This window comes from Camellia sinensis, chromosome 2 (assembly GCF_055761805.1).
Source record: "Camellia sinensis isolate YWXY chromosome 2, ASM5576180v1, whole genome shotgun sequence".
In the NCBI taxonomy this organism is placed as follows: Eukaryota; Viridiplantae; Streptophyta; class Magnoliopsida; order Ericales; family Theaceae; genus Camellia; species Camellia sinensis.
Window position 1 is genome coordinate 149553278 of NC_138962.1, and position 144179 is coordinate 149697456.

Here is a 144179-nt window from a genome sequence, read left to right on the forward strand (position 1 = left end):
CAACATCAAGTTTTTTTTTTTTTTTTCACTTTATAAAAAAAACCCTATTGGTAACAAAATCAAACCCCATTGAAATTAATTATTTCATGAAAATGTCAACATGCACCAAAATTGAGTTACAAACAAGCACTAACGCATAAATTCATAAGTGTTTCAAATAGTAAAGAGATACAACAAATCTGTTTGCGTTATATAAATGGACCATTGGATTATAGGAGAAACATTTCTACCTATTAAGCCAAATAGACATCTGCAACAAATGTCCCATAAAAATTTGAAGACACCTTGCTCATATAATATAAATATTTGAACCGCATAAATATGACCATCATCTCTCTCGTTTTTTTCCTAAAAAGACAAAGGGATAAAAAAATGTATACACATGTAAATATCTGATTTTGAGAACATATAATAAGTGTTAATAAAACGGATATTACATTTTATTATTTCATTAATGTAGGTGAGTATTTTACATGGTGCTTGTGTATATATACAAATAAATGTATAGTACATATCAATTTTTACTATATATGTGATTCATATAATGACCACCAAGATTGTCGGCATCTCGTCCCTCAGAAGATAAAGTACTGATTTCCTCTCAAATTAATGGAATTATTAGGATGTTGTGCAACTTGATAGTGTATTGGCTAATTGATGGTGATGACACATTCGGATGTACAGATACGAAACTGAGGTCATTCATGGCCACCAAATGGATCCTCTATATTCTACACTGCAATAGGAAATTACTTGGACATTAGGGAAATAAATAAATTAAAAAAAAATAGCACCAGAAGCTTTAAAAGGAAAAGATATTGTAGGAAACAAAGCCACACATAAGAGAACATGAAACGCACTATCTGGACAAAGGAGAGTTCCTTGCCCTCCGACACCACTACCATTCTCTTTGCCTGCTAGCATAGTTAAATCACCTGTCATGCGACGAAGAAAGAATGAAACATCTTTTTTGTTTGAATCGGTGAACGGATGCCGATAGACAAAATGGTGGTGGTGGATGAAGCGCAAAAAATTATCCTTTGTTCAGAGACTACATAATCTCCCTCCACTCTTGTATATGGCTCTATTCCACACCATCTCCTTTACCTTGCACACTTCTGTTGTTGTTTTTTTTTTTTTTGCCCTAATATTCCCCATCCGTCCCCTTTTCATACATGTGTAATAATGAATGTGTGAAACACTGACCCAAGTAATGGAAACCATTGTACTAATTAATGGCAACTACTGTCACACACCTACCCAATTAATGGCAACTACAGTGCAACATCTATTGTCATGCCCCACTTTTTATGCCAACGGATACCATTACCAAATCCTTTATTATAACACAATTTCAGAGATCATGCGTGGAAATTCAATACAATAACGAGTACTATTATTAAAGGTTCTCTCATTCGAATATGAAGTGAATGCAACATGAGTTAAAACTAAATAAATTTCCCGTCGGCTTACATCTTTTGAATTAAAAGAAAGAGTTTAACCCATTTACATCAATGGCATTCCGCCCACAAATAAAAGGCTCCATGGCCAACACATAAGAAAGATCATCGATCTTGAAACACTTCTCGACGTTCACCTGAAAAAGGATTAGCAACGTGGGATGAACATAAAGTCTAGTAGGGATCCCAATATGATCCTAAACAATAACAACATATAGATAGCTATGATCATGAATGCTTTAAATTGTATCATATACATAATGTAATGGTTTATATAGAAATATACTTATATAAGAACTTTTCTCAAAATCATTCATTTTATTCAACAACATAAGCAATTCACTTTTCTTTCTTCTTGTTACCTTTTACCAAAATTCATATGACAATAACAAATTCCTGAAAAGAATTTCACAAAGCCCATTACGTTTTCTCACACTTTCCGGACTTACACCTGGTTTGCCTTTTTAAAACATGTTAACAAGTATTCGATGTCCTTCACATTATTCACAACCTTAATACAGTACCTACGTCCGGTTTATACACATTCATATCTATACATATATACATCTAATATGAAAGGAAAACAACAAGCAACCAATAACTATCTACTCAACAAATAAGACAACTCGGCCTTCCTGAACCATAACCATCATAACCCATAATATACACAGCTACACTAAGACAATAATGATAAATAAGTTCTGCTCTACTTACCTTAAGCACGGTAAGCCAATGCTACACCTTTCCATAACGAAATGCCAATTTACCATACACAAGCTAGAAAGTAATGGTACCTCTGCCAATTTACCAAACATCGGCTGGAAGGTAATGGTACCTCTGCCAAGTTATCCAGGCGGTAGCTGGAAGGTACTGGTACCTCTCATTTTAAGTGCGGCCAATTCTCCAAGGCTAGCTGGAAGGTAATGGTACCCCTCATTCGAAGCGCAAGCACATTTCCAACCATCACATAATTCAACAAATATAAATAACTCGAGTGTACTACATATACATAATCTATTCAACATCACAATATCATCCTCCACCGATGACCAAAGACAAAACCTCTGAGCATAAATATTTAAACACACATAATACAATAATCCGATGTTCGCTTGACCTTAAGTCCCAACAATAAAGATAATAACAATATTCAAAAGCTTTAAATTCCACCCCCAAGCATCGATTCTAGATTTACAATATGTCATGGTCTCTTTCTCTTATGAAAATCAACTTTTTTGTTTTCCAAGTTAACATGTTCAAATCTTTATCCAAAATCCATCTTCTTTAATTTACAAAACTAAATACATTCTCCTTTTTGGCAAAACCAAAATCCATTCCCTTTGCTTTGAAAAACCAAATCCACGAATGTCAAAGCCATAGCTCAACTTAATTTAACATGATTAATCAAGAATAATTCCAATACCATGGTTAATCCACCCTTTTATCAATTAACACAATCCATATAATCAAGCACAAAATATTACACAACTTTCTCTCATCTTTAATCCATTAAGTCTATAATACTAAATTAGATCTTTTTCTCCTTCCCAACATCAACATGCTAAACTATTCCCCAAAGAACCCAAACTACAATTTATATAATGATTTCCAACCCACAAGTAACAAACCCTAAATATCTCTCATATGATTTTTCAAAAAGAACTCCAATATACATGGCTTTTATGCAGTAAAAATCTACCACATAACTATCTATAAACGAAGTATTGAAAAGGAACAAGAAATCCTTATCTCTTGAAGTGAAGAGGAGACAACCCAAAAATCACCGGCGACAAAACCACTACTCAGATCAATAGAAAGCCCTTGACAAGATCTACAACCTTTCCTAAAGGACCAAGGTGAAAAGATGGCTCTAGGTGAGTAGATCTGAAGATCTAAGTGTGAAAAAGTTAAGTTTAAAGAGAGAAGAGAGAAGTCACGGTTTGAGAGGAAAAGAGAAGGAAAAGTAATGAGAGGAAATCGTTTTGGAACCTATTTATAGTGGCTAGGAACTAATAGAATAATAGCCCCAAAGTCAAATGAAAAGAACAAGTCAAAACCCCCAAAAAGTAGGGCCCAAACCGACCCAAAAATCTGAAAAATACACACATGGGCGACCCTTCAGATAGAGATATCAACCCTTTAGGAAGAAAAGCTGAGACACTAATATGTGCAGCAGGCAAGGGTCGACCCTTGGAACCCCTAGTGTTGACCCTAAATTTCAACAGCCAATTCTAGATTCAGCATTAGACAAAGGTCGGCCCTTCCTAGACCAGTGTCAACCCTTGAGGCCAACAATAAAAGGCAAGTGTCAATACCACCAAGATTGGTGTCAACCTCAAAACAAGATTTCTAAGTTCCTAAACAACTTTTCAACGTAAACAAGCGTGAACGAACAATCCTAACAAGTTTAAATCGATTTATACTCCTCCAAAATCAAGATACAACAATACCAAAGATTCTCAAAATAAAATAAATGATTCAAATACACTTCCCAAAAGCTTTAAAGGATACAAGTGCTACATGTACCTCTACTGTGAAACACCCTACTTGTAATGCCCTAACTTTTAGGCTGTTAATAAATCAAATCAACCTTAAATTACAATTCCGAATGACTAATAGCCTCAAATATACAAATCGTCTCTATAAATAATTATACGGATTTCTCCAAAATATAATTTATACAAATCTCCAAAAATAATATAATGGTAGGTCCCAAAATATCTAACTCAACAAATCTTTTAAGTGTTTTAACTCCAATTGCCACTAAATTGCTCCACACTTGAAAAATAAATTAACTCGGGAGTATACAATACGACAGGAATAATAAGATTCGGATAGAATAAATCAACATGAATCTAACAAATTACGACATTGTACAAACAACACGATTCGAATTAACAAGTAATTTACCAAATTGCATTAACAAATCACTCAACATATGATAACCTGTCTAGGACTATATACCCGATCCTACTCAGTACATAACCAGTGACCGGTCTTATTCACCTCACACAAGCACAACCGCTTATCTAGGCATATTAGTGCAAGTTATTGGCAGGGTCCACTCAATCCATGTATGAAGTAATTCCTCGTCATTTAATCAGACAAATCAACATTGTTAACACAAAATAACTTTACAATAAGTTTATCAACAAACCAGAATAATCAAACGTATCAACATAGAATGATGTCACAGTATTTATCAAGTGACCAAAATATCAAGATGATTACAATTTTAAAGTAATTAAAATAACTCTTTGCAAAGAGATTTAGAGAAGCATATCGTATACCACCCGGATTACCTTTGTCGCCAACACTTTAATTATTTGATATTTCTCCATAAATCTTCAAGCATGGCAAATTAAAATTCTAAGGCATAAGGTATGTAAGGTTTGATAAAATCTACAAGTTTCCACTTTTGTAAAATTACTCACTCTTTGAGCAAAGCCCCAAGCTGGGTTGTTCAAAATTTAGGGCAATAAGCACACAAATCATGTGCTATGTAGGTTTGTTCATTTCGAAGTCGAATGACTCTAATAATATCACTATCTCATTCACAAATAGCAGTAAGCTTCCAACCACATCCTTCCACTGCACATACTATCCTCTAGTAGGCCTTACTATTGTCCAAGTACTTAAATGAGAACTTGTGGATAGCAGCGTAGACCATCAAGGTTTGCTTGAAGTGCTCCAAGTCATCAAAACATTGTCCCTCACCAGTTAGAAGCTCATTTTCTCTTGATTTAGAGTATGGTATGATTTTCATCTCATTGTTAATAATGTTGTTGAACTAACTTTGCGAATAGGAATATCCATTTCCACTACTTGGGGATACGGTGTTGATCACATGATTTGAGCCCCTGCAAGAGAAATATAAGAATAAACAAAGTTAAACGGCAAAAAATATACAAAAAGTTAGAATAGACAAAACAAAAAAACACAAATGCTTAAAACAAATGAACTAACTACTGATGAAATTCGGATCTATATTGAGGTGGGCAATCTCATTGACAAAAATGTCAACATCATCTTCATTCAAATAGAAAAGCATCGTAACTCCTTGTTGATCCTTTAGTTGGAGATATTTTGTTTTGTCCCCTTTTTCGTATTGTGGTAAAAGTTTTTCTCCTTCATAGCTAATTGAAGGCAATAACATACCATACTAATGCCTTGACAGGTTCAGCATACCTCCTACATAGTTGAATGTACCATTATCATTGATTTATCGCTCCCCACCCCAATAACAAAAGCAAGTCAATCGCTTCATTCCAATATTGGTATGACTCATATCTACTCGATAACGAATTGAACATTGTTACTATGCAATACAGGGAAAGTTGTATCATCAACAATAAAATATCAATTATAATATCAATGAGTATCAATAGCATATTACATTACAATATAGACTTGTAATTTTGATGCAAAATTCAATATTCTGTATCTAGTATGGACTTGCACCCTTGTACATTAGACTTGTACCCTACTCATATATGACTTTCAACTACCGACTAGTTCTCTAATATGTACATAAATATGTTCATGGTCATTAGAATTGCATTATGTTGTTCGAGTTAGTTCAATTACAGCTCAACATAGATTAATTTGTACATAAAATAGTTATGGCATATGGCATTAATACAATGTAAATGAATTTCAAATTGTCTGAGTTTGTTTTAAACAATGTAAGACACATCACAATATGCATATAAAATTGGGCTACTTAGAAGAAGAATAAGAAGAAAATAGAAAAGTACATAGACAAGGAGATTGCACTCCACAACTTTTGAGGTCGGCCCTGTTACAAAAAGGAGGTGTTTTAAAACCTATGTTTTACCAGTTATTATTTTCCTTATCAAATTCTAAGTTTGGTAACCAAGTACTTATCTGTGTGGCATTCAATAATTTATAAGACAACAACATATGACATAAATCCTATATTTAAAAACAGAGCATGTTCCACTAAGGTTGATCATGCTCACGATCACTAGCTAACATTGACAAATTCAAAATTGCGCATGAGGTGATGTAACCTGGGCATATTGGTGCAGCTTATTGGCAGCGTCCACTCGATCCATGTACGGAGTAGTTCCATGTCATTTAGTTAGACAAATCAACATTTTCAACACAAAATAACTTCACAGAATTTTATCAAAAGACCAGAATAATCGAATGTATCAATATAGAATGATTTCACAGAATTTATCAAATGCCCAGAATAATTAAAGACCAATACAAATTGAAGGTAATTAAAATAAAATTCTTTGCAAAAGAGATTTGGAGAAAGTATATTGTATACCACCTAGTTACCTCAAATCAATTCCATGACCACTTGATGCTAAATCCTTCTATCACCAACACTTTTAACAATCTATTATTTTGCCATAAGTCTCCAAAATTAGCAGATAAAAACTCTAAGGCATGAGGTATGTAAGGTTTGGAAAGATCAATAACTCTCATCTTTAATAAAATTGATGACTCTCACTCTAAACATTCCCAAACTAAACTCAAAGTTTCATCACAAATATGAGAGAATGATGAAGCAGAAAGCATGGAACGAGGAGAAAATGAAGAAGTGAAGATTTCTTCAACTTTGCTAATATAAATAGAGCAAAAATGTGGTAAATAAAACAACGAAAACAAATAAAAAAATGTAGGTGATGATGATGGGTTAGCATGTAGGTTTTTGTTTAGAGAGCAAGCAAGGTAAATAAATAAAAGGAAAAGAGGGGATGGCATGGCAGCCCCATGTGGGTTGCCGGCCATTAACAATTTTTTTTTTTTTTTTTAAATAAAAGGTGAGATGATTGGAATGAAAACAAATTAAGACGAATCAAATGCAAATTTTTGGTTCTCACCTAAATATTTTACCACTAAAATACTACTTAATAAAATTAAAACACAAATACCACCTCATTAAAATATTTAATACTTCGAAAATACAGGATTTCAAATACTCAGCCTATATCAGAGAGTTTTAAGCAGAATTCACATTCCACTAGTCAAAATTTTCTAAACAACTAAGCTTTTATCAAAATCTAATCAATTTCAGAGATTTGCCACACTTGGATAATTCTATTTCCACACACCATTAGCCCTCTGTACATACACTTAATGAATTATTATTATTATTATTATTATTATTATTATTATTATTATTATTATTATTATTATTATTATTATTATTTAATAATTTTGCCACTTAACAAATGTGGTAAATTATTGAACATTACATGTCACCGATATTATATGTGAGAGTCACATTGGTGATTATTAATTTATATTGGTGATTACTAATTCATTGAACATTACATATTATCAATATTACTTGAACTCTAATAATGAGATAAAGAAACTAGTGTCAATAGTTGTCACGTGAACAATCGTACATCAGCTTTGTAATAGAGTTGTCACATCGACTTTTATCAAACTTATTATTAGATTTGTGAAGTCACATGGCCTTCTCTAGCTAGAGTTGTCACATAGGTAGAGTCCCAAACTCTTTCATCTTTTACAAACTAATTAGTCTATATCAGAGAGTTTTAGCTAGAGTTCACAATCTACTAGTCAAACTTTTCCAAACAACAAAGTTTTTTTTTTTTTTTATCAAAATCTAATCAGATTAAGAGATTTGTCACATTTGTCCATACCATAGGTTTAACTGACATTATAACACCTTAATTGAAGTCATGTATAAAGCATCATATTAGGGATTGCTAATTCATTGAACATTACATGTCACTAATATTACATGAACTCTAATAATAAGATAAATAAACTAGTGTTGAGCTGATCGAAGTCTCGCTGGACATTTTCTCTTATCATGACCTCTCTGCAAACACAAATTGCAATGGTGTATATTCCACGTTATCTGGAGGTATCCATTTCCTTGTGGATGTGGCTATGTTTAGGAAGACCCAATTTAAGCTGACGTTGTCATTGTGGAATAACAAGCAATGTTGGGAAATGATCGGGAGGCCGATATTGATTGTAGGACATTGGCTTAAACCTATACTCAATGAAATGCTTGTGGACTTTCAACTTAGTTTCTAGTGCAACCAAAAGAAAGGGGCCATCGCCCAAGTCTATTGTAACAACAAGTATATGGGAACATGGCAAGTGATATAGTGCATGTTGGGTATACCTCCTTATTGGAGTATGGGACCCAATTGGTTTACTAAAAATATTTAATTTGGTTTGGTATTGGTTATAATATATTTTTTATATATTATATTTGACTTTTTGAGGCCCAATGGGTATTTAATAATCTGTTTGGTGGTAGCTAGGGTTTTGATAAAAAGCCCAAGAATCAACAATATATTTATATATATTGCTTTGTTTTTTCAAAGTGTAGCGATGACATCTATATACATAGGTGAGTTAATATCAAGGATATGTTCAACTGTACCCTAATATCAATGAATGACCACTATCAAAATTATCATGTTTTGTGAAATTGGTGCATATAATGAAAATTACCTATTAATTGGTATCAACAAAAGGACATTTGCTTTAGCTTGGTGCTCGTCGATCCATTATTGAACATTACCCATGTATAACTTACCCTGATTACTCACATTTTCAATAATGGTCTTGCCCTCATTAAAATATTTGACAAGTCGATAAAAAGTGATCTCAACAGATGTTGTGATCGGAACACTACGTGCGTCTTTTAGCACACCATTGAAGTCTTTTATATGGTTTGTTATCAATATATACTAACAACAACCACCATCATGGCACAAAATCTAATGAATAGGGTTCAATTGACTAAACCATCGTTCAACCTTATCTTCTAACTTGTAAATATCCTTTATAATTTTGTTGAACTTTCACACTTAGCGTGCGACACCAGCTCTCTACACAAGATCCTTAGTTATTGTATTACTGATTCTTATATTGAAATTACTACACATGTGTTGCAAATAATACTTGTGATATCCTCTAGGTTGCACTGATGGATTGTCTTAAATGTAGGATAAGACACTAAGCAAAGCATTGTATCAATCAGATATCAATGCTTCCCCTCTCGGTCACAACAAACATATCGCCTACGGAGAGTAATGAACCAACCCTAACTCTCGAGCATCTCCTCATCAACAATGGCAAAAGTAAGAGTTATAAACTTGTCAGCCCTAGTCACTGCCATGGCCACAACAATCTTGCCTTTTTATTTCTTGTACAAGTGTATACCATCAATGCATATAAATGTACAACAGTACTTGAAGCCTTCAATTGCCGGTTTAAATGCCCAAAAAAACATAATTCATGTACATTTCATTTCCCTTAGGGGGCAATATAGCAAAAATGTCCTACTCGACAATGGTGCCTGAATTGAAGTACTGTAATGCAGACATATATCTAGGTAGCCTTTTGTATGATTCATCCCAATCCCTAAAAACCACTATGACTGCTTTCGTTCTTGCAAGCCAAGCTTTCTAATATGTTGTCGTGAACTTGAACTTGTCTTTGACAATCTCAATTATGCTAGCGAGACGTAAGTCCTGTGATATTTACAAATACAAAGTATATATTTTAATATATTAATCTCATACACACAATACATCATAACTAAATCCTCTAAAGTAACATAACATTTACGAGATCAATATAACGGGAGAAAGGGATATTTGGGTGTAGTTCGTAGATCTCGTCGTGCCCTTCGACTTCACCATCAAAGTGTAAATTCTCTTCACCTTCCATTGTTGCATTGAAATCTTCTACAAAATCATCATCATTTACTCCAACCTCAACATCAAAACCAATATCCATCATTGTATTATCGGAGGTTATAGCGATCCCGGTATTCCCTGTTGTTATTGAACTGTAATCCGGACTTGGTTCCGTAGATTCGTTGTTGTCTTATCCTCATTTCTATCCCTTACTCTTTGTTTTAGAGTTTTGGGTTGTGTTGGGCAAGTTGGAAATTAGTTGGTTGTGTTTTAAAGCTTTGAAATTTTGCCCAAGTTTTGGTCTTTCCGCTCGAGCGGAAGTTTGGACGCTCGAGCGTGAATTTCCTTCTCTCAGCATTCTGGTCGTCTGCAGAAAATTCTGGGAGAGTGTATCCGGCGCTCGAGCGGATCTTTGGACGCTCGAGCGTGAACCTGTGTCTGACGCTCGAGCGGGGTGTTGTACGCTCGAGCGGACCTGTTTTTATATCAGTCCGTGAAATCACCTTTTTGATTTCCTTTCTCTCTCTCTTACTTTTTCAAAACCTCCATTGGAGAGCACCTCACTCTAAAACCGAACTTCTCTCTTAGGATTGATCTAGCTAGAGTGTTTTCCTCACCTTGGGCCTTTGTAAGAAGTGTATTGATCGTCGAGGGCTTTGTTGTGATCCAAGAAATTTGGGATTTGGAGCATTTTGATTTCGGGTCGTCTTCTCTATTTGAGTTCTCCATTTGAGGTAGGGATTCTCCTTGTTCTTTTTCAATACTTCGTCTATAGATAGACATGTGGTAATTTTGTATTGCATAAAAATCATATCCATGTTGGATTTGTTGAAATCATGAGAAGGAACCTAGGGTTGGGTGTTGAAAAATGGTTATGTTGTCATTAATGGTTGTTTTGGGCTAATTGGAGTGTAAATTGGCATGTTGTAGTTGATAGAAGAAAAAGGCCTAGATCATATTTTGATTGATAAATTAAAATGGAGAATAGTGAATCTATATTGTAAATCTCTATTGTTGAGGTGGGTTGGGTGAAGGTGTTAATGCCTAAGGGATTAACTTGGCTTTGGAATGGTTTGAAATGAATGTAGTGGACTAATGTGAGTTATGACTTTATTATCAATGGAAGTGGCTTTGTAAAACAAAGGAATAAATTTGGTTTTGTAACAACAAAAGTGACAAAGTTGATTTTGTGAAAACAAAAGGGATATGGAACTTGTTTTGTGAAATGGGAAAGATATTTTGAAATACGAATGAAAATTGGATTGTTGTTTCGTGAGTGTTGAACACACATATGTGTGGAATTGTACCTTGAACTACCATGTTGATGTGTTTTCGGGTTTGTGGTCTCATAGTAATTGAGTCTTTAATAGATGTACTAAATATTTGCATCTAGAGGTTTTGTCCTTGGTCATCGGTGGAGGATGACGTGGTTATGTTGAATTGTTGTGTATGCATTACACCATTGTTGATTGAACATCTTATGTGATGAAATATTGAGATGCATTAAATATGTATGCTTGTTAGGGAGGAGAGAGGGGTTGTACTCCAGTGTGTGTGAGAAGATAGGGGATGAACTCCATACACCTATGTGTTCATATACTTTAACACATTGTTTGTACCTGGATGGTTTATGTATATAAGTTGTACATGCTGGTTATGCCCTGTTGCATTTCGATTGGTGGTATTACACCTTGCGCTGATAATCAGAGGTACCGTTACCTTCCAGCTAGCGCCTGGTAAACTGACTGCGCTGAGAATCTAAGGTACCACACCCTTCCAGCTAGCGCCTGGTAAATTGGTATGTTGTTGTGAAGAGGTGTATCTTTGGCTTACTATGCGCATGGCTAGTAGAGCAAAGTTTTGTTGTTGATATTTCAGTGTGTTTAGGGAATATCATGGATTGTGTTGATTATGGTTCTGGAGGGCCGAGCTGCCTCATTGGTCTATCTTATGCACGTTGGTGAGTTGTTATTTCTTTTTATAACAGTACATGTATAGAGTTGATTGTATCGGGAAAAAGCCAAAATGTCATATTTGTCTTTTGGAAAGTGTGAAGGAGAACGGACTTTTTAAAGAAACATATACTTTGAAAGGCATATCTGTGTTTATTTGGAAAATGGAAGAGTGTGGTGGGCTTAGTGAAATTATTTCCTCAGGTATTGTTAATGTTATGAAAGAGTGGGAACGGGGATTAATGAAAAGAAAAGGAAAGATGAATCGCCTATGGCGTTGATTGAAATGGTTGTTTTCAAGAAATGTTCTTACTTATGTTATTTTTGTATAAATTGTCACATTACTATTCTAGTATGAGAATGGGTGTTCATGATCATAGCTATCTGTAAGTTGTTATTGTTGAGGATCATGTTGAGTTCCCTACTGGACTGTATGTTCATCCCACGTTGTTGAATTCTTTTCAGGTATTAAGCAGGTTGGGCTGCAAGATTTGGATCTACTTAATTACTGGCCACGGGGCCTCAGTTATGTTGGCGGAATGCCATTGTTGTGAAAGGGTTACACCCTTCTTCTTGTACCTTAAGTGATGTAAGCCCAAGGGCAATTTATTAAGTATGTTCATGTAATATTTACTTTGCATACGAATGAGAGAATGTTAATCACTTCTACAGATTGAATGTATGAGTTTATTTCCGCATGTTATCCTTGAAATTGAATTAAGTTAATGGATTTGGTAACGACTTCGAGTAATAAAAGTGGGGCGTGACAACTTGGTATCAGAGCGAGCCGGGTTTGAATACTTTGGGCTTGTGGGAAGTGGTTTTTACCACAGTCGGTTTACTATGTATTGTGAGGACGTTGCATATAGATATCATGAAAGCTAGGACTTATGTGTTGCATTTATGTGAGCATGGGATTCAGTCTCCTGGATAATATTCATAGCCGGTGAACTTACTTTGAGGTCCTTTTGGAAACACGCCTGATCAACGTGGTTTCTGATGGGAATTCCTTGAGAGTTCCGGGATGAGTGGCTATCCTTGTGGACTTGATTCGATTATGTGTTTATCTGTCTAATTGACTGTATGCAATAGAGGTGTATATTTTGTGACTTAGTAGTGAAGTGTGCCTCGGAGAAGGCTATTGTGTTGTGCACTAAGCGTGGTGTTTGCTTTTGTGCTTTATAGCATGTCTACACGAGGAAGTAGAGGACGGTTGAGTAGTAGGAGTGTCGGTAGGGGCACAGCAGTTCCTTTAGCACCCGCCGTTGCAGCATCGGCTTTCGGCGAGGACGTTGCAAGTGAGATTGTGAGAGCAGTGCAAGACGCCCTAGCTCGCACTGAGGGCGGCAGCGGGCATGCTCTCAAGCTTACTAAGGAGTTTTTCCGCTCCGGCCTACCAGAGTTTGTGGGGGAGGCTAAACCGTTGGAGGCAGAAAGCTGGTTAGAGCAGATTACCAAGACTCTTGATATGCTCAGAGTCGAAGATGAGGAGTTGAGGGTTTCTTTGGCGACTTTTCAGTTAAAGAGTGATGCGAGTTATTGGTGGAAGCATGTTAAGAGTACGGTAGGTGACACGTGGGTTGCTTTTACCGAGGCCTTTTTGGCCAAGTATTTCCCTCCTTCTGCACGGGAAAGGTTGAGGGATCAATTTTTGGAGTTGCGTCAGGATGATACTCCTGTGGCACAGTTTGAGATGCGGTTTTCTAGCTTGTCGAGGTTTGCTCCAGAGTTGGTAGCAACAGAGGAGCGTCGTTGTTTTGAGTTTGAAAGGCGGTTGTGTTTTGATATTCGGGAGAAGGTAGCTGGATCCTTTTGGAAGGACTATTATTATTTAGTTGAGGCAGCGGCCCATGTGGAGGCCATGGTTGCGAGTGATGATGGGGTTAAGGAGAAGACCATTGCGGTAAGTCCTTCGGTTCCTAAATACTCTAGGCTCAGTAAGGGGTGGAGGCGGAAACATGCTCAGTCGGGGGCTGGTTCCTTTTCTTCGTCAGGGGTTTCGGATTCTTCTGTTGGGAGGTCCGAGGAGGTGCAGGTTTCAGACCAGTCTCAGAGTAGGGGGTCTGGTGGTTGTTTTACTTGTGGTCAGCTGGGCCATGGTAGACGTCTTTGTCCTTTGCGTGTAAGTTCTTCGGGTGTTTCAAAACCCAGTCAAACTCAGTTGTACCAGTCCAGTCAAGGGCGCTATCGGTACCAGAAACGGCCAGGCCAGGCTTCAGGAGCCTCGCGAGGGGCGACTTATTAGTTAGTCCTATAGTATTACCCTGGAGGGGGACTTTTGTATTGTTGACCGGTGTTGTATTATGTGAATCATCTTGTTATTGACCGGTGTACTGTTGGATGCTGAGGCACCATGTTTTTGTATCGTATATATATGTACTTTGTTGTTGTTAGTTTAACCCTCATGTATTGGGGTGTATGAATAGAACCTCAAATCCTCTTTTTCTGTTGAGGAGTTGTTGAAGGGATCAATGATCCTGATGTTGTTGCTTGCTTGGTACCTGTATGTTGGTTCGTGTTTTGGGCCTTGCTACTTAGTGAGTCCGTGGTGACCCCATCGGTTGTATTGGGGTAGTGTTTGTGGTGTGATTGGTTATCAATTGTGGGGGTATAGTTTGTGAGTGGATGCTGGCAGCATTCTTTGGAGGGAGAACAGTTTGAGTTCTAGAGTAATGAGAATAGCGTTGGTCAAAATTGTCCTTCGTGATTGGGTTGTTGTAATTGAGGTTTACCAAGTCGGTTTTCGGTCGAGGAGATGAGCAGGCTTGCTGCATAGCAATAGAGGGGAGGTAGTAATCCCTTTAAGCACAGTGTTGACGTGGTTTGATTTTAGGAGATCCGTTGGGCTTCCTAAGTTTGGGGGTTTGTGTGGGGAACTCCGTGTTTGTGGTTAGTGGCACTTCAGTGTGTGATTTACTGGGAGTGGTGAATTGTTGAGTTGATTAGTCAGCTTGTTGGTACAAGGTTTTGGGTTGACATCGGTCACCGTGAGGTTAGTCTCATTCGTTGTAGACTTTGTGTGTTGATTGAGGAAAACCGAAACTAATCATCCGGTTGCGTCATTGAATATGACGGTTATAATAATACAACAATTTGTGTATTGAATGATCATTGTGAATGATTGGATTTTTTTTTTTACATTATATATGTATATTGTTTGGGAGGAGATAGGGGATGGACTCCGATGATACAGCACCAAAATGTGTATCTGATTGAAAGATTGATATAGCTCATATGCTTATCTATGGTGAAGTGAAAAATGTTTTATATGAGTTACTGTCTCATTTAAATTGTTGGCCAGGTTCTGAACCATATTTATGATTTTAAATTGGTTAAGTAAAGGAAGGCGGAATGAAATTGCAAAACCATGAATTTCTTATGCCTTATGTGTTGATAGTACTGTTGTTATTTCTATTAATTATCATTATAGAAATGTTATGTTCTGTGTTGGTTATGGCATCACTGTGTGAGTGATGGTTGTTGATGATGTTATTTTGGAAAGAAATGGAAAACAAAATTTTTTTGGTGGTTGTGCCACCTAAAGATGTTGTTCAGAAATTGATTTAATTCAAGGGTTTAGAGGAATTCCAAATGAATCTTTTGGCAAAAAAAAAAAAAAAACTGTGCATGGTTATGTGTTTTGGACAACATCGTGTTGGTGAAAAATTTATACAAAGTTTTTGAGTTTTGCGTTGAAAATGCAAGGTTTATTGTGAAATGTCTCATGAGCAAGAAAATGTTTTCCTTATATTAATGTGAAAGATTTGCCTTGAGTATCCTTTTGTTGGAGTAATGGTTGTTGAGTAGTGACTTAGCTTGAAGTGCTGGTCAGATGATGGTAAACTGGTTCGGAAGGGTCGATTTGTTATGGCTTTTATGCCTACAGTGTTGTCGTTCAGAACGTGTTCCCTTGGTTAGTCTCTTCCTTGGTAAGAGTGGATTAAAGGTTTGTAGTGAGAGTAGTTTCTTTCCGAGTACCCGGGTGTTGGTGTTGTGTGATCAGTTGGCCATGTGTTTTGGCGCATCCTTAATTTCGGGGACGAAATTCTTTAAAGGGGGGAGGTTATAGCGATCCCGGTATTCCCTGTTGTTATTGAACTGTAATCCGGACTTGGTTCCGTAGATTCGTTGTTGTCTTATCCTCATTTCTATCCCTTACTCTTTGTTTTAGAGTTTTGGGTTGTGTTGGGCAAGTTGGAAATTAGTTGGTTGTGTTTTAAAGCTTTGAAATTTTGCCCAAGTTTTGGTCTTTCCGCTCGAGCGGAAGTTTGGACGCTCGAGCGTGAATTTCCTTCTCTCAGCATTCTGGTCGTCTGCAGAAAATTCTGGGAGAGTGCATCCGGCGCTCGAGCGGATCTTTGGACGCTCGAGCGTGAACCTGTGTCTGACGCTCGAGCGGGGTGTTGTACGCTCGAGCGGACCTGTTTTTATATCAGTCCGTGAAATCACCTTTTTGATCACTTTTTGATTTCCTTTCTCTCTCTCTTACTTTTTCAAAACCTCCATTGGAGAGCACCTCACTCTAAAACCGAACTTCTCTCTTAGGATTGATCTAGCTAGAGTGTTTTCCTCACCTTGGGCCTTTGTAAGAAGTGTGTTGATCGTCGAGGGCTTTGTTGTGATCCAAGAAATTTGGGATTTGGAGCACTTTGATTTCGGGTCGTCTTCTCTATTTGAGTTCTCCATTTGAGGTAGGGATTCTCCTTGTTCTTTTTCAATACTTCGTCTATAGATAGACATGTGGTAATTTTGTATTGCATAAAAATCATATCCATGTTGGATTTGTTGAAATCATGAGAAGGAACCTAGGGTTGGGTGTTGAAAAATGGTTATGTTGTCATTAATGGTTGTTTTGGGCTAATTGGAGTGTAAATTGGCATGTTGTAGTTGATAGAAGAAAAAGGCCTAAATCATATTTTGATTGATAAATTAAAATGGAGAATAGTGAATCTATATTGTAAATCTCTATTGTTGAGGTGGGTTGGGTGAAGGTGTTAATGCCTAAGGGATTAACTTGGCTTTGGAATGGTTTGAAATGAATGTAGTGGACTAATGTGAGTTATGACTTTATTATCAATGGAAGTGGCTTTGTAAAACAAAGGAATAAATTTGGTTTTGTAACAACAAAAGTGACAAAGTTGATTTTGTGAAAACAAAAGGGATATGGAACTTGTTTTGTGAAATGGGAAAGATATTTTGAAATACGAATGAAAATTGGATTGTTGTTTCGTGAGTGTTGAACACACATATGTGTGGAATTGTACCTTGAACTACCATGTTGATGTGTTTTCGGGTTTGTGGTCTCATAGTAATTGAGTCTTTAATAGATGTACTAAATATTTGCATCTAGAGGTTTTGTCCTTGGTCATCGGTGGAGGATGACGTGGTTATGTTGAATTGTTGTGTATGCATTACACCATTGTTGATTGAACATCTTATGTGATGAAATATTGAGATGCATTAAATATGTATGCTTGTTAGGGAGGAGAGAGGGGTTGTACTCCAGTGTGTGTGAGAAGATAGGGGATGAACTCCATACACCTATGTGTTCATATACTTTAACACATTGTTTGTACCTGGATGGTTTATGTATATAAGTTGTACATGCTGGTTATGCCCTGTTGCATTTCGATTGGTGGTATTACACCTTGCGCTGATAATCAGAGGTACCGTTACCTTCCAGCTAGCGCCTGGTAAACTGACTGCGCTGAGAATCTAAGGTACCACACCCTTCCAGCTAGCGCCTGGTAAATTGGTATGTTGTTGTGAAGAGGTGTATCTTTGGCTTACTATGCGCATGGCTAGTAGAGCAAAGTTTTGTTGTTGATATTTCAGTGTGTTTAGGGAATATCATGGATTGTGTTGATTATGGTTCTGGAGGGCCGAGCTGCCTCATTGGTCTATCTTATGCACGTTGGTGAGTTGTTATTTCTTTTTATAACAGTACATGTATAGAGTTGATTGTATCGGGAAAAAGCCAAAATGTCATATTTGTCTTTTGGAAAGTGTGAAGGAGAACGGACTTTTTAAAGAAACATATACTTTGAAAGGCATATCTGTGTTTATTTGGAAAATGGAAGAGTGTGGTGGGCTTAGTGAAATTATTTCCTCAGGTATTGTTAATGTTATGAAAGAGTGGGAACGGGGATTAATGAAAAGAAAAGGAAAGATGAATCGCCTATGGCGTTGATTGAAATGGTTGTTTTCAAGAAATGTTCTTACTTATGTTATTTTTGTATAAATTGTCACATTACTATTCTAGTATGAGAATGGGTGTTCATGATCATAGCTATCTGTAAGTTGTTATTGTTGAGGATCATGTTGAGTTCCCTACTGGACTATATGTTCATCCCACGTTGTTGAATTCTTTTCAGGTATTAAGCAGGTTGGGCTGCAAGATTTGGATCTACTTAATTACTGGCCACGGGGCCTCAGTTATGTTGGCGAAATGCCATTGTTGTGAAAGGGTTACACCCTTCTTCTTGTACCTTAAGTGATGTAAGCCCAAGGGCAATTTATTAAGTATGTTCATGTAATATTTACTTTGCATACGAATGAGAGAATGTTAATCACTTCTACAGATTGAATGTATGAGTTTATTTCTGCATGTTATCCTTGAAATTAAATTAAGTTAATGGATTTGGTAACGACTTCGAGTAATAAAAGTGGGGCGTGACAGAGGTCACATAATTTTGAACAATCATCTTTCTTGTATGTTCAACATTCATAATCGATGGACATTCTCGAGTCCATTGCACAAATGAATAATATTTAATTCTCTTGCGAATTTGTGTGAGTATTGTTGTGGAGCCATTTTTATTTCTAACAGATAGATAGGCATAAATCATCTACAAAGTTGTGTTTAACCATTAATTTATATATATTTGTTATCTTAGGTCAGAACTAACAATGATCATAAGATTAAGATGGATATAATGAGTTGCAATTCTCCATTATTATTATTATTATTATTATTTCTATAAAAATGATATTAATCAATACATTCTCATGATTTTAAAATCTATTGTGGATCAAAATCACTCTTCACTATGGCTTCAAAGCAAGGACGGTATGGCTTAAAGTTTAAAATATTCAAACAAATACTCTGAAATAAAACAATTAATTATTTTACTAATATTAGTATATGTTTTGTATAACGTTTGTCACTTTTATAAAATGTTTTGAATATCTTAAGTATCATTTGTCATCTCTCAATTTTTATTTATTTTTTTGCACAACTTGGTGCTACTTTGTAACATTTAAAAATATAATTGAATACCATAATTTGTTGGTTTGACCAAATTTTATCAAAATTTTAAATAGTCTTTTTATATCTAAATCATTCCATTCTAAAAGAAATAGAAATAAAATTGCTTTTGTATGGTAATATCTCTATAACACACAAACAAAAAAAGAAGAAGAAGAAGAAGAAAAACTTTATATTGTCACATTTTTTGAAGGCTTATGTAGCAATTTAGTATCCTTTAATTTGACATCTTTAAAATAACCACCATATCCAATATGTTAAAGTTATTATTTTATTATAATTTTTAATTTAAACTTATTTTTCCTTTAGTTAGTTTTTTTTTTTAAAAAAAAATATTTAAACAAAACACAATGAATAATGCACTCTCACATAATAAATAAATAAATAAATAATTGATATCCTCAAATCTGGTTTCTATAAAATAAAATAAAAAAATCTAATTTTTGTTCTGCTTCAATAGATTAGATACATATAGGTAACATAAGAACATACTTCTGTTACAAAGTACTTAGGAACAAAGTAACAAAAATTAATTTTTCAAGTTCACGTTCAAAATTACTAACAGTCAGTTCAAATCCGAAAGCTCAATGAAAACTTTCTCAATCAAGCCCTACTTTAGAGGATCTAGTTATACAATACACAAAAACAAACTAAAAAAATTCAAAAGTCACAAATTAGGACTCAATTGAAAAGTCCTAATTTTGAAATTGAAAATCCCAAATCAAAAATTAAAAGCCTAATATCTGCAAAACAACCCTAGATTTGGATGATAGCACGGAGAGGTGCGAGAGCTCTGGCGTGAGAGAGGATAAGATGGTTGTTGGTTATGGTGGTCTTTGTTTATGATGGCCACCGCCTTCGCGGCTTGTCTTCGTGGTGACCTCCGCCTCCACTGATGGTCTTTGTTCTCACTTTCGTCCATTGCTTTCTCTTCTCTCTCTATATCGTGTGTGAGTTCTTTTATTTTTTCCTTAGTGAAATATTGGAGAATGAGAATAGGAGGTGCGAGATTGCTGAGCTTGCCATAGGTTAGGGAGACTAAGAGTCACCATCTGGCCCTCGAGCTAGTAGGTGAAAGGTTCAGTTCAGCCATGAGGTCGTATTGACTAATAGTAATGTCATTTGTAATGACACATTCGATTGCATGACAAAGAACGAGGTTTGAAAGTTTTTACGCTAAGGTCATTTCATGATATTTGAGATGATTTATAGATCGTTTTGTAATCTAAATTTCATTATTTTCGTTCATATGATAGCCTTACAGGAGAGATGATAAGGTCATTGCCAGCTTGTCATCGTACTATCGTATTGGTTAAGAGATATGGATGGCACAAGTCCCACTTATTTGCTTTGATATGGTTAAGTGGTATCTCCCAGATTGTGTATTCAGATAGTTTGGATGATTTCAAGGTGTTCCTGATCACTTTGACACAAACTTTGCATTGCATTATAAAGATAAACGTGGCAAAAGGCCGTTGATTAGGTATCTAAATATTGGGAGTTCACAGATATGACTGGAATAATAGACATAGCACCATTGTCCATGCTGAGAAGAGTGATCAGGTGCTCACATCTTCTGACCTATATATGTTATGGTTTCAGTGACATACATGTCTAGGCCCCCGTTTGTTTGGGGTTATAGGGAGGGGATTGGGATTGATAGTGAGGTGAGACTACTATATGGGGTGTTCATTTTGAGAGATGGGGAGGGGACTCCTAATCCCTTGGTATTAGTAAAGGCCTTGGAAGGAGGATTGGGATGGAGGAGGTAGAGATGGTATTAGAAAAATAGTGAGGGGATTAGAATTTTTTTTATTTTTTTTATTTTTTATATATTGGGAATTTTTTTAAAAAATATTAATGTTTAATTTTTTATATTTTTTTATTTGTTTTATTATTTTATATAAAAATAATTTAACAATTCCTACACTAACAACTATCATCAAAACAAACATAATTTTACTTAATCCCCTCACTAACAATCCCCTCACTATGAATCCTCTCCATTCTATCTCTGAAAACAAACAGGGCCCTAGTGTTGAGTAATCCGAGCCATAGTGTTACGTCTACATACCAAGGAATAGGGGGTGGTAGTCTAGAAGGATTGGTGAGTATCTTATTATTATGATGTGATTTTTTTTTTTAATTTTTTTAAAGTTTACCTCAATGGTTACGTAACATAACTACATTTCTTTACAGATACGTAGATCTACGAGGGCATATCAATTGGCAGAGGATGCCCATATGAGATGTAATGGTAGAGCGGCATTGGATGCCATTGTTGAGATACGAGAGTTATTAGATGATGTTTTGCAATAGGTACATCGACCGGATCGACTAGATTTCGGCCACTTTGGTGAGGAGCCTTCCATGATAATAGATATTCTAGCCACATCAGTGCTGCCCACGACTATTCCATTAGTTGAGCCATCAACATCAATGCCTCCACCTCAACCTACCCCACCCCACCTCAGGTACATCAATATGATCATATGGATTTTGACCACTTTGGTGAAGGGCCTTCCATGTGGGTGTCAACTTATGTTCCATCTACATTAGTGCCTCCACCTTAGACTTCCCTAGCTTAACTTACACATCGTAGTCTTCCTCTCTAGCTATATATTCTCATGTCCCAACATACTTCCATAGACCATGGCCAGATATTGAACCCCTCTTGGTCATTGCTTCCTTATAAGATTGAGGTTGTTACCCCATCCAGTCCCTTACCACCATCGTCCACTATAGGTGTGTTTACTAAGATTCCCTCCACTTCAACATTGACATCACCCGGTCCATTCCTCTTCTATACTACCTTCGTCCATTTTTGTCGGGACTATGTCGACAGCATTTATTGCACATATGACCTTGATCTACTATAATGATGCACTCATTACTTAGATCTTCTACACTGAGAGCGAGGTACAACTCCATGCCTTTACCAGAGGGAAAGGTAAAGGTAGAGGTAGAGGTAGAGGTAGAGGTTGTGGCGGCCGCTGAGACAGAGGTTGTGGTGTGAGTAGAGGCCAAAGTTGAGGTTGAGGTACATACTATGATAGTAGTGCACCAGATGAAGGGGTTTCACAGCTCACGGTGATATCCCAAGCTTTGTCGAACGTGGTATCCAAGATTTCCACTACACACTTTGGTGATAGGAAGCCATATTTTGCACAGGCAGGCGAGGGAGTGCTACATGTAGCGTCACGAGATATTGAGAGAGTGTATAGCAAGAGACCTAAAAGAGAAGTGCACAGAAGGGGTTATGGAACTAGGTGGAGGGGAATTAACACATTAGGGATAATGTCAATTGAAAAGCCCTAATTTTGAAATTGAAAAACTCCAAATAAAAAATTAAATCCCTAATAGTTGAAATCAATCGTTTTGAACAGAGAAATGCTTTATTGAGTTGAAATTAGTCATTTTTATCACAATCAAGCAGTAGGCTAAAAAAAATACACAGTCAATTCTTATTTTGAGCATATGAGCTTACTTCCATTCTTTTAATCTCAGAGCAATACAAGTCACTTAATTGGCTGAAATACCAAAGGCAACAGTTGCTAAGTATTGCTCTCAATAGAAAAGTTGTCACTCCATTCGTCCCAAAATATTAGTTATTTTTCAAAAATCAATGACTAAAATAACATGAATTTTTTATTTTATTTTATTTTTAAAAAAAATTCATTAACATTAATATACACAAAAAGTATCATTATGACAATTGATATTCTCAAAAAAAGTCAAAGGACAGTTTTGAAAAATTAATATTTTTAAAGTGTAATAATTATATTATAAAAAAAAACTAATATTTTGAGACGTACATAAAATTGAAGAAACATAAAGTACATCACATGTTCATGATTTGTAAATATTCTTCAATTCAGAAAAAGAACCAACCATCAAACAAAATGAAATGAGTTTAAACATATCAAACAAAATGAAATGAGTTTAAACATTTAGAATAAAAATCTATTAAACACAAAAATTAAACATTTAGAATAAAAATCTATTAAACACAAAAATTATGACTCAATGGAAAAGTCCTAAATTTGAAATAGATTAGCCCTAAATTAAATATTAAAATTGTAATATCTCCAAACAAATATGAATCTGGACAGTGGGAGAGAGATGTGAGAGATCCGATATGGGTGAAACAGCTCCGCGACTTGTCTTTCTTCTCCCTGTCGTTGCTATTATTGTGTTCTTTTTGTTTTTGCCTCAATATGTTAGAGACAAGGTGAGTATGTGTGCCACTTAAATATATATATATATATATATATTTTTTGTAAAAAGTTATTTTGTAAAGCCTGCTTTATATATATATATATATTAGCTTATCATCCGTGTTATGTACGGGATAATTATAGATATTTATTTGTGTTTTAGATTTTTTTAATATATAAATTATGTTTTTTAAGTTTTTTTATAAAAATAATTTAACAATTTTATCACTTACCATAGTGTATAAGAGAAGATAAAAAGGGTACTGCAATAACTATGCACGAGTTGTATCTATAATTATTTGTATGAAGGGATTTTAAATACTGATCAGGAGATTTTGATCAAATCAATAAATGCAGGCATGTGAAAGATATGTAGATTGAAAAAAGTTAATAAATGCTGATCAAAGGATTTTGACCAAATCAATAAATGCTGAGTTTTTTTTTTTAAATAAAAAATTTAGAAAATTCAGATTGGGATATTGAAACTCCCACAGGCCTTGGGGTTAAAAACTCTTTTTTACTTAATATATAGTATAGATATAGATATAGATAATATTTTTGCTAAAAACAAAAGTTGAAAATAAAATAAATATTTTTTTGTGTGATTTATAATTGGTGTAGAAATGTCTTTACAAAGCCCGCTTTTGATTAATTAAGTGTTTAAATATAACTTAATCAAAAACGTATTTTCAAATTATGTTTTTATGTTATATTTTTATTATTGTTTTAACCAATCTTGAAATTGAAAAACGTACTTTGAAAATACTTTTTCAAGAAAAAATATTTTCAAAACCTGACTTATCCTATCTTGAGAATAAAGTAGAAATCTAGCCTCTTATTGGCCACATGTTTGGTGTGGTTTTTTGAGTCAATTTATATATTTTAGCCTTTTTTTTTTGATATTATATTGGAAAAATTATTTTTGACTATTTGATTAAATTTATTTCAAACAGTTTTTGATTGTAACAATGTTTTTAACTAAAAAAATAGATTATGAGAAGTTGCCCACTCCCCGTTTCTGATTATCAGTTTCTGATTATAATACCTTATTTACGATTGCACCCTTAGTTTTTCTTTTTAAATGAAAATTGTGGACTAGCAGGTAATAGCAAAAAAATAAAAGATTAATTCAATTTAGAACTAACAAAGGTTAATTCAATATGCAATTAATAAGGATAAAAAAGACATTTACACATCAAAAAGTCATTTCACAATTTATTACCAAATACTACTTAACAATTTAAATCTACAATCTAGTAGTTGCATCAAATAAATTAAATACTTCTGATTAAAGTTATAGGTATTAGCACATTTTTTATTTTTATCTTTTTATTTTTTTGAGTTATATTACATTTCTACTTTTTTTTACATATTTTTTTTTCATAAAAAATTAAAAAATATACCTATTTAGATCATTCCAAACACCTTCATAATCTATAATCTATTAAATTATAACCTATAATTTGTTTTGACTGTTATACTAAATACCCTTACGCTATGTTTGATTCAGAGATTTATGGAGGAATTTGGAAAGAAAAAATGAAAAAGAGTGTAAAATTGAGTGAAATATAAGTATATTTTATTCATATTTCACCTACTAACTATTTATCTTTTCAAATCCCGCCTCAAATCTCTGTATTAATATAAAATATTTGAATCAATTACCCAAAAAATATTCAAATCATTCAACTAGGCGTCGTAAGGGGGGCATTTCCCTAAATAAGCTAAAATAGTAAATCAATTCCCAAATTAAGCCTAGTTTTCAAAGAATTCCCAAAATAAGCTAACTCGCGGTTCACAATCGCAATTTCAACATATTCCGCCTGTTTCGCGTGAAAATTGGGAAATCTTAAATTCGTGTTTACGAAAAGCGATTTTGATTAAGAAATCGCGGTTACAAAACACGATTTTAATTAATTATTTTTTTCTTTTGAACTCGCTGTTACAAACCACGATTTCATCCAAAAAAAATTTTGTTCTGAATTTGCTGTTTGTAACCATGCTTTTAGGAAATTTTTTTTTTGTGAACTCGTGATTTGTAACCACGAGTTTAGAACTGCTACTCAACACATCACTCACACTCAATATATATATATATATATATATATTTATTTATAATTTAATATATATATATATATATAAATTTTATTTCATAAAATTGAAACTAATATAAAATAATTATTTTTTAATTTTAATTCTTAATTTTTTTTAATTTTACTGTTCAGGGATAAAATTTATTTTTTTTGATTTTTGGGTTTAAGGTTTAATTCTTAAAATTTATTTATTTTTATTTTAGGGTTTAGGATTTATAAAAAAAATAAATTTTAAGAATTAAATTATAAATTCTAAACCCTAAATTCTAATTGAAAAAAAAAATAAACCTTAAAAAAGTATAATTAATTAAAAATTTAATTAAAAAAATTTAAAAAAATTAATTAAAAAAATTAATGACAGTGGGATCACACATATAATTTATGACAATAGGATCACACATATAAATTTTTTTAATTATTTTTTTTAATTAATTTTTTTAATTATTTTTCAATAAGTGTAATTATTTTTTTAATTAATTTTTTTCAATTATAATATGTGTGATCCCACTATCATAAATAATAAGTATAAATATAAATATTTTAGATTTGAACAAACATATTTTTAGTTTATGTTTTCAAATTTTTTTAAACATTTTGTTCAAACCAAACACGTTTTTAATTTATGTTTTTCTAAAAATAAACAGAAACCAGTTTATAAAATTTTTGTAAACATAAACCAAAAACGTAAATGTTACCAACGCTACCTTAGTGTATAGGGATAAAATTTATTTATTTTTTATTTTAGGGTTTATGATTTAATTCTTAAAATTTATTTATTTTTATTTTAGAGTTTAGAATTTAGGGTTTAGAATTTAGAATTTAGTTCTTAAAATTTATTTTATTTTTTATAAATCCTAAACCCTAAAATAAAAATAAATAAATTTTAAGAATTAAACCTTAAACCCAAAAATAAAAAAAAATAAATTTTATCCCTGAACAGTAACATTAAAAAAAAATTAAGAATTAAAATAAAAAAATAATTATTTTATATTAGTTTCAATTTTATGAAATAAAATTTATATATATATATATATATATTAAATTATAAATATATATATATATATATATATATATTGAGTGTGAGTGATGTGTTGAATAGCAGTTCTAAACTCGTGGTTACAAACCACGAGTTCACAAATTTTTTTTTCCTAAAAGCGTGGTTACAAACAGCAAATTCAGAACAAAATGTTTTTTAGATAAAATCGTGGTTTGTAACAGCGAGTTTAAAAGAAAAAAAAAATTAATTAAAATCGCGATTTCTTAATCAAAATCGCACGAATTTAAGATTTTTCAATTTTCACGCGAAACAGACGGAATATGTTGAAATCGCGATTGTAAACCACGAATTAGCTTATTTTAAAAACGAAAATGTCTCGTAGCTCAAATTTTGTGGTTCAAAAGTGGTTCAAATGGCCAAAACGACGTCGTTTTGGCCATTTTTATGTTGTTATGTACTCAAAACGACGTCGTTTTGGCCATTTGAGCCACAAAATTTGAACTACGTAGCATTGTCGATTTAAAAATCCTTTGAAAACTAAGCTTAATTTGGAAATTGATTTACAATTTTAACTTATTTAGAGAAATGCCCCGTCGTAAGGGGCCACAGCACAGCACCCACCCCGATCCCTATGCATCTATTGCCAGGACTTGAATAAGTTTTGCCATGGCAAAAAATCAGCCATTTTAAGCTATAAGAGTTGTATTTTGCTCTGACAGAAGGTAAATTAACTCTGGCAACAGTATCAATCAGGCCTTCTCAAAGAGCTTCGTTACGGCGTCGTTAAGAGCCTTCTTTTCCCTTCCGCTTAAACCCCTCGCGCTCTCTCTCTCTCTCGCAAAACCCTAGACTAAGAAACCGCCAAGTCCCAATCTTTCTCTCTGTCCAAACAGAAAGAGAGAAGAAGAAAATGGGAATCTTCGAACCATTCCGAGCAATCGGATATATCACAAGCAGTGTGCCCTTCTCTGTTCAGAGATTGGGCACTGAGACATTCGTCACCGTCAGCGTCGGCAAATCTTGGCAAATTTACAACGTAACTTCCTTTTTTTTTTTTTTTTCCTTGTTTTTCTCGGAAAAATTTTCACCGCAAAATTTTCTTGTTATTTTTATTTATTTTTCGAGATAAAGGTTGGGAAATATTTTATATTGTGCAAACAGACAATTAAATCATGCACTTTTAGCTGAAATTGAGATGTTTAACTTGCTCGCTCTTTGTTTTTGGTTTTTGCAGTGTGCTAAGCTCAGTTTGGTGCTTGTTGGTAAGGTTTCACATTCTGCAACTTTAGCATCTTTTAGTTTTCTATCTATTTTCTTAATTTATGTTGTATTTATGTGTTTGTGTATAAGTATGTTAAGCCTTTAGGTTAAATTTTTTTAAAAAAATGTTTGAAGTGTAATGACTGAATAGAACTGCTATTGATACGATGGCTATCCAAATATGAATACCTTTTTCTGCTTTCTGTGCTTTTTATAAAGTTTCTTTCACAATCAGTAACAAAGAAATTTTAATGGAGAATGAAGGAGGACAAATGTCCACCAAAAAGTAAAGAAAAATCACAACTATGAATCACTCACTGCGCCCCAATCACTCCTAATAAAAACTAATCAAATCTCTCCTAGGAGGAGGAGAGACTGAAGCCAATGTCAAATAACAATTTTTATCCCATAATGAGAAATTTGGGGGAAAAGGGGTCTACCAACAAAAGAAAAAAAAGAAATGAAGTAAAGAAAACAAAAATTGCATCATCTTGCATTCAACTTTCCAATTACTAATCATAAAAAATATAGGAATTTCTTGAAAGGAGATGATACTGAAACTCAATAACTAGTCAAATAACATATTTTATCCCATTAACTCGCACAATCCATTTCCTTAAAAAATTCTTGCATTCCTCTGCCACCATAAAACTCATAGCACCTCACAAAGTAGCACTAAAATGCTATAGCCTTCTTATTAAAATCAAAGGCGCTAAAGTCAATCTTGATCAACTGAACACATGAAAAATGGACCACCATCAAGTTCTTCCATTTGAACTAGTCTCTGCCGTAATCTCATAGCCACCGGATAGTGCAAAAAACAAATGATCAACAGTCTGCTCACTCCTTCTACACACGACACACCATTATGGAAGTAAATAGGACTTAGGTCTCCTTTGAATCATATCATAACCATTGAGTTTTTTAAGAGCCAATGTCCAAGCAAGAAATTTTTATTTAAAGTGATACATATGCACTGCATATCATCTTGGAAGGTCAAAAAGTGGTAGGTTAGGGTCATCAATATGGTATCAAAAAATTGATTTACAAGAAATTTTTTAATTGAGAGAGTAGATCACATTATTTCATCATGGCTTTATGTCTTAGGGAAACACCATCAAGAAGATAACTAGTAAACTGATTCATTTACCTCATGTTCATTGAGAATTCTAGAGAGATTGAATTTCCCAGGTATTGGAAAAGCATAGAAGAAACCATGGAAGCAATAAAAAGCCTTGCAATATCGAGATGAACAATACAATTGAGGAAATGAATGATCACCCCTCTAAACATCCTCTCAAAAGCAAAGATCCTCCCTACTACCCACAATAAGTTGAATATGTTGAGAAGATTGAGACGGACCTTGGGAAATGAACATCTAGGGAGACTGATAATTCCTTTAATTGATCTCACAAGAATCCCGACCATTTGAATTCCATAATTCTAACGCTAGCATGCCACAAAAAGTAATGCTTCTAAGGTAATCTTCACAACCATTTACCAAGCAAGGTTCTATTCGTAGCAGTATGCTCCCTAGAGCAAGCCCCCCCTTACACCTTGGAAGGGTCACCACACTTCCCAATTAATCGAATGAACATTTTCCCCTTCTATACTTTCTTCCTACGAAAAATTCCTTATTATTTTGTTTATTTATTTATTGATGGTAAGATGCAAATGGACCCTGTGGGTCTTGAATTGAAGACATGCCATTTGAGCTAGAGCTCATTGGCTCATTGCCTTGGTCAATCTTATTTGCCACTCCTACCGGGATTCTAAACAAGGATAAACAGTACATTGGAATACTTGACAAAGTAGACTACACTAAAGTAAGTCTCCCATCTTTTGATATCAATACCCTTCTCACCCTCAAACTTCTTGCCAATTTTCTCAATCACTACTAGATCCCAAAAGTCTATGGTCCTAGGATTACCTCCAAAAGAAACCATCAAATGCTTAAAATGCAAAGACTTAATGAGATATCCTAGTTGGCCAACCATCTTTAATAGCTTATCACATGGAATATTAATTCCAACTATGGAGCTTTTTTTCAAATTCACTTTTAAGCCTAGATGCTATTTCAAAAATTTTATGAATAAAGAGCAAATTAACCACTTTCTCCTCTTCCCCAGAAGAGAAAAAGAAGGTATTGTATTAGCAAACTTTATATGAGAAACTGGAACCTTATTTCCCTACACCCGCCTTCTTAGCCCTGTCAATCACCCTTCCCAAACCATCGACAACTAAACTAAACAAAAAAGAGAGAAATGATCACTCTGTTAAGAAATCCCTTCTCTTGCATTCAAGATCTAAGAAACCCCCTCTACATAATCATGTTATTTATTTATTTTTATATTTTAAATCAACCTTGAAGATAAGCCCATCCTTATTTGTTGACAATCTTGTTCTCTGTTCATTTTTTTCCTCATTGACTACCAAAGCAACATTGAACATTTAATGCCTTTCCACTATAGTAGACTGAGAAGAAGAGATAGTATCCCCAAAATCAATTTTAAAATCATAATTAGCCAAAATTTTATACAACAATGTAACTAAACTGATAGGCCTGGAATTACCAAACTTCTCGAGCTTGATTAGCATAGAAATTTTGGAACTCAGGAACAATGGAACTGGGAGAGGCAGTGCCAGGATTGGATTGAACAGAGAGATAAGGAAATGGTGTGATGGTGTTCAAACTCCCAAAATGCAGTCTAGTTGCTGGTTTTTGGAATTCGACATTAGGAAGACACGACTAACAGATAAGCCATGTTAATAGTAGGTCTAATTCAGTGATAAAAGAGTTCTGTTTCTGAACAGATTTGTCCATCAGTAATGGGGACAAAATTCTCCTTCTTAGGAATTAAACATATAAAAGTAGCATTTGCTCGAGCATTAACAAATCCCTCTTAAAAATTGATTAAAAAACCGTGCTTAGCTATATCCTAGCAATCTTGGAAAGCAGCCATTGTGAAACGTGATGGCCTTGGAGACTCATTCTATTCTCATTCAAAAATTGCTTTCCTAACTTCCAATTTATAAAAGGCCTTTTCAACCAACCAGCCTTGTCAACATCAGTGGGAGACCAAACCAACCTTTCTAACCCTGACCTTCTCACTCCACTACTCTTGTGAAGAAGCGATCCCATGCTCACCAAAACTAGTGTCATCTTAAATGCCTGTATGTATGCATTGTCGTGCACTTAACACCTTTTCTTTGTTCTCCAAATTCTATTTGTCACTTCAGTTTGTTCAATTGCTGTAAGCTATAGTGATGTTCATTTTTGAACTTGTTACAAAAAAGGATATGGAATGCCTTGAAGTATGGAATGGGTTCTTATATGAAAAACTAGATTCATCCAAAATTTTAGCATCAATTCGCTCCCTTGTCAAATCCACATGTATACTAATATATGCATTCCCAAAACCTTAGGCCCCCCTTTTTATGATCTAATAAAATATGACAATATATTTAATACCAGAACTGATAAGAAATACAATTGGGCACTTAGTTTTTAGTTTTTATTCTTTTTAAGTTTGCAAATATTCTCATGGAAAGTTGCAAAAGAGGGTATTAAGAATTCATGCTCTAGAGTAGTGCTGTATTTTTGCAAGTTAAAAGTATTTTTAAAGGATGCCAAGGGGCGCTCCACTCAAGAACTCCAGAGTAAAGCTGTATATTGTTTAATTTCTGCTGAGAGGCAACCAGGGAGGTGTGTCTCGTGGAAGATCTCGGAGTAGTGGTTTCTTTCAAAAGCTCAACATCAGCTGTGTCCTATACTTGATTTAAAAGAAGACAGCTCTGTAATTTATCCTTCAAGGGGAGTGTAAACAGAACGATCTCCATAGATCACATCAGTGCACTGTGTCTCTGGAGAAAATCAAAATTTAATTATCTGAGATTATGAGGGATTGGTAAAATTCTCAAGGTGCTACTGATACTAACTTTAGTGGTGCACAGTGTTCCAGTATATACCTATCAGAAAAAAGTCTTCTAGTGTTTTTGGGGAAGTGACATGGCTGATGTTCTAAAATTCCATTGAGTACATGAGATGCTTTCCTATGAGTTGATTGAAAGCTAGTTGGAGGAATACTGTAGTCATTTTCTTCAATCCACCTTATTCTGCTTTGCATAATTCTACTCAGTGATTTTGCTTTATTTGTTTCAAATGATGGTTGTATTTGGTGATGATGGACATAACTATATTGAAGGCACTAGTTGTTTGTTTGTTGTTTTGTGCAACTAATAGCAGATTAGGATATATTAATTATGGAAGATTAGAATATATTACATAACTCTTACAAATAATTGTAGTATGCCTAGTAGAGTGTGTATTCAGACCTTTACTTGCTGGTTGCTTTTAATGATAGACCGACTTGTCATATCATATTGGAATTTTTGGTATTACTATTCTCTCTTTTTGATCAATTTTGATAATCTTCCATCCTGGAAAATGTTGAATGAAGGTCCTCAATTGCCAAAGAAGATAAGAGCTCTTGCTTCCTATCGTGACTACACATTTGCTGCATACGGGAATAATATTGCGGTTTTTAAGCGTGCTCATCAGGTTTGTTATTGAGGGGCTCTTTCTTAGATGAGAAGGTTCTTTGTTGGACGCTGTTACCTTCAGCATCTGGCATGCCATTGGATTATATACTAATTGCTACTAAATACTTTATGTGTCAAAGACCAGTTTGGGAAATTGGCACTGGAAACCACCACTATGTCATTTCAAACTGTGCAGAATGTAATAATGATGCCTTTTTTTGTGGGGCATATTGTTTGTTTGTCAAAAACTTTCTTATAATGGTTAGAATGTTTTGATTCCAATGAAAATTATTTCTGGTTCTAGCACAAACATGTGAATCAACTAATACACACACAAATGATCCACATGTTATGATGGTAAAATGCACATAGACACGGATTTGCACTCTGATGCACAAAGCCTCACAGGCACATTGTTTGGTTCCAGTTTGTAGATCCCAGAAAATCACTGTTTGACTCTCAAAGAATGACGTTGGTAATTGTGGTCACCTGTTGTGGGCAATGTAAAAATACTGAACTTGAACTCAACTAGAAATGTCATTTAGTTGAGTCAACTCAAAGACTCAACTGAGTTTGATTGTTTTCCAACTCAAAACTCAGTGTAACATTTTCCATTTTCCCTTTGAGATGTGGGAATTTCTTAGAAGTAAATGAAAATCAAAACATCAATGTAACATGTTACTCATTTTAGGTTCTAATATTTCATTTTGTTGTTTTCATCATTTAATTAAAGTGGTACCTTTTAAAATTATAAATGTTGCAGTTTTTAAATTTTCGCTATGGAAATGGGGGAAAAGCATTGTTTGGTTAGCTACCTAATATTTAATTTGATAGTACCACAACACATTGAGAATTATCTGGAAGTTTTGAGGTATATCTCTCTTTTCTGTAGACTTTTGGGACAAGTTGAATCGATTAGGTTTTTCCTTTGACTGAGTATCGGTTGGTCTCGGTGAGCCAGTTGAAGACTTTGATGTATGCAATTTTACTTGAATTGCTCATTTTTTGGTCAAGTCGAGTTGACTTGGTCAACTTTGGGAGAGAGAAACCCAGTTTCTAAACATTGATAATTGGCTGCAAAATATGTTTTCTAAGAAAGTGATCAATTTTCCTACTAACCTATATTCCTTGCTTTATGGTTGACTGTTCATTTATAATTTTGATACAAAATCATCTGGAGTTTACATTGTCCTTATTAATTTTTCTACATGTTGTGAATGATGGAGAAATCAAGTTTCTTTTCTTCTCTTTTTAGGGTAGTAAGAATATAGTTCCATGATTTGACTACCCAAAATTTTATTATCATAATGCTGAGTACTATTCCGTGTGTTTGTTTTGACTTTTTTGGATTAAGTTTTTTGAAAACTGAGGTTTTTGATTTTTGTGTTTTTTTGTTTTTAGTGAATATTTTTAAAATTTAAAACATTTTATTTTTTTATTTTTTTAGATGCACCTTAGATGTATCTAAAAAGTAAAAATTTTATGAAAAAATATTTAAAAAAATTAATAAATACATAAAAATACAAAAAATGTACTGAATTCTCATATTTTTTTTTTTTGTATTTTTGGTATTTAGTGAATTTTTAAAAGGTTTTTTCCGCAATTTTTTTACTTTTTAGGTATATTTGTGTTAGGTATGTCTAAAAAGTAAAAAAAATTGCTTAAAATATTAAAAAAATTTAGTAAAAACAAAAAAACACAGAAAACAAGAAAGTAGAATTTTCTGAAAAGTGTTTTTGGAAAAATGGAACCAAGCAAAGTGATTTGTTGCCAAATCACGAATCGAATCGTGAATTGTTTTGTTAAATGAATGAATTGTGAATCTTGTCAAATAGTGAATCATAAGATTCATTGTATTTAATATATAGTTTTATGTATTTATGTACACATAAAAATACACAAATAGTGTTTAAAATGAAATAAATATCAATATAACTAAATTGTATACATGTATATACGTATAAAATCTCATATATCAATATAACTAATTGATCTCTTCTATATATCTTGATAGTTTGGCAAAAATAACATCGTTTCATGCATTATATAAACAACAATAAAAATAGAACTAAATTGTATGAATTGTAAATTAAATTGCACGATTCACTCAATTTCCAATTCAATAGTACAATTCAAAGGATTCTAATAACCATGTTGAGTAGCATATAAGAATTCTAACCAATAGACCAAAGTGATTTCTATTCTTCCATGTCTGTTTATTTTTAACCATATGAAAGGGTGGTGGTGTGGGTTACCTTTGAGGGGGTGACAGATGTGGTGTCCGAAGTGTGGGGTTAAAATTTTTGCTATGGAACAAAGAATGCAAAATAAGACTACTTCAACATCTCTTCCTTATTCTTTTATTCCGAAAAAATCATTTCAGTTGCTGCAAAATCTTCCATAATATTTTCTTTGCTTAATTCATTTTGACATTTGAGTTTATTTTCTTCACTTACTTGTATATCATGATTGCTTGCAGTTGATGTGAGGAGATTACTATTATTATTTAAATATACATCTATGTAAGTTTTTGGAGGAATGGATGGATGACAGTTATTCCTGAACAGGTGGCAACTTGGAGTAGGCATACTGCTAAGGTCAACCTATTGATTCTGTTTGGAGAGCACATCTTAAGTGTTGATATTGATGGCAATATTTTCATTTGGGCTTTTAAAGGAATTGACCAGAATCATGCTCCAATTGGACACATTTTGCTGGAAGACAAATTCAGTCCTACCTGTATTATGCATCCAGATACTTACCTAAACAAGGTAACTGCATGGTCTCTGTCTCTAACGAAGTAATGTTAAGAATTTTAAGTAGAACAATTATAAAAGGCTTGTCAGATGCTTCTTTATAGTCCTCTTGGTAGACCTTTTTCTCATTCAGTTATACAAACAGGTAATTCTTGGGAGTCAGGAAGGTTCTTTGCAACTTTGGAACATTAGTACAAAGAAAAAACTTTACGAGTTCAAGGGCTGGAAATCGTCCATATGTTGTTGCATTTCATCACCAGCACTAGATGTTGTTGCAGTTGGCTGTGCTGATGGAAAGATTCATGTACACAACATTCGTTATGATGAAGAGATTGTTACGTTTACACATTCTACTCGAGGGGCTGTGACTGCCTTATCTTTCAGCACTGGTAAGAATGGGGCTTGTGAATTGTGATTCTTTTGAGAATGCGCTATATTTAGCTTGCTTAACTAGTGTCTGTGTTTTGCTAGCTGCTTGTGGCTTCTAGCTTTCATGGGAATTTATTGGACCACGAGTATCGGTTCACATGTTAGTTAATAGAATTATGCTATTACAAATGTATGGTTTGTATGCTGTATGGTACATTACTCATTGATTCCATTACCTCAATACTCTCAATTGCTTTTGTGGTTTTAATTTTAAATGAGAATTCACTCCTCCACAACTTATTTTTGTTACCAGGAATTGGCCATGATTACGTGGTAGATGTACATTTTCTTCTACTGTTGTGTATTTCTTTGGTAAATTTGGGTGCAATGAGGAAGTCCTAGCTACTTGAGCTTTGATAATCTAGAGATTCCACAATATTAGAAAGAAGGCCTGAGATACCCCCATAAATATCTCGCAACTTTACATATGTAGCATAAACTATCACAGTGAGGGAAACTAGTTTGCATCTCAAATTTTTATACAATAGTTGGTGATACTTGGTTTTTGACTTCAATGAGCTCCCATGTTTGATATGTTCATGAACCATGTCGAAATAAGGATCTTGCTATTCATGAATGATGAGAGAAGAAAATTAGTAGCATAAGAAGCTAAATAAATGTGTGAAGTTGAAGGTTGTTTCTGATTGAGGAAATGTGGAAAGAAAATGTTATAATGTAATGTGTCATCTCAATAAATCTAATGATTTTAACAGTTTTGGAAAATCAAAACATAGTTCTGAAGAGTATTCATCCATCTGGTCGAGGATTTGGGACGAGACATTGAGTTATGCAACCTTAAGTCAAAGAACCATTAGTCAATGATATGAATATTAGAATAGAACTTCTGTAACTTTATGAAGTCCTATGGTTTTCGGTTTACACTATTAGAGTTGAAAAGTTATAGTTCTCCAAAGTTATTAATTTTGATCTTCCAATTAAAAAAAGTTACAATGGACCCTAGTTGTTATGTTAAAGCTTATATGTTCAGGAATCATATGCAGTTTTAATTCTTTTGGGTTTGCTGTGCTTATCTTTAAGCTACCGGAACTTATCTTTACTTTTATCTTCCTTTTAGATGGACAGCCACTCTTAGCATCTGGAGGTTCATCTGGTATCATAAGCATTTGGAATCTTGAGAAGAGGCGGCTCCAGTCTGTCATTAGGGAGGCTCATGACAGTTCAATAATTTCACTGCACTTTTTTGCTAATGAGCCTGTGCTAATGAGTTCATCTGCAGACAACTCCGTAAAAGTAAGATCATTTGTTTCTGCAAAATTTTCAATTGAGCTTTTTATCATTTATTGCCATAATGTTTTTCCTAGGTTTAGACAAATATCAAATGCAATGTTCAAATACTAAAAGGTAAAATAATAAGGAAACGCCAAATACAATCTTGACAGATTTATACTTACCCAACCCATGAGATCCACCCTCTAGCCAGGCCGGAGTATGTCATCATTGTCTTCCTCGTGCTTCTCACTTGAAAGTACACTGCCACTCCGTCAACCTCTTATATAAGTTAAACTCAATTTATATGCTATACCAGCTTTGAGAAGGGTATTCTAGAATACGCAGTCCAGTAGACATCATATTGGGTTGGATATAATGGATGATACTCCATAGCTGTGTATGATGTCTGTCAGGATGTTATGTTTGGAAGTGAAGGTTTCAAACAGTGGCATGCTGGAAGTGAGATCATCGTTTAAGGTTTTTTGCAACGAGGAGGATGCTTGTTCTCCTTGGGAAGGTATGTGGCTCACTAAAATGCCATCTAAGGTCGAGCTTCTTTGTCTGGAGAACAGCTTTTTGAAAAGATTGACTACTGATAACTTGGTTATTTGAGGTGCTTCCTAACTGGTGTTGCATATAAAAGGGTACTAAGGAGTCAACAATCATCATCTGCAGCATTGATGAGTGGCTGGAGATCAGAGTCTCTTCTTTAGTTGTCATGCAGAGACATAAGAATTTAGGCAACTGTCAAGGGCCTAATAGTAGACTTGGGCTGGCTTGGAAAACAGTGGTCCTGTAAATGATTTGGAGTTTTGGGAGGAGCAGGATGGATGATCTCCTAGAATGAAGAACCAAGCCAAAACAAGGAACATTTGTCTGGCTCTATTGTTTATGGCTCTATTTGTATGTTTCTTTTTCTTTCATGTTTCCTGGTACACTCTTAAGTTGCATGTTTCTTAAAGTTCCGGCATTTCGTTATTGAAAATAAAAAAGAGATACAAAACTACTTATCAAAACAAACAGGGAACTTTCCAACCCATCTTCTACTGATAAAAACACTACCTTCCAATCTGCATAATGTTGCTTGAATTCCTCCTCACGAAGTCCATCACCATCTTCTCCAAGTCTTTGAACCACAGACCTAAGCATGGTGAAGAGAGACATGAATTAGGTTGGCAAGTTGGACACTGTACTCTTTTATAAGAGTTAAAAGCCCCGCTTTGGATAGATATGATATGATCTCTCTTTTTTTGATCAGCAACATAATTAATTTTATTTAAAATAGAAATGAAGTAGAAAGGAGGACAAGGAGTCCTCAAAGATTCCAATTAGACAATCACTTTTCAAGCTTTTCAACAACATATATAATTCTATTTAGACAAGGAGTCCTCAAAGATCCCAAAGATTACATCCACACCACCTTAGATTTGAAGAAAGAATCCAATGGGAGACCCATGGAAAAGGATGGTGAAACCACAATTGTGCATCTCAGGATGGTCATTCCACATTCTTTGTTATTTATTGTTATCTTCTTGAAAGAAAATTTGGATAGATATGATCACTTCCAATTAGACAATTAGTTTTCAAGTTTTTTAACAACCACATCCACACCATATTTGAAGGAAGAATCCAATGAAAGATCCAGGTAAATCGATGGCAAAACCCCAATCCTGCATCTCAGGATGGTCATTCCATGTTCTTTATTATTTAGTTTTACCTTTTTCCTGTAGAAAAGGTTTTTGCTTCCATAATATATTGAACTTCTTAGATAGACAGGAAAACCACTGCTACTTGGATAAGAAAAATAGCATTCTGTAGAGAAGAAAGAGAATTATAAAGAGAGGTAGATGATTCCTCCAAAAGAGGAGGAAATTATAATGCACATTACGATGACATTGGGTATGGTTTTTCACTTTTGAGTTTTGCTTTTTTGATATGCCATCTTTTCTTCAAAATAGATTGCAACTTCGGCAACTCTGAGTAGTTGGGGTTTGCTTGAATGCTAGCCAAGCTCCATTTTGCGGCTGAGCCAATCTGTTGCACTATCATGCTGGGCTCCGATTGATTTTAGTCCACTAACCTGAGATCTTTTTAGATTTCTGAACTTAGCTTAGGTTGGATAACTATTGGGCTGGATTGGATTAGGCTGGATCAAGTTTGTTCATGACAAAATTGAAATGCTTTGTAGATATTATTAATTTATTAGTGGGTGAATTTTATGTGTTTTCTTTCATCTCTCTCTCTCTCACACGCGCGCGCGCGCGCACACACAAACAAAAGTAACATCAATTAGTTTTACTAACTAAAAAAAGAAATTAGGTGATGATGACCAACAAGTTGTTTTTACAAGTCATTATTGCGTAATTAAATTATTATTTTATTAAAGTTGATCGTACAATTTTACACATCCTCTAAATTTGTGTCATCTGAGTGTGTTACATGCCATTTGGAGGTCTCTTCCCCATCCCTAAAGACAAATGCACGAGACAGAGAAAAACACTAAAGCAGTAGTGATAAGGAAATGAATTGAAGGTTTCTCTTTTTACATTTATTGTAAGTGATTGAAGGTTTTCTTCTGTTTGGACATCATGTCTAATTGATGAGAATGGTGAAATATAATGGGTCTAAATACTTAATCTGCTCATTTATTGACTAGTGATTGCTCTTTATCTATTTCCTACTTGTATATTATTCTCACTTGCACTGATTGTGGGAATTGGGTTGTTGCCTAAGCAATACGGACACTTCTATGGAAGGCGGTGTGTTGTATCGAATACTCGTGTCAAACATGAAACTCTGCGGACACTCCTAAAATATTTTCCGACACTTCTTCAATCTGTCTTAATAAAAGATTCAAATTTATAATATTAGACACTTTATAGTCACTTCTCGGACACTTAAGCAACACTTCTTGAACCTTCCAAACATGACCTCTGTGATGAATTTATCTTCATAGTAACAATGTTCTACATTCTTCGTAACACAACTTGTGTATTGTAAAATGTTTTGAAATATTTATAAGATGAATACATCATGTGTATTTCAATGTTCTACAATTGTTTTGCATTCTTTAGAATATAATTATTATGATAAGTATATCTTGATGTTTAAGTTATGGAATATACGACGTTTTAATTTTAATTATTGCTACATTATTCTTTTTTCCTTGTACTTTGAATAAACTATTCATATATTTTTGACATAATTTTTTTTTTACGTGTCCTGAACGTATTGTGGTCTGCATTTAAAAGTAAAAAAAAACCTCTGTGTTAGCATGTTGTGTTGCGTGTTTGTACTCCCTAGCTTGTTGCAAATTAATTGAATAAGTTCAACAACAATACTCAACCAAGCAAGTTTGTTCTTTTCTTTCCTTTTCTTTTCTTTTCTTTTTGGGTCCTCTCTTTGATATGCAAAATGTTGCCTTGAAAAACAATGAAAAAGAGTTGGTTCCTTATCCAAAGCTTTGAATAACTTGGCAATTATGCACATTTCTCTTTTCAATGTTCATTTGGCTCTACTTGTTAGATTGAGTGACTTTTAATTGTACATTTCCAAACACTTAAGCCAGTTTTTGATTATGTTGAATCTGAGTTTGGCTGAGATGTTAAGGAAATGAAACCTTGTATGAGATATTAAATTAGTTTTGTTTTTAGACTATTGATTGGTTGTTCTCTTATGGGTTTTCTGCCTGACTTTTTAGCTTTCTTAATTGACAGATATACATTGATATGGACATGGTACTACTTCAATTAGTTTTTTATACTAGTTTTGCTTGTCATTTTATGTAATTGTGACACTCGGTGCAAATGCTTATCTCTTGCAATCCATTTGTTTCGGCAGGAGGCATTTTTTTTTAGAAAAATGGTGTCGGCTGAAAATATTTTATGGAAAAAGGCTTGTTTTCCTGCGTTTGGTTGACCATAAAGATGATCCTAAATTTTTTTTTCTGTTGTTTGGCTTGCATCAAAAATCTTTTATATATCTTGCTTCCAAATAATTATGTATACAAAAACTTCCAGTCACAACATGAATATTATGTATAGCAACAAGAAAACAAACTTAGGGTTATTTTTTCTAAAGACATATTTACCAGTTGTGGCTGTGATGGCCGTTGTATGGTGGTGAGTGGCAATTGCAGCGGTAGCTTCGCAATGTTGATAGGTTGGGGTGATGATGGTGGACCAATGGTGGGAAGAGTGGTGGCGCCAACAATGGCATTGGCAGTGATAGGTTCGGGGTGATGGTGGTGGTTATGGTGGTGTGGTAGAGTTGTCTTGTTAGGTTTGGAAAAATTTTCTGCCTTAAAAAAAGTGGAAACAATTTTCACCCATATCGGTTCATATTTCGGTGGCCACAGAAAACGTTTTCTGTTGGCTTTTGTTTTCCATCATACCAAACACTAGAAAGTGTAAAAATTCTGCCAAAACAAATGGATTGTTTAATTTATGGGTCGATGCTTATATTATGTTTTGAATCATTTTCATAATTATTTTTAATTTCAGATTTTTGTACCTATTTTTTAATTAATATACAAGTGCATATTTGATTTTTGAAAATTGCCCCTTTTTACTGTTGTCTCCTTAGATGTGGATTTTTGACACAAGTGATGGGGATCCTCGTCTGTTACGCTTTCGAAGTGGGCATAGTGCTCCTCCCGTTTGCATAAGGTGACTATGCTTTAAATATGCATTGATCTTGGCTATTGTTGAGTTTCCCAGTCTGAGCATGATAGAATAGTGGCTATGTAGCAACTTCATCATGAAATATCAATTTGACTATTGATAATCTGACGATCTGTGCATGTAGTCTTTTATGATGTGTCTTCTCTATAAAGCAAAAGCACCTTATGATACAGAATGCTTGACTCGCAAGTACGCACTTTTGAGTTCATGCTACCATTCACTGAATGTTGCATCTGAACAAATTTTCACCCATATACCTATATCATTCCATTTTTGCAAGTAAAGGTTTTGTGATCCTTCTAGCATATGCAACCACCAATATCACTACTTTGTTTGAGATATTTTTATATTTTTGCACAAATTTTCTTTCTAGTTTTGAATTTACTCATCCTTTACAGGTTCTACGCTAATGGGCGACACATTCTATCGGCTGGCCAAGATCGTGCCTTTCGGCTTTTCTCTGTCATCCAGGTTTATCATCTTTTAGCCAGTCTCCTATGAAATTTTGTGTTATTATATATAACCTTTTAATATACTTATCTAGCTTTACTATTTCTTTTGTTCAACTCAGTTTACACCTCCCCCCTCCTTAAAAGAGAAGGAACTCAATGGTTTTCTGCTTGTATGGTTCTATATAGTCTCTTGTGATGCCTGTGGAAGAAATGTCAAAAAAAACTCTAGGGTTTTCTTTTGTTGATTTAGAATTTTGTTGCAAGGGTGAGTAGGGCACTGCCTAACGTCCTATTGTTGTCAGTCACAGCTGGTTTGGCATACACCTGTGGAAGAAATGTGAAATTACTCATCAACGTGGAAAAAGAAATTTATAAAACTAACCCGTAAAATGAGGCAATAGTAGTAGCCACCGTAGCACTTGGGATACAAGTTGGTGCAGCTATTGACGTGGCTGCTTGTCACTTGTCACTTGCCACTTGCTACAGTAGCAGCCAAAGCAAAAGAAAAAAAAAAGGCAGCAAGCATGGTAGTAGCAATGATGAATGAAAGCCATGACAATCAAAAGTAGTAACATTAGTAGTGATGGTGTTCATTCACGATATCACTGATGCTGATTTTCTTTTTGATCAGCTACACTGATGTTTATTCAAAATGGCACTTCTATAGCAAACCATAATTAGCTTAAAGCGGAGTTGTGTCCCAGCAGAAATACTGGTGAAGTTTGGATTTTCTCAAAAACATGGAACAAGAAAACTTACTTAGATTTCCCCAAAAAGGTTGAAATATTATGATAGATGTCAATGCATCTGCTCCATTATGTTTTCAATAGTATGCTCAGATATGGAATCGTGGAGTGTCAAAGGGTTCTGGTCATGTGAAATAAGTTTTTGGAAAAAATCTTAATTTCTCAAATCAAGTGATGCTTTTTCTGTGTTTTAGTAAGTAATTGTGAATTACTTAGAGAAACATTTGAAGATGATTTGTCATTGAAATTCCATTTTGCTATGTTTATTATAAGAACTTGGCTGGTGCATTTAATCTTGAATGAAGTGGCAGTACTGACATTTTTATTGCTTTTGGTAAAGCTAAAAAATCTTCTAGATTGCAGACCTCAATTACTAATTTTACAAAATTAGTTTTGGTACCAGTAAAGTATTTTCAGAATGTTAACAAAGGAATTTAACAATATTAGGATTTAGCTTACAAGTATAACTCTGTGTGTGTGTGTGTGTGTGTGCATGGTGAGTGTGCTTAAAACATATTAGTAGAATTTGATCCTTTAGATTTTTTGTCACTGCCGAGAAGCTGCTAAATGTAAATTGGAGATGTAACATATTGATGGTTTCTAATCTTTGAGGTTTTGAAGTTCTAAATTTCTGAATAATAAAAACCTTGGTTTAGGCTTTTAGCAGCTACACATCCACCACTCATCATGTGTTGCACACACTGTTAGTTTGTGAATAGGTTTCAAATTGGCAATATAGCTGCTCTCTCTCTCTCTCTCTCTCTTTCTCTCACACGCACACACACACATATTTAAATGTATATAAGGCTTATTTTCTCCTTTGCAAAACCCTAGAAGCATTGGATAATACATCATCCTCTCTGTTTATGAACAGTATATTTTAGCTCAAGTGGCATCTTGTGCACTAGAAAAGGTGTGGGATTCAAGTCGAGGTGTGAGCAAAGGAGGTTTAGGACTTGTTACCATGGATGCAAAAGTCATCTTGTTCTCCATAATGACACATTAGGACCTGAACTATCTTCAGAACCGCTAAATTCTCGAAAATTAACCAAACACTGGAAAGTTATCCAGAAGGGACTCCTGATGAGAGTTGTTGCCATGATAGAATAATATGCTAAAGATTTCTAATTTTAAGGCACATCTATCATTTCTAATTTTAGGCTTCACTTGGCCATCTGTTATTGAAATGAGCTTATATTTTTTTTCAGTGGAATATTTGTCTGTGTGCACTTCTCCAAATCTCCCTTTGCTCCCCCTGCTTTTATTCTTCTGGTCTTTGTATTGATTCTTATTGGTTTTTGAATTATTTACTATTCAATTTTTTGATATTTTACTCAATCTGTTCTATGGCCTAATTGTTTTGAATTTTGGCATTAATTTAATTTAATTTATTTGTTATCATCAGGATCAGCAAAGCAGAGAGCTTTCTCAGCGGCATGTATCCAAAAGAGCAAAAAAACTCAGGCTGAAGGTATGATGGGCAACACCTAGTACTTTTATCCCTAATAACATGATCTAGTCTGTCTCTTGTTAAAGCAGCAAAAATTAGTGACTTGATCAATTGACTTTGCCGCTTGCATTGCATACGCAACATATGTTCCAAACTATTCTTGTTTTTCGAAGAGTGAAGTATACATGTAAATTTTATGCAATGGGGCAAGAAATCCCTGTTCTTGACTACTTTTCAGACAGTTTAGACTATAAATAATGCAGCTGGTTTCCTTTTTAAAGAGTTTTTGGATTGGTTGCCACAAATGTAGAGAATGATCAGGTAAAGTATTAGGGACCAAACAAATTTTCCTTTAAAATTTTTGGGTGTCATGATATATATTTTTATATATTTGGATGAAGAACTGTGCTTTTCATTCTCAGTGAACCTCAATACCTCCTGATATGTTATACTCAAAGTGCAAGCAAATGGATTATTCCTACTACCATTAATATTTAGCAACTGTTTTTTGGGAGGTATGACCACCTTGTTTGGTTCAGTTTTCAAAAGCTATTTTCTGGCTTCTTGTTTTTCGTTTTTTTTTTCTTTGCCTTTAGTGAATTTTTTTTTTCAGATTTTAGTCTTTTATTTATTTATTTTCTACTTTTTAGATGCACTTAATTTGCATGCGCCTAAAAGGTAAAGTATATGTGAAGAAATTTGGAAAAAATTCAATATAGACAAGAAAACATAAAAATGTGCATAGTTTTTTTGGTCTTTCGTGAACTTTTTGAAGATTTCTTTACATATATTTTACATTTTAGGTGCATCTAGATTAAGTGCATATAAAAAGTACAAAAAAAAAAAATGATTAAAAAATGAAAAAAAATTTTGAGGACAAAAAACATGAAAAACAAGAAGCCAAAAATAGTTTTTAAAAAACTAAACCAAACAAGATATTCTGGGTATTGCCTTCTATAGAGTAACCTCATTTAACGTTGTAGTCTTTGGTCTCTTGATCCATGCCCACTAAAAGGGTGTTTTATGTGGACAACATGTATTTGCATTGCTTCGACAATTATGGAAAGAAAGAGTGATACAAGCCTTTAGAGAGTTAAAGTGGACACTGATATTAGGAACTTTGAATCACTGATTTATTGGAATTAGTACTCCTTGATGAGGTTTCCATGTTAGAGGTGGATGGCTAAGAAGCACGGACACGACACGGACACGCAAAAACGCAAATTTTCAAAAAATAGGGGACACGACACGCCGGGGACACGTTCAATATATATAATTAATTTTATTTATTATATGTCATAAAATTATTAAAAAAAATCAAATAAAGGTAATAAAATATACAAAATAACGCTATTAAAATTATAAAAAATAAACATTTAATTGATTTAACATTATATATATCGTTCACAATTAACATAAAATAGCATTCCATCAATACATAACATGTCATTCGAAGCTACCAACCATCATTTGTTACAAAATGCATGAAAATCAAACCACAAAATATAAAATTATCCAATGTACCAACAACTATTACAAAATCCATAAATATCAACCTAAGTAGAGGAAACTATTACAACATCTTCACCACCGCCTCCATCTTCTCCTTCATCTGTAAATAGGACCGCCTCCATAGCCGGTTCATCAAGTGAGAGGTTAGCTATCCCAAGCATTCCAATATCATCAAGTGAGTCAAAGTTATCTTCGGCAATATCCCACATTTTTGTCTCTCCTTGCAAGTATTGGGAGCTCCTCCTTGATAAAAGACGAAGATTGCTATGAATGAACACCAAATCCTCCGCACGTTGAGGGACCATCTTGTTCCTTCTCACTGAGTGAATAAAGGAGTTAGTACTCCAATTTCTCTCACAACAAGATGAAGAGGCCGGTTGCACAAGCAATCTCAAAGCTAGTTTTTGAAGAGATGGTGCATATGCACCATATGCACACTACCAAGTATAAGGATCCATGTGCCACCTATTATGAATGGAATCATACTCTGAGAATGCTTCAACATAACCCGAAAATTTTCCAAACTCAGTTATCACCTTGGTTCGCTCCGTGATATCTTCAAAATACCTCTTAAAACACTTGTTCCTCTCACGTGTCACCGCTTCATCCCTATGTGGAGGAACTCTATTTTGATCCTCATGGAGCCACTCATCACTATAATACCTACAATCCAAAATAGGAAAAATAATTATTTCAAGAAAGACTAGATAAGTCCATTAAAATGAAATATGTAAAACAAATTTAAATGTGGTACTTACTTTGGATTCAATGAATGTGCCATACAATGGAGAGGAGTATTGTTTTTATTCCAACGATCCACGAGAATTTGATGCACCACATTGTAAAATGTAGATTCCTCATCTATTCTTTTCCCTTCATGCCTATAAATTGACATCTTCACTTTCTCTATCATTGAGTCCCACATATCATATACTAAGTGAAGGCAAGGTTTGTCCGTATCACAAGCCCTAAGCATGTCATATATAGGACCCGTGAAGGAAAGAATATAATCAATGTAATCCCACCACACATCATCCAAAATCTTTTCTTTCACAAATTTTGCCTTCCCAACATCATCCTCTCTATAGCAATTCCACTTGTCACTAATTACCATTGCTTGAAGACCACGTTTTATAAGCTTTAACCTCTTGAGCATAACAATTGTGGAGGCAAATCGTGTTTCGGCAACCGAAAGCAACTTCAATGACACAAATTCATTGTACATAGCCAATCGGATTGAGTGATTAGAGATAAAATTCTTAATCATCAAACCATCTCCGGCAATATCAGTAATCCAACTACATTCTTCATATGTGACTTCATTCCTCTCAATATTCTTTGCGGCACAAATATTTTTCAAAGCTAGATTTAATGTGTGCACCACACAAGGAGTCCATAGAATATGAGGGAATTGAGCTTCAATGAGTTGTCCGGCTGCCTTACAATTAGGAGCATTATCCGTGATGACTTGAACCACATTACTTGGCCCAACCTCATTAATCACTTCTTTCATCAAATTTGCAATGAAATATTTGTCTTTAGTTTCTCCAGAACAATCAACTGCTTTAATGAACATAGGCCCACTTTCACTCACTGCCATAAAATTAATCAAAGGCCTCCTTTGAGAATCACTCCAACCATCACTAACAATGCTCACCCCTTTTTCCTTCCATGTGCCCCTAATTGGTTGCAACAATTTATCAATGTTTGCCCTCTCTTTTTGAAGTAATGTGGTTCGTAACAAATTATAACCGGGAGGCAAATATCCAGGAATATTATGATTTGCAGCAAATGTGTAAGAGCTAACATAGTAAGGATTTCTTGTAAGATTAAAAGGTACCCCCCCGAGTAGAACATCCTAGCAATTTCAAAATGCAATTGCTCTCTATCCTTCAAGTTGAATGCTTTCTCAATAGCACTTCCACTCCCACTCCCACTCCCACTCCCACTCCCACTCCCACTCCCAGGCGCACTCCCACTCCCACTCTCACATGTTCTCATCTTCTTTGATTCATAAGCATAACTACTACCCACTGATACAGTGGAAGGAGGCAATGGTACATTTTTGGGAGGAGCATTTTTAATTCTCAGCTCAGCAGCATCATTCTCATTTTGTAGTTGTGAAAGTTTTTGACTTGTCACTTTCTTACAAGCACCAATTCCCTTTCCTGGGAGTTTTAACAAGTGTGCCCTTACTCTTGTATATGAACCTTTGAAAGTATTATTGCAAAATTTACATTGTAATTGGCAATTTCCTCCTCCTTCCCCAGGTTTTACTAATTTAGTTATATACTTCCACAATGGTTTATTCTCATCAAAATCATCATCAGGTATATCATTAGAACTACCACCCGTAGCCATTGTTTCAGAATTAATAATTGGTCCCTATAATAAAATTAATAAACATACATTATTAAAATTATGTCCTCAAATAATAGAAAAGAAAAAATAAAATCAGAATATAAAAAAAATAAAAGAAAAGAAAAAATAAAATAAAACAAAATCAGAATCAGAATTAAAGAAAAAGAAAAGAAAAAATTAAATTAATAAAAGAAAAAAAAATAAAAATCAGAATCAAAATCAAAATAAAAGGAAAAGGAATAAAAGAAAGAAAGAAGAGAAGAGGCTGAGACAGAGAGAGAGAGAGAGCTATCGAAGAGAGAAATAAAAGGAAGAAAAGGCTGAGACAGAGAGAGAGGGCTATCGAAGAGAGAGGGAACGATCGAAGAAGATCGAAGAGTCGTACCTTCCTTAACGAAGCAGCAAGTCGACTGAAGATCGCACGAAGAAGATCGCCGACTGACGACAGACGACAGACGACCGACGAGGAGCAACGATTGACGAGAGACGACGTACGACGAATTTAGGTCCTCTTTCTTTCTCTCTTTCTCAGCTGTTTATCTTCTATTCCATAGTCGATTCGAAGAGATTAGGGCGAATAGAGATTAGGGCAAATTTGATCTGTTTTTGGTTATTTTCAAATTGACCCCAAAAATTTTTAGTAAACTGTGAAATTGCCCCCGCGCGTGTCCCAAACGTGTCTATAACGTGTCCAAAACGTGTCCGGATGTAAAAAAATAAAAAAAAAATGGGACACTCTCCCATGCGTGTCGGACACGTGTCCGACGCGTGTCCGTGTCCGACACGTGTCTGACACTGGTACGGAGCCCTCGGAGAGGTGTCCGTGCTTCATAGGTGGATGGAAACTGTAAATAAATACTGTATTATTGATTGATGTATTACAAGATTGATGAATTACAATTCCTATACAATCTATATATAGAAGAAAAATGTGGTAGTAGGTGTAGTGGAGGTGATAGTGGGTTAGGTGAAGTGGAGTGTGTGGTGAAGTGGAGGTAGGTGAAGTGGAGTGTGTAGTGGAGTAGGTGAAGGTAAAGATGGGAAATTCTAACAGCCCCCCGCAAACTCAAGGGGGATAGGAACTAGCCAACTTGAGTTTGGAGAGGGTAACAAAACAAGAAAATACATAAAAATAAAAGAGGATAGGAGACACTGTATGGTCGTGTCAGACCGTTGGTGAAGACACTGGATGGTGGTGTCAGACCGTTGTAGAGGACACTGTATGGGGGTGTCATAACGTTGTAGAGGACACTGTATGGTGGTGTCATAACGGTGTAGAGGACACTGTATGGTGGTGTCATAACGGTGTAGAGGACACTGGATGGCGGTGTCAGACCGATGTAGAAGACAGTTTATGGGGTCATGTCGGACCGTTGTAGCAGACAATGTTGTGACAGTTTACGGAGTCTTGCGGGACCCTTGTAGAAACTAACCGGAATCTATGTCGGGACAGTTTACAGAGTCTTGTCGGACCCTTGTAGAAACTAACCGGAATCTATGTCGGGACAGTTTATAGAGTCTTGTCGGACCCATAAAGGAGCTAACCGGAATCAATGTCGGGACAGTTTATAGAGTCTTGTCGGACCCATAAAGGAGCTAACCGGAATCAATGTCGGGACAGTTTATAGAGTCTTGTCGGACCCATAAAAAGTTGCACCCTCAAAAGGTGTGCCCAATCTATCAAAAGGCGTGCCCAATCCATAAAAAGGCGTGCCATCAAAAGGCGTGCCTAACTTATCAAAAGGTGTGCCGGGCATGATGGTGAGGCACGTGAGCGCCTTGGCTAGCGCGCTCGTGTTGTCGGCTGGCGTCGCGCGATGCGCGTGTCTGCCTTGGCTATATAACCAAGACGAAGGCAGAGGCTGAGGCAGAGAAAAAACTGAGAGAAACCTCTGAAAAATGTCATTCTGAAACACTCGGTAAAGACTTTGTATCCAACCCTTCTCTGAAACATCTGAACAATGGCCTCTTCTTCCCGTTCAGCTACCCAGAATACGGCATCCTCATCCCGAGGTCTACTCACTCTCTTTCCCGACCTCAATGAGTCAACAAGAGAGAAAACGGGTGCGGTGGCACTGGAACCTCAACCAAGCGCTCCGGAGTTTGCTCCGTTGAACTTTCCGATGCGGTCTGTGGAGCAAAGAATGGCAGGGCAGTCGGATGTGGAGGCCAATCAGTATACTTTGAAGGCATGTGTGGAAAGCATGACGGCGGTCACAAATTTGTCGAACCGGCTGTAGAGTAGGACAAATGAGGTGCAGCATTTAAACGCCCAACTGGCTCTGCTCCAACGCATGTATAAGGATGCGCGAGCAGAGATAAGTGTGCTGAAAGCAGAAAATAAGGAGCTGAAGCGGAAGGCTACCGTGATGTTCCGATTTGGAGGTCCACCATATGCTGCAGTGGAGGAGCAGGGAGTAGTGATCATGCCCAGTGGAGTGGGAAACACAGAGGCAGCACCGTCAAGGGCCGCCCAGGACGGAGGCAAGAAGAAGAGACCGGCGGCAGAGTAGAGAAGAAAAAATCCCGCCTGTGGATGTGGGGGTTTTTTTTTTTTTTTTTTTTTTTTTTTTTTTTTTTTTGCTGTAAAAGTGTGATCGGGGTTGATCCCCAATATGAATAAAATATGGTGTGTTGTGCAAATATGGAAATTGGTTTGGTTTTTTTTTTTTTTTTTTTTTTTTTTTTTTTTTTTTTTTTTTTTTTTTTTTTAAGAATAAGAAGAGGATCCAAGGCATGGACAGCAAGAGGGTTATGGCCATGTGAGAGAGAGAGAAAGAGGGTTATGGCCATGTGATACTAATAAAAATAAGAAGAAAGAGAATGAGAATGGGTACAGTGTCCAGCAAAGTGATGAATAAAATAAATCAGTGGGATAGGATAGTGGATGGTAAAATATTAAAATAGGTTGGTATAGTGCAAGTGTGTGTGTATGTGTGCCTCGTGTGTTGAAGTTGCTTCATCTTTGAAAGCATTTTCTATCCACGGGCTCAACAGGTGGGAGTGAGAAGAGGATGGTCTCTGGTGGGCCTCCGTCATGAACCTTCCAGCAATGGTGCTGTTGAGGCAGGCGGCAGAGTCAGGCGGAGAGGAGTGGTGATAGGGTTGCTACAGGGGGTGGCACAACAGGCAGGGGAAACATCTGGCTGGAGTGCTGCAGTGAGCTTCCCTGCATTTGTGCAAGGGGAGTAACAGAAGCAGGTAGAAAAGGGGCTGCAACAGGATGAAAGTGAGGATTATTAGGTACTACACCTGACGAGATTGGGTTCAAAGGCAGATGATGGCTACCGCGTGCATCCCAGGAACTGTTTGGAGGAAAATACATAGGTCTCATGAATGGATATGATTGAAATGGCTGTGGTGGATCTGAACAGGGCTTGTGCCTTCACTGTGATGGAAGTCATGCAGAAATAGTTGGAAGATGAGAGGTCCGGCGGGCGGCCAAGGCGAGGCTGCCGCCCGCCGGTGAAGCGAAAATACCAGGTTATTAACCTTGCTCTGATACCATGTAAATAAATACTGTATTATTGATTGATGTATTACAAGATTGATGAATTACAATTCCTATACAATCTATATATAGAAGAAAAATGTGGTAGTAGGTGTAGTGGAGGTGATAGTGGGTTAGGTGAAGTGGAGTGTGTGGTGAAGTGGAGGTAGGTGAAGTGGAGTGTGTAGTGGAGTAGGTGAAGGTAAAGATGGGAAATTCTAACAGAAACTTTGAACGTTTTACCTTTGTTAAAGGCCTAAATCTTTCAAACTTTTTGTAACTCCCTTCATGCAGAGTATAAGAAGCTCAAGAAAGAGTAAATTCAAAGTAGCGGCGATATTTGGAACTTGGCATGATTTTAAAGAGAAACCGATAGTAACCACATATAATCATATTTATAATATTATTAGTCTTACTTTATTATTATTATTTTTATGTTTCCTAAAATTTTTAAGGTTAAGGGTATTTTGGTGATTTGCAGAATTTCCGAATATGGGTTCTGTGATGGGTCATTTTGTGGGTCAAGTTATTTAAATAATTTTTTTGTTTTTTGTTTCTTATTTAGTTTTAGATTAGTTTTGGAAGTCAAAGATATTATGATAATTCCTTTTTTGGTTATAGTTGATTTAGGAAGTCTCTTAATTCTATATAAAGTCATATAATGCTTATACTTTAATAGAGTTGATATTTTATAAAAATTTGAGAGTTTTGAAGTTTCTTTATGAATTGTGTGATGCAATCAAACCCCAAGTGTGATGACTAAGGGATTCTAAGAGTGATTTCTAAATCAATCTTCTTCTTCTTCCTCTTCTTCTCCTTCTTCTTCTCCTTCTTTCCCTCTTGTATTTTCAGCACTTTTTAACAGCCCAAATACTGTTCACGGATACTGTTCACAGCCCCCTAAAACAATGCCAAAATCCCAGCCTTTCATGCTTAGACTCTTACCCATTATTTACTCTAAACAAACGCTACTTGTCCCCTATACTTTTATTGCAATTTTAGCCATAAAATCCAATTAAAATCAGCCCCAAAGCCCTCTGCTGCCTCTGGTATCATGATCTTACGATTCGCGATTCGATTCGCAATTTTTGCAAAATCGATTCGAATCTATGGGTGAATTTATTTTGGATGAGAATCTCTAGTGAATTGCACGATTCACAATCCATTCACGATTTGATTTACTTTTTACGATTTATGCAATTTTTGAAATTATTGTGTTTGACATATTTTCGACTCTTTTTTTCTCCATCTTTTTTAGTGAAAATGACATAAGACAACTTCTAATAGCGTTTAATACCAAAATAACCAACATATACACATGATTTGTTGCTATTTTAGTGATCATAGAGTTTGTCATAGGATGCAATCAGATTCAGTCAGACTCAACATATTTTTAACATTTCTTTCAATTTTTCTCTTTAAAAAATCATAATATATCTTCTAAAGATGTTTAAGATTAAAGTTACACTATGAATTATCTATTGCTATTCTATTATATTGAATATGATTGAATATTACATGTATGTGGTCAGTTATACCTTTTAAAATGTTTTAGGCTTTAAAATAGAATATTCTAAATAATTATTTCTTATTTTGCTCATTTTTACTTATAAAAGTATGTATATTTATTGTCCAAATATCAATATCGTTGTTAATTATTGTTATTTTGAAAATTGATAGTTTGTCTATTTTGTTACTGCCTTTATTAAGAATGGTTAATAAGAAATATCTAAAAAAGAAAAAAAAGTAAGATGATCTTATATAGGAACTTTTGTTAACTTCTTACCTATTAAACTACGTGATTACATTCAAAATAACATTTTCATTGATTTAAGTCTAAATATTTTATATTCAAAAGATATATTTAACATCTAAGTGTGTAGATATATGTTTTTAAGTAATTTAGAAAAAGTGACCGAATCTTTACGATTCATGATTCGATTCAATTCGCAATTCTTTACGAGGCCATTTCGATTCACAGTACGAATCCCGATTTGACAACTATGGCTACTGCCCTAATCGTCTTACATCATCCCTTCCCAATTTGTCTGAGAGATTATTTTTTCTCGTTCAATCTTCTATACGTTGGAATGTCTGATTTTTTTCCTTAGTCTTCGATTATTGTTCTTGTTAGATTCTACCTATCCAATTATGTAAACATTGACCTAACAATAAATTTTAAATACTTAACATCTGTATTTTATTGTTTACTAAGTGGCACAAACTGTGAGAATATTAGATTTTATGTAAATATAGTAGTATATATATTTTGTATATATTAGGGATTGAGTGAATAATTCGTGTTTCCTTATTCGTTCTAGGGTTAGATTGTTATATAAACTAATGTATTCTTGTATTACATACACAATTGAATATATAGTTTCATTTAGAAAACTTACATAGTATCAGTGCCGTGTGCGAAACCCTAGTCTTGTTGGTAGTCGTTTCTCGGTTTGAAACTTGAGTTTGGTTTGTGATTTGAATAACCCATCTCCTCTGTTCGACATCTCTGTTCTCCAAAGTCACAAGAGTACCAGCATTGTGCTCAGCCTCTGTTCTCGCCGTGATCAGCCTTTGTTTTCACCGAAATCGCGACCTAGTTTTCTCTCACTTTCTGGATTCACTTGGTTGTGACCTCCCTCTCTCTCAGACTCGCAAGTGTGATCTCTCTGTCTCTCTCTCTAGTTCGCTAGATCGAAGAGATGTTTGCCCTTGTTCCTCTCGATCAGCTTTGACTTCGACTTTTGTTTGCTCCAGTCCAGTGTCGACTTTGACTCTTGTTTCTCTCTCTCTTTCTAATTATGCTTGAATGTTTGAGTTTATTACACTGAAACCCTATTCCAGGTTTATTTACACCGCAATATTTCGTAATTCCTAATATTGCAGTTTGCTCCATCAGCTTCTTGTTTATTACGCTTAGCCCAATTGGTTCATTACAATGTCGGATGATAAGATTGCTTGGCCCGAAAATAGGTCACTGGCTTCAGATGAGTATGCCTTCTGCCATCAGAGGGGTTATTGGAAGTATCACTGCCCCAAGAAGGGATGTCTATCTGTCTCGTCTTCTCAGCAGTTTCAGACTTGGTTTTGCCCTTCTTCTCTGAGTAATTTTTGGGCTCCTGTCGCTTATACTGCATCCACTCTGATTCTTGATCCCGACTTGGCTTCCTTGAGTGCTCCGATTGCTCAGTTTCAACATACATTGTCTACCTTCTAGCTCTCCCCGTCTGCATCAGTTGTTCTCTCTTTATTCAGGTTTGCTTGGGTTTTCTTCTGGTATCTTTTCGTCTGTCTGGAATTTTTTACTCTGGTGCCTCTCATCATATGACTCCTTATTTCTCCTTATTTCAAAATTGTACTCCTCCTCCCTTTCCTATTACTGTCAATGCTGTTAATGGGTTTGGTATGTCTGTTATATCTATTGGGTCTGTCCTATCGTCTGGTATGCATGTTGTTTCTATTCCATCTATTTTATATGTTCCTCAGTTATCTGTTAGTTTATTATCTATCAGCCAGTTTGATGTCACCGGTTTTGATGTTATATTTTCTTCTTCTATCTGTTCTGTGCAAGATCGGATGTCCAAGCGGCAGATTGGGACTGACTGTAGAATTGGAGACCTCTATGTGGTGAAGAGCTTGCATCTGTCTATGACTACCTCTCTAACTGTCTTTTCCTCTTTTCAGTTAGATTCTTTGTCAAAACCTTTCTATTTGTGACATTCCAGATTAGGGTATTTGTCTGCTGATCGCCTATAATCTTTAGCTCAATCAGGTATATTGGGTAAAGTTTCTCTTATTCAACTTAACAAGTGTCGGGGCTGTAAACTTGCCAAAATAACAACCTAAACTTTCCATAAAAGTACTTCTATATCTGATATACCATTTTCTTTAGTTCATATTGATGTTTGGAGTCCTTCTCCTATTTTCACTAAAGGGGGTTTTGCATACTATGTGTCATTTGTTGATAACTGCACTCGTTACACTTGGGTTTATTTTATGACTCATTCTACCAGATATATTGTACTTTTCAGTCTATGGTCACTACATAGTTTAGATCTACTATTAAATTATTACGGTTTGACTTGGGTGGGCAATATTTTAAAATTGAGTTCTGTTAGTATTTGGCCAATTTAAGTACCATTCACTAGACTTCCTATACTGATACACTTGCCCAAAATGGTCGCGCTGAACGTAAACGTCGTCATCTCCTTGAGACAGCTAGGTCTCTCCTCTTTGCCTCTGTTTTGGGGTGGGCAGTTCTTACTGCTGCTTTTCTTTTCAACTGTATGCTTACTCCCCTTCTCTTTGGTCGGTCTCTTTATGAGGCTCTGTTTTTTCAGCTTCTCAATTACTCTCTTTTTCGTGTGTTTGGGTTTGCTTGTTTTGTCCTGTTACCCCGTAAAGATAGGACCAAACAGAGTGCCTGGTCTGTCTTGTGCGCCTTTTTGGGTTACAGTCTCACCAGTGTTTTTAAAGGCTCAAGGCGCACTAAGGCGCCGAAGGTCTATTGGAGCCTAGGCACAAGGCGCAAGGCGCAAGGCGCAAGGCGAGGCGCGGGCTTTATTGAAGTAAGGCGCACAGTATTCGTAAAAAATAAAAAAATTAATATAGACTAATCATTCATAGTACTAAGACAATTTTTTTAAAAATAAAAAGTAATCAAGATTCAAGACAAAATATAGAATAATTCTCAAAGCCATGAAAGTGCATATTACATAACATTTCAATTTTCAAAGATCAAATAATCCACATTCAATAAAATAAAAACATAAACACTAAACATCTAAAACATAAATACCCAACAAATACTAATATATGTCTTAACACTTAAAAACATCAATATCAAAAGAAAGGGTAGGTTAGGTCAGTGTCAGTCAGTCATCATCCTCAACATCAATGGCAAGCAAACTATCATCTTCTTCTCCATCAGTTGATTTGTATCCCTCAACATCTTCCTCCTCTGTATCATCTGAGCCCGCTTCCTCTTCATCTATTAATTGAAGTGGAGTCAATGTTGATGATTTAGATATCCTCGGTTGTGCCTTTGAGCGTGAACTTGTTGCTTTACTTGCATGGCTACTTTCTTCTACTCCAGAAGCTCTAGCAACAGTGGCCCACGTCAAGCCATCATCATCATCATCATCAAACACATGCTCATTATCTTCATCTGATTCTCCATCCATCCTCCCAAGCAACCACTCATTGCTTTCATCAATATTTTGCAAAGATATGTGATCAAGAGTGTTGCGCATGTCATACCTAAATCTCAATGTTCTATTGTATTTGACATATACTAAATCATTGAGACGTTGTTGTTCCAATCTATTTATTTTCTTGCTATGAAGCTGCAATTATTAAAAAGATATTAAATTCTATATAATGAGAATAAAAAATATTTGAATTGAACAAAAAATTAGTTAGAATGTTAAATACTCACATGTTCGAATACACTCCAATTTCGTTCACAACCCGATGAACTACATGTTAGGCTAAGGATTTTTATGGCAAAAGTTTGCAAGTTTGGAGTATAAGAACCATATGATGCCCACCAATCAGCTGCGATAATCCACTAGTTAGAAATAATTGTTACCAAGTATTAAGTTTTACTAAAAGTATTACCAAGGTTCTGAAAAGCGGTTGCGGTCGCTGTAACGGTGGCGGTGACGCGGTTGTGGTTGTGGGGTGTAAAGGCCGTAGTGTAACGGTTGCGGTAATCGGAACCGTGAATTTTTTTATTTTTCGCACAATTTGAAAAAAACTTACCGATACGCATATTTTTTTTCCATGATCATATTTGTTGGGTTAAAAATAAATATTGATCAATTTTTGTAAATTTTTAAGTATGATCTAATATATTTCATATTTTTAAATCACTATAAACTAAGTTTTTTTACATTTTATTTTAATAATTAATGACTTTATGTTTTACAAAAAATTAATCACTAACTATTATATATAAGATAAATAATGACAAAAGTAAGAGAATAAATAAGAGCCTAAATATATATATATATATACATATTTTAACCAAGCCAAATAGATAAAGACCACACTTATTATTATTATTATTTTCAAACAATATATAGATAGACACAGACAAACAAAATGGTTTAGTGATAGCAGCTGAATAGAACAGCATAGGTCTTATAGTTTCAACAAATCAATAACATGTTCTTCATCTTCTCTCTTCTCTCTTTCTTTCTATCTCTTGCCCCTCTATTTTCTCTCTTTATCTTCCCTCTTCTCTCTATCCCTCTTCCCCCATTTTCAGCTTTTTTTGTGTGTGTTTTTTTGAAAGAAACAGTTTGGAACCGTTACGTAACGGTGCGTAACAGGCCGTTACGGCACCGTTACGACCGCTATGGCAGTCGCTACGGCCGACACACCTGTGAATCTCAATCACATTGCAAAAGCGGCCGTAACGGGTGGCGGTAACCGCCAAAACCGTTACGTAATGGCGTTACGTAACGGTTGCGGCCGCTTTTTAAAACCTTGAGTATTACTAAAAATAAACTCTATGAGTCTATAATATATTACCTGGTGCTCTTGTATTTCTTTGCCTAATCGCAACAGACTTGCCAAAAAGACCCTCAGCCTTCATATAAATACTCATCTCATTAGTGATCAAATCTTGAACAGTGACATCCGGGACCAACCTTTGCATGCATTCATAAAACCCATTCATCACTTCATGATCTCTTTGCACCTCTAACGCTTTTGGGTAAAAGAATTATGGGTTAAGAAAATGTGCAGCTGCATGTAAAGGTTGATGCAATTGAACATCCCATCTTTTGTCAATGATTTCGAAAATTTCATTATACTTCTCTTCTTTATGATCAAATGAACTTGCAATGCATTCTTTTGCCCTATCCATTGCCTCATAAATGTATCCCATGGGAGGTTTCTTCTCGGTATCAACCAATCTAAGCACTTTGACAAGAGGACCCGAGACCTTAAGGGCAAACACAACAGTATTCCAAAATGAAGGCATCAACAAAGTTTGTGCCATTCTTTTACCTTGTGGCTCCTTTGCCCATTTGCTTGAGGTCCAGTCTTCGGAGGTGACCATCTTTCTCAAATTGTTTTTTTGTTGATGCATCCTAGACAAAGTCAAAAAGGCGGTTGCAAATCTAGTTTTTGCAGGCTTGATCAAATTCTTCAAATTTGTAAAGCGCCTCATCATGTTTAGCAACGTAGGCCGATTGTAAATGTAGCCATGTACTGCAATACCCCTTTCAAATGTCTTTTTCAGTCTAGGTATCTTGAAAATGTCTTCTAACATCAAGTCCAAACAATGAGCAGCACATGGTGTCCAATACAAGTGTTCATACTTAGCTTCCCAAAACCTCCCTATAATCTAACAATAATGAAGAATTATTATTTTCAAGTTTTTAAATTTTAAGTACAAAACAAACTATGAGTAAACAATTTTGATGTAAGGAATGAGGAAATATTCTTACCCGCCAACACATTAGCTGCAGCACTATCAGTGATAACTTGCACCACATTCTCTTTTCCAACTTTCTCCACAAACTTGTCTAGTAATTCAAATAGCTTTTGCCCATCATTTGAATAGCTAGAAGCATCAACCGACTCAACAAACATGGTTCCTCTTGGACAATTAACTAAAAAGTTAATCAATGTCCTTCCTCTCTTATCAGTCCAACCATCTGCCATTATGGAACACCCGTATTTTGCACAATCCTCTTTATGATACTTCATTAAATCTTCAGTATGTTTCACTTCTTTTTTGAGTTGGGTAACCCGCACTTCATGGTATGTCGGTGGCTTCATACCAGGACCATATTGGCCAATGGCTTCAATCATTGGTCCAAAACTCTCATAATTTACTGCATTAAAAGGGATGCCAGCATCATACATTCACCTTGCAAATCTTTGTAGTGCCCGAGCTCTCATTTCTTTTTTGTAAGGGTCATTTGCATCAATTTTGGTTTGTTTCCCTTTTGCTTGGTCTTTTCGATTTTTCACTACTGATTCAGGATTGGGTGTGAAGTAAACATCCATAGGCCATTTTCTCTTTGGCGTTTTTGATTTGGATTTGGATTTGGATTTGGATTTGGATGTGGATGAACCTTGGCTACTGCTTGTCAACTTGCGGTGTTGATTGACATTGATCTCAACGACATCTTCATCTTCATCTTCCATGTCCATGTCATCGAAATCAGGCAACATGTTCATTTCTTCTTTTTGTGTCTTTTTTTTGGACATGAACTCTCTAATCTCTTCTCTTACATGAGAAGGACACTTCGGGCAAGCAGTGACATTCCTATAACCTTCCGCAAGGTGTTGTTTCACCCGATAAACACCTCCATTTGATACTTTACCACAAAAATTACACTCAAACTTGTTTAAATTATTCTCCTCCACCAAATGGACATATTGCCACGCAGGATCTTTTCTATTACTTTCCGATGTCATTTTCTACTTAGTACTTACTACACAAAACAAAAAATAAATAACAAAAAAATAATTTCAGTATAATGAATGTAATGCATGTTATGTGATGAATTAATTAATGAATGTAATGTATGAATCAATTTTCTATTTTTTTAATTAATGATGAATTAATTAATTAATGTACATTCCATTACATTTATTCCTATGTTACATTCAATTTTCTATTAATGTATAATGTATGTAATTTAATGTATGTAATGTATGAATTAATTAATGTTATGAATCAATTTTCAATTTTTTTAATTAGTGGTGAATTAATTAATTTCAGTATAATGATGAATCAATTTCAGTATAATATAATCATAATAAATGTAATATATCTATTTTTTTATTTATGTATGTATGTATGAATTAATTAATTAATTTATTTGTTTATGTAATAATCAGGGTTATGAAAGTCAAATAATTGAAAAAAAAATTTATTTATTTATTTATCATAATCAATTTATTTATTTATTTATGAATTAATTAATTTATCATAATCAATTAATTAAGTTATTTATGAATTTATTTATTTATTTATCATAATCAAAAGAAAAGAAAAGAAAAAAAATAAAAAATAAAAACAAATCAGCTTCGACGAAGGTAAAAGAAAAGAAAAGAAAAAAAAAAAAAACAGATCAGCTTAATTCATCGAAGACAAAAAAGAAGGAGAAGGGGAGAGAAAGTCGAACCTGCGAAGCCGATCGAAGTCGAACTCGAGCCTGCGAAGTCGATCGAGAACCTGCGAAGTCGAACTTGCGAGAAGTCGAGTCGCAGAGGAAGAGGAAGAGACGACTTCTTTTTTTGAACACAGGTTCGTAATCGATCGATTAGGGTTATCCGAGTCCTATTTGTCTCATATGGTACATGGGTCGTAATCCTCTGTGATTACGAGCCATTTGAAAGGTTATCTGAGTCGTTAGATCAGATCTACGACTTGAACACTGAGTCGCGCCTAGGCGATCGCCTTGCGCCTCTCTCGCCTGGTTCAATTTGCCTCGCCTGGTACCTGTACAGGCGCAGACGCTGAGCCTCGACTCGCCTTGCTCCTAGGCGCGCCTTTGACAACACTGAGTCTCACTCAAAAAGGTTATCACTGTTATGACCTTGTTTCCCGTTGCCTATACGTCTTCCACCATGTTGCCTTTCTTGAATGTCTACCTTACTTTCAATTTCCTCTTCTCGCAGTCCCTGTTTCCAAAGAGGATTTGGTTCATATCAATCCATTTCCTTCTGAGGTCTCTCTTGATGAATACATCTTTGCTGTTCCCCATGAACTTGTTCTCTCTTCTCCTCGTCCCGTCCCACTTGATGAGTCCCTCTCCCCTGACCCCCATGAGTTTGTTCCCTCTTCTCCTCGTCTTCTCCCACTTGCTCCTCCTTCTCCTCCTCCGTTCTTAGTCTATTCTCGTTACAAGGCTCTTCCTCTACCAGTTGTCTTTGCCCTTGCTATTGATCCCCTTGCTTTTGACGACTCTGATCTTGCTAGTCGTAAGTATCCTCTTCGCATCTGTAAATAGGTAGTCAAACTTGGTTTTGCTAAAACATGTTTTTTTCTTTATACTGCACCTTTTTGTCTGCTATTCATTCTTTTTCAGAACCTCAATCTTACAAGGAGGTTTGTTAGGATCCTAATTGGGTTCGACCTGTGGAGGATGAGCTGTCTTCTTTGCAGAAGACTACTACTTAGGAGTTAGTTCTGTTGCGTATTGGCAAAAATTTGGTTGGTTGGTTGCAAATGAGTCTATAAAATCAAAACTCACTGTGATGATTCTCTTGAGCGCTACAAAGCTCACCTAGTTGTCAAAGGTTTCTCCTAGGAGTGTGGTATTGATTATAAGAAGACCTTTGTCCTTATTGCCAAGATGACTATTGTTCATACTTTGATTTATGTTGTTGTTGTTTGTCATTGTTCTCTTTATCAGATGGTTGTTAAGAATGCTTTTCTCAATGGCCATCTCACTCAGGAGGTTTACATGCGTCCTTTCCCCGGCCTTCCTCATTCCTTTGGACATGTTTGTTGTCTTCGGCGTGCTCTGTATGATTTGAAGCAATCCCCTCGTGCTTGGTATGATCGCTTTCAGGTCACTATCACTCAGCTTGGGTTTCATCCTTGTGCTCAGGATTCTGCTCTGTTTCTCCTTCACACATTTACTGGTTTTGTTGCCCTGTTACTATATGTGGATGATTTGATCATCACTGGCTCCGACTTTTCTGCTATCTCTGAGGTCAAATAGCATCTCTTCTGCACCTTCAAAATGAAGGATCTGGGCCCCTTGTGGTATTTTCTTGGTATTGAGGTAGCTTATTCTCCTAAAGGCTACTTTTTGTCTCAGGCTAAGTATGCAAATGAAGTTCTTCACCGTGTCGGTCTTACTGACACTAAGATTTTTGATACCCCCATTAAGCTTAATGTAAAGCTTAAAATTACTGATGGTGTCCCTCTGGATGATCCTACTTCATATCGAAAGCTTGTGGGTTACTTAGTCTATTTGACTGTTATTCGCCCTGATCTTGCCTATGCTATTCATGTGATTAGCCAGTTCATTTCTGCTCCTCGTTCTACACATTGCGCTGCTTTGGTTCGGATTATTCGCTATCTTCGGAGTACTATATTTCAGGACTTACTGTTGTCTTTTATTTCCTCTTTGGACTTGGTGGCTTATGTTGATTTTGATTGGGTTGGTGATGTCATTGATCGCAAGTCCAAGTTTGGTTTCTGTATGTTTCTTAGTGATTCATTGATCTCTTGGAAAAGTAAGAAACAAACTGTTGTTGCTCGCTCTATTGCTGAAGCTGAGTACCGTGCTATTGCTCATGTTACTGCTGAGATTGTTTGGCTTTGTTGTCTTCTATCAGATTTGGGTGTATCTCAGTCTTCTCCGACCTCTCTCTATTGCGACAACTGTAGTTCTATTCAGATTGCCCATAACACTGTCTTCCATGAGAGGACGAAGCATATTGAGATTAATTGTCACTTTGTTTGTTAGCATCTGCAGTCTGACTCTTTTTCACTTGCTTTCGTCTCTTCGGCTCTGCAACTTGCTGATTTCTTCACCAAGACTCACACCACTGCTCGGTTTCAGTTTCTTTTTGGCAAACTCTCAATGTTTTCTGCTAAAACACCTTGAGTTTGAGCAGGGGTGTGAGAATATTAGATTTTATGTATATATGGTAGTATATATATGGTAAATATTAGGGATTGAGTGAATAATTCGTGTTTCCTTTTTCGTTCTAGGGTTAGATTGTTATATAAACCAAAGTATTCTTGTATTACATACACAGTTGAATAGACATTTTCATTTAGAAAACTTACACAAACATGGACATGTGACATGATATAAACATGTGACATGATACAAACATGCCGAAAATGGCAATTTTCAATTAGGCAAGACATGATACGCTTATGAAAAGTGTCATTGAAGTATCCACAAGATGTAGCTAAAATGTCTGATATTATGAATTCAAGATTTTAATTAAGGCACGCTGAAGTAGTGTTGACACTTTTACGAGTGTCCATAGAATTTCGGTGTTCAGCACGTGTCCAACAGGCACACCTCCTCTGTAGAAGTGTCCACGCATCTTAGATTGTATAGTTATAGATTATTGTGTACACATTTTTGTTGTCATCTTGTAGTTCACTATCACTAATGCTTTCATTTTCTCCAAGTAAGATCTACAAATGACTTGGGGGTTGAAAATTTTCTTATATGACTGCAAAGGCAATCACTAGAGAACTAGAGTGAACTTATTGTTTGAGAACGAATGATCTGTTCTTATGTATACTAAAGAACATGTACCTCATGGAGCACAGACAAAATCTGACATTTAGAGCCACACTCCACACCTATACCGAAGTTTATAAACACGGTTCCTGATTTCAGTTTTACTAGATTGCTATATAATTCATATTTAATATGAAGTCATATCTGTTCAATTTCCCTAAAAGTGCTTGAGAATTGTAGACTTCATGTAAAGTTTCTGTTTTATGTTGCACTGAGTGCTGTCGTAATTAAACGCTGTGCCATGAAATAAGTAAAGTTTTTCTTTTGCTTATATTTCAGGAGGAAGAGATAAAATTAAAGCCTGTCATTTCATTTGATGTTGGTATGACCTCTCTTTATGTGCCATTCTTCTCATGGATGTATGAATTATTGCAGAAGAATTCTAGAACTATATTCATTAATTTTCTATTTAGTTCTTTGTTTTATGTTTTAGCAGTTAATCTTAGTTTGATTTCATTGTTATATTTCCGTTGTTGGGTTGTTCTGGTGGCTGAGTTTGAAACTCACAATTGTCTTATGTGTTATCCTTTCCACATTGATTCTTCTGGTGTTTTGTTTTATACTTTTTATTTTATTTTATTTTTCAAGTTTTTTGTTTTAATCAAGAATGCTTTCTTATTGGGTTCCTGTATTTCCTGCTATGCCACTATTTCACTTTAACATTGTAATCTCAGTTCTCATTTAAATCTTTTTCATGGACATATTCTTTGACTGTGGAGGACGTATTAGAGAGCATGTCTTGATATTCAGGAAAGGCTAATCAGATGCTTTATGTCAAGCTCAGTGTGCTGCGTCAGACTTTAATAGCCAGTTGTAATCGACTTCTCTCTGAACAGGCGGGTGAAGAAGATAAATTCATCCAAAATTATCTTTTTGTTTCTCCTAGTTATCCTGAATTCCTGATTGCGTGCCTCTCTTTTTGATCAATGCAAGCTGTTGATCTTTGTCTCTTCCTCTGGGAAAGTTACTGAAAAATTCTTTCAATTTATTTTGCTGGTGTTGTTGAATTCTGCCTGCGATCTATCCATTTTGTTCTCCCCTCTAATTCAACTCCAATAGTCAGTCCACTTTTATATTTGAGTTTAAACCTTCTTTCTTTTGAATCCATCAATCTAGATACCATATTTTCTTGGATACCAAACCTTATTGAAGGTAATTTAAAAATATCTTTTTGATATTTATTTTTACCAAATTAGTTTAGTTTCCATTTTTTTTTAAAAATTTCTGATATATATATTGCGGAGAAACAAACCAAACAAGCCCCTAATATCAGTTTTATCTGTTAAAATTGAGGTTCTTAGTAGTCTGGTGTAGTCAAAGGGAATGAACTAGAAGTTATCGTCTAATATTTTCTGGTTTTTGTTTGATTTGTGGTCCAGCTGTTTGAAGTTAATGGTTTTGATCTACTCAGTCAATTGTTTATATTACAATGTGGCGGGAGAAATTGTTTTTTTTTAAACTTTAAAAACAGATAGTGAATGGAGGATTCTATATAACTTGTTTTGTAATTGTCAAAAATGAAATATCAAAAAAATGAAAAATTAATTATCAAACACTTCAGATTGTGCATTGGTAACACTCTATAAATTGATGAAGTTTAAGTTATTGTCAGCAAATTGAATACTTTTCTTGGGCTATGAGAGAATTTTATTTTTACTCTTAATTATGGGTGCAAAACTTTCATCAGTAAGGCAGAGGGATTTTCACTTGTTTAGTAAATGATTGTGCAAATGCCGATAGCTAATTTCTTCCACTCTATATGTGAAGTTGTCCTCTATGTTTTCTGTTCATAAATGATCTGATTTTGTTCCTTGATTTTTCCTGTTAAAATAATATTAGCTGAAATAAGGGAGCGTGATTGGTGCAATGTGGTTACATGCCATATGGATACTGCGCAGGCATACGTATGGAGGCTTCAGAATTTTGTTCTTGGAGAGCACATCTTGAAACCATGCCCAGAAAATCCGACGCCAGTTAAGGTAATATTTCAGTTTATCCTCTCATTCCTAATTATGCTGTCTGGAAAAATTCTCGTATCATTCTCACTATTATTTCATTGTATGGTACAGCAACTATCTTTTCTTTTGGATTTTGTTAGTCAAAATTTTCCCACATTAAATTACTAAATATTGACAAAAGAACTTGTCATGTTTTTCATTGATTTTTTTGCCACCCAATGGCAGTGCTGGTACTGTTACTGAAGTTTGGAAAGTTGAGGTAAACCACTTAGATAAAGTTACATTTAATTAAATTTGATCTCTTTTATTTCATGATAGGCCTGTGCCATCAGTGCCTGTGGCAATTTTGCTGTACTAGGAACAGCTGGTGGTTGGATTGAGAGATTTAATCTCCAATCGGGAATCAGCCGAGGCAGTTACATGGATATGTCAGAAAGAAACAGCTGTGCCCATGACGTGGAGGTGGTTGGTGTTGCCTGTGACTCAACAAATACCTTGATGATAAGTGCAGGATATCATGGGGATATAAAGGTACGTATTCAATTTCTGAAAATATGATTCTGTATGCTCTTTTATTTTCAAGTGCATGAGATCTCTATATTCGTAATTTTGCTTTATGCATCTTAAACCATTTAACCTAGTAGTGTCTCTAAATAGCTTATTTCTATATCCTATCTGCAAGTTATGTCATGATCAGCATGATACTGTTTTAGAAGCATGGAGTGACCATGATAAGACTGAGGTATATTCTCACCATTAGAAAGGGATGGTGATCATTACATCGACAACTTTCTATCATTTTTTCTAAGAAAGTGGTAATCTAAGAAGCATGGACACGGATGCGGATACGGGATACGGTGATTTTAAAAAAATGGGGACACGGACACGCGGACACGACAATAAAATATGTTTTCATATATTTTTATTTGCTATCTAGATTAATATTACATCCACAAACAATTAATATTGACAAAAACTAATTCTAATTCTATATTTATATATATTTTTTTAATTAAAAAAAACACTTTTAAATTAACACTTACAGTTTATATATATATATATATATATATTTATGGATGATCTATTAAGTATGCAAATCTAAGAAAAAAAATAATAAACATTCAACATTCATCAAAAGTACTAAAGAAAGTGGGGGAAAAGATAACTTCCCGTCCCTAGTGTGTCCCCGAAGTGTTCCTGGCATATTCCCTGAAAATAAATTAATTATATAAGAGGACACGCCACATGGCGTGTCCCATACATGTACCCGCCGTGTCCGGGTGTCCCTACCGTGTCTGTCTCCCCTTGCCGTGTCCGTGTGTCCGACATAGATATGACATGTGTTTTGAAGTGTCGGTGCTTCATAGGTGGTAATTATTGGTAGGGACACTTTGGGAGCACAATTTCGTTTTTTCCTAATTTCTCTCTTTATGTACAGCCATAAAAAATTGAGGGAAGATTGCAAAATGTCTTAGAAGCTTTCATCTATTTTGTGAGACACCAGTCTTTTTTCCCTCGCTTTTTTGTTACGAGAAACCAAAGGATTATTTTTTAATATAAATTTTAATTCTTGAGAAGGGATACATTGGATTTTCAATATGTCACCGTAATTTTTCTAATTTTAATAATACTCATGACCATATTTGATTGTTCATACGATATATAAGGACTGCTACTACAAAGAGTATAAGTTATAATTGTGTCTTTAGTTGTGAGTTGTCACAAAGGTTTTACCTAATGGTAGCATGTTAGTTGTTTGTCCACGTGAAATGAGGCACAATTTATAAATTCATTTTATTATAAAACAGTATTGATATTTGATTAAGCATGCATGTTTGCATCCATTCTTCTCTGCTGGGTTATTTTTTCACTAGATTTATTTATTTTATTTTAAAATTTTTAATTTTTATGCAGGTATGGGATTTCAAGGGACGTGAGCTAAAATCCAGATGGAAAATTGGTTGTTCTCTGGTGAAGATTGTTTATCATCGCTCCAACGGTATTGTCTATTTTCCTTTATTTATTTATTTATGTTTTGGTAAACACCCCTTCCCCCAGTCAAAAAAGAATAATTATAATAATGTGAGAATAATTTTCTGATATACTGTTTAAAATTTCCAGGTCTTCTGGCAACGGTGGCAGATGATTTAGTTATCCGTTTATTTGATGTTGTGGCATTAAGAATGGTTCGTAAATTTGAAGGTCATACAGACCGTATTACGGACTTGTGCTTCAGTGAGGATGGCAAATGGCTTTTGTCATCTAGCATGGATGGGAGTCTTAGAATTTGGGATGTCATTTTAGCAAGACAAATAGATGCTATACTTGTTGATGTTTGTATAACTGCATTATCTTTGTCACCAAATATGGATGTTTTAGCAACGACTCATGTTGATCAAAATGGGGTCTATCTGTGGTAAGTTTTTGTAAACCCAGCTTCATTTTCTATTCGAGTTTGAGATTCTTTGGTTTCATTTGAAAGGTAGTTTAGTGAATACCATTGGGTAAGCTAATGTTATAAATCACAATTTGGATGAAGTTTTGTCGAAATAAATAGTTATAATAAGTATGTGTTTCAAAAAGTACTACATGATCAAAGTTTTGAGTTTCTGGCATGTAATGTGGAAAAATTTTCTTGGGGCCACTTGAAACTTGACAACTTGTAAATTTATCAGGGTTAATCAGGCAATGTTTACTGGAGCTTCTAATGATGAGTCCTATGGAAGTGGGAAGGAAATAGTGAGTGTTAAGTTGCCATCTGTCTCTTCAATAGAAGGTTCTCAAGATAATGATTCTGATAAACCTATGATAACCCCCTCAAAAGTAGCCCACAAGTCTTCAGATCAGCAAATTCCAGATCTAGTGACTCTCTCACTATTACCTAAGAGCCAGTGGCAAAGCTTGATCAATTTGGACATTATAAAGGTTCTTCCTGCTCCCTTTTTATTTGTATTCCTAATCAAATTCTTATGCTTTCTCAGATTGAATGATAACAATTCCACTTTATTTAATTTCTATATTTGCGGACAAATTCCAGGCTCGCAACAAACCAATTGAGCCTCCAAAGAAACCAGAACAGGCACCATTCTTCCTGCCTTCAATACCATCTCTTTCGGGAGAAATATTGTTTAAACCTATTGAGTTAGCTAATGAAGAGAAGAATAGAGAAGCTGGTAAACTTGAAAAAAAACAGACACAAATTGATTTGGTGGCATCCAAATTCGTGCAACTTCTTCAGTCCTCTGCAGACACGGAAAATTGTTAGCTTTCTAGCTAAGATATATTTGTACTTTTTAATTTTGTGAGTTTAGTGAAGTTAATTGTTCATTTACATCTAAAACATCGTTTGGACTTGCAGTTTTGGCATTCACTGACTATATTAAAAGTTTATCTCCGTCAACTTTGGATGTGGAACTTAGAATGCTTCAGATTATAGATGATGATGATGAGCAAGAACTTGATAAGAGACCGGAGTTCCATTCTATTGAACAGCTGCTGGATTATTTCATTCATGAGATCTCCTGCAGAAATAACTTTGAGTTTATACAAGCACTCATTAGATTGTTTTTAAAGGTACACAGTTAGCAATACACTTTTGCAAAGCCTTAGAATGTAAAAAATCTGCCATGCCAAATAAATTTTGGAGAATACAGATTGGTCTATCATTTTGAGGTGTTTGCTTCCTTTAGCATTCTGCACAATTTGTGAATTTCTGCTAAATCCAAGCTGTTTCTTTTCTGCTTTTGTTTGACATCTCTATTTCTTGTGTCCAGATCCATGGTGAAACAATTCGCCGACAGCCAAAGTTACAAGATAAGGCACAAAAGCTTCTTGATATTCAACGAGCAGTATGGCAAAGAGTTGATAGGTTATTCCAGAGTGCTAGATGCATGGTTACATTTCTCAGCGACTCTCAGTTTTAAGTATTTTCCATTACCTTTTCTTGTTTGTTGTTTAATTTTTGGCCAATTTTGGTTCCTTGTTCAATTTTAGCATTGTTTTGTTTCTTTGTCCAATTTTGGCATTGTTATTTGGTCTGTTCAATTTCTAAATTAGTTAACCTTGCACACCTTTGAGGGTAAAGGTATTGCAGAAGGCAAAGTTATTATAGAAGTGAGAGCTTATTTATGGCCTCTTGATTTAACTAACCTGTCTCTTCGCAATCTGACAAATAGTATATGTAGGAATTGAATTAGCATGCAGATTAAATTTGACTGAAAGGGCCAAGTGCTTTCCACATTGTTTGAAGTTCTAGACCGGCAATGAAATTCATTCACAAGTTTCTAGTTTTGCACAAAAGTAAATCAGAAGGTATTGTTGGTGATGTTGGTCTCTCTCTCTCTCTTTTTTTTTCGGTCTCATTTTTTTGGCAGTCTGTTCTCGATCAGACTCCTTGGCTCTGACAAAGGAACTTGTCCAAAACCAGAGATTTTTGTTGTTGTTGTTGTTCTGGACTTGGCAGAGCCTGGGGTGGATGGAATCGTATAATTCAAAAATGTTAGCGGTCACATCATTGAAGGGATGGCACCTGAAGGTTGTTTAATTAATGATTTAGAGAATCACCCCTTTTACCTTGTTGGTTCTGTGGTCAAGGGCTGTGAGGAAAGAACAAATGCTTATGTTTGAAGGAGTGTTTGCGCTTAAAATAGGTCTTTCTTCCAGAGCTAGCATATATCCTATGGCAGGTGAGAATTGGGAAAGAGTTTCGCATTGGTTTTCCAAATTTTTGGAGGAAGATATCATAAAATTTGCTGTTAGAGGGCTCTCTAGTAATCCAACTTCAAATGTTGGAAGAGGAACACATGCTATGAACATATCAAACTGAAATTACCACTGGCGGGTGGTGGCTTGGTGGTGTGGGTTTATTCCATGTGGTTTGGTGATCAGGACATAAGTTGCAGTCTTTGGGGCGATGCTCCATGGTTGAGACTCTTGTCCATTAATCTTGGGCCACTGGCTCCTTGTCACTCTGTCACTGAGATTGGGTCATAAGGTTTAAGCTCGGCTTGAGGGAGCATCTGTGGATCCTCTGAGTTGCATTACCCTTGCTTTGGTGGGCTTGTTTAGGCCACTTTGGTTCCCCATTGGGTGGGTGCTATTGTTGTAATGCTCAGGAAGGGTTGCCTCGCCTTGGGAGGAATGGGTGAGGGCGCGTCGGGTTTGTGATGTCATGTGCCTGCCTTGTGCCCTCTTGGCAAGGGGATGGAGTAGGGAAAAATGGGTAGGTGGTGGAAGCAGAGAGGCATTGGAGTAATTTGTCAATCGGAAGAGGGGGTGGTACATTGATATGACATGAGGGATAATGATTGACGACTGGTAAAAGTTAAAGTATTACATATTGGAGAGAGAGGGGGGTTAAAAAAATGAGATTGGTATATATTTTGATATTTTTGTTTTATAATATTTTACAGAATAGATTATATATACACAATGGTATTTAATTAATATTAATCGGAGCCCGTCAAGAAAATAGAGTTGGTGAAGCAAAACTTGTCTCATTATTTTCTTATTGGGGTGGGAAAAATTCTGCATGGGGTGAGGCAAGGGATTCTATTCACACACCAAATTCTATCATAGTATATCATTTGTGTCGTTTGGATATTAACTTCTGAACAAAAACAAAATGTTCTACTATCAACTTCTAAACAAAAATCAATTCTTCAAATATAATCTTGTTCAATAGTAGATATCCGAATATTTGTGTTTTGTTTGAAAGTTGGTATTTGAATGGTACAAATGCTTTGTACTGAATGTGATGTGCAAATAGAATCACCCAAGGGATGTAGGATGGTTGGCAATTTGCCATCCCTTTACTGGGAGCACCTTTTTTGATAGTCCAGTTAAGCACAAGTAGAACCTTTTCCATGTAAGTTGGTGTAAGCACTTAAAATTTTTTTGTATATAAAAGCAAGATCAAGTTTGTGTGTACAATGTGTATCAGAGCATGTTGAAGAGCTAATATCCTCCCAAGGCAATCACATGAATTGCAAAAAATTGATGGGCCCACCTAAGGGATGATAATGAGAATGAGAATGATGCAATTCAGTTGGAAGTGAGCTGAGTTGTCGTATGTTCAAATTTGTTTCAAAACATTAACAAGTTCAAAAAAATGTGTTCAAGTTTGTTTATATTTTTATTTTATTATTATTTTTAATCTTTTTGAGTTAATTTCAAATGAATTTTGATCTAACAATAATTGAGTAGCTTGATTTTTATAACACAAGCTTATCGAGACAAATTCTAGTCAAGTTAAGAAAATTAACGAGTTTTAAAATGTCTTCCAGTTTGATTTGTTTATACAAGCAGCATATTTCAAAAAAAATTTCAACAATTTAAATATGAGTTGAGCTCGAGAAGTCGTTTTAGAACTCTACATTTAGGTTTTTAAAAAATGGTCTACACTCCAAAGATAAAAAGAATTTAGGAAGGATTCAAACTCATTCAAATGTCTCAGAAATTGGAACATTAGCATTGAAGTCAAAACTTCTCACTCAAGTTCCAATGTCACTACAAGCACACTTCACCCTCAAAGCTTACAAAAAAGAAAATAAATCTATCTAAAATTTTCTGAATGCATTTTTCATTTTGAGTTGTTGCTTATATAGAGAGTTGAATCTAGATTTGAAATTATTTGATATTCGAAGAAATAAGAGTTCTGATCAGATCACATGGGATGTTTGATGTAGAATTTACTTTTGCTTTGATGAAGAATTTATTTTTGCTTTTCTTTTGCAATGTAGTGGGCATCCTTATTGTTTTCGGCATCTTCACTTTTGTAAGCTGTCAGACATCTTCACTTTTGTAGTTTGTCTATTTGTGAAAATTATTGTAGTCGCAGATTATTGAGGTCAATTAAGAATTAGAAAGTAATGAATATGGAGTTAAGATTAGTTTAGTAACTGTGACATGAGAGAGAGAGAGAGAGAGAGAGAGAGAGAGAGATCATGAATCATGGAGGCCAATTTTGATATTGATAAGAGAAGGCCAATGACAGCGAAGTATATCCCCATCACCACCACTCTCAAGCACTAGAGTGCTTGTAAATAAAGTATTATAATAAATCCATAAACTGAGAAATTTCTCTATGCCAGTCTCCATAGTTTTCCCCAAGAAGTGGGAATCACGAGTGACAAAGTTTGAGCTGCAATGCCTATTCTTGAATAATCATTGTTTCATGCACTTTACAATCATTGGTTTAGGAGTTGTAAACCCTGCCGATTCAATGTTGTCCAATGATGGTTATGATACTAGTAAAGGCAAGGCAGCTCGTGGGCAGCTCGTGCTGAGAATGGTGTGAAATTTAGTCAAGACATGGAAAATGTGGTAAGGATTAGGAACCCTTGCTTTGCCATGGACTCTGATGGATTTAGGCGAGAATTCTAACTTCAGTATGTTTATTTTTCTTTCTATTATCCCAAATACTCATTTTTCCATTTTTTTTTTTTGTAATTTTCTTATTTCCTTTGATTTTGTTGTGTCAATTAATGAACTATCTTTATTCGACTATTTCTTAATAAGGTTAGGGTTTAGTTATTAGAAATAATGGTTGTAAGCCTTTATGGCTCTTTGGTTGATATTGATTAATACAATTTTGTTGAGAAAAATCTATTATTTTCTCTATAATTCTAGTAATCTTTGTATTCAACACGTACAAAAGTTGCAACTTTCTTCGCTGTGCGATTCTGCTATTGTTCACATTTTTATGTTGTGTCAAAGATGATGTTGAATTTCTTTTTCCTGCACAGTTTTTATTGATTTCAGTGTCAGCAAAATGGTTTATAAAGATGAGGACCAAAAAAAAGACCAAAAAAAAAAAAAAAAAAATACAAACTGGTATTTGCATATTAGACTTGTTCCAAACATGACTATATGAAAACTAGGGACATGAGTAATGACGCACAACATAAAATTATTTTTTTTAAGACATTTTTTTTGTGCTCCATGGTTATAACTGCATCAGTAACCCCAAAATGGTTGTGTTCATCCCCCCCCCCCCCCCAAAAAAAAAAAAGAAGCTCAATTAGTACACATTAATGTGTGTTTGGGAGGGAAAAGATTGGATACACACCTAACCTTTGGCATAGTGCACAAAGTGGTTGCCCTAAGAGGTAAAAAGGAATCATTCATTTTTGCAGAATGAAGAATCTCCAATTGACTACAGAAATCCATCCATTTTATTCAGAAAGATTTCACTTTTCCTCCTTTCACATAAGCATTAATACTGAATAGAATACAAAAACTACACAAATTCAAATCAGCAAGAGAGTATATCACAAAGTAGGAGGCTAAGTCCTGTACACATTTGGAAGATTTTTGCACAAGTCTGATGCAATCACTCCAAAAACGTTCTAAGTTCTAGGAGTAAATCAAATTTCCAAAAAAAATAAAATAAACTACCGTTAGTGACGTTGCTTTCTGTGGCGCATTGCTCCTCTATTTCTCGCCCATGGTAATCTGTAGACAATTTTATCCACAAAACTGAGGTATGCATCACTCCAAGGTTTTCTGCTTGCCAAAACTAAACATGGAACCAAAAGTCCTGCAGCAAATCCCAATCCTACGCTCAAGTAAAACCACTGATCAATGAACCCATCATCATTATGATCATTCTCCACACTCTTTCCCTTATCTGAATCTGAATTTGAACACTTAACTGCAAGAGGAGCTCCACAAAGACCGGGGTTTCCATCAAAACAGGACTCATCAAAAGTCGACATTTGCCCTGTGTCTGGGATCATACCTGTCAAGTCATTGTTTGACAAATTTAAATAACCCAGGAATGATAGCGAAGACATGCTTGGAGGAATTGCACCTGAGAGCCTATTACTCGATAAATCAAGAGATCCCAATTGTCGCAAACTTGAAATGCCTTCTGGAATTTGGCCACTGATTTGGTTTCTTGACAAGTTCAAAACCACCAAACCTGTCAACTTTGTTATTTCTACCGGGAATTCTCCATATAAATTGTTGCTCGACAGGTCTATGCTGATGACTAGGGAAAGTGTCTTGGTATATTTTTGAAACTTGCCTTTTGTATTCACAACCAAGCTTTCTTCATAATACCGACCCCTGTACTTCCCATAGAACAGATACTTGGTTACTTTTTGCTCTCCGACCATGGCTTTTAGGTCACCCAAACTAGCTGGAAACTGGGCAGTCAAGTTGTTTTCTGCAAGGTCAAGGACTTGCAGTGAACTTAAATTTGAAAGCCCAGAGGGTAGTCCTCCGGAAAAAGCATTAGACCTCAAGCTAATAATTCTAAGGTTAGGAAAACCATTTCCAAACCACGGTGGAATGTGACCCGATAACTTGTTATTTCCAAGATCCAGAGTTTCAAGGCTGGATAAATTTTGAAAGGATGATGGGATCTCTCCAGTAAGCTTGTTGTTACTCAGGTGCAGTGATTGGAGCTGTTTTAGCTCACCCAAAGTCCCCGAAATCACCCCAGACAAATTGTTGTTTCCAAGGTCTAGAACCTTCAAATAAGTGCAATTCCATATGCTAGAAGGAATGCTTCCTGTTAAGTGATTACTCGAGAGACTAATGACTTGAAGATACGACATTTGTCCTATGGACTCGGGTATTTCTCCACTTAGTTGGTTGCCAGAAAAAGATAGAAAGATCAAATCTGGCATAGTGTTGCTTATATTGTGCGGGATGGAACCGGAAAAGTGATTGTTGGAGAGATCTAGCAACTCAATTTGGACAGTAGGAAGAGGAATGGGTCCTTCAAAGAGGTTAGAGCTGAGATCGATATCTGCAAAAGCGGTTACACTGAATTGATTTGGAAGCTGACCCTCTAACTGATTAAAAGAAACATTTAACAGTGATAGATTAGAAGAGATGTCCCAAAACCAGCTTGGTAGAGAACCTGAAATGCTAGTGTTGGGCAAATTAAGAAATTGAAGCTCCTTTTGAGATTTAAGCCAAGCCGGGAATGAAGGACCTAATTGGCATGAACCCATGTCAAGATTGATGACCTTGAATGGAGGAACCCAATTAGAACTGACATTCAAAACAAAAGAATTGGATGCCAAAGTTAGGATCTTGAGCTTGCTTAGCTTTGCAAAATGTGTTTCTGAGATAACACCGGTCAACTGATTGTAAGAGATATCAAGGGTATGCAACTCAGAAAGCTGCCCAAAACTCACCGGGAGAGTCCCATTTAGTTTGTTCCCTTCCAGTCCCATGTCAGTTAGATTTTGCAGTGTCCCTAAAGAAGCCAGGATAGGACCTTCAAGCAAATTATTGCTCAACCCAAGTCCCACAAGATTTTCAAGCTGACCCAACCATTCAGGCAATTTACCAACTAGCTTATTGTTACTCAATTCCAAGTGCATCAAATTTGGCAAAGGACTCTTAGTACCGCAGTTTTCATTCCCTTCAAGAAATTCAGGTAAACTTCCTGTCAAGTTATTATCCATTAAATCGAAATTCCTCAAATTGCAAAGTCTACCAATGGAGCTTGGAATTCCACCCTCAACATTATTTAAGAAAAGCAGAAAGTCAGTAAGAAATGTCATGTTTCCAATCGACGAAGGTAGTTTCCCATGTACTTTATTTGAAGCTAAACTAATAACCTCTATTTTTCCCCAGCCTACCCTGAACAGTTCTTCGCAACCGGCGCTTAGGTTATTGTTCATATCAAGATTCAAGTATTTTAAGCTTGGAAGCTCGCTGAAACCAAGAGGAATCCTTCCTCGCAGCGTGCTACTGGTTATATCAACATAGACAAGGCTACTAAGATTTGCAAACCAATCTGGGATTTCTGAATTGAAGCTATTAAAACTAAAATCCACTACAGCAAGTGAAGTAAAGTTAACAGAACTACGAGAAAAAGCAAAACTGGATAGACCACATAGAGAAAGGTGAAGCTCGGTTAAACATGAAAGTGAGTTTAGTACCTCAATCCAGTTTGAGCCCACCATTGAAAGGTCGACTCCATTCATCTGAAGATGTTTCAGCGAAACAAGACCGGTCACCCATTGAAGACTATCATCACTCAAGAAATCATAAGAAACATCAAGATATTGCAGGCTAGAGAGGTTTCCCAAACTTGGAGGAATTTTCCCAATAAACCCAGCTTTAGACAGGTTTAAATATTGCAAATTTTTCAGAGAACCAAAAAAACTAGGAATTGGGATGTCTTGAAATGTGAGGGAACTCAAATCTAGGTGTTTCAAGGACTTGAGTTGTAGCAAGGAAGGTCTAATCTCTCCACTCAAGTTCCAAAATCCATACCTGGTAGCAGAATCAGAACCTAATGGAAATGGGTTGTGAAGATCAATTGCAATGACAGCTCCAGTACTATTATCACACCCGATACCCCGCCATTGACAGCAGTTGCTTCTGCTCTGCCATGATGAAAGCCGGTTGTCAGGATCATTTAGGCCATTCTTGAAGTCAATGAGGGCTTGAAGACCGGATTCGGAACAATTCATGAGATGGGTATTGCCATAACAAACAAATTCTGTTGCTATTGAAGAAAGAACAACCATAACAAGACCAATGACTGGTACTCTCTCCATCAACTTTCAAGCAATGAATGGTGAAATAACCACTATTATGATGTATGAACCATGGAAGTGACTCTCTCTCTATATGTGATTGGATTTGTATTTTCTTGATGAGCAAGAGTTGAAGAGAATTTTTCTGGGGAAAAAAAAAGTCAATGAGTTGTACATATTTTAGAAGGGTTTTATATAATATATGATATGTTTTGATTTTCTTGATGAGCAAGGTGATCACTTCATCCTTAAGAAGAGTTCAAGAGTGAACATTCATGGAAAACAACATTCATGGGTATGAACAGAGGGAAAAATGATTTTATTTTTGGATTAAGTCAAAGAGGTATACATATTTTAGAATATTTGCAGTCCCTATGAATGAAAAAATGAAGGTTCATAGGAATTTAAAATTAGAAAAACTGTGGAATACGGACAAATGTTAGTCATATTATAATCAAATTGGCATAGCAAGTTTTGACTCATAGCCTATTAGAGTAGAAGAAAATGATCATAGTGGTGAGGAAATGGGACATTGGTAATGGGGTACCCTGTGCACTTGGCAATTTAGTCAACAATTTGGGAATATGTTAAAAAAAGTCGGTTTTTTTTTTTTAAATTTTTTTACACAAAAAAATTTTAAAAAACTAATTTTTAGTAAAAAAAAGTCACAAAAAATTAAAAAATATTTTTTACCAATTTCCCAACACACCACGTAGTCTCACATTGCACACCACGTAGTCTCACATTGCGTTTGCAGTGCTACATAACTATTAGGCTGTTTTAATTCACTTTTCACTATTTCTATTCCGTTACAATATATTTAATATAATTATAATAATCCATAACAAATATCATCATGTATAGTATTTTTTTCACCAAAACCATTCACAACATTTCCATCACTAATATGGTAGCAGTTTATTTTATTTTTATTTTTTAAAATAAATGTGATATTACGTAATTACATATGTCCTGCTTTCACCATGCCCCCTATCATGCCACCCATTAAATTAATTTTTGTTCATGAATGATTTACTTGACGAAACTTATAATATGATTCATTTGAATAATCAAAATTGACTCGAAATAAGGTCGGCTCACATCATACTGTTGTGCTTTATCTCCAAGTTCATTTTTCTAACATTCTGAATCAACACATTTTTGATGATGTCAAATCATCTATGATTTCATATTTTTGTAGAAAACATAAACACAATAAACAATGGAAATTGCTATTCTCATTTTATTTTGTTCCAAATATATATATTTTTTGTCTTTATTATATATAGAATGGAATATATTTAGAATAAAGTAGAGTAGAAATAATATTTGGAGCAAAGTGAAATATGAATAATAATTATACATAATGAGGAAAAAAAAAGTGTATTTAAAATAAAATATAGTAGGAATAACGGCTCCCTAAAATAAATAAACTTGTTGCTAATTTTGATAACCAAGTGAATAAGGTGTATTACTTTTTGTAATTGATATGAAATTTTTCGTGAGAAAGAAGGAAGAGGGAAAGGGGCTGTAAAGCATTTACTTTTTTTCGTTTTAAAATATTAATTTTTTATTTTATTTTATTTTTTATTGTCTTAAAATTTTAGTCCCTTTTTAAAAATCAAGAATTAAAATAATATAAATTTTTTTATTTTACATTATTTTAAATTTATTAACAATACAAAAACTACAATTATAACAATTGATATTTTCAAAAAAATGATTTTTTTTTATACTACAATTATTGCACTTTAAAAATATTAATTTCCTGAAGGATAATTTTGATAGCACTATCAAAGAATAATTTTTAAAAATTAATATTTTTAAAGTATAATAATTGTACGAGAAAAAAATTAAATTTTTTTAAAAAAATTATTATTTTGAGACGAAGAGAGTAAAACGTTTAATAAGTGGGACACTTCTTGGGCTTTAGGCGAGTTGACGTATGATTTATAAATCAAAACTTTTTAAAATTTCAATATTTTTCTGTAAATAAGAGAAATATTAAAGATTCATAACAATAAAAGAATTCAACACTAGTTATTCAAAACAAATTAAAAATTAATATCTATAGCGATGTTGGCCTTTGCCACTTTTTAACCTTTGGATATGTAATACTATGCCTTGAGCTTTGTATAAATCGTGAATCTGGACGTGTGTACCTAAGTACCTTTTATCTTTAATTATGATTATGATATTTTTTTTGATGATCGGGAATTGTGTTTTAAATAGGATTTTTTAAGTCCACTGGGAGAACGTAAATTTGAGAATCAAGTAAGAGCAATTTTAATGACAAAGGTTATAATAGTATTGTTGAAATAATTCGTCTTTAATTCTTCGGTTGGTGGTCTTTGAGTCTTTAAAACTTGGCGATAATCTTGTCCACGTAAAACAGAAATTTGATGCTTTACGTCGCGTTACTTAATCGTTTTTTAAAGACAATATTTGCACCAACTAAAAAGGTGTTCAGGGAGTTACAACAAATTCGCTCCAAGATACAATAAAGCTTGATCTAAAGATTAAGTCTACCGGCGTTTACACTGACGACAGTAGATCAGAATACTCTTGATATAATCAAGAAAACCAAGATACTGGTAATTAAGTTAGTAAAATTTAATTACCAATAAGAAAAGTACAAACTTACTTAAGAAACTCTTGATCGAAAACTCTAAATCAAGAGGGAGACAGTGAGAAAGAATGGCAGGAATGTTTTATGAATTTTTGGATGGATTGAAATGGCTGATTTCGCAGCCTGTTTATATGCCTTGATGTGTTTGATCAATGGTCATGTCCCTTGATCACATCTAACCGTTGGATCGACGATTTATGGTGCAGATCATGCTCACACCGAATAGATGCGTTGACTGATCATACCTGATCACGATCGGGTGCCATCTCATCCACACGATCGCGCGTATCTCCAATCACGGCTATGATCAAATTGCTCCAAATTGAAGATGCAACCGTTTGATTGGTTGGTTAACACATTGCTAACGGATGCCACATCACTGCCACATGGAGCTGATTGTATTCCATGTCACCTGTGCCATGTTGGATCCACGTCATTACTCAAACCTGTCCAATGCAAATAGGAAAACGCTCTTATGGCATCCTGCGCCGATGCGATGCAGATCATTCTCATACCAAATAGATGCTTTGATTGATCATACTTGATCACGATCGAGTGCCATCTCATCCGCACGATCGCGCGCATCTCCAATCAACGTCTATGATCAAATCGCTCCAGATCGACACGCAACCGTTCGATCGGTTGGTTGACTCATTATCAATGGACACCACATCACTCCCACGTGGAGCTAATTGTATTCCACGTCACCCATGCCACGTTGGATCCACGTCATCATTCTAACCTGTTTGATGCATATAGAAAAGCGCCCTCATAGTGCTGATGTGTCTGTGCAAAATGCAAAGTGCGCCACCAAACGCCACATAGTTCACTGTCTACGCTACGCGCGTGAGCGTGTGCAGATTGTGTGAAGCACTATCCTTGCGGTGTAAGTGCATGTATACTAGCATCCATCCCACAATTCCATATTCAAAGGAATATTCCATGTAGCACTTTATTAAGTGCTCCATGTTTTCCTCTCTTTTCGATGTGGGACAAAATTTCCAAGCTTATTTCAAGCTTTTCAAAGAAAAACAAGGAAGGTTTTGAAAACACCCAAAAACTAAACAAAATTTTTTGAAAATTCCCCAACAAGTATTACCATTGTCAAATTATGGTAATGAATAGTAGAAAATAGATGAAAAATAGCAATGACGCTCCAATGGTTCAGTTGCCATTTTGGCGCATAAACTATTGTGCCTAGATAACTGGCCGGACGATCGGCCGGTCGACCGAACACACCACTTTCTGTGTTTCTTCTACAAAAATGGTGGGTGGAAGGAAGAAATGTTTTGCTGGGGGGAGGGAGGGAATGGAGGAGGTGTTTCTTGATGATTTGACACAAATAACAGCTACCTAAGTTTTGACATTTTAAAATTTAGCAGGTGCTATTTCTTGTCATTGGAGCACATTACTCTGTTGCAATTGCCAAATTATGACAATAACAACTCCAATGGCTTGCCATTGGAGATACTTTAACCCTTCTTAATCGCATGATTTGGATAAACTGATAGGATAGACAAGAGTCAAATCTGAAGGAGCATATCAAGTGACCAACTAACCTATCCTTTCAAAATATAATTATAAGAATATAATGCATGTTTTCGTTAAAATGTTTGTTGGAAAATAATAGTTTTTCAGCAAGTTTAATGTGAAATTAAAGTAGGACCCAACCGTCAGTTAAGGTGGGTCTAAGTGGTTTTGTATTTTTTTAAATGAGAAAGTTGCAATACAAAAATAATGTGCTGAAACTATTAGATTGTGAATGAAAATTATCTCATAAAATGGACATCAATAAAAATTGGGCTTAGATTTGGACTTATTTTTGGTTTGGACTAGGCCTAGGCTTGTACTTGTACATGTGCTAGGTTTGGTCTTGAACTTGGATTTAATCTTGAGTTTGGATTGATCTGTGCTGTGTTGAGCTTAACTTGTGCATTTGTTTGAGATTGAGCTTAGATCGGGTTGTGACACATACCTATATCCATTTTGTGACCCATCTGGTTTAATTCTCAAACTTATGTATTATATACATATTATGATTTATATAATGCTTTTAGAGTTTTGAACCCTTATAACTCTAACCCTAATGGCTAGAGTTGATGACATTTGATAGCCTTGGTCAATGACAATTGATGTCATAGCCTTCATGACTAGGGATTTCCCTACTTGTATAAATAGAGGTTTTTCCCCTTCAACTTGGTAGGATAATTTTGAAGAGATTTTTTAGATAGAAAATGGAGATGGTGTTTTGAGATAATAAAGTTGGAGACGGTTTTTATACGAAAGAAGTTTTTCTTATATTTTCTTTGTTAGACCCTTCTTTAGTTCTTGTTAGAGAGAGAGTGTGTGTTGTTATTGTCAAAGTTCGCTGAAACTATTCAGAAGGTACTTTTGTTCTAGTCGGTTTCAACCATTGTATCTTGAAAGACAGACGCTAGTGTACCTCCAATAGCCATCGGTTAGGCAGTGAATCTATTTTAAAGAAACTGTGGTTACACAAGTTGCGGTTTGCATCTTTTATTTTATTTTAGTTTATCATTTTATTTTAGCATGTGTTTATTGTATATTTCTGTTCATCAAATTGTAATATTTGGGTTTCAATCAATTCTGTATTTTTAGTTTTATAATTTATTTTGTAATTCATTCTTTAATATAAAAATAAACCAGATTGTTTTGTCATATATATTTAGTTTATTTTATATATTATTATTATGAAAAAATACTAATAATCTTAAAGCAAATTGTTATAATAGCTTTGATAAAATAATTTAGCTTTATTATAGTTTTATTCTAGTGATTCTTGGAATTAAAATTAATTTAATTGCCTAGAGTTATTGGATTTGAATTGTTTATTCTAATAATTTATTCATACAATTTATTTTATGTTATTTAGTTGTTATTGCTTGAGTTATTTGGTTATTAGTATATGAGTTACTAAGAGTTGATAAAATAAATAAGAATTTTATTTCTTAAGGTTCTTACTAATTTATTTGATTTGTTTGTTTGTTTGTTATTTATTATTATTGTTCTTTTGTAGCTATCTTCCTCTATAGGTTTACCTAAGTGCAAAAAGAGAATCTATATTACGAACAAACAAAATAAATTGGAACTAGTAAGCGGAACTACTAATTTTTGTTTTAAACATAATAACCTAAGCATGGATGAGAATTTTGGATCTTATTTTTGGACATATTTGTGAATTTAATTATTCACTTTAATGTGGAGAATCATTTTAGATTTATTTCGTATTGTTTTGAAAGTTTGTTAAACAATTTTGATTTAATTTGATTAATTAAATTCTAGGAAAATCAAATTGGAATTCGTGTTTTGAGAATTTCAAAAGATTCTTCTCATTGAGAGCTTTTTGACGACATAAAAAAAGTGCCAAACGAAATCTGATTGAACCCACACAGCTATCGAAAAGTTTGGTGATTTTTCTTATCAGATGATGGCATTATCATGACTCAGAGATGATGTTAGTGCCATGCATCAGCCTAGTCAACAGCCATGCCATTGACACATAGTTGACCAGTCAGCAACACATCAGCAAGGCTGCCATGTTATTAGAATTTTTCAAAAATTACATTTTGGTCCTTGAATTTTAGGATAATTTCATTTTTACCTCAAATTTTTTTAGTTGCATTTTGGCCCCTAAAGTTATTAATATTTGCATTTTAACCCCTCAAGTTTATGTCATTTGTAATTTGGTCCCTAAACTTCATAATATTTACAGTTTGGCCCCTGAGCTTTATAGTATTTGCAGTTGGCCTCTAAACTTCTTGGTATTTGTAGTGTGGCCCTTGCACTACTTGGAATTTGTAGTTTGACCCCTACAGTTTGTGGAAGTTGTAATTTATCCCTAGAAGTTTATGAAATTACGATTAGACCTCTAGAGAAGTGGAGGAGCAAACAGTCTATTCCGGATGCAATTATGAACTCCGTTTTTGTAGATTTGAATAATTTATAATTATAAGAGTTGCATTTCAATTTGTACTAGATTTAATTTCTAATTTTTAGTAGTTTCACCATAGTAAAAGAAAAGGGGGAAGGAAAGAAATTATAAACCTTTCGAATTTAGAGAAAATCTTTGGGATTAATTTTATTATGCCCAAAATGTTTTGATTTTCTATAATAGAAACCAAAGTTTAGCCTTGGCTAAAGAGTATTTCTGATTTATGTTCAGAAATGACCTCTAAAATGAATTTGGTTTCAAACCTTTGGGGTTAGAGGAAGCATTTGGCTTTAATCTTTTTATTCCCAAAGTGGTAGAAACCAAGTTTTGGGAAAGTCTTTGTTATAATCTGATTATTTCCAAAGTGTTTTGGTTTTGGGAAAAGAAACCAAGATTAGCATTAGCTAAATTATTTCTGATTTGTATTCAGAAATAATGGTTTGGTTCCGGGAGTATTGGTTAACTTTTATGAGTGGTGCAATTTTGGTAGAAATTTTTATTTGCTTGGGAATTGGTTTTTTAACATAGTTTATCCCCTCGAAGCTTAATTTTGAATTTGTTTCCCATTGACAATAAGTCAACAAGCTCTTGAAAGTTTTGTCTAAAGTTAATTGGATTTTAAGTGGGATCGTTGTGAGAAGAAATTTGGATAAAAGGAAGTAGAAATGAAGAACTTGAAGGAAATGGGAGAAAAGTAAGCCAGAAAGGAAAAACGCTAGAAAACTTAAGAAACTCACTCTTTTGATTGAAGTCTTGACGTTCTTGATGCATATGAATCCCTATTTTCATATAATCTCATGAATTTCAAGATTCCTCATGATTTAATCCAAGTTTTATAGCATAAGAAAAGAGAGGTTTGGGGAAAAGTTTGGAAAAGAATTGAAACTAGAGTTTTGATCTTTCAAGCTTAGAATCTCTCATGTTTTTGAGGTTTTGATTTAGAAAATCATTATAATCTCATGTTTTTCATTGATATTACATGTTTGGGAGTGATTTGGATTGAACCCTAGGTGGAAAATGGAGAAATTTAGCTTGAAACCAACAGATCTTTCTCAGTCAGATTTTTCTCACCCAGCGCCGCATGTGCGGTGGGACTTCCCGCACGTGCGGCAGTCCATTTCCAACACCCAATTTGATTTTGATAAAAATGAACTTGCCTCCGCACATGCCTTGGATTTCTCGTATGTGCGATTTTGGTCTCGCACATGCGGAACTTCCCTATTTCAATCCAACTTTGGATAGGCATACCTCCCTCATCTGGACTCCATTTTAAGTGGTTCTTGAGCCTAAATTCAAGCCCCGGAAGTCTAGTTTCCATGGTGGTGGTCTCACAACCAAATTCTAAATATACAAATAGATATGCTCAAATTAATGAAGGTTGTTTACTTTCTTTCCAACCGTTTCATGCTATTTTCTCTCCTAACCCAGTTTCCTTTTGTTTCTTCCTATGAATTATGACCAATTGAGGACTAATGAGTTTAGAACCAACATAAATAATTGGTTAGGGAGTGTAAGGGATCGATTTATTTGATTAAGAAAAGATTAAGAGAAGTAAATTTGATTGAGAGAGTAATTCTATGTTTGATATGTTGTGCTATTGGCATTGTGATTGCAGGTCAAGATTCGAGGATCGGTCAACCATATCTGGAAACCATTGTGAGTAATAGTATTGTAAAGATATGTTCACTTATATTTATTTTGATACATAAGTGATGTGATTTTCTGAAATTATGTTTTATTCGAATGAATGAGTTCCAAGAATTGTAATATGGAATATGGATATGAAATGTGAATTGTATATGCTATGATAAGTGGGCCCGAGGCCATTTTGATATATGATTAGGCCCGAGGCCGTTTTGTTATACGTGGACTCGAGGTCGTTTTGATATGATTGGGCCCAAGGCTGTTTGGTAATCTGTAGGGCCTGAGGCTGTTTTGGTACTATGATTAGGCCTAAGATCGTTCTGTTATGTTGGGCCTAAGGCCATTTTGTATCATATGTTGGGCATGAGACCGTTCTGTTAATATGTTGGGCCGTTCTGTGATTATGTTGGGCCCAAGGCCGTTCTGGATTAAGATTGTGCATAAGTCATACATATGTTATATAAAATTCTTCAAGACACATGCTCATTTATATGCCTCCTTACATTATTATTATTCACTGAACCTTGCTCACTCTGTATTCCTATATGTTTTGTAGGTGGTCAGTCTGGAGGCCAGCCCTAGGTCAGCTTCAGGACCCTTTTGATGGACCTGCTTTGTTAAGCCTCCAATGTTGGAGCCATTTTGTTTTTTTGAGAAGTTCTTTTAATGCCACATTTTTGTTAAGCTTTTGGTGGCTTTTGGGTAAACACTTTTTTAATATATTAATTTTGGCTGGTTAACTCTTTGTACATCATTACATGACTTGCACTTATGTATCTATGGATTATGTGTGTGGACATTCTAAATACGACATGATGTTTAAAAATCCTGGCATATAAGCAGTGCTCAATGGACATTCTGATTTTTAATTGCTTCTGCTTTAGACCCCGATATGATTTGATTCTTTTGAATTTTTATTTTAAGGCCTAAGTACAGGCCGGCCATGGCCTAACTTTTAGGGACAGGTTTGGGTTGTGACAGAATTAGAGGCAATTAGTATGTTATCCTTGTGTCAATTATAACACGTGTGATTGCTATGTGACTTTGCTTAAAAGCAAAGATGAGTCGACCTATTAGGGTAGGTGAATATATTTTTTGAATTTTTAAAAAATTTCAAATATATTCTTAAGTTTATGGCTCCTAGTAAGTGCAAGATCATTGATCGTAGAGATAGAAAACTGGTGATTCCTAGGAGGTGTTAGACCACTGGCTACACAATTATGAGATTGTGATTCCTAGTAGTGAACATATTACTAATCATATGTCAAGACATGATGATTACTAGTAATGAAAGAGTCTACTGATCCTATGTCAGGACGTTGTGATTCCTAGTAGTGGAGTGACTACTAATCATTATAGTGACCCGGGTTTGAATCCGACCCGTTGATGTTTTGGATCCGGGTTTCATTGCCTTTTATGGTTGTTCATGTCTTGCTTTTGCTTGTTGTTGATTGGGCTGGTTATTGGGGTGTCTTGGTTGCATTGGGAACATGTTGGTGACTTGTTTCTTAAGCTGTTATTGCCCATAATTTTCTTCTGTGCTCGAGTGGCACTTCTTGCGCTCGAGCGGTCATTGTGAACTTTTAACACTTTTGTAGGTCTACAGAGATACTGGGAGTTATCATTCTTCACTCGAACAACCATTCTTGTGCTCGAGAAGTGTTCGCTCGAGCGGTGGTCACTTGTATGTAAAACTTTTAGGAGTTTGTATTTTACGCTTTGGCATCACTTGCTGCGCTTGGGTGGTCACACTTTTTGTGTCTAGACACTCGAGCATCACTTCTTGCGCTCGAGCGGTCTGTGCATCTATATAAGATCGTAGTGAGCTAAAAAAGTCACTTTTTGCTTTTCTCTCTTTTCTCTCTCTCTCTCTCTCTTAATTTTTTGCCATTTTAGGTTTTCTTGGACCAAAAAGCTTTGGTTTTATCTAGTTACACCCATTTTCTACCCCTAGTCCTATAGATCAAAACGTAAAGGGTTGCGAGGGCTTCCTTTCATCTGAACGGATATGTTTTCGTTGTCGATGGATTTTTGGCTTCTCTTCCCTTTACTTCAAGAAGTAGGGATTCTTGAGCTTTGTTTCAATACCTTTCTATAGATAGACTTGTGGTATTTTTACTACATTTAAAAGTATAGTTTATGGTTGATTTGGTTAAAAAGCATAAGAGTTGATTTGGGTTTAAATTGGTGGGTTTACAGGTTATGTTTACATTTGATTTTGGGTTGTGAAAAGTATGTTTAGGATATGAGATTGGAAGGGTTTGGTATTCCATTCGTAAATTGTAGAATGTTGAAGAAAGGTTGTATGTAAACTGCAAATTGGGGTTATGTTGTGGCTATTTACCAAATTGAGATTTTGGGGCTAATGACAGCAGATTTTGGTCATTGTTGTGTGTGTTAGGAATTGGAGTGGAGAAGTCCTATTTTAAAAACAAATTGGGATTAGCTGTGTTTTTATAAAATGTGAGAGTTTCTAATGAACGGGAACATGGAATTACCTAAGGGTGTATCTATTATTTCGGATTATGTAATTGGCGTCTAGAGTTTGTCCTTGGCCATCAGTGGAGGATGGTATTGATTATTGTTAGATATATGCCATGTGTACTAGTGTAGGATGGACTACGTGATATCAGATGATATGTTGTTGGTTGGAAGTGGACATTGTGAATAGACAATTCCATTGTTGAGTTGAATTATGTTGTTAAAGAGGTAATTAGAACGTTTGTAAGTGTTTTTTCCGTTAAGAGACTATTGTAGAATAGTTATGGTCTTGATGTTTAGTTCCCTGTGATGTATTTTGGGAATGTTTGAAATAAAGGAAAACCTGTGTGGAACGATGGTTTGCGAAGTGTATTTTAAAAGAAATGAGTTAATGAAATTAACTGATTGTGATTGTAATGGTGGTGATCAGACTAGGTGTATTATTGATATCGGTTAACGTGATTATGCTTTTATTGCGATGATGTTTGGGGATCCGTTTCCTACGGTGTTGAGCCGGCAAAGCGTGGCGCCTTAACAGAGGTTTTCTCGTTCCCTTTCGGTTTGCGCCTCGGTAAAGTGTGTAAAGGGGGTCCGTTTCCTGCCGTATCTTAGCCGGCAAAGCGTGGCGCGTTGTGATAGGTTTTTCGTTCCCTTCCAGTTTGCGCCCAGTAAAGTATGACCTGAGGAGCACCTCCTTCCAGGTGAGGCCAGTAAAGTGTTATGTGGTATTGGTATTATTGATCGGCCATCCGTGCTGTAGGTCGATGGAGATGAGATTGGTAGTATGTATTACTTCAGTTATCTTGTTGTGGATATATATACATGTTGTCGGTTTTCATATTATGGAGATGAGATTGGTAGTATGTATTACTTTGGTTATCTTGTTTGAATGTATATATGTGTTAACAGTTTCATACCGGTCACCTTTTTAAATCCTTGGGCCTATGGTCAGGGAAGGTTGCAGATATATATTGGGATGCATACGCTTATGGTGCATTGAGAGGTAGGATGTGAATTATGATTAGCATGTGGGGTTATATTTTCAGAGCAATTGTTTAAGTGAGATTTTTTTGTTAATGTAGGAAGTTTTATCAAAGAAAGAAAGAGGTTTGAAAACATTTTCTTTTGGAAGTAATGATGGAAATGTGAAAGAGGAGAAATGATTTTTATACTAAATTGTGTCAGGATGAACTTTTTGAGAAAAACACAGTTGCAGGAGTATATTTTGGATATTAAATTTCATATTACTTATATGGTATGTCGCTATGCATTCATGATCATTTTATCTATATGTTGTGATTGATCAGGATCTTTGGGATCTCTACTGGGTTTAGTGCTCATCCTATGTGTTGATAAACTTTTTCATATACAAGGCTGGAGGAATCGTGTGTGACTTGAAGTCTTTTAATTGTTAGCCACGGACCCTTTACTTGTTGGCTATGTGCCATGTATTGTATAAGGGTAAATCCCTTTTGTTTTATTTATTGTTATTCAATGTAAGCATAAGGGCATTATACCATGTCTTATTTATATCATCATTGTTGTAGTGAGAGGATGTTATTATTTATTCTTGTTCATGTTCTCAACTAAATGGAATTATTATAATGGATTTAGTAATGGATTCGAATAATAAAAGTCGGGGTGTGACAACTGATCACATGTCAAAACATTATGATTCCTAGTAGTGAAAGGTCTACTAACCACAGACTGAGAAATTAGTGATTCTTAGTGATAAGGCTACTGGCCATGTTATGAAGTTTCGAATAGTAAACTATTGAACAATGGATCTATGTTTCCTAGTAGTTCGGCTATTGGCTTCAGAGTGACAAGTTGGACCAACTATGTTTTGGTGCCTTGAATTCGGAAGAGACCTAATTCGGTTGATGACGATCTGCGAATCTATTTTCTATGATATGATTTTGAGAGTTTCATAATCATTGTGACACAAGTGTAGACACCCTATTTTTGACCGTCCTCAAGACTTGGACGTCATCGTTTGAACACTCGATGATTTTGTATGCTCGTGTTCATTTTGAGAGCCTAAAGTTCTCGTCTGAGCGCCTTGCCTTTGAGCCTCTAAACTTGTCTGTTTTGTGTTTGGTTATGGACCAAGAGCTTGTTGTTTCAAGTCTGGAGGAGAGGGTGGCCTGTCGGCCATCCCTACAGTCCATCGGCCATGGCTTGTGCCTGCCGGCCATCAGTGGTGGCCGGCGGCCTTTTTTCTTATTTTTCAGATATTTGTTTGCCAACTGTGCCAGCTGTTATTCACTGAAGTGCATCTCCATACACGTCTATGGAGAGATGAATACATTCTTGAGTCTTGATTTTCTATATATAGGGGGTGCTCTCCCCCATTTGGAGAGGTTAGACATTTTGGATCAAAATTTTCTCTCTCTCTCTCTCTAGAATTCTCTTTCTCTCTATCTTCTTGTTTTGTGCTTGGTAATTAGTTTTCTCTACACCTTTGCACACTAACCCTTAACCAAATTTGACCACTTTGGGGCTGAGGTCCCTTGGAGCCTTGTTTGAGCTTTTGGAAGGAGGTTTGAGCCTTGAATTGTGGCTGTTTAGTGCTGCGCTTCAAGAGGTACAAGACTCACCTTGTAAGCTTTGTTTTGACTATTTGTCTTACCATCTTTTTGTACTGTTTTTGGCCTAGTTTTCAACTTCAAAAAACTTTGTTTTTACAATTTAAAAATGGTGATTTGAGGCTATTTTGTGTTAAGGGATAGTCCACCCATCTTGTTACCTAATTATGTGAGCTTTTGTGCCATCTTTCAAGGCTCTCAAATCAAACTTTTTGACCCTTTAAACCACTGAAATTCAGAGTTATTTCAGTGGTGGAAAACATGTTTTGAAGTCCAAAATTGGAGGAGTTAGCCTCCCCTCCTTGTGTCTTACTTGCATGCCTAGTTAGCATCACATGGTAGCATGTTTTTGTGGCTTAACTTAGCTTGTTTCCAGCATATGTTTGCCTCTGATTTGGAATGTTTTTGCTCTATTTTGGGCTGCTTTGGTCATATGAGTCTTGTTTTGTATAGTTGCAGTGCAAATGGCTTAACCAGTTTGGTGTTTTAGGCCTTCAAATATGATTTGCTTGAGTTGGTTGCATGTTGTAGTATCTTTTTACATATAATTTCAGCATATATAGCTCTGCCACATGCTCATTTGTTTCACTCTTTCATTGCTTTTGAGAGTTGCTCTTGAGTCTTGTTTGCAAGCCTAGACGGCTTAACACGTGGGCATGTTTTTCTAGCATTTTGTACCTTAATCTCAGCATGTTTTTGCTACTATTTCGACTGGTTTTAGCTCTATTTTGAGCTGGTTTGGTCCTTTGAGGCTTGTATTGTGTGGTTATGGTGCAATCTCCTTCACTAGCTTAATATTTTAGGCTTTTAAACATGAATTGCATAAGTTGCTTGCATGTTTTAGTGTCATTTTGCACTCCATTTCAGCATTGAAATCTTTGCAATCTCCCTCTATTCTTCACTCTTTTATTTACTTTGAAAGTGGCTTTAAACCCCTTGTTGGCTTAAGTGTGAAATTGAGACACTTATGCTTAATGGTTTTTATTCTCTTTTGAGAGTTTCTACTAACCAACGACTTGAGGTCTTTTTCATGCTAAAGGCGCTTGTGGTTTAAGCCCTCTTTCCATTAGGGGACACTCACCTTTTGGACTAATCAATTAAAGAATGGATTGGTAAGTTAAAATGTGTAAACAAAATGAACAAAGTAAAAGAGGCAAGATTAAGCATCTTCGTGTTGCATTGCATATGTTCGGATCGGACGTTAATTCGAACACGAGAAAAATGAGACGTTTCATACTCAAAGTGATGAAACGTGTCACTTTTCTTGGTCGCCATCACCCTTGATCATGCATGATAGGGTTGTGATTTTGTCGAGTCTTGTTTTACATTCATTAACTTGGGCAAGCTTGGCCCTTTAGCCATCATGCATTGAAAATGCTTGGTTGATGGTTTAAGGGCTGAGAATTACACTCCTTTGAACTTGTGTAATGATAAGGAGATTAAAAATGCACACAAACCTTGAGAATACACTGCTTTGCCTCTATTTGCTCTCTGTTGCAGGAAAAAAGAAAGTTCGCGGCAAGGGTGGCCGACCGGCCAGAAGTCGTGGCCGACGACCACTTTTTGTAGCCAACTGGCCAGTTATAGTAACCGACGGCCACTTTTTGTAGCCGACCGGCCACCAATGAATTTTTGCACAAGTGTGCTCTTGAGTTGGAGCAGAGGCACTCTAGGAGTTGGCACAATTTTTAGTGATCAAACGAGTGCAAATAGAGGCATTCGATGGCAAGGCAGTGGCATTTTCGGGTAAAGCAACTGAGCATGCACACGTCTCTTTCCCTCAAGGTCATTTAATTACTTAATTAGTTAGTGTAACTACTTCTTCAATTTCAGTTTGTAATATTTAGCTAGCTTAGAATAGTTAGTTAATTTGTTTTAATTGTTGTAATAATTACTTAGAATCGTTAATTAGTTTTGGCTTGTAATAGTTAGCTTAATTAGCGTAGTTAGTTAGCTCATTCATTCGGACCCTCCTTCGTGAGGGCATAATGTTGTAATAAGTGTGCGTGCGTGTGTGTATGTCTTCCAATCTCACTTCTTTCTCCCTTTTATTTATCCGCTTTCGATGGTTAGATTAGGGATATTTTCAATTAGCATACCTTATGCTTGCATGTTTGCATCCATTCATTTGTCTTGCATGCACTGAGGCTCGGTGCATCATTCAATATGCATTGTCAAATTCAATACTTCTTGGAATATGTGTTTCAAAGCATGCTATCAAAGTGTTGCAAATACCATGATCAAGTAGCCGAGCCTATTTAATTTCATATTGCATGTGTTGCATTAGGCATTTTGTATAGTTAGGATTATGCATTTTTCTAACTAGTTTTTGTTTTGGCTTGGAGTACTCGGTGAGTCTTTATGCTTTAGCATACTTTCATGAGTGTTATTGCCATATTGCCATGTTTCGTATGCTTGCCATAAGGCTATGTGCTGATTTGCTAATCTGCATGAATGTCTGTGGATGAAAGCTTTATTGTTTGAATTGAAACAATTCATCAAATGTGCTTTTTAAGCCCACTTTGTTAAGTGGCAAATCGTGTTTTAAGCCCATTATGTTTGGTGGCAAAACTGCATCTTTAAGCCCACTTGAGGGTGGCAAATTCGACCCATTTTCGAAAACAAACACGAGTTGAATTGTTCCAAGTCTTGCGACTAGTCTATACTTGCTTGTGTGCGTCACATAGTAAAGTTAGCTAATAACCGGAATAAGAACATATAAGGTTTATAAAAGAACATATCATGATTAGTAGAGGCTGATCTTTGATTAGGCGAGCGGGGGTTCTCATTTCAGAACCTTCCCCTTTCGTACCTAAGTTCTCGAGCCGATGCAACTTTGGTGATGAAGGACACGTGGCATTTGGCACGAGTCAGGGTTTCCTAAATTTCCCCAAAACAAAATATTTAGGTGGCGACTATGTAATCTGGAAAAGCAGTCAAATTTTGGCATCATTTGATTTAAAATCGATTTTTCAAAAAAGTTTGTCGGATTTAGACTCTTTGGTGATTATCAGTTTCGCATTGCACTTTGTGAGACTAGATTCAGAACCGCGGGAGTCCAAACTGTGAGGCCTTCTTTTCAAACCCTTTCTGGGGCCGCGGAAAAAAGGCGAGCCCACAGTTTCTGGTGACTCTGCTGGGGATGTAGAGAACTTGACTCGAACTCATGATATGTTGTTTTACTTACACTTATGTGTTTCTTTGCATTACATTTGCATCAGTGCACTTAAGTCACAGTGTTTGCCATCTGCTATTCCTGAGCGGTTTGTTGGAGGCTTGCTTGAAAAAGCATGCCATAAGCTGACCGGTTGCGGGCTCGACCACGATGTGAACACAAGTCTCGGATCTGGACTACTGCTGTACTGTTTGATCCTCCTTTCACTTCTCGGTGTTAGGTGTGAGAGGTATATTAGGTAGACTTGTTGAGGTACCCTTTTTGACCAATCGGCCTAGTTGCATATCAGAAGCCATAGAGACTGTTCCAAACTAGGACATGTTGTTCACCCGAATGCAGGATTATATGAAACTGCTTGTTTGCGTAGTGAATCCCTAGCTCTTGACGAGATTAGGACAGGGCAACCCTACCCCATCATAGGGGTGTTTTGGCTCTCGCTTGCTTGATAAGTGCTTTTAGAGTGAAACTCTGCAGAAATGTATGTATCAGTTGCAAGTCTAGGTATCAGTTTGAGGGTATCAGTTTTGAGGCAGAAATTTGGAGCAGAAATCAGTGTTTGAGTTCAGTTATCCAACTTAAGATTACAACTGTGTGTTGTTTTTGTCTGAGCTGAGGTGTTGTGCGTTTTTTGATTTTTGTTTCTTTTGCTTTATTTTTCTTTTGCAAGGTAGTGTTTCACAATTGCGTCAGACGAGGCAGTTACCCCCCAAGCACTCTGGACTCGAGTAAGGCAGATTTACTGATCTGAGGATCTTATTGGAGGACAACCAGTGTTTGCTTCGCTACCTCCGGTTACCAGATGGAGGAGAGTCAGGCATAGCTTACCAGTTCAGCAGTCGCCAATTCAGCAGTTATTGACTACTTCACCCGTGCTCAGTCGAACCCAGTTATCTCCTTCAATTTTAGAAAGGGAGAACACACCAGTTCTGATAAATCAGCACCCCTCAGTCAACATGGAGGATATGATGCGCCAACTTCAACAGACTATCGAGAATATACAGTTGGATGCTGCCCGCCAGGCAAAAATTGCAATCCAGCAGGCTGAGTTGATTGCTAGGCTACAGCCACAACAAGCAACAGCTTCTGTATCCTATCCATCTCCTGCAAACATTCCAGTACCCAGAGCTCCTGCTCCCACAGCCAATGTCCAGGAAAATGTGGACATCCCGGTGGATCCGATTCCACCCCAGACTTCCAAAGCACCAGTTTACATAACAGAGGCACCGTTTGAGTTTGAGGTCGACCCTGCCACACTGAAAGTAAGCAAGTTTGAGAAACTTTTCAAATGAGCTTAGGGTGTCAATTCAATCCCAGATATGGAGGATGGCTATACCGATGTAGCGGTGACCTTGCCAGATAGGTTTAAAATGCCGCATATAGACCGTTTTGATGGCTTGGGTGATCCTATGGTCCACTTGTGGCTATTTTGAGATATTCTATAGCCAATGGGCCTAACTAGACTGCAAAAGTTATCCCTCTTCGGTCGGACCTTGTCAGGTATCGCGGCCATTTAGTATGCTAAACATGAGGATTCTGTATAGAGGAATTGGGAAAAGATGGCTGGGGCCTTTATTGCTAAATATTCCTATAACACTCAAATCGAGGTCACAACTCGTGATCTTGAAGCAACTCGTCAAGAGCCGAAGGAGGGCTTCTCCGATTTCATCACCTGGTGGAGGGCCAAGGCCTCCATGATGACCGCCCGGCCAACTGAAAAGGACCAGATCAAAATGGTCGTCCGTAATCTGCAACCGAGGCTTCTACAGAAGATGATATTCTTACCTCTGCCTACATTTGCTGACCTCCATGAAATAGGGGTGCAGATACAGGATGTAATGAAACAGGGTCTGATAGACCATGAGAAAGAGTAGCCCAAAAGGGCTTTTACACGAAATGCGACTACAAGTAGTAATGCAGCTGCAAGGACCTCCGATGTTAGTATGGTCACCACCACACCGAAAACTGCCACCCCTTTTGCTGGTACATCTGAAACCACTTCACAACCTGCAAAGCACCAACCTCGTGGCTAGAGGGTTTTCACCCTACTCTACATGTCTCTATCTGCGGCCTTGAGGGTCTTAATCAAAAGGGGCATTTTAAGCCCTTAGAGCCGCGCCCATTGCCTAATCCTCTCCCTCCTACACACAACCCGACCAAATACTACGCCTTCTACCAATAGCATGGTCATGACACTGACCTATGCTTTAGATTACGTCATGAGATTCAGGATCTCATTGATAACAAAGTGATAGCGCCTTCTCAAAAGCCTAACGTCACTACAAATCCTCTTCTACCACATAACCAAACCCCTCCACCCTGGCAAATAAACCTTATCCAAACACTGCCGTCCTATACGACCCCAGTATATATAACACCCCCTCGCACCTACCTAAACCGGCGTTGTTCATCTCGGAAAACACAGACTTGTGCATGATGAGCACGTCCATATCCCAACCCGAACTTGTGGTGGTGGCTGTGGTAGAAGGCATGCCTGAGGGCTCTATCAGCTTAACTGAAAAGGAATACAACCCGTGCCGCTACATTGTGCCAACCAGTCAGGCTAGACTAGAGGTGGAATTGCCAACAGGAATGGAGGTTAATGTAGTCTGGGAGGACGGACCAAGCCAGGGACTGGATGACTCAGCTGAGCTCGAGAAGGATAGCAGCAATCTGCAATTCTTCGATGAACAAGACTTGAGGAGTGTACAAATTGGCTGGTTTGATATGAACGGATCAACGGATAATTCAGGATGGGTCAGTGATGAACCGGATGTTGATGAGGGATCTCAACCAAAGCAGGAACAACTGGAAACAGGAACTGCTACAACGGTCAGAATGGTCGACGACAAGAGAAAGTTGCTGAAGAGCACCGATACTAAGAATTTTGCTCAGGAATTGAGTAATGTTAGTACAGTCGATACAGAATAGGAAGTGGCGTTGAAGCGGTTCGAACAAGAAAGTGATGAGAATGATCAGAAGGCTAGAAAAGCCAAAGGCCTTGCGGGGATTAACTGTGATGCGGATGTGAGAATATTTACAACGGAACCGGAAAGTTGCTTGTCGGTTGCTGGAGGAATGTGGTGGGAAGATGATGACTTGCATCTTGCCCACACAGATGAAGATTGGGGACATAATCTGCCAGATGATACCTGGTATTCAGAGGAAGTGGATCACATGACTCGGAGTGGGCGGTATTTTAAACCCCCATACCTGGACCAACCAGAAGCATCTGGAAAAGATAAGGAGGTAGAAAAACAGAAGGATAAATTGTTAGAAGAAGAAGCTGTACTGAAGCAGCTAAAGAAGATTCAAGCAGACATATCCATTTGGGGATTGCTCATGGCTTCACGGGTACACGGGCAAGCTATCCTATTAGCAATGGATAAGGCTAAGCTCTCTATCGACACAACCTCTAAGCAGTTAGTGGGACTGGTTTTCCCAGGAGGCGCTTCACCGACTTTGACCTTTACGGATAAGGAATTGTCGCCTGAGGGCTTTGAGCATAACAAACCACTATACATCTTTGTTGAATGTAAAGAGAAGTGGATACCAGTCGTCTTGGTTGATACCGGGTCTGCAATTAATGTGTGTCCATCGCGCACAGCCTATGCTATTGGCTTGAAGCCAGCAGACTTTGTACCAACGGCCCAGGTGATTCGGGCTTATGACAATACAAGTTGAGAAGTGATGGGGACAGTTCGGATCAGAATGCAGGTTGGCTCGGCATAACAGGATATTGAGTTTCACATCTCCTTGGACAGTTGTGGCTGCACCAAGTGAAAGTTGTCTTTTCCACTCTGCATCAGATGTTGAAGTACCCCATGGGAATGGGGTGGCCATTGTTTTTGGGAATTCTTCTATACATCCTTCGCCGGAAGTTACTACACCAGTACTGGAAATTGTACACGGCGATAAGGATGTCTTCTTGTCTAGGTTCACCTTGGCCAAGGCCTGGGTAGTGCAAGATATCCTGGCTATTGATGAGGGGTTGTACGTCAGTGCTCAATCAGTCTACCTTATAAAGAAGCTACAGCATGTACTCGGAATGGGATTGGGAAAGAGCGGCCGGAAGGGCATTGCTACATTGGCTGAAGTGCCACATAACCCTCATACCTTTGGTCTAGGTTACACACCTACTAAGGAGGACTGGGTAAGAAAAGGAAAGGAAATGGCAGGAAGAGGCAAAGTTAAGCAAACTGGGAAGCACTGTGAGCTGGTGCATAGACCCATTCAAGGAACCCTTAACGGCCACTTTGTCTGAGAGGGGGAAGATTTCCCATTTTGCAGTTTTCCTGAGCCATGGTTGAACTTTGAGAAGTAGCGTTTGCTCGGCTTTGAGATCTTCTTCAATCTATAGCTGCAAGGGGATGAAGTTACAGAGGAACAGACTGTCTTACCAGCTGAGGCTGAACAGGGTACAGAGGATGAGTCCAATGGCAGTGAACTTAAAATAGTAGTAGTGCTGGCTTGTCTCCTTTTGGATCCTTAGATCAAACCGGAGATCTTGGGGGATGACTTCATCGTTTCCATGATCAGAGATCAATCGGCTGTGGACCCTTCCGGTGGTATTTTGGATGCATCTATCGCACCCACTCTCGTTTGGCAGTTCGAGGAAGGCTTTTTGTCCAGCAGTTCTGAATCAGGTAGTGAACTGGAATCTGATTCCACAGAGTCTATGGGGTTGGAATTAGATTCTAGTTCTTCTGAGTCAGAGTCCGGTATTCCTGGGGTTGATAATCCGGATGTCGTTGTTTTGTCCAGGTTGTCTTTTTCCTTTTCTTTTGAGTCGGTTGTAACTGAGGAATTGGACGAGCTGCAAGCTTTGAATAAGAATGGTACCACTGCTGTTTCTGAGTACTTTTCTATGCCACTTGTATATTGCATTGATCATGACTTTCAAAATTTTGATAAAAACGACGAGAAAGGAATTCCTCTGGTTTTGAAACATTTGATTGATCGAGAAGAGGAGAGGTTTGTAAAACCCCTGGTTGATGAAATCATTTCAATTAATGTGGGTACTGAGAAGGATTCGTGTTTGGTCTAGATCGGGTCCACGTTGTCTTCAGAGAAACGCTTGCGCTTAGTCACTTTATTAAAAGATTTCAAAGATATTTTCACGTGGTCCTACCAAGACATGTGTAGACGTCTCCGAACGCCCCGGGAGGAACGAGCTCCCGTTCCGTTCATATTGGGGTTACTACAGCTCAGGACTCTCAAATTTGTCACGGTTCTAAGTCTGAACCAAAGAGTCCAAATCCGGCAAATCGTTTTGAGAAAAAAGAGATTTTCGAAAGAAGTGCCAAACATGGACTGCTTTGCCAGATACAGAGTCGCCACCTAAATATTTTATTTTGGGGGAAATTTAGCAAACCCTGACTCGGTGCCAAAGGCCACGTGTCCGTCATCACCAAAGTTGCCTCGGCTCAGGAACTTGGGTACGATTGGGGAAGGTCACTTCGTGAGCACCCCCGCTCGCCCGATCAAAGATCGGCCTCTACTAACCATGATATCTATTTTTGAAAACTTTGTGTGTTCTTATTCCGGTTATTAGCTTAGGTTACTATGTGATGCACACAGCATATAAGTATAGACTGGGTCGCTCGAATTGGAACAAAACATTTCCTGCTTGTTTATTTGAAAGATGGTTTGCTACTCGCAAGTAGGCTTAAAATGCAGATTTTGCCACCCTCGGGTGGGCTTAGTAAAGATGGTTTTGCCACTATCTAGTGGGCTTAAAACTCATAGTCAATGATTTGTTCCAATTTAAACAAACCAACCTTCACCCACAGGCATTCAAGCAGTTATATCACATAAGCATATTGCCTCATGGTAAGCATGCTATCATGGCATTCACTCACACGCATGCAAGGATGCTAAAGCATAAAGCTCACCGAGTACTCCAAGCTAAAAAAGGAAGTTTATTAGAAATCATGCATGATCCTAAATATACAGAAATGCCTAATGCAACACATGCAAAAATGCAACTATAGCAGGCTCGGCTATTCTAAACATGGCATATGAAATGCTGCAACTAACATGTATTCAATTTGGAATTGAAAGTACGATGCAGTTAGTATGGTGCACCGAGCCCGGTGCATGCAAAACAGATGAATGAATGCAAACATGCTATCATACTGTATGCTAATTGAAATATGCCCTAATCTAACCATCATAAGCGGATAAATAAAAGGGAAGAAAGACGTGGGGTTGGAAGGCATACAACACACACACGCACACTTATTACAGTTATGCCCTCGCGCAGAGGGTCCGAATAAATAATACAGTCCCGAATAAAAGAATATTACAGTCCAAATAATACAATCCAAATAATGTACAAATTCCCAATTAATTAACAAATTAACTAAGAAAACTGTAAAACTGGCATACAAGCCAGGGACTGCCTTGCTTCTGATGAATGATGCATGTCTGGGCTGCCTTGTGCGGAAATCCACTGGGATGCCCCAATTAGCCTCTGTTTACACCTGTTCTTGAAAAGCGTGCCAAGCCCCGAAAAGTTGCTGATTCTTCATTTTGCTGCAATAGAGAGCAGGAAAGGGGCATAGCAATGTATTTTCACAGATATATGCATGCCTCGATCCTCGTGCCACTAATCACGCATATCGATGCATGATGGCAGAGGGGTCGAAATGTGCAACTCAATATAGAATGAATGCACATGTAAACACAACAAGAACCTAGCTCCATCATGGATGATCCGGAGTGTCGGTGACTGGGGAATTGAGATACGTTCCGTCACTCGGAGTACGGAACATACCTCGTTTCCCGTGCCCGGGCTAACTCCTATCCCGAACACGATGCGATATGCATGACATGCATGAATGCAACTAAGATACAGCCTACCATGCACAATGCTATGAAAATGAGATGCCTCGAAATGCGTGCACACGGGCACGCAAACCGAGGAAATGCATGAATGCGATCTAAGATACAACCTAGTATGCACAATGCTATGAAAATGAGATGCCTCGAAGTGCGTGCACACGGGCACGCAAACCGAGGAAATGTATGAATGCGATCTAAGATACAACCTAGTATGCACTATGCTGTGAAAATGAGATGCCTCGAAGTGCGTGCACACGGGCACGCAAACTGAGAAAATGACATACGCAATGCAAATGACATGAAAATATGATATGGGCTTACACTAACATGAGAGAGCCTCAGCCACACTCACATAAGAGGCCGATGAATGAAAATGAAGTGTCTCGAAACGCGTGCACATGGGCACGCAAATAGAGGCAATGGCATACGCAATGCAATATGGCTAAAATGGCATATAGAATGCAACATGGACTTACACTAACATGAGAGAGCCTCAGCCGTACTCACATAAGAGGCCGATGGATGAAAATGAAGTGCCTCGAAATGCGTGCACACGGGCACGCAAACCGAGGCAATGACATACGCAATGCAATATGGCTAAAATGGCATATAGAATGCAACATGGACTTATACTAACATGAGAGAGCCTCAGCCACACTCACATAAGAGGCCGATGGATGAAAATGAAGTGCCTCAAAACACGTGCACACGGGCACGCAAATCGAGACAATGGCATACGCAATGCAATATGGCTAAAATGGCACATAGAATGCAACATGGACTTACACTAACATGAGAGAGCCTCAGCCACACTCACATAAGAGGCCGATGGATGAAAATGAAGTGCCTCGAAACACGTGCACACGGGCACGCAAATCGAGGCAATGGCATACACAATGCAATATGGCTAAAATGGCACATAGAATGCAACATGGACTTACACTAACATGAGAGAGCCTCAGCCACAATCACATAAGAGGCCGATGGATGAAAATGAAGTGCCTCGAAACGCGTGCACACGGGCACGCAAATCAAGGCAATGGCATACGCAATGCAATAGCATGGAAAATGATATGCAAACATGCTAATGGATTTTTAGCAATGAAATGTGGGGGAAAACAGCCCCGAAATGAGGCGAAAACACACCCGATGCATGGAATCTCTCCCGAAATGCAAATTAGGCGCATAGAATGAACTACAGCTATACAAAGCATGCATAATTGGTACACGAGATGAAAAGACAGAAGAAAGGCAGCCTCAAAATAAGAATTTTTACAGTACAAATCATGGCCAAACAGCAAGCAAAGATAGGGCAACAATGGCATGCAAAAATGGCCCTGAACATGAGATTATGAAGCAACTCACAGCTGCTAACTCCAAATAGGTTAGGGCCCTTCAACAACATTTAAGAGGGGCCAAAAATAAGCCACTTTACAGAACTGTAAAAACCCTAAAAACAAACATAGATATGGCTAAGCTCTTATGCAAGAAAAAGGGCCAAAAGGTGGCCAAAGAGGCAAGTGGTATATGCAAAGCCCAAACTGAAAAATTCCCTTCTAAAACATTGAAGAGGGACAAAAAATATGCGTATTTACAGAACTGTAAAAACCCCAAAACAGTATACAAACATGCTAGAAATGCAATGCAAAATGAGGCTCAAAAAGTGGCTATAACATGAGGTATACAAAGCATTCATCAAACAAGCAAAGACCCTTAATAAAACATGTTAAGAAGGTCAAAATAAGACTTTTTATAGTACTGTAAAATGCCCAAAAATGGAAGCATAATGGGCTGCCAAAGCATGCAAAAAAATAGCATTTAAGGAAGATATTGAAGCAAGTGCAAGATGGGGGGCTCAAACAGGGTTGAGCCCTTAAGAAAAAGTGAAAAAGAGCTCAAAAGAAGGCCACTTTCAGTTTTGGTCGGAGCTCAAAAAAATAAGCATATATGGCTAAGAAATGGTGCAAAAATGAGCTAGAAAAGAGGGAAAGTGGACTTACCCTTGAAGACCAATGCTTTTGTTGCTTCTTGGACCAACTTTGATGACTCTAAGCTGCTGGAATTCCTTCCCTTGCTGCTGGAATGGAGTGATGGTGGTGGTGCTTGGTGGTGATGAAGAAATGAGGTAGAACTTAGGAGTTTTTTAAAGGAAAAATGAGAGAGATGGATGGAGATATGTATGTATATCCTTGAAGCAATTTTTCTCACCTCTAAAACAAAGGTTGGCAGCTGGTTATAAGGACCAAAAGGAGGGGGAGCATGGAGAGAAAGGGTGGGGGAAAAGGACCAAGGCTTTTTTTCACAAAATATCCCCCGGATACAGATCTTTTCTGGGGGATACAGCTATACAGCTGTAAAGTGTGAATTGAGAGGATTATGGCCGGCCACCTTTTGGACTTGCAGGTGGCCGGCCGGCCACCTCCCCTAGCCGGCCGGCTAGGGGTCAAAAGGGTCAACTTGCTTTAGTGGCCGGCCACCACAAAAAGGTGGCCTCCCAGGTCTCCTCATCACAACCCTGTGGTTCGAATTTGGAAACTCTAAAACATGAGAGAGAACAAGCCATTTTTAGGAGGGGTTCAAAAGGGTCAATCAACATTAGTGGCCGGCCACCAACTTTTAGGGTCCTCCCATGTGTGTACATCACAAATATGTGGTTTGGGGTTGAAGAAAATGGCTCCAAGGTGTTCAACATTGGCTCGGAAGTGAGAAAAACGGGTGTCGGAGGGCGAAAATGGAATATAACTGGTTGCCAAGATAATTTCTGGCCTCCCACCCTCTAGTGACCTTCTTGGTGATGAAACAGAGGCACCTGCCAAAAATGAACGAAAACCGATGCAAAACGAATGCTCGGGGGCCATAACACGCAGTTCGGGGTGTTTAAAACGGGCTATTAAGCACCGAAAGTGGCATTCGGCCACGAAGTGGGTTTCTCCGACCCCAGTGTCCCTTGAAAGGGAGTAAATAAGATGTATGCCAAAAATCAGAGCAAACGGAGATGGTTAGGCGGTCCCGAACCGAGGCACACGGCCAACGGTCCCGAAAAATCAGAAACCGGACTCCGAAATGGGCAAAATGGCCTGCGGCCACAAAATGTAGCCCACGGCCACTGAGAGATGATCTACTGGACCTCTCCCTCCCCTCAGGAAAAGAAACAGAGAAAATCGAGTCTGGCTCGCAAACCGAGGCAAGGCACAGAAGAGGGTTCAGAAGTCCGGAGGCAGGGCTTGCAGCCAAGACTCTGAAACTTCTGAACGAGCACATTATGCAATATCACCAAGTGCTCAACTGGTGACATCTGAGTCTCAAGGTCGGTCAAAATTGGGGTGTCTACAACATGCCTGGAATCTATCCTGAGATTGTACAACACCGGATCCCTCTTGACCTTGAGGCCCGACTCGTCAAGCAGAAGCTTCGAAGAATACGCCTGGATTGGGTTTTGAAGATTAAGGAAGAGGTCACCAAGCAGATAGATGTAGGGTTCTTGCTAGTATCTGAGTATCCTACTTGGTTGGCCAACATTGCTCCAGTGTCGAAGAAAGATGGCAGAATTTGGGTGTGTGTGGATTTCAGAGATCTGAACAAAGCCAGTCCGAAGGATGACTTTCCCTTGCCGTACATCGATGAATTGGTGGACTTCACCGCAGGCCATGCGTTGCTCTCCTTTATGGATATATTTTTCAGGTACAGCCAGATCTTGATGGCACCCGAAGATAGAGAGAAGATTTCCTTCACCATGCCGTAGGGAACCTACTACTGCAGGATGATAGTGTTCGGTCTGAAAAATGCTGGGGCTACTTATCAACGGGCTGTAACCACGATCTTGCATGATATAATCCACAAAGAGGTTAAGGTGTATGTGGACGACATGATTGTCAAGTCCAAGGAAAGAGAGGGCCACTACACCGCCTTGAAGAAATTTTTCCAATGGATCAGAGAATATTGGTTGAGGTTGAACCCACAGAAATGCACTTTTGGTGTCATAGCAGGGGAGATGCTAGGGTTCTTGATCACACAAAGGGGCATTGAGGTCGATCCTTCCAAAATCAAGGCCATACTAGAAATGCCACCACCAAGGACTAAAAAGGAGATGTGAGGCTTTCTAGGTAAAGTGCAATTCATAAGACGGTTTATTACAAAATTAACCTTGACTTGTGAACCACTATTTGGTCTCATGAAGAAAGGAAAGAAATTCTAATGGGATAACCGATGCCAGGTTGCTTTTGAGCAGATGAAATAGTACCTTTAGAACCTACTCGTGTTGTCACCGCCAGAGCCGGAGAAGCCGTTGATTTTGTACTTGTCAGTAACCGACACGACAATGGGTTGCATGCTTGCGCAGGAGTTTGACAATAGTGGAGAAAGCCATCTATTACCTGAGCAAGAAGATACTGGAATATGAGACCCGTTACACCCCGCTGGAGAAGGCTTGTTTGGCCTTGGTATGGGCTACCAGGAAGTTTAGGCACTACCTGTTAGCTCACTCCGTAATTCTGGTTTCGAGATTAGATCTCCTCAAATATTTCTTCGAGAAACCAGTGTTACAAGTAGGCTAGCCCGTTGGTTGCTTCTTCTCTCCGAATTTGATTTCAAGTATATGACTCGCAAGTCTGTCAAAGGGAGAGCGGTGGCTGAGTTTTTGGCTGATCACCAAGTGGAAGGAGACGAAGTAGTAGAGTATTTGTTCCCAGATGAGGCTATTCTGCAAGTTGAAGAAGAGATTTGGACCATGTACTTTAACGGAGCGTCTAACCAGTACGGTTACGGGATAGGGGTGTTGCTGATAGCACCCGACAATTCCCACATACATTTAGCTTTCAAACTCCGGTTCAAGGTATCAAACAATGAAGCAGAATACAAGGCATGTATCGCTGGCTTGGGAGCTGCCCTGAAACTAGGGGCAAAAAGGTTGGATGTCATCGGGGACTGGAACCTGGTTGTGTCTCAAGCAAAAGGAGACTGGAAGGTTAAGGAAGAAAGGATGAAAATCTATCACCAAACCCTGGATGTTCTGATTCCCAGGTTTGAGAAGCTAACCTTCATACATCTGTTAAGAGAGAACAACAGGTTCACTGATACTTTATCAACTCTATCTTCCATGATAAATAACCCTTTCAGAGTCTGGATGCGTCCGATCATTATTGAACAGAGATATGTGCCGGCCTACGAGTTGATTGCCACAATAGAAGAAGTACAAGATTAGAACCCCCGGTATCATGATATCTGGAATTTCTTGGAAAAGGCGGTTTATCCACTAGGGGCAAATGCCAAAGATAAAAGGGCAATACAGTGAATGGTTGCTCAGTTTATCATCTACGGAGGTAAATTGTACAAATGAGGCCATCTAGGAATGCATAAATTATGCATCGATGTAGAAGAGACGAAGTGCTTAATGGAGGCCATCCACGGAGGAGAGTGCAGATTGCACGTGAGCGGAGTAATGCTAGCTCGGAAAATTCTCAAGCAGGGTTATTACTGGTCAACCATAGAGGAGGATTGTATTGGTTTTGTTCGACGATGCCACAAATGCCAAATTCATACAAATCGCATGAATATCCCGCCGTCAAAGCTGTACAACATGACTTCACCATGGCCATTTATAGTCTGGGGAATTGATGTTATTGGGACAGTTACTCCGAAAGGGTTAAATGGGCATGAGTATATCCTGGTGGCAATGGACTATTTTACAAAGTGGGTCGAGGCCTAATCCTATGCAGTGCTGAAAGCGTCGTACGTAGCCAAGTTCATCAGGAATAATATCATCTGTCGTTATGGGGTCCCGAATGAGATCATCTCGGACCATGGTTCCCACTTCAAGAAAGAAGTGATCGACTTGTTAGAGAAATACAACATGGCTTTTCATAAGTCATCCACATATCGGCCGCAAACCAACGGAGTTGTTGAGGCCGCCAACAAGAACATCAAACACATTCTACAAAAGATGGTGAAAACCTACAGGGACTGGCCAGACAAGTTGCCATTTGCTCTCTGGGGCTACAGGACATCAATCCAAACATCTACTGGGGAAACTCCGTATTCTCTAGTTTATGGGATGGAAGCTGTTCTACCGATTGAAGTTGAGGTTCCGTCGCTGCGAGTTATGGCTGAGTGCCAGATAACAAAAGTGGATTGGCAGCAGAGTAGGTTTGAAGAAATAATGTTGTTCGACGAGAGGAGGCTGAAAGCACTGTACCATGTCCAAGGATATCAACGCAGAATTGCTAGGGCTTTCAATAAGAAAGTTAAGTCCAGGAATTTGAAAAAAGGGAATTTGGTGCTCAAAGACAACCGGGCTCCCATCCATGACCCTAGGGGCAAGTTCAGACCCAATTGGACTGGTCCTTACATCATCAAATCTATCTGGTCGGGTGGAGCTGTCATTCTTATGGACCTAGATGGCCTTGAATTCTCCTAACCAATTAACATGGACAAGTTGAAGAAATATTATCCTTGAGTGGCTCGCTAGGCCAAAAACCTGGAAGGGTGACCTAGGAAAAAGTTAGAGCACAAAAAATTAGAAAAAAGAAAATTTGAGCTCGCAAGGTTGAAAACTCGAAAAGGGCAGCCATGGAAAAGTTAGAGCACAAAAGGAGAGTCCTAATACCCGAGTGAACCCGAACCAAACTACGTAAGCCTTGATTCCCATCTTCGGGATACGTAGGCAACTTTATTCTGAAGTCCAGCCATAAACACTTCCAAATCAACTGTGTCCATGAGATTGTTCTGGTCATCTTTGTCTTTTCTGCATCCAAGAGTTTGGTTGTGATCTTCAGTATAAGAGCTGGTTACAGTACAGTGCAGTGCTATTCAGACAAGGGGCAACTTTTCATTTGCTGGATTTGGGGTTGTACATATCGAGGATAGATTCTGGATGTGTCCAGTTGTGATCCTTATTGAAAATGATTTTGAAAAGTTTTAATAAAAGTTAATTTTGTTCAAATTAATCTTTTTACAACTTAGACCATTTTTGGACCAAAAGGAAAATTTTTAATGCCCACAACTTTCAATTTCATTGATTTCAATACAGAGTTCTCTACCTCTTAATACAAATCAAAGTTGCTTTTTATTACATTCAAAAGGAAAACTTGAAAGTTAGATCAAAGCAATAAACTTGGGGCATAGATTAGTCAGGCGTTCCTGTGTCCCTCCCAGAGCTTGTGGAAGCTTTAGGTGTTAGTGTAGGCCCGGTTTGTGCCTCATCCTCAAGCTAAGCTATGCATTCGCCAGAAAGGACGCAACTAAAATTGGGAGTGGGAGCTAGAAGTTCTCTTGTCCTCCATGCAGTGAGATATCGAGCTAGTTGTAAACCTTGGATTCGAAATGAAGCCGGTTATTCTACCTCCTCTTCTGGGCAGGTCTGGTCGTGTCTGAACTGACGCCTGAACCGGAAGGGAAAATAGAAGACATAGTGTGTCAAGCCAATGAACTAAATGCCAGGCTGTCGAGACATGCTGTAGCTCATCTCAGGCAGATCAAACCAGGGGCAATGCCAAGTAATGTTGACAATAGACCTGTGGTACATCCAATGGCACCACCATCCCTCGTTCGGGAAATCAACTAGCCATTGGCGAAAGAAATAGCCTCATGCTGAATATGCAGGGCAAGAGTCCACTACTTTCAACCTGTCCATGAGCCATATCTGGAGAGGGATGAAAAATAAGAGAGATTAAAGAATAGAGAGGTGTATGTGGAGAGAAAAAGTGCGAAAGGGTTTTAGAGAAAAAATAGAGCCTAATGGCCGAGTGATGTGAGAAACCCATGTGAGATAGGGTGGGAAACATTACCTACAAGAGTAGTGAATTTCCTACGAATTTGGTTGTTTCTCACTGGTGGAAGGCGTCTAAGCCTATCAAAGTCTCGGCTAATGCTAAGCCAATGCAGCTCTTGCCCTCTTTCAAGCCTTGGGCTACTTGGATCAAGGGAATGCTAGACCCTTCGAAACCCTGGGCAAGCAAAAATTGAGCCAACATACACAAACAGAGGGCAAGCTGTCAAAAACTTTGCCAAAGACGGTTGCTGCGGTCACCGGTGTCAGAAAAATGATAAATCAAACTTAGAATATCCAGCTCTCCATTGTGAACTAAAGATCGGGCATCATGTAAAGTGAGCCCACACGTCCTTTGTAAAACTTGGATGTGACAAAAACGCAACCGGGGCAAGATTTCCTCGTCACGCCGAGATTCCATCAGAACTTGGATTTCTTCAATTGTTGAACACATCTCTTGCCCCCCGAAGTTAAACACATGTGTAACTGGGTTCTAACATCTAGCCGCAGCATGAAGGAACAAAAAACACAGTGGGGTACGATTTAGCGGGAATAGTGCATTTATCCTGAAACCCCAGAAATTCATTTTTTCGGAGCCATCTAAAGTTGCAATCCAAGTCGAGAGTTTTTCGGTGAAGAGTGGCTCTATTTGTGGCAAAAACAGAGTTGGAATGAAGAAACTACGAAGTCCCAACTTTTGTGGAAGATAAGGTGTTGAGTGGAAGACAGGTGGTAGCAATCTGTTGGTTCCCTGTACTAGTGGCCGACCGGCTAGTGTTGGTGGCCGACCGGCCACTTTTGTAGCAGACCCGCCAGTGCTAGTGGCCAACAGCCACTTTTGGTGGCTGACATAATTCCTATGGTCTTTCTGTGTGTTGAGAGTGCTGAGGACCTGTGTATTGTTTTGCTCTTAGTACATTTTGCCGCCTTGTTTAGGAGTTTTGTTGAGTTGTTTTTTTTTTTTTTTTAATGTCGTTTCTCTTCGTTTATTGAGTTGCTTTGTTGTTGCTTATCGAGTTGTATTGATGTTGTTTTGCTTATATAGTTGTTGTTTTGTTTATCGAGCTGTTGCATTAGTTGTTCATTGAGTTGTTTTACTCTGTCTGTTATGTGTTGGTTGGTTCATTACCTGATTAAGAAGTTGCCAATACAATGTACAATATTCAATTTTCATCAAATTTCATTTTTGTGTAAAATGGTGCAATGCGATGCTCATAATGTAAAACACAACATGTTTCATCAAAAAGCTGATTTTCATTCCAATCATGGTTTCTTTTTACAAAAGGGTAGAAGTTTTTAAGAAAATAAAACTGTACAATGTGCTAACACTACTAGCTAAAAGAAAAAAGCAAAAGAGACTAAGTAAAAACATCTAAATTAGTGCCATCCACCTCAGGATCAAGAGGCCCTCTTCGTCCTTTTCCTGGGCAGGGACTTAGAACTATCTCCATCAGCGCCACTGTCAGAGGCCCCCGTGTCTGAGCTAGCTGCTGAACTGACCTCAGCATCATCTCCGTCCTCCGAATCTGAGCCAGCGTCACCCTCGCTGTCCTCAGATGACTCTGACTGTGGACTCGCTGCCTCCTCGTCCTCACTCGTCTCATCATCATCATCGTCTAGAAAAGGCTCTAAAGGGCCACTCTTGTCACGGGTGCCCCTAGCTCCACCTCGGCTGCGAGCCAGAGCCTCCCGTCTCTCTCTCCCTACTGCCAAAGGAGGTGCTGATGGTCCTACTGCAACTTCCGCTGGAATGTCCTATGTGGCTGGGATTTGAAAAAGGCAGTTTGTCAAATACATTAGTCGTGGTGTATATCAAATGCAGTGTTTGAATGCAATATTTGAGTGCAGTATCAAGTGCAGTGTTTGAGTACAATGTGTTAGAACAGTGTAGTGTGGAACAGATTATGTTTGAAATGCTGATGTATTGGTAGGAAGTTTCATGGCATGAAGTGTGAATTGAAGGCAATTACCGAAATCTTGTAGAGGTTGAGCAGGTTCATGCTCCTCTGCACCATCTCTGTCAGGGAAGTCACTAGCTCGAGGGCTTGCCTGGCGTACTCTATGGGTGCCTGCAAATGCGTTGAGAGGATCAGTGTTCTATAAAGCATAATTGAAGTAAAGTAAATATGCAAAATGTAAAGTATGGTACATACTAGAGTCAGACCTCGAACCCCGACAAGCTCATACCCGGCTGGTGCGAGCTCAATGGGGATCTGGCAAGCCTCCCCTGTATGTCGCCAATAGGTGAGTGTGGTAGGCAGCTCTGGCCACCCTGTGACACTTTGCATTTTGGGTTTAGAATTGAAGTAAGGTGTAATTGGAGGTTGTTAAGGTCTGGTGGATATATATGTGGGTGCTCTCATGCTTTATTTTTTTGGACTAGGGGTTGTTAAGGAATTGGTGAGTATAAGGTTATTGCTATTGTTGTTAGAATGGATGTAATTTCAGGGACGAAATTTCTTAAGGGGGAAAGATTGTAACGATCTGGAATTTTTCCCTCCGCTCGAGTGGGGGATTTGACGCTCGAGCGGACTTGAGAGGTTCCCAGCATTTTGCAAATGGTTCGAAATTCTGAGAGTTATGAATTCCCGCTCGAGCGTGGAAAGCAACGCTCGAGCGTGGAAAGTGAGATTTCCCTTGACCTTTTATTAGTATATTTGGAACCTCCTTGTTTTATTTTGGGACATTGATCGAAGTGGTAATATAATGGTAAAGTAAGAGTGAACCAAGAATTTAATTCGGGTAATTTTTCCTATGAACAGCCGTCACTCTTTTGCCCTTTTCTTTTTCCACACTTTGAATTTGGATGTGAGGCTAGAACCATTGGAAAGCTTGTTTCTGGGGCTTCAATTTGGACACAAGAATGACCTTGAACAAAGTCTGGATAAGAGAGTTATACCCATTTGAAATTTTGGAATCTGTGCTGGAAGCAGATACGCTCGAGCTGGAAAAGAGATGCGCGAGCGGACTGCGCGAATTCAGTGACTTAAAAAGTGGGTTTCTAGATCAGTCTTTACACTTTCTTTTTCCCTCTTCCTTCCTCTCACCCTAGGTCCGAAAACCCTAGAGATTTCGTCCCAAATACCTCAAATTTCTCAAAGATTTGGCCAAGATCCCTTGCAAAAAACGTGAAGAAGGTTTGAAGATCTCACTTTTCAACCGATTGGAATTCGGATTTGGGAAGGAATCTCATCAAAGCTTGCTGTAGACGCGCCCGTGGGCCTCATGCTACAGTTCGGACTCGATTTGTGTCACGGTTCTTAATCTGAACCAAAGAGTCCAAATCTGGCAAATCGTTTTGAGAAACAGATTTTTGAAAAAGTAGTGCCAAACATGGACTGCTTTGCCAGATACAGAGTCGCCACCTAAATATTTTTTTATGGGAGAATTTAGGAAACCCTGACTCGGTGCCAAAGGCCACATGTCCGTCATCACCGGAGTTGTCTCGGCTCGGGAGCTTGGGTACGATCGGGGAAGGTCAGCTATGAGCACCCCCTTTCGCCCGGTCCGAAGACCGGCCTCTACTAACCGTGATATCCGTTTTTGAAAACTTTATGTGTTCTTAAACCAATTGTTAGCCTAGAATTACTATGTTATGCGCGCAGCAAACAAGTATAGACCAAATCGCCCAAATTGGAACAAAACATTTCATGTTTGTTTTGAAAATGGTTTGCTACTCGCAAGTAGGCTAAAATGCAGATTTTGCCACCCTCAAGTGGGCTTTTAGAGGAGATGATTTTGCCACTATCTAGTGGGCTTAAAACTCACAGTTTTAATGCATTATTCCAATTTAGGTAATTCAACCTCCATCCACAGGCATTCAAGCAGTTATATCACATAAGCAGCTAGCCTCATGGTAATCATACTGTCATGGCAACACTCACACGCATGCGATATGCTAAAGCATAAAAGCTTACCTAGTACTCCGAGCCAAAACAGAAACTAGTCAGTAATCATATGCATGATCCTAGTTCATGTTAAAAATGGCTAATGCAACACATGCAAAGATGCAATCTAAACAGGCTCGGCTATCCTAAAGATGGCATGTGAAATGCTGCAACTAACAAGTTCTCAACTTGGAATTGAAATACAAGTGCAGTTAGCATGATGTGCCGAGCCCGGTGCATGTCAACAAATGCATGAATGCACGCATGCATAGCATAAGGTATGTTAAAATAAATGTGCCCTAATCTACCATCATAAGCAGGTAAATAAAAGGGAAGAAAGAAGTGGAGGTTGGAAGACATGCGCACCACGCACACACACTTATTACAGACACGCCCTCACTCGGAGGGACTAAAATAATAATATAGCCCGAATAATTATTACAAAACTTCCAGTCTAATCAAAAAAAAGGGTGCCAAGGGAAGATGGCCGCAGCCCCCGCCTCGGGATGCGTGAATAATGCACGTTCGATCCAACTTGCCCGGAAACTCGTTGCCATAGCACTACTGCCTCTGTTTTCACTGCCTTTTCTTCTCTCAAAACTTGTCAAAGTCCCAGAGAACCTTCTATGAGCATTGCAGAACATCATCGGCTGGGAGGAATAGCCACCGGCCGTGTACAATATCCATCGGCTGGAGATAAAGCTATCGGCACTGAATAAATAGCCGGTCGGCACTGAATGTTGCCGGTCGGCAGAAACTTCCTGCAGAAGACAATTTTGACAGCAACAAAGGACAGGCAGTGTATGGCATGAAATTTCAAGCAAATGTGTGCACCAACACATCCCTTATCATGCTTTTGACTCAAAGGGGTATGTTCCTTGATTCTCGGACCACCAATTGCGCATTTCGATGCGTGATGGTCTAAGAAACCAAGTATGCGCTTTGATTTCAAATGTCATGCAAACCAAACAAACACATAAAGCCCAACCTCTATCACATGATCAAGAGGCAAGGCATGCATGCCAATGCAATGCAACCTAGGTATGCAAACAAGAATACAAGCATGCTATGCAATTACATGGCATACACAATGCTAACAACATAACATGCGCAACGTATTGAAACATGGCATACACAATGCAAGATGGACTTACACCAATGTGAGTGAACCTTAGCCGCACCCACATCAGTGGCCATAAGATGAAAATGAAGTGCCTCGAAATGCGTGCATGCGGGCACGCAAACCGAGGCAATGGCATATGTAATGCAATGGCTAAAATGGCATATAGAATGCAACATGGACTTATACTAACATGAGAGAGCCTCAGCCATACTCACATGAGAGGCCGATGGATGAAAATGAAGTGCCTCGAAATGCGTGCACACGGGCACGCAAACTGAGGCAATGGCATATGCAATGCAATGGCATGGAAAATGATATGCAAACATGCCAATGGGATTTCAGCACTGAAATGTGGGGAAAAACAGCCCCGAAATGAGGCGAAAACACACCCGATGCATGGAATAGTCCCGAAACATGGACTTTTGGCACCCGAAATGGTTTACAGCTATACAAAGCATGCACAATATGGACATGGAGCATGAAGGCAGAAGCAAGACAGCTCTGAGACAAGCATTTTTACAGTTTATGACATGGCCAAACAGCAAGCAAAGATAGGGATAAAATGGCATACAAAAACGGCCCTAAACATGAGATTATGAAGCAACTCACAGCTGCTAACTCCAAACAGGTTAGGGCCCTTCAACAACATTGAAGAGGGGCCCAAAATAAGCCACTTTACAGAACTGTAAAAACCCAAAAACAGTATAAAAACATGCTAGAAATGCAATGCAAAAAGAGGCTCAAAAAGAGGCTATAACACAAAGTGTGCAAAATATTCAACAAACAGCCAAAGACCCTTAATAAAACATGTTAAGAAGGTCAAAATAAAACCTTTTCTAGGCCTGTAAAAAGATAAAAAACGGAAGCACAATGGGATGCCAAAGCATGCAAAAATGGGGACCAAAAGAGAGTATAAAGGCAAGTATAGCATGGAGGTCCCAAAAAGTGTTGAGCCCTTCTTCAATGTTGAAGAGGGGCTCAAAATAAGCCTATTTTCAGTTTACATCAGGCTCTAAAACAGATCACACGCAAGCCAAAAATTCTATGCAAGATTATGGCATTCAAGGAGGATATTGAAGCAAGTGCAAGCTACTGTCCTCAAACAGCAAGAGGTCCTCAATCAAACATGAAGAGGACCTCAAAATATGATGATTTGAAGTTTGGGTCGGAGCCCAAAAGTGCAAGAAACTATGGCTTAGATATGAAGCAAGAAAAGGCTAGAAAAGGGAAGATGATGACTCACCCTTGAAGACCAGCAAACCAACACCTATTGGACCAAGTTTAGGTGCTCCTAAGCTCTGGAGAACAACCTCAAGCTGCTGGAATGGGCGTTGGATGCCTTGTGCTATGAGTTGATGAAGAAATGGCCCAAGAACAAGGGTGTTTGATGGTTGAATGGGAGAGATATAGTGAGAGATGAAGGGATATATGTATGTATATATCAGATATATCTATATATCTCTGGTTTTTTGTTCCAAAAATCCAACCTTAACAATGGAGGAGGAGAGGCCCCTTATAAAGGCAATACTAAGCTTCTAAGGCAAGCTTCAAAAGGTCAAAGGGGTTTAAAGGGGAGGTCAAGGCTTATTGGAGAAGCTTGGACAGCTGGTAGGCTTCTTGAGGAAGCCAAGATAAGGGGTCAAGGCTTCCTCAAGAAGCCTTGAGCAAAGGGTGCAAAAGAGGGGTCCAAAGGTGGTTAAGGGTTCAAAATAGCAACATATATGCACGGGGGAGTGTGCTGGTGCATTCCAACTGGCACAGCTGGGATGCACCAGGCTTGGAGAGTGCAAATGGTGCAAACCGGCCAGAAAATTTGGTCGTCGGCCAAAATAAAGTGCCGGTCGGCATAATATTTTGCCGGTCGGAAAAATAGATTGCCGATAGATGATTCCAATGTCAAAAAATGGCCGGTGGGTATGCAAATTGTAGCCCCGGAAGTTAGCTTTCCAATGGCGCAAACCTTGCATCAAAATTCCTCCTGTGCAAAAAGTTATGCCCTTTTTCGTGAAGCCGCGCAGATTCGATCCAACCGGGATGATGCCCGACTTCAACTGATCATATCTCCCCCACCCGGACTTGGCTCTAGGAGATTCTTGAGTGCAAAATGAAGCCCCGGAAGTAAGATTTCCGATGGTGGTGGCCCCATAGCTAAACTCTAAGTGTACAGACAGATAAGCCCGATTCAGCGAGGGCTGCTCGACTCGCTTCTACCCGGATTCATGCCGAACTTTTCCCAAACTAGTTTTCTCCTCTCCTTTCCTCTCTTCTTCTACTCCAAAACCCTAAACAAAGTGCTTTGAAAGATTTGCCTCTCTTCTAGCCGAAGAAACTGATTCTTTGCCCTGCACATCTCTCAACACCGAGCAAACCATCAGTAGTGCCCAAGTCTTAAGGGCGGTCAAAAATGGGGTGTCTACAGTTGCCCCTCTTTGACAGAACTCGAAAGTCATAACAATGACGGGAGTGAATGTCAAAGCCCAGAGACGACCCATTTTTGACAAGGCCGAAGACTTGGACAAACAAACAAAATACCGATAAATAAATGGTTGTGCCCACAGGCTGCCTACGTATCCCTTTGCAAGGAATCAAACCAGCGTAGTTCAGGGGCAGGATGTAAATGATATGTAGGAAGACTTTGATAATTGGACTTATACGCCACGCGAAGCCAGTTTGCATTCAAAACAATGCAATGTACTAACAAGTACAAGTGAGGTGCGCAAAATAGCGCGAATGTAAACTACACAAAATAGTGCGATGCGCAAAATAGCGCGAATGTAGCTGTGATGAAGCAATTATGCAAAATAAATGCAACATTTTAAGCGAATGCTATGCCAGCAAGTAGACATGAACCAAACTACATCTCATGCAGAAAGGATGTAAGAGAATTATGCAATTCTCACGAACATGTGCGTTAGATACACAAAAGTGAACGAAGTGTGATAGATACACTAAGTGGACAAACATGCGTGATAGATACACAAAAGTGAAGAGAGTGTGATGGATACACTAGGTAAGCGTAGTGTGATGGATACACTAAAGGTGAACACAAAGCGTGGTAGATGCACCTAGTGAACAAGTATGATAGATATACTGAAAGCGAACACGAAGTGTGATAGGTGCACTTAGTGAGCAAGTATGATAGATATACTAAAAGGGAACACAAAGTGTGATAGATGCACTATGTGAACAGAGTGTGATTGATACACTAAAAGCGAACACAAAGTGTGATAGATGCACAGTGTGAACAAAGTGTGATTGATATACTGAAAATGAACACAAAGTGTGATAGATGCACTATGTGAACAGAGTGTGATTGATACACTAAAAGTGAACACAAAGTGTGATAGATGCACAGTGTGAACAAAGTATGATTGATATACTGAAAATGAACACAAAGTGTGATAGATGCACTATGTGAACAGAGTGTGATTGATACACTAAAAGTGAACACGAAGTGTGATAGATGCACTTAGTGAACAAGTATGATAGATATACTGAAAGCGAGCACAAAGTGTGATAGATGCACTTAGTGAGCAAGTATGATAGATATACTAAAAGGGAACACAAAGTGTGATAGATGCACTGTGTGAACAGAGTGTGATTGATACACTAAAAGCGAACACAAAGTGTGATAGATGCACAGTGTGAACAAAGTATGATTGATATACTGAAAATGAACACAAAGTGTGATAGAGGCACTATGTGAACAGAGTGTGATTGATACATTAAAAGTGAACACAAAGTGTGATAGATGCACAGTGTGAACAAAGTATGATTGATATACTGAAAATGAACACAAAGTGTGATAGATGCACTATGTGAACAAGTATGATAGATATACTGAAAGCGAACGCGAAGTGTGATAGATGCACTTAGTGAGCAAGTATGATAGATATACTAAAAGGGAACACAAAGTGTGATTGATGCACTATGTGAACAGGGTGTGATTGATACACTAAAAGTGAACACAAAGTGTGATTGATGCACTATGTGAACAAGTATGATTGATATACTGAAAATGAACACAAAGTGTGATTGATGCACTATGTGAACAGAGTGTGATTGACACACTAAAAGTGAACACAAAGTGTGATAGATGCACTATGTGAACAAGTATAATTGATATACTAAATCAATGAAGTGTGATTGATACACTAAAAGTGTGATACAGAAAACGAGAATGTGTGTGATAGATACACAAAATGAAAGAAATGTGAAGAGAGTGTGATTGATACACTAAATGAGAATGTGGGTGATAGATACTCAAAGCGAGTGAAGTGTGATTGATACACTAAGGCAAATGAAGTGTGATTGATACACTATATGAATGAGAGCGTAACTAAAGTGTGATTGATACACTAAGTAGATTAGAGTGTAATTGAAATTAGAGTGTGATTGATACACTAAGCGAATGAAGTGTGATTGATACACTACAGTGAGTATGTGTGATTGATACACGAAAGTGAATGACCTTAAAACGGAACTTCTTTGAATGAACCGTGCATACAATATCGTGCATGACTGAGGAAGAAACTTGATAGGTATAATGCATTACAATGCAAGTGAAGTGGATGCATAACAATGTAAGTGGAAGAGTGCATAACCTTGAAGTAGGATTGATCTTGCGCTTGAGGTAGAGGTACACTCATATTTCGGAGCATTGACAAGGCCCTGAAGAGGTACGTCCGGAGTACAATCACGGAATTTTCTGAAGTTAACACAAACTCAGATACTTCGATTTTCGCTCTTTTGCCTTTGCTTTGCAGTTTGGAACCATCATAGCTTCAGATAGGTCCTGGTTTCACCGTTCACACTTATCGGGGGTGGACCCTGCAGTTTTATGGAAAAAAGAATCTTGTTTTGCACAAACGTGAAGGATGGCACAGCACTCTGAGCACAAAACGATTTATTTTTGAAATTGAGAGATGAGTTTTCGACCAGGTATTGAGCCTACGACTGAACACAGCGAGAAAGACTCAACAACGGAAAACAAAAGGTAAACAACCTAAACACGTCGAGACACGCTCGGAACGACTCAAAGCAAGAATCGAGACAAACAAAACAAAAGACACGACACACAGACGTGCACAGGGAGCCTGTTTCACCGGGTATTATTCCCACCCTTTCTTATTTGTGATTCTCACATCACTCGGCTCTCAAGCTCGGTTTTTCTCTCAAAACCCTTTTCTCGCTTTTTCTCTCAGCGCACATCTCTCTATTCTTTAATCTCTCGTTTTTCATCCCTCCCCTGGGTGGTTGATGGATAAGCTGGAAATTGTGGGCTCTTGCCCCTGGTATTTTACCAGACTCTTGTTCACAACAGTAAGTTTCTCCCATAGAGGGGTTGTGCTACAACTGGGTGTGCAGCAAATCTGCAGCTAACATTGGTTGATGATGCCCTGCTGGGGAGTTCGGACGTGATTAGATTTGTCCAAACAAAGGAGTGGAATATCTTGATCCGTTCCCGTCCGTGCTTCGCACTTGGCTTGATACCTCGTTGCGTGGAGGATGTGAGAGCCTTCTGCCCTTTTGCGGTCAGCTTCAGAGGTGCCCTTTTCTGGCAGGTGCCCTTTCTGGCAGATGCATTGACAACGGGGGAAAGACAGGAAGCCTGACTCAACTGTGCCCCTAGTTCATCATTTTGACCATTTTTTTTGGTTTTCTACGAAAACAATTTTTGACCAATATGAGAGTTAGATTAACACACTTGTTCGATTTTTGATTTGAAATCATGCAAGTCAGGCTATGAGCACTGAAAAATTTCCTTTTTTGGGTCCAAGAGATGGTCCAGTTTTTGGAAAAGATGGAACAATTTTCGAGAAAAGTAGTCAGCTTCAGTAAAAATTCTCAAAAACTATTTTTGCAAACGGCCAATGCTTAACAAGCACGGAACCCACTCTTGAGACGCACAACCTCAGATTTGGAGGAAAATTGCCCCCTTGCTCGAAGAGAGCTACATGGCAACGGAAAGTTGCCCCTTGTTTGCACGGCACCGCAGCGCATTGAATGGCAACGGAAAGTTGCCCCTTGTCTGAATAGCACCGTAGTGTATTGTAATCAGTCCTTAGAGCGATGATTGCAACTGAATTCCCAGATACAGAAAAGACAAAGATGGCTAGAACCATCACATGGACACAGTTGAATTTGAAGTGCTTTACGGCTGGACTTCAGAATGAAGTTGCCTACGTATCCCAAAGATGGGAATCAAGCCTTACGTAGTTCCGGGGTTAAGGTACACTCGGGTATTTAACCTCTCCTTTTTAGGCTCTAACTTTTGCCAAGGCGCCCGATGCGGGTTTTCGACCTTGCGAGCTTTGTTTCTCTTTTCTTTTCAATTCTTTTCATTTCTTTTCATTTCATCTCCTTTTTGATTTTCTTTTTTGTTCTTTTCTTTGCATTTTTTTTGCTTTTTTGTATTTTCCTCTTGCTCTAACTTTTGCCTGGGTCGCCCTTCCGGGTTTTCGGCCCAGCGAGCCTCTCAAAGGGTAAAAGCGTAACAAGTCCATGCCAAATGGTTTTAGGGTTTTGAAGCCATTCGTATCCAGGAGAGTGGCTGTTGTATTGATTTACTGAAGGATCCATCTTCGGCTCTTCGAGCATATCTGACATTTTTGCCCCTAGTTTGAGGGGGGGCTTCTGATCTAGCTCTACAAGCTTCCTTTGATCTGATCTTCTTGATCTGACTTTGGTGCCTCTTGTTCGAGGGCTGCTTCAAAATGGCCACATAGGCCTCACGTTGTGGTTGACCGTTGAACGTTCTGAACTCAGGTTCAAGGTTTGAAAGTGAGGGGTCGAATCTCGAGGCTGAGAGCGATCCTAAGCTGCACAATCTCAAGAGTGATCCCACACAAGTCTTCGAAGGACTGCGCAAAATATTTTTTGAAATTTTTTAAGAAAGCGACAAATCGCTCGCGCCGAAGACAGTGTAGAACCAATCTGGATCAAGCCAGGGTCCTTCTCAGTACTCACATTAACAAGCATGATCTCAATCATTAAGGGCTTAGCATGCCTCTCTTTCTCTCAAATGATCAAAATTTTGCAAATCCCGAGGAATTCCTTCCTCTTCGTTTTCACCGCAGTGTTCAAAAAAAGTTTTGAAAAAACTTAGGTCGATACAATGATTTCAAGGCACAGAAAAGACAGGCGAAGAGCACTGTCATTCCATTCAATACTTCTAGCACAACTGGCACACGGCAGAAGCAAACACAAGAGTGTGAAAATCACTGCTGTTCATTCAAATCTATTGGCACAACTGGCTCCCTGGCAGAAACAGACTCAAAAGGACAAACACAAAGCAAAATAGTGATATCCGAAGTAACACCCCTGGAATCACCCGACTTTAACAAAACAGGACTGACTCGATACAACAAGACAGACCCGACTGACTCAGTATGAAAAGACTGACTCAATACAAATTGAGAAGACTGACCCAATACCCAAGTCAGAAAACACAAAAACTAGCATTCGTAAAATGCTCGAAACAGTGCGTGCCAAACGCCACATCTAGAGTAAACTGAGTGCCGCCCACAGGTGGTTCATCCCCTGATCACATATTCGTACTATCCCCCGAGTTCACTGATCCAGTGGTGATAGACTTTACTGAGCTGGTGCGGCAATGACCTTGTTGTCAAACAAATCCTGTACATCATGGCGCAGACGAAAGCAGCTATCGGTCTCATGTAGGGGTGTGCGCGGTGCGGGTCGGTGCGGTTTGAGAGAAAAATAGAAACCGTATGGCGGGTGGCGGATTGATAAAAGTGTCACTAGAATTTGCCATTTTTCTTATCAAAAACCGGCGGTTCGGTTGGCAAATAATGGCGGATTTGCCTTGGCGGTTCGGGCGGATTGGCGGTTTATAAAAAATATAATTCAAATTACAAAACTTAAATCAAAGAGTAAAAAAAAGACGAGAGATATCGTGATGTTAAGCATCTTGCGAAGCTTTCTTCTGATGCAGCAAGTGTAGCAACAACATGATAATATCAACGACTATGCCATCAGTTCATTACAAGCATCTGTGGAAGCTACAATGATCAAATACAACACATAAAATTCCCCTCGAGCAGTAATGTAATACTATATTCTAAGGTATAGAACAATAAGCAAACTTAAATAAAAAAGAATTTTTAGAATCCTATAAAACATGATTTAGTAGCGGTGCGGGTCGGTGCGGTTTGGAAGAAAAATAGAAACCGGCGGATTGATAAAAGTGTCACTAGAATTTGCCATTTTTCTTACCAAAAACCGGCGGTTCGATTGATAAATAATAACGAATTTGCCTTGGCGGTGCGGTTCGGTGCGGTTTTGGCGGTTTCGGCGGTTTCGGCGGTATTATGCACACCCCTAGTCTCATGACCGGTTTGTTGGTGGTACGCACAGTACTTAGTCTGGTCATGCTTTGTAGGGATAGGATCGGGTAGGGGCCGTTGTTCCAACGGTTTCAGATGTCCTTTCCGGAGTAAGACCTCTAGAGCCTTTGACAAAGGCATATGAAGTGGAGTGAAGACCCTCTTGACTCGAGGTGGATATTTGGTTTTTTGTGAGCTACTTCCGGATGCACCGGTGAATGGGGTAGCTGTTTTTGATGCAGTGGTGGTAACCATGCCCACTTCAGAAGATCTTGCAGCTGCATCACCACTGGTGGTCGCATTAGAACTGCGGGAAAACGCCCTCCTGGGCTGCTCCTTCTCCTGGTCAATGAGGCCCTGCTTCATAGCATCCTCAATTTGTACCCCCATTTCATGTAGATCTGAAAAGGTAGGAAAGGGGAGTACAATCATCTTCTGCATTAGCTTCGGCTGAAGATTGCGCACAATCATCCGAATCTGGTCCTTGTCCGTGGGCCTTAAGGTCATCATCGAGGCCTTGGCCCGCCATCTGGCTACAAATTCTGAAAAGTTCTCCTTGGGTTCTTGCCTCGTTGTCTCGAGATCCCGGGTCGTGATCTCGATTTGCGTATTGTATGAGTATTGCAGGATGAAGGCCTCAGCCATCTCGTCCCAACTTCTCTTGACGTCATCCTCCAATTTGGCATACCATATGGCCGCTACACCCGACAGGGTCCGGCCAAATAAAGACAGCTTCTGCAGTCTAGTGAGGCCCATTGGCCTTAGGATGTCTGAAAACAGTCGTAGGTGCACCATAGGATCCCCAGATCCATCAAAACAATCAATTTGTGGCATCTTAAACCGGTCTGGCAGCGTCACGGCTGCGTCAGTGTATCCGTCCCCAATGTCCGGGATGGACTTCACGCCTTGAGATTTCTTAAACAGCTTTTCAAGCTTGCTCATTTTTAATGCCATGGGGTCCACCTCGGACTCGAAGGGAGAATCCGATTGATTGATAGGAGTGGGTGCTTTGGATAGTTGAGGCGGGATCGGGGGCGGAGCTGGCCCCGTTGGAAGGTCGGTATCCTCCTGGACGTGGGTTGCCTCCTCGGGTATGGGAACTCTTGGTGGGGGAGGAGCCTGGTGCGAAGTAGATACTCCAGTTTGCTGCTCCAATCTGGCAATTGTCTCTGCCTGTTGGGTTATGGCCACAGCCTGTTGTTTGGCGAATTCCGCTTGACGGACAGCGTCTTGCTGCATGGCTTTCATACTATCCTGGAGTTGGCGCACCATCTCTTCCAGACTTGACATACTGTTCTAATCTAACTGAGCAACCGGTATATCTGTGTCGGCAATAGGTTCGGAAATCTCTGCCCGACTGCTCAAAGATCACTGATCTGGTAGCTGTTGTACTGGTGGTCTGTGCCTGACTAGCCTTCTCTGGCCCTGATTACCCTTGAACTGAATCTCTGACCTGACAAAGTCTATCAGCACACGTCCGATGAACCTCGGGGGATATCGGAGCCTTCTAAAGCTACAGTTCCAAGACTACCTAGCAAAAGAGAAAACAGCATCTCAGCTCAATTTCACTGGAACGGATATGAGCATAGCAGAACGACTGTACTCAATACTGATCACTGTTCCCCAAATTTCTGTTCCCAAAATACTGAATCTGATACCCGTGGATATAACTGATTCTCAAATTCTGATACCAATGCCCTTAGGCCTGATGCCCCAAACTTGCAAACTAGTATGTACGTTCCTGTAGAGATACACTCCAAAAGCACATAGCAAGTAAGAGAGAGCCAAAACACCCCTATGTTGGGGTAGGGTTTCCCTGTCCTATTTTGTCAGGAACTAGGGTTTCACTACGCACACAGCGGTTTCAAACAACCTATAATCGGGTAAGCAACCTGTCCTAGCTACGAATGGTCACTATGGATTCCGAATATGCACTAGGTTGAATGGTCAAAAGGGTGCCCCGGAAAAACCGGGGTTTGTGTTCCCATGCTGTCAGAGCCCATAACCGGTCAGCCTTATGGTCATGTCTTGACAAGACAAGCCTTCGGCAAACCGTTCAGGAATGGCAGATGGCAAACACTGTGTTCCTAGGCGCACCAATGCACATGCAATGCAAAGAAACACATAAGTGAAATCAAAACAGGATATCACGAGTTCGAGTCAAGCTCTCTAAAATTCCCCAGCAGAGTCGCCAGAAACTGTAGACGCGCCCGTGGGCCTCACGCTACAGTTCGGACTCGATTTGTGTCACGGTTCTTAATCTGAACCAAAGAGTCCAAATCTGGCAAATCGTTTTGAGAAACAGATTTTTGAAAAAGTAGTGCCAAACATGGACTGCTTTGCCAGATACAGAGTCGCCACCTAAATATTTTTTTATGGGAGAATTTAGGAAACCCTGACTCGGTGCCAAAGGCCACATGTCCGTCATCACCGGAGTTGTCTCGGCTCGGGAGCTTGGGTACGATCGGGGAAGGTCAGCTATGAGCACCCCCTTTCGCCCGGTCCGAAGACCGGCCTCTACTAACCGTGATATCCGTTTTTGAAAACTTTATGTGTTCTTAAACCAATTGTTAGCCTAGAATTACTATGTTATGCGCGCAGCAAACAAGTATAGACCAAATCGCCCAAATTGGAACAAAACATTTCATGTTTGTTTTGAAAATGGTTTGCTACTCGCAAGTAGGCTAAAATGCAGATTTTGCCACCCTCAAGTGGGCTTTTAGAGGAGATGATTTTGCCACTATCTAGTGGGCTTAAAACTCACAGTTTTAATGCATTATTCCAATTTAGGTAATTCAACCTCCATCCACAGGCATTCAAGCAGTTATATCACATAAGCAGCTAGCCTCATGGTAATCATACTGTCATGGCAACACTCACACGCATGCGATATGCTAAAGCATAAAAGCTTACCTAGTACTCCGAGCCAAAACAGAAACTAGTCAGTAATCATATGCATGATCCTAGTTCATGTTAAAAATGGCTAATGCAACACATGCAAAGATGCAATCTAAACAGGCTCGGCTATCCTAAAGATGGCATGTGAAATGCTGCAACTAACAAGTTCTCAACTTGGAATTGAAATACAAGTGCAGTTAGCATGATGTGCCGAGCCCGGTGCATGTCAACAAATGCATGAATGCACGCATGCATAGCATAAGGTATGTTAAAATAAATGTGCCCTAATCTACCATCATAAGCAGGTAAATAAAAGGGAAGAAAGAAGTGGAGGTTGGAAGACATGCGCACCACGCACACACACTTATTACAGACACGCCCTCACTCGGAGGGACTAAAATAATAATATAGCCCGAATAATTATTACAAAACTTCCAGTCTAATCAAAAAAAAGGGTGCCAAGGGAAGATGGCCGCAGCCCCCGCCTCGGGATGCGTGAATAATGCACGTTCGATCCAACTTGCCCGGAAACTCGTTGCCATAGCACTACTGCCTCTGTTTTCACTGCCTTTTCTTCTCTCAAAACTTGTCAAAGTCCCAGAGAACCTTCTATGAGCATTGCAGAACATCATCGGCTGGGAGGAATAGCCACCGGCCGTGTACAATATCCATCGGCTGGAGATAAAGCTATCGGCACTGAATAAATAGCCGGTCGGCACTGAATGTTGCCGGTCGGCAGAAACTTCCTGCAGAAGACAATTTTGACAGCAACAAAGGACAGGCAGTGTATGGCATGAAATTTCAAGCAAATGTGTGCACCAACACATCCCTTATCATGCTTTTGACTCAAAGGGGTATGTTCCTTGATTCTCGGACCACCAATTGCGCATTTCGATGCGTGATGGTCTAAGAAACCAAGTATGCGCTTTGATTTCAAATGTCATGCAAACCAAACAAACACATAAAGCCCAACCTCTATCACATGATCAAGAGGCAAGGCATGCATGCCAATGCAATGCAACCTAGGTATGCAAACAAGAATACAAGCATGCTATGCAATTACATGGCATACACAATGCTAACAACATAACATGCGCAACGTATTGAAACATGGCATACACAATGCAAGATGGACTTACACCAATGTGAGTGAACCTCAGCCGCACCCACATCAGTGGCCATAAGATGAAAATGAAGTGCCTCGAAATGCGTGCATGCAGGCACGTAAACCGAGGCAATGGCATATGTAATGCAATGGCTAAAATGGCATATAGAATGCAACATGAACTTATACTAACATGAGAGAGCCTCAGCCATACTCACATGAGAGGCCGATGGATGAAAATGAAGTGCCTCGAAATGCGTGCACACGGGCACGCAAACCGAGGCAATGGCATATGCAATGCAATGGCATAGAAAATGATATGCAAACATGCCAATGGGATTTCAGCACTGAAATGTGGGGGAAAACAGCCCCGAAATGAGGCGAAAACACACCCGATGCATGGAATAGTCCCGAAACATGGACTTTTGACACCCGAAATGGCTTACAGCTATACAAAGCATGCACAATATGGACATGGAGCATGAAGGCAGAAGCAAGACAGCTCTGAGACAAGCATTTTTACAGTTTATGACATGGCCAAACAGCAAGCAAAGATAGGGCTAAAATGGCATACAAAAACGGCCCTAAACATGAGATTATGAAGCAACTCACAGCTGCTAACTCCAAACAGGTTAGGGCCCTTCAACAACATTGAAGAGGGGCCTAAAATAAGCCACTTTACAGAACTGTAAAAACCCAAAAACAGTATAAAAATATGCTAGAAATGCAATGCAAAATGAGGCTCAAAAAGAGGCTATAACACAAAGTGTGCAAAATATTCAACAAATAGCCAAAGACCCTTAATAAAACATGTTAAGAAGGTCAAAATAAGACCTTTTCTAGGCCTGTAAAAAGATAAAAAACGGAAGCACAATGGGATGCCAAAGCATGCAAAAATGGGGACCAAAAGAGAGTATAAAGGCAAGTATAGCATGGAGGTCCCAAACAGTATTTAGCCCTTCTTCAATGTTGAAGAGGGGCTCAAAATAAGCCTATTTTCAGTTTACATCAGGCTCTAAAACAGATCACACACAAGCCAAAAATTCTATGCAAGATTATGGAATTCAAGGAGGATATTGAAGCAAGTGCAAGCTACTGTCCTCAAACAGCAAGAGGTCCTCAATCAAACATGAAGAGGACCTCAAAATATGATGATTTGAAGTTTGGGTCGGAGCCCAAAAGTGCAAGAAACTATGGCTTAGATATGAAGCAAGAAAAGGCTAGAAAAGGGAAGATGAGGACTCACCCTTGAAGACCAGCAAACCAGCACCTCTTGGACCAAGTTTAGGTGCTCCTAAGCTCTGGAGAACAACCTCAAGCTGCTGGAATGGGCGTTGGATGCCTTGTGCTATGAGTTGATGAAGAAATGGCCCAAGAACAAGGGTGTTTGATGGTTGAATGGGAGAGATATAGTGAGAGATGAAGGGATATATGTATGTATATATTAGATATATCTATATATCTCTGGTTTTTTGTTCCAAAAATCCAACCTTAACAATGGAGGAGGAGAGGCCCCTTATATAGGCAATACTAAGCTTCTAAGGCAAGCTTCAAAAGGTCAAAGGGGTTTAAAGGGGAGGTCAAGGCTTATTGGAGAAGCTTGGACAGCTGGTAGGCTTCTTGAGGAAGCCAAGATAAGGGGTCAAGGCTTCCTCAAGAAGCCTTGAGCAAAGGGTGCAAAAGAGGGGTCCAAAGGTGGTTAAGGGTTCAAAATAGCAACATATATGCACGGGGGAGTGTGCTGGTGCATTCCAACTGGCATAGCTGGGATGCACCAGGCTTGGAGAGTGCAAATGGTGCAAACCGGCCATAAAATTTGGTCGTCGGCCAAAATAAAGTGCCGGTCGGCATAATATTTTGCCGGTCGGCAAAATAGATTGCCGATAGATGATTCCAATGTCAAAAAATGGCCGGTGGGTATGAAAATTGAAGCCCCAGAAGTTAGCTTTCAAATGGCATAAACCTTGCATCAAAATTCCTCCTGTGCAAAAAGTTATGCCCTTTTTCGTGAAGCCGCGCAGATTCGATCCAACCGGGATGATGCCCGACTTCAACTGATCATATCTCCCCCACTCGGACTTGGCTCTAGGAGATTCTTAAGTGAAAAATGAAGCCCCGGAAGTAAGATTTCCGATGGTGGTGGCCCCATAGCTAAACTCCAAGTGTACAGACAGATAAGCCCGATTCAGCGAGGGCTGCTCGACTCGCTTCTACCCGGATTCATGCCGAACTTTTCCCAAACTAGTTTTCTCCTCTCCTTTCCTCTCTTCTTCTACTCCAAAACCCTAAACAAAGTGTTTTGAAAGATTTGCCTCTCTTCTAGCTGAAGAAACTGATTCTTTGCCCTGCACATCTCTCAACACCGAGCAAACCATCAGTAATGCCCAAGTCTTAAGGGCGGTCAAAAATGGGGTGTCTACACTTGCTCTTTTGCTTGATTCTTGAGGTAGGGGTCCTAGTTCTTCTTCAATACTTAAATTAATAGATAGATTTGTGGTATTTTGATTATATAAATACAAAATCTCTATTTTTGAGCATTTAGTGTACATCATGAGATTTGGGGGCTAGGATTTGAAATGTTGAGGGTTCAATTGTTGGGTTAATATGGTAGATTATGAACCTTAGGTGTATAATCAAGGGGAAATTCGAATTAAAAGTAGTGGTGTGAGAAGTTTCAAATTTCCTTGAAATTCTTGATTTTTCTTGAAAACCCTAGGTTGGTTCATGATGATAATTAATGATTTTGTCCAAATTGAAAGTAGAATCATGAAATTGAGGTATTGAATTATATACATACAAGTTTAATTGAATTTTGGAAGTATTTGAAAATAATGTTAAAAATTAGTGATTGAACTTTTTTATGGATATTGTAAATCATGCTATGATATGAAATGATGAAAATGAAATGATGAAATGGAAATTTAATAGTTCACCTTGAATTATGTCGAATTATATTTAGTGGTGTTGAGTTGAATCATGTTGAATAGTGTTGATTATGTTGAATTGTAGTGATTATGATGAATTGTGTTGATTGTGTTGGTTATATTGAATTGTGTTGAATTATGGTGAGTTATGTTGTGTTGGGTTGTGTTGAGTTTAAGTTGTGTTGTGTTGGGTTGTGTTGAGTTTGAGTTGTGTTGTGTTAGGTTGTGTTGAGTTTGAGTTGAGTTGTGTTGGGTGGTGTTGTGTTGGTACCTGCGTGGGGAGTTGAAAAATGGTTTTTCGGTACCCACGGCCATCCGTATAATAGCCGGTAAATGCGGGGGTGGTTTTAAAAAATTGAAGAAAAAGGTTTTTGGGGGCCCACGTCCTGCCATATACTAGCCGGAAAATGTGAGGGTGATTTTGGATTAAAGGTGCCCAATTGCCCTGTCTAGGCTTATCGCTGGACGAATGTGGGAAATGTTTTTGGGTGTCCACACAGTCCCACCGTATAGTAGCCGGCGAAAGTGAAAAAATGATTTTTGGGTGTCCACATAGTCCTGCCATATTGTAGCCGGCAAAAATGAAAAAAAAAACAGATGATTTTCGAAAATGTTTTGGGTGCCTGCATCCCGCCGTATAGTAGCCGGCAAATGTGGGGATGGTTTTAAAAGGTTGAAAAATGGTTTTTGAAAAAATATGGTTTTCGAAAGAAAATGGCTTTTGAGAAAATGGTTTTTGGGAGTTCACTTCTCGCCGTATAGTAGCCGGTGAAAGGTGGAAAGTGTTATGAATTGGGTGCCCACTGTCCCGCCGTAGTAAGTCGGAAAAATGTGGATTGTGTTGAGATATGTGTTGAGAAATGTGTTGAGTTGATGATGTTATTTGTGACTTGTGATGAATTTGTGAAATTGCATATTGATGTGTAATTTGGTTTAAAGAGGAAATGTGCATAGACGTTATTATAAAGAATGGGAACCAAAAATGAGTAAGAAGATTATGGATTAGTGATGGTAAACTTAATGTAGTAGTTGTGGCAATAAAGGTAAATTATGAGTGTTGTCCTCTAAATAAATTAGGGAACTCGAACTTGAAATTATGGAGTTCTAAATAAGTATAGTGAGTAGAAAGGAAGAATGAAAGACAAAGAGGAATATTAAAAATGGAAATTAAATGAGAAATATTTTGGGAATTAGTTAATAACTTTTAAATGATGTTGTTTCTTAAATATGTTTGTTTCACAATGATCGATGGTTTTCTAAAGTTAAGGGATGATTTTTAACGGCTGAAGGCTTTTCTTAAAAGTGTTTAAATAGTTTTTGAGAAAAAGGTACTCTACTTATGATATTTTGAAATTATAAAATGTTACTCTACTATATGGTATCACCCTGCATACATGATCATTGCTATCTGTGTGTTGGCTATTGATTTAGAACTATGAGATTCCTACTGGGCATTAGCGCTCACCTCTATTGTTTTTCTCTTTTTACAGGAAGAACATGTGGATTCTTTGATTGAAGAGTTAAGAAGCCCATGTGTCCTTTATATGTAATTTCATTGTAGATGTGATAGATCTTGTATTTGTATTTTATTTAATTGTAGCTTCACAGTAGGAGATTGACAAGTATTGTTATCATTGTAATATTCATTGAGAGAGAGAGAGAACATGTATCATTGTATTTCTATCACTCAAGGGTAATGGATGTTTGTAAAAAAAAAAAAAATGGACCTAAATTAAAGGTTTTGGTAATGTTTTCAAGAAATTAAAAATTGGGGTATGACACACCTAGTCCTTTGTCTTGCCCCAAAACCTCTCCTGCCATGGGTCCAGGTCGCCCCAGCCCCTCTGTCTTTTTTTCCCGCAATTGAAGCCCTTGCTCTCTCACCTTCACGGGCGCCAGTCAGAGGTGGCATGAGGTATGTCTAGATGAAGGCTGTGTAATCACCCTCGACTCGGAAGAAGTCGGCGTCCCAGCCTCTGGTGAAATCAATCATCTTTTGGAAAGTATATTTCTCTATGGCTCTCATATATGTCGGAGGTGGCATGGGAACTACTGGCTCGGGCAAGCCGATGGTCTGGCGTGAGAACTGCTCCCCTAAGAACTACGCCTAACAAACTGGGCCCTCGAGCAGAAGCCGGAAGCGGGAAGCCTCTCGGGTACCAGCGAACTGATCCCTAACTTCCTCAGGCATCATCTCCTAAGGCTGCCAAGTGATCTGTGAATAGAGAATGTGCAGATTGTTAGCTATCTTCAGATATTGCAATATGAGTCAGAATCAAAGGAAAATAGAAATAAACAGAGAAGCTTGAGTTACCTCAGTTGCGATCACATTATCAAAGTATAGACGGAAGAAGGGGAAGGACTCCCGGGACCTCCGCTGGCATCTCCCGTCATACCAGTGAGAGTATGGCATGATAGGTGGCATCTCTACCTCTAGCTTTGGGGCAAGTCTTGGAAAGTAGGTGTACACCCATAACTGCAGAAAGCAAAAGGGCAATAGTGAGTATACAATAGAATAAATGTATGCAAAGCAGAAAGCAGTTTGTGTGTGTACAGTATACAGTGTGTGCAGTGTACAGAGTATGCAAAGCAGAAAGCAGATTGTGTGCACGGTGTACAGTGTGTGCAGTGTACAGAGAATGCTAAGCAGAAATCACAACAGGAAATGCAAAACAGAGAAGTAAAGCATACCCCCTAGGCTCTCCAGTAGCCTTCTATCAGATGCCCGCTCCCGCGAGAGGTCGAGTTTGTGTACTCATACAAGGTGGCCATGCTAGTGCCGCCCCAGTCGTAGAGTTGGACACGAGACAAGTCCACTAGGGCGCTCATGAGGTATAGCCCAACGGTGTTTGCTCGGTCGGCGAACAAGGTAGTGCCAAACAGGAACATCAGGAAACCTTGGGCGTGCTGTTCGGTCTCCTCTCAAGTCGCTGGTGCCGTCCCTCTATAGTAGTCTGCAAACCAGGAGTATCGAACCATTCCTGAGCGGGAGATAGGTGGGCGAGTCCCCAGCAGATAAATCTGAGCGACTGTAGACACCCTATTTTTGACCGACCTTAAGACTCGGACGTCATCGATTGAGCGCTCGGTGATTGCGCATGTTGTGCTCGTTTCGAGGTTTCGGAGTTCCTGGCTGAGAGCCTCACCTCTGTACCTTGGGACTCTTTGTGCTTTGACTTGGTCTGCAGCCTAAGTCTTGTTTTCTCTTCCCGAAGGGAGGGAGAGGTCTTGTAGACCATCTTTTAGTGGTCGTAGACTACTTTTCGTGGTCGTGAGCCATTTTTCCCATTTGGAGACTAGTTTCCGATTTTCAGAGCCGTCGACCACGTGCCTCGGCTCGGGACTGCTTAACATTCTCCGTTTGGCACGGTTTTTGGGACACACCTTGTTTCCTCTATCTAAAGGGACATTGTGGCCAGGGAGACCACTTTTGTGTTCACACGCCACTTTCGGTGCTCAACAGCCAGTTTTCGAGGCACCCGGCCGTGCACTTTGCCTCTCGAACTCTCATTTTGCATCCGTGTTGGTTCTTTTTTTTGGCATGGACCTTGTTTTCCTTGTTTGGGAGGTGGTACAAGGGTGGGAGACCACCTTTCCTCCTTGGAGACCACTTTTCCCCTGCCAGCCGATTTTCTTGTCAGGAAACTGGTCTCCTTGATTTTTGGGCCACAATTACTGGTCTTCCACCACACCATTTGCTTGCTTTCAAAGTGGAGACCACCAAATGGGGCTGCCGACCACTTTTAATCTGGGAGACCACTTGACCTGGTCGGCCGACTAGGGGAAGTGGTCGGCCGACCACTTTTTTCTGGTGGGCCAGCTTCCTCCTGTTTTGTCTGTCTGAGTGCATGCCAGCTGTGCCAGCTGGAAGGCAGAGACTGGATCCTCCATACTCGTGTATGGAGGATCTTGAACCAAGTTTTTAGCTTCTTGGAGAAGCTTTAGCCTTGTATCTCTATAAGAGAGGCCCTCCTCTTCCTTGGCACAGGTTCTGAAATTGCTTAAGGCAAAAATACATACCTCCCTCTATATCTCTCTATATTTTGGCTCAAAGTGTATTGTTCTTGGCCTATTGCACCACACCTCATAGCCATACACCTCCACCATTGATCTAAGGTTCTTGGAGGACATTTCCAGAGGCTAAGGAGTTGGTTTTTGGTCCCAAAACCTGCTGGTTTTTGTTGAGCTTCAAGGGTAACTCATTTTCCCTCTTTTAAGCTCTATTCTTGATCATCCTCTCAGCCATACTTGCATGCATATTTAGGCTTTGTTGTCAACTGAAAAAAAGCTTTATATTTAAGTGTTTTTCATGTTTGTTTAAGGCTCTTTTGGTGTTGAGGGTCATCTACCCTTTTGCATGCTTTATTTAGCCTTGTTTTGTGCCATACCATGAGACTTTTGCATTGATCTTTGCTTGGCCTTTTAGCCACTGAAATCCAGCGGATTTTCAGTGGTTGGCATATGGTTTTGAGGGCCTAAACTAGAGAGGGGAGACCTTCTCCCTTTAGGCCTTGTTTGTTTGCATTTTTGGGCTTCCAAAGGAGCATTTGTTTCCATATTTCCAAGGCTTGGTTCAGGCCCTTTTTAGTGACTTTTAGGACCTGTCTAGACTCTGTCTATGGCTGGTTTGGTCATCTTATGTTTGCCTCTTGCATGCGTAGAAAAATCCCTTGCATAGCCTATCAAAGTAGCACCTCATTCTTGCATGTATTGGTCATGTTTCAGTGGGTTTTTGGCCATCATTTGGCATGCCATGATTCTTTTTTTGGCTGGTTTGGTAGCCTCTCATATGCTTCATATGCTTGTAGTGTAAATCATGGTTTACTAGCTTGAAATGCATGATGTTTTAGCCCTCTATCCTAGCATATTTGGCCATGATCCAAACTGATTTTGTTCATATTTTGGGCTGCCTTAGCTCTGTTTGAAGTGTTTTGGGTCATGCATGCATTGCTGTATATGGTCATGGTTCAATCAAGCTTACTAGCTTTGTATATCGGGTCCACTAGCATGCGTTTTTTGGGCCTTTGACATGATTTAGCATCATTCCTACCATGATTTCAGTGCATATTACTTGGCCATATTCTCATGTTCATTCTTTCAATGTGTTTGAGAGTTGCATCATTATACCCCATTTATGAACCTTTGCATTGAGCTTCATTCTCATGCCTTTCAAGCCACCATCTTGGCTCATTTTGCCACTATTTTGGGCCTTCTTAAGGCCTGTTTGGATTTGGTTTTGTCATTTGAGCATCGCCTTGCATGCCTCTAGTGTATTGTGCTTTACTAGCTTCGGTACTTGAGCCTTTCAACATACATTGTGTGAGTTGTTTGCATGATTCGGAGCCATTTTGTATGTCATTTCAGAGCTGGAACATGTGTCATTGTATGCCATATTTCATCCTTTCAATGCTTTTGTAGAGTTGCATTTTGTGCCCTTGGGCTTTGGTCCTTGCATTGTGTATGCTAGCATGAGTTTTGGAGTCTTGTTTTCATCATGTTTGGCCACTGATTTGGGTGTGGCTGAGGTCCATCCATTTTAGTTTAAGTCTATCTTGCATTGAGTATGCCACTGTATTCCATAGCATTGAGTATGCCACATTGTCGCATGATTGATTATGGCATTGTGCATGCCTTGTTCATCTCATTGTGTGATAGTTCTTAGGTGCATTGTGTATGCTAAGTACCACATGCATTGAGTATGCTGTTGTTAGTTCATAGCCTTGTGTATGCTAGTTGCATGTTTGCATGTCATCCTTTGCATGTTTGCATCACTAAGTTGCATAATATTTAGGTTGCATACTTAAAGTCGCATTGCGCATGCCATCATTTGTTGCATTGTGTTCGGGATAGGAGTTAGTCCGAACACGGGAAACGAGGGATGTTTCGTACTCAAAGTGACGAAACGTGCCTCGATTCCCGGTCGCCGACACTCTTGACTTCCCATGACGGAGTTGTTGGCTTTAGGTGCTTATGTGTGCATTCATTTCACATCGAGTCGTACAATTCGGCTCCTCGGCCATCATGCATCGAAGTGCGTGATTGGTGGCCCGAGGATCGAGGACTACACTCCCTTGAGCTTATGCAATGACGGGGAGAGTGGTCGTGCACACATGTGTTGCAAATACTTTCCCGTGCCTCTCTCTTTCTCTTTGTTGCAGAAAACCAGAAACCAGGAGAGGAAACTGGTCGGCCGACCAGATTTTGTGGCTGGCTGACCACTTTTTTCTGGTTTTTCACCACAAAAATGGTCGGCAGGTGGTCTCCAAGTCCAATGGCTGGTCGACAGCCCTCCCACAGATTCCCAGGGTGGAGTTTCATCTCTTTGGAGCTTTGTGCAAGTTTCTAAGATCAATTGCAAACAAAGGCAAGCCGGGGCATCGCGACGAATTTCCTGACAAGGCGACTCAAGCATGCATGCATCTTTTATCATTCAAGGCAGAGCTGAGGCAGTCCACATCCATGTAGTTTGCATGCTAGTTTAATTGCTTACTTAGTTAGTTTGTTAATTAATTAGAGTTGTGTAATAATTAGTTGTAATTGATTATTCATTTTGGTTATGTAATAACTAGCTTAATTAGATTAGCTTAGATTAGCTAGTTGGTGTTGCATTATTTATTCGGACCCTCTGTCGAGAGGGCCAACTGTTGTAATAAGTGTGCGTGTGTGTGATGCATGTCTTCCAACCCCACGTCTTTCTCCCTTTTATTTACTAGCTTATGATGGTTAGTTTTAGGGCATGTTTAAATTAGCATCATTATGCTCGCATGTTTGCATCTATTCATCTGTCTTGCATGCACCGGGCTCGGCGCATCATACTAACTGCATTGTATTTCAATTCCAAGTTGAATACATGTTATCTGTAGCATCTCATATGCCATCTTAGAATAGCCGAGCCTATCTTAGTCGCATTTTTCATGTGTTGCATTAACTATCTTAACATGAACTAGGGTCATGCATTGATTACTAACTAGTTTCTGTTTTGGCTCGGAGTACTCGGTAAGTGTTTATGCTTTAGCATCCTTGCATGCGTGTGAGTGTTGCCATGATAGCATGCTTGCCATGAGGCTATTTGCTTGTGTGATATACCTGCCTGAATGCCTGTGGGTGAAGGTTGGGTTACTTGAATTGGAACAAATTCATTGATTACGAGTTTTAAGCCCACTTGAGAGTGGCAAATCACCATGTTTTCTCAGCCCACTTAAGGGTGGCAAATCCACGTCTTAGCCTACTTACGAGTAGCACCATCAAACCATTTTCAAATAAACAAACATGAAATGTTTTGTTCCAACTCAGGCGATCTAGTCTATACTTGTATGCTGTGTGCATCACATAATAATCCTAGGCTAATAAATCGGAATAAGAATGCACGTGTTTTCAAAAACTCGATATCATGTATAGTAGTGGCCGATCTTTGATCGGACGAGCAGGGGTGCTCATTGCATGACCTTTCCCTCTCGTACCCAAGTTCCCGAGCCGAGGCAACTTTGGTGATGACGGACACGTGGCCTTAGCCACGAGTCAGGGTTTCCTAAATTCCCCCAAAATAAAATATGTACGTGGCGACTCTATATCTGGCAAAGCAGTCCATGTTTGGCACTGCTTTCTAAAAATTAGTTTTTCAAAACGATTTGTCGGATTTGGAATCTTTGGTGATTTATCAATCTCACATTGTACTTTGCAAGATCAGATTAAGAACTGTGACGTTAAGTCCGAACTGTAGTGAGCCCAATGAACAAAACGAGATTTTTCCTGGGACGTTCGGGCGCATCTACAACGGCCTCCCACTCGCCCATATCAGTATCATAAGGAATCGGATGACCCCCCAGCTTTATGCTGGTGAGAATAGAGAAGTCGAAGGGAGTCATCGTCATCTCCCCTGTGATAGAGAAGTGAAAGGAATCGGTGGTATCCCACCACCTTTCTAGCAAGGCACCTAGTAAAGGCCGGCTCGCTATGAGGCGTGAGAGCCCCATGCAGAATAAGCAGAAGTTGGCCTTGTTGATAATGTGGCTAACGTTGTCAGGGAGCTCCATGTACCACTCCTTCGCCGATGTGGTCCCATATCCTCTGATGGCACGTGAATCCCCCTGTGATTAGGACAAGTAGATAAAATGAAATGTGAGTAATACAGTGTAAAAGTGTGATTGGACAAGCAATGCAAGGTACATTGAGAAAATACAAGAATACAATGCATACCTCAGAGGCGCCACGAGATAAATGTGACTCCGGCTCACGTAGTAAGAGGTCCTCTAGTGCGCCTCTTGCAAACCCCCTGAACTGATGAATGCTATCAGGCGGTAAGACGTGTATCTCGAGATGATACGTCGCCGGGTTAAAAGGTTGAGTGCTGAGTGACGATGGCTGAAAATTCGAATCCACCTCCATCTCTGGAGAAGCTCCGTCATGTGGAATGTCGTCTGCCATCTCAAGGGAAGATGAGAAAGTGGTCGAAAATGGGAAAAATGGGTGAAGAATGCCAAGAGTCAACGAAAGTCAACTCCAAGAGAGAAAAATGGCAGAAAAAAGTCAAAGCCCGAGAAAGGGCACCAAATTTAAGGGTAACTCGAGAGAAACAAGCCTCAAGTGGTGGAAATAAAGAAAGGAGCACCGATTGGTTTTCAATCGATTCAAAATGGAGTAAACTACGGGGGTTTAGCGAAGAAAATGTTCGTGGGGCGTTGGAAAATGCATATAATGCTCGAATCGAAGGAGGAAAATGGTCTAGAGAGAGAGGAGGATGATTTTTGACAATGGAGAAGTGGGGAAATAGGGTTTGGAACCCTATACTTAAACACCTGAGGTGAAATGGCCATTTTGCCCCGAATCTGCCATCGGTGGCTGACCGGCCACCACTTGTGGCCGACAGCCACCATTTGTGGCCAACAACCTTTTTTGGTGGCCGATAGGTGGCCGATCACTTTCCTTGGTGGCCGACAGGCCTTCAGTGCTCTCCATGTGTGTTTTATTACGGTTTTGTGCCCTTGGTTCTTGAGAAAGTGCAAGGAAGGCTCATTTTTAAGTTCAAAGTGTCTCTGCAGAAGCCCCGAATTGTGTCTTCGGTGCATGGCTCATCACTACTCAGCATGGTTGAGGTGTAGCCTTTCTTAAACATATTGTAACTCTTTCGAGAGGTAAATCGGAAGTTGCGATGAAGTCGTCTTCATCAAACACGATTTTGTCGTTGCATAGAACGTGCATGTCTATGTCGTTGCATGGAACATGCATTTTGTATTGTTGCATAGAACATGCATCCTCATGTTTGCATAGAATATGCATGTTGTGTTGTATTGCATTGTACATGCTCTCATGTTGCATTGAATATGCATGTTGTGTCGTATTGCATTGTACATGCTCTCATGTTTGCATAGGATATGCATGTTGCGTTGTATTGCCTAGAACATGCCCTTACATTTGCATAGAAAATGTTCGTACCTGTTGCATCGACCATGCGTTTGCTACTATCGCATAGAATATGCATTACTCTGCCTATTGCATAGAACATGCTCTCACTCACGCCGTATAGAATATGCTTCTGTTTTGTTCCTTGCATGTTGTGCATGAAACATGCCTCTAACATTGTGTCACGGTTATTCGTCTTGCATAGAACATACATTCTTATTGTATTGTACCTGTCAAGTTTCTTTCTTATGCAGGCACGATATTGTATGTACTGTTTATTCAAAACTGGTGCAACCAGACGATATTATATGTACTGTTTATTCAGAGGAACTCCAGGTAAGATTATTCCTGTCCCTGTGTTGGTTAGAAACATTCGGGTACGCCTGGTGTTTACACCACACCCTGTTTTGGTTAGAAACATTCGAGTACGCCTGGTGTTTACACCACTCCCTGTGTTGGTTAGAAACATTCGGGTACACCCGGTGTTTACACCACTACCTTGCTTTGGTTAGAAACCTTGGGACGTGATCCTGATGTTTATGCCACCCCTCCTCGTTAGAAGCATTTGGAACGTGTTTCGATGCTTATACTACTTTACTTTGGTTAGAAACCTTGGGACGTGATCCCGATGTTTATACCACCCCCTCGGTTAGAAGCGTTTGGAACATGTTCCGATGCTTATACCACCTTGTTTTGGTTAGAAACCTTGGGATGTGATCCCGATGTTTATACCCCCCCGGTTAGAAGCATTTGGAACATGTTCCAATGCTTATACCACCCTGTTTTGGTTAGAAACATTGGGACGTGCTCCGAAGTTTATACCACCCTCCGGTGTCTATACCACTCCCTATCTCCTCTCGCGTGTGATGCGTTAGGATGTTTTCGGTTAGAAACATTCGGGTACACCCGGTGTTTACACTATCCTCTTCTCCTCTCGCGTGCGACGTGTTAGGATGCTTTGGTTAAAAGCATTCAGACAGGTTCCGATGCTTATACCGCTCTTTGTTTTAGTTACATAATATTTGGACGTGTTTCAAGATTTATCACTGTTCTCTTTGGTTCGGAACATTAGGGTGTGTTCCCGTGTTCACACCATCTGTCTCCTCGCGGGTGCCACGCATTAGGATCTTGTTTCACGCCTCGGGTGCCCCAGAGGGTTTTGTTGTTCTTCACCTTTCTTACGTGATGCGTAGTTAAGCCTGTATAATTTTCTTACATCCTTTCTGCATGAAATGTAGTTTGGTTCATGTTTACTTGCTTATGCATGAGTTTTCTGTAGCATTTCTGTGGTGATGTGGTTTGGAAATACTCCTTTGATCCTGGGAGACGCTCGTGATCCTCAGCTAGTTACCTGAAAAGGAATAAACACTCCGGTCGGGAGTGCCGGAATTAGCACTCCGCCAGACAAGTTAGTCTATGCACTCAAGATTACTTATATTCTAAGTTAAGCATAGCAATCTCACATTCCTTTCTTTGACTGATGATTCTATATTTATAGTATTCTCTTTGGGCCTTTGGGCCAGGTCCATCCACTATCCTTTGCACTTACTCATACTCGGCCTTTGCTCTACTGGCTGGAGTGCCGGTTACTATATTCGGCTCTTCGATTACCTAGGAACAATGCCGAATAGAGGTTGCGCTCCAGACCAGACGGGTCTATCCGTCCTCATTGATCCAGTATTATTCGGCTCCCACAATTGCCCCCCAAACACCCCTCTAGCATTAGTTAGTCGGCATGTTTGGTTTTTACCCTGGGGAGTCAAAAATTCGACGGTTAAATGCTCTTCCCAATGCATGTCAGAACGCGCACACGCGTTTTGGTCATTGTAACGCTTCCCGCCCCTTCGTACACTGCCTCCATTTAATGTGATTTGAAATTGCCTCTTTGAATGTATGTTCTGAATGTTCAAAAATATCTGGTTCTCCTTCTATTGCAACTTCTTCACTTCTGTTGTCTTTCCTCTTCCCTTCCTGTAAGTTTTCTTCTCCCTCACTTGCGATCCCGCTTCCTTGTTTACTTTTGGTTTTCCACAAACCTCAGGCTGGCCAAGATGGCAAAACATCTGAAGGAGCTCCTTTCGGCGGACTGAATCTCCGGCTTCCGTCGCCACTTTTCCATCCTTGACAACGTCCACCTGTCACTTTTGGCAGACAACACTACTGATATGGAGAGGGATGACAAGAGCACAATCATCTTTCCCCTCCTGTCAATTCCTGATGGCGGAGTCCGTTTTCCACTTTATGCATTTTTGAGAGTCGTTTTACGATATTGGGGTCTAATCGCTTCCCAGCCCAACGTGAATTTCTTTCGTATCATAATGGGAGTCGTAGAGCTGAATCGGCGTCTTAGGATTAACTCAGGTATTCTCGCTGCTCAGTACTGTTACGCCTTAGCCAAATCCACTGGCCGGCTGGGATGCTACTTTCTTAGAGCTAAGGATACCGATCATCACTTGGTGACCATGCTTGCCAGCTCTGGCAAGCGTGTCGACGATATGATGGTCGTTGTTCATAGCAATTGGGAGTTTGGCCAAGGTGAAGATCACCTGGACTCGGTGCCAAGGCGTAAAGGAGAACCAGGTGGCCGATTAGACCAACTTTGTTTCTATTGCTCGTTATTTGCATGTATGTGTTCGGTACTATATACATCTAACCGTTTTCTTTGTGCAGGCAGCGACTTGAAAAGAGTGTTGGTTTTGGACGACCACGTTGTACTCGCAGAAATTAGAACTGCGCTACAGTTCGTCGGCCGTCCAAACCTTCAAAAACAGGGGAGGGCGGCCCACATTTTGCTTCGGTACGAGCCGACTTACACCACATTCTCGGCGTCAGACAACATTTCGATCGCGCAAGGCGACAACCGTCTTACGGCCCTCATCTTCCCTAGCTTCAAAAATCTGAGATAGATTGGTTTAGAAACATCTGATTCCGAACACATGGAAGAACAGACTGCCGAACCAAATGCCGAGGAGTCGGACCAGTTGGCAAGGGAAACGGACGAAGCAATCAACTCGGCCTTAGAGGAAGCCGGGCTGAACATGTCTGATCCTCCGTCTGCATCAGGCCGACGGGACACGTTTGAAATTTTTATGAACTTGGGAGACCTTCCTGGCGCTGGTTCTGAGGGTATGGCTGGGGAAAGTCTCTCTTAGTTGGCGCGAAAGGCAAATGCCGAACGTATGGCCGCCCGTCGGAAGGCCAAGGCCTTCTGTTTTGGATCTGCCCCCACTAAATCTTCCGTGCCCGTTGTTGCGGAAAAAATGACTCAAGTTCATGAGGTCGAGATGGGAATGGTTGCTAAGCGGTCGACTTTAGAAGAGTAGCCGATTTCAGAAGACCGGGGAGAAAAACGACCAGCCGAGAGCGACACCGTCTCAGAAGAGGGCGCACCTGATAAACGGCCACGCTTAGAGGAGTCGGCCGTTGTTATGCCTTTTGTCGTTGAACCAAAAATGAAAAACATGCCGATCTCCTCTAAAGCGTCGGCTTTAAAGGACCCAGTTGTGGCGCTGAGCTTGGCCGCCTCGGTGTCCCTGCCGGTCGACAAGGCGGCCTTTCGTGTCGAGCCAGATTTGGTGGCGATAGCCTTAGCTGCCCAGTCGGCCCTTCTGGTATGTGACTTGACCTCAACTCCTTTTTTGGTTTGATTTGCATACATTTCTTGGTATGTGATGAGCCCAACTCCTTGTTTTGCAGACGGTTGGAAGGCTAGCCGAGTTAGGCCGTCGCCAGCACGATGCCATTAAGAGAATTGGCCGTTTGAAGTCGAAAGCTGAAGGTGAGCGGAGCAGGGCTGAGTTTAAGGCAGCCACAGCCACAATGGAAAGTGCTCGTGCTAAAGCCGAGAAGAAAGGGGCTCAAACCGCGGACAAGCTCAGATCCGACACTGAGGAGAGGGCAAACGCTAGCGAGGAATCGCTTAAGTTAGCCAAGAAGGCGCTTACGAAGGTGGAGGCTGAGTTAGGAGAGCTTAAGGCGGCTAAGGAAAAAGTCGATTCTGAGGCTTCGGCGGCGTTCGAGGTTGGAAAGAGCGCCGCCCTTGAAGAATACGTAGAAGAAGTCCCCAAATTCGAGAAACGGGGATTCAAACACGGGTGGCTCAAAGCCCTTGCTTCCGCTGGAGTTACATTGGACATGTTAATTCCATACGAGCAAGTGGACGTTGAGCCACTTGAGTCTGATCTCGAGGCTTGATTTGGGAGACACTTTAGTTTTATTAAGTATTTTCACTTTTGATGTATATTTTTGTTTAGTAGACCTCTGTTGGTTCAAGGCAAGTTTCATGTATAAATTAATTGTGCGTAATTTGTTAATGAAAATTTCCATTTTGGTTCACATCTAGTTGTGCGTAATTTGTGACTTGTTTCTGGCAAGCACGATCACTATTGGTCATGAGATGGGTAAATTAATTAACCCACTGCAAAGATGCCGATTAGATAACAGTGTAACTTGGCAATTAATTTAACTTGGCTGAACAAAAAGTCCCATTGGATAGCGACCGATTGTATAACTGAAGGTTCGTAAATGTGATCAGATTAATACATGTGATCTTGCCGACTATTAGTCGTTCGGTCTTAGGTATTTAGCCGGTCAGATCAATAAATCTGCCCTTGCCCAGCCAATGTGAACTCAAAGTGCCGAATATCACTAATTCATGGAGTAGCTATGGCACAAATCGGTCGGCATTAGGCTACGGTATTCAGCTGACTAGATCAATTAATCTGCCCTTGCCCCAGCCAATGCATGAACCCCGAGTGCAGAATATCACTAATTCATGGAGTGGCTGTGGCACAAATCGGTCGGCATTAGGCTGTAGTGTTCAGTCGACTAGATCAATTCAGCTGCCCTTGCCCCAGCCAATACATGAACCCAGAGTGTCGAATATCACTAATTCATGGAGTGGCTGTGGCACAAATCGGTCAGCATTAGGCTACGGTGTTCAGCCGACTAGATCAATTAATCTGCCCTTGCCCCAGCCAATGCATGAACCCCGAGTGCCGAATATTACTAATTCATGGTTGGGGCACATGACTCAATCGGCGGCGGGCTGTTGAGGTTTTAATATTAATGAGACTGCCTCGGAGGTGCTGTCCTCGTAGGGAATAAATGAGAGTGTACTTTGTGAACGAGGGTCCTATTTATGTGCTCATTCAACAACTCAATCTAGCTGTTTGAGGAAGATTAAACAAGTGCAAATGTCAAATAAATTTTCTTCAACAGCAGAGGCGAAGCGAAGACGCTAGGTGAGCTAGGAGGAGCCATGAGTCGAAGTGGTGAACCTTCACGCATGGGCAGTAGGACTTCGAGCGATCGGGAGAGACACCAATCTCCTCATCGTCGAAGTAGGTCGCCTAGGAGGGACAAGCAGCCACAGCGTAAGTCTCCTCAACCCCGTCCTGGAAGGGAGTCCGACGCCACTCCTCGCCCATTGAGTTTTGCGGTCTTTGTGGGTAATAAACCAATGACAGAGGCGAACTCCATCATTCGAGATCCAAATGTGGCAGTCGAGTTCACTTGACAGATTTTTCCACCCAAAGTTCAACAGTCGATGGTAGGTCAGCAGGACTTCGAAGTGTTTCGCGAAGGCATTCACGGGGTGGTGAAGGGACTGTACACCGCTTATGAGATCGGCATGCGTCTCCGCGCCGCTCGCCGCGATATAGAGCAAAGAGATGAACGCATTCGGAAGTTAGAAGCTCGCGCCGAGAAGGCCGAGCCCGAGTTAAGGAAAATCAAATCTGTCGAGCTTCAATTAGCTAGTCAACCCAATCCGGTTATTGAAGAGAGGGTGACTTAACGGCTGATTAGTGATGCTATTACCGATCGAAACACGGCTAGCATGTTCGCGATTGAGACTGCGAGGGGCGCGGCCTATGAAAAAGGATTCCATGGCAGCCGAAAGTTCGGTATTCATAAGACCAAGGAGAAATTCGCCGAAGAGGTTTGTCGATGTAAAAATCGTGGCTTTAAGTATGGTTGGATCAAGGCATATCAAGTCGCGAAAGCTCTCCAAGCGTCGGGAATTGATTCGGCATTGCCACTCTACCAACGTAATCATTTTTCGTTTTCCGCCTTTGAAGTCGAGAAGAGTGAGGATGAGGGCGACGTCGTATAAAAATACAATGTAATTATTACCTGAT

At 38.5% G+C, this 144179-nt stretch overlaps 4 protein-coding genes across 4 annotated transcripts; 1 reads left to right on the forward strand and 3 right to left on the reverse strand.

The window, feature by feature from the left end:
- The first annotated feature begins 27263 nt into the window (after positions 1–27263).
- On the forward strand, positions 27264–69918 carry LOC114296189 (transducin family protein / WD-40 repeat family protein). The gene is made up of 18 exons (XM_028240469.2): positions 27264–27694; positions 27893–27920; positions 32379–32479; positions 35028–35231; positions 35362–35605; positions 36721–36896; positions 41460–41542; positions 41956–42028; positions 44161–44226; positions 64096–64138; positions 65656–65795; positions 66093–66305; positions 67689–67773; positions 67896–68190; positions 68450–68699; positions 68812–69034; positions 69133–69347; positions 69548–69918. The coding sequence occupies exons 1-18, from the start codon at positions 27569–27571 to the stop codon at positions 69695–69697; spliced, it is 2715 nt and encodes a 904-aa protein (XP_028096270.2). The 5' UTR covers positions 27264–27568; the 3' UTR covers positions 69698–69918.
- LOC145820384 (uncharacterized) lies at positions 45629–47641 on the reverse strand. The gene is made up of 2 exons (XM_082915802.1): positions 46476–47641; positions 45629–46380 (listed from the first exon to the last, which is right to left on the reverse strand). The coding sequence occupies exons 1-2, from the start codon at positions 47315–47317 to the stop codon at positions 46155–46157; spliced, it is 1068 nt and encodes a 355-aa protein (XP_082771928.1). The 5' UTR covers positions 47318–47641; the 3' UTR covers positions 45629–46154.
- LOC145820385 (uncharacterized) lies at positions 58149–59588 on the reverse strand. Its single transcript, XM_082915803.1, has 2 exons — positions 59029–59588; positions 58149–58918 (listed from the first exon to the last, which is right to left on the reverse strand). The coding sequence occupies exons 1-2, from the start codon at positions 59447–59449 to the stop codon at positions 58299–58301; spliced, it is 1041 nt and encodes a 346-aa protein (XP_082771929.1). The 5' UTR covers positions 59450–59588; the 3' UTR covers positions 58149–58298.
- A 4007-nt stretch (positions 69919–73925) lies between the features above and the next one.
- LOC114296179 (receptor-like protein EIX2) lies at positions 73926–78266 on the reverse strand. Its single transcript, XM_028240454.2, has one exon. It carries the CDS (start codon positions 77300–77302, stop codon positions 74174–74176), a length of 3129 nt encoding a protein of 1042 aa, XP_028096255.2. The 5' UTR covers positions 77303–78266; the 3' UTR covers positions 73926–74173.
- Positions 78267–144179: the final 65913 nt, after the last annotated feature.

Excerpts from the sequence above, each read along its gene's own strand:
- LOC114296189 (XM_028240469.2), top strand. The coding sequence starts at position 27,569 with ATGGGAATCTTCGAACCATTCCGAGCAATCGGATATATCACAAGCAGT. Across the intron at positions 42,029-44,160 it reads GGCTTTTCTCTGTCATCCAG|GATCAGCAAAGCAGAGAGCT; the intron begins GTTTATCATCTT and ends TGTTATCATCAG. Across the intron at positions 69,348-69,547 it reads TCATTAGATTGTTTTTAAAG|ATCCATGGTGAAACAATTCG; the intron begins GTACACAGTTAG and ends TCTTGTGTCCAG.
- LOC145820384 (XM_082915802.1), bottom strand. The coding sequence starts at position 47,317 with ATGGCAGTGAGTGAAAGTGGGCCTATGTTCATTAAAGCAGTTGATTGT. Across the intron at positions 46,381-46,475 it reads GCACATTCATTGAATCCAAA|GTATTATAGTGATGAGTGGC; the intron begins GTAAGTACCACA and ends TTTGGATTGTAG.
- LOC145820385 (XM_082915803.1), bottom strand. The coding sequence starts at position 59,449 with ATGTATGATGCTGGCATCCCTTTTAATGCAGTAAATTATGAGAGTTTT. Across the intron at positions 58,919-59,028 it reads TGCAGCTAATGTGTTGGCGG|GGAGGTTTTGGGAAGCTAAG; the intron begins GTAAGAATATTT and ends GTTAGATTATAG.
- LOC114296179 (XM_028240454.2), bottom strand. The coding sequence starts at position 77,302 with ATGGAGAGAGTACCAGTCATTGGTCTTGTTATGGTTGTTCTTTCTTCA.